The sequence below is a fragment of the Protomyctophum bolini genome (assembly GCF_963924005.1).
Source record: "Protomyctophum bolini genome assembly, chromosome: 2".
NCBI lineage: Eukaryota > Metazoa > Chordata > Actinopteri > Myctophiformes > Myctophidae > Protomyctophum > Protomyctophum bolini.
In genome coordinates, this window is record NC_137863.1 from 4041048 (window position 1) to 4185226 (window position 144179).

The 144179-nt window shown below is 38.9% G+C and overlaps 6 protein-coding genes across 8 annotated transcripts; all 6 read left to right on the forward strand.

The window, feature by feature from the left end:
- Window positions 1-12132: 12132 nt before the first annotated feature.
- On the forward strand, window positions 12133-53961 carry LOC308326318 (putative chitinase 10; the record flags this gene model as incomplete). The annotated part of the gene is made up of 28 exons (XM_080779122.1): window positions 12133-12157; window positions 12956-12985; window positions 13113-13314; window positions 13424-13480; window positions 13569-13734; window positions 13863-13987; window positions 14295-14418; window positions 14542-14727; window positions 15657-15776; window positions 15881-16022; window positions 17749-18008; window positions 28261-28268; window positions 30448-30613; window positions 30821-30945; window positions 31354-31477; window positions 31569-31754; window positions 32282-32401; window positions 32858-32999; window positions 36462-36491; window positions 36596-36797; window positions 48917-48973; window positions 49068-49218; window positions 50120-50244; window positions 50347-50467; window positions 50928-51113; window positions 52790-52909; window positions 53020-53158; window positions 53296-53961. 28 exons carry the CDS (start codon window positions 12133-12135, stop codon window positions 53604-53606), a joined length of 3750 nt encoding a protein of 1249 aa, XP_080635248.1. The 3' UTR covers window positions 53607-53961.
- Window positions 21069-28476, forward strand: LOC308329330 (tripartite motif-containing protein 16-like). 2 transcript variants are annotated; one of them, XM_080783581.1, is made up of 7 exons: window positions 21069-21397; window positions 23080-23460; window positions 23725-23820; window positions 24907-25140; window positions 26285-26435; window positions 26795-26854; window positions 27012-28476. In XM_080783581.1, the coding sequence occupies exons 1-7, from the start codon at window positions 21167-21169 to the stop codon at window positions 27527-27529; spliced, it is 1671 nt and encodes a 556-aa protein (XP_080639707.1). In that variant the 5' UTR covers window positions 21069-21166; the 3' UTR covers window positions 27530-28476. The 2 variants fall into 2 exon arrangements, with proteins under 2 accessions (XP_080639707.1, XP_080639708.1); XM_080783582.1 differs by lacking the exon at window positions 24907-25140.
- Window positions 39465-42749, forward strand: LOC308325679 (acidic mammalian chitinase-like; the record flags this gene model as incomplete). The annotated part of the gene is made up of 5 exons (XM_080778271.1): window positions 39465-39681; window positions 40253-40432; window positions 41881-42000; window positions 42094-42232; window positions 42415-42749. Exons 1-5 carry the CDS (start codon window positions 39583-39585, stop codon window positions 42747-42749), a joined length of 873 nt encoding a protein of 290 aa, XP_080634397.1. The 5' UTR covers window positions 39465-39582.
- Window positions 42745-45750, forward strand: LOC308329480 (acidic mammalian chitinase-like). 2 transcript variants are annotated; one of them, XM_080783802.1, is made up of 4 exons: window positions 42745-42758; window positions 44648-44968; window positions 45063-45125; window positions 45706-45750. In XM_080783802.1, exons 2-3 carry the CDS (start codon window positions 44751-44753, stop codon window positions 45088-45090), a joined length of 246 nt encoding a protein of 81 aa, XP_080639928.1. In that variant the 5' UTR covers window positions 42745-42758; window positions 44648-44750; the 3' UTR covers window positions 45091-45125; window positions 45706-45750. The 2 variants fall into 2 exon arrangements, with proteins under 2 accessions (XP_080639928.1, XP_080639927.1); XM_080783801.1 differs by lacking the exon at window positions 42745-42758 and having other exon boundaries at window positions 44543-44968.
- Window positions 53962-55069: 1108 nt separating the features above from the next.
- LOC308329345 (acidic mammalian chitinase-like) lies at window positions 55070-58572 on the forward strand. Its single transcript, XM_080783603.1, has 10 exons — window positions 55070-55463; window positions 55556-55757; window positions 55837-55893; window positions 55976-56126; window positions 56551-56675; window positions 56793-56913; window positions 57371-57550; window positions 57703-57822; window positions 57932-58070; window positions 58223-58572. The coding sequence occupies exons 1-10, from the start codon at window positions 55418-55420 to the stop codon at window positions 58525-58527; spliced, it is 1446 nt and encodes a 481-aa protein (XP_080639729.1). The 5' UTR covers window positions 55070-55417; the 3' UTR covers window positions 58528-58572.
- Window positions 58573-64040: 5468 nt separating this feature from the next.
- Window positions 64041-68933, forward strand: LOC308326328 (acidic mammalian chitinase-like; the record flags this gene model as incomplete). Its single annotated transcript, XM_080779132.1, has 11 exons — window positions 64041-64065; window positions 64987-65016; window positions 65114-65312; window positions 65405-65461; window positions 65558-65708; window positions 66245-66375; window positions 66808-66928; window positions 67342-67524; window positions 67806-67931; window positions 68026-68164; window positions 68565-68933. 11 exons carry the CDS (start codon window positions 64041-64043, stop codon window positions 68864-68866), a joined length of 1464 nt encoding a protein of 487 aa, XP_080635258.1. The 3' UTR covers window positions 68867-68933.
- Window positions 68934-144179: the final 75246 nt, after the last annotated feature.

The following is a 144179-nucleotide window of genomic DNA, read 5'->3' on the forward strand; positions in this document are numbered from 1 at the left end:
CAAACATAAACATAACAGCAACTTAATGACCCTGTTGTTCAGACAGATATACCATGTCTCTTCTGTCCACTGGCTGTCCCTCAGTTGATGACAACTCCATACATATTTTGCTGCCAAAACTGTGCATTTGGACTGTTCTCCCAGAACATATTGGAGTGATGCGTTATTAATGGTGGATTCAAATTCTTTATATTTTTCTTTAAATTAAGGGAAGAATGATTCTCTGATGTCTTTATACTTGTCGCATTGTAACAGAAGGTGTAGTTCCGTCTCCACCTCCCCTTGAGAGCAGAGTGAACACAGTCCGTCTTCTCTAGGCAGCCAGTTCTGTCTGTGTCTGCCTGTTTCTATTGAGTCTGTACATACTCATAGTCAACATCTTCCTCAGTTTTGGATCAGTAACAGTGGTCAGGTAGTTTGCCACTGTGTATTCTCGGTTGAGGTTTGCCAAATAGAATTCTAATTTACTTTGGGTTTTTTTCCCAATATGTGATATAATGTTCTTGTTGCATTTTGATAATGTGGTTAGTGGACGTTGTTTTAGTCAGGGGAGGGGTGGTGGGAGTAAGACTCAGGACCAGCTGACTGAGGGGACTGCTCATGTTCTCCTCTTGGCATTGTAAGGCCTGGTGATGGTAGGAGGTGGGGTCACTATTTTGAAGTTGCTTATGGAATTTGAATGCTCTTTTCTGGATGTTAATTAGGAGAGGGAATTGGCCAAGTTCCGCTCTGCATGCATTATTTGGAGTTTTTAATATATATTTACAATATTCTGTGTGAATAGTCTCAATTGGATGATTGTCCCAATTAGAAAATTCTTGATTTGCCAGGGGACCCCACTTCACTACCATACAGGGCAATTGGCTCAATAATTGATTTGAAAATCTTCAGCCAGATTCGAATTGGAATGTTAATTTTGATAGATTTTCTAATAATATAGAAAGCCCTTCTTGCTTTTTCCCTCAGGTCATTCACAGCCATGTTAAAATTCCCTGTGGAACTAATTTTTAACCCCAGGTATGTGTGTGTGTGTGTGTGTGTGTGTGTGTGTGTGTGTGTGTGTGTGTGTGTGTGTGTGTTCTTCTATGTTGGTGCAGCCAACAAGCATTTAATTTGTTTGTTCCCGAGGGTAAGGCCAGGTGCTGATGATTCCTCCAGTGATTTTGCCAATTCATTTATATAAATGTTGAACAGGGTTGGACTTGGATTGTTCTCTCTCTCTCTCTGTCTCTCTCTCTCTCTCTGTCTCTCTCACAGTATAGTAGCCCAACTCATTTACACCTTTTTGAAGGTGTAAAGGTGACGGTTTTCTGATAAACCTCATGTTTCTGTCAGTCGTTCTCAAACTATGTCATGTCAAGGACCCCAAAAATTATATGTATTTGGCCAAATCTGAAAATATGTTGTTCCAGGGACCCCTTCCCCCCAGAAGCAAAGATTTCGGTTAAAAATGTTCGCTCTGAAAGAATCTATATTGAAAGATGTAGTAGTAGTAGTAGTAGTAGTAGAGGTAATAGTGCATTGCATCGCAGCCTTCCATTCAGCCTTGTCAATTATTCTTCCTGTGGACGTTAACCCATTCTGAACGGGAACCCATTTTGGTGTTGGCATCATGTTATGCTTTAGCTATTGAAAAATAGCAGATCTACAAGCTCATAGCGCGCCACCGAGTGGCGCGCTATGAGCTTGTAGGTCTGCTATTTTTTTTAAATCGAAGAACGACTGACATTTTTAGAATCTGATCTCAGGTCAGAATGGGTTAATCAGACCAGTGTGTGTCCAGCGGAAACCTAGTATGAATCTGATCTCAGGTCAGAATGGGTTAAGGGTCTCCATGATGTCCTGTGATGTCACGAGGCATGATGGGTTTTGTGACGGACGGACGGACGGACGCGAGACTCAGGATTTCACAGTAAATGCGACAGTAAATCTACAAGCTCACATTATTGTGAGCTTGTAGCTCTGCTATTTTCAAATGATTTTTATACATTTGATAACTTGAAATGGGACATATTTCTGCATAATGAGTTTTTTTACTTTTGGTACTTTAAGTACATTTTGATGCCGATACTTTTGTACTTTCACTCGAGTACATTTTGAATGCTTGAATACTTTTACTTGTATTGGAGTATATACCTTCTATATGGCAGCATTGATACTTTTTAGTATCAAGTAAAATAGTGGTAGTATTTCAGTGCAGTGGTTCTGCACTGTCTGTAAGGGCTGTATTTTGATCAGTCAATCCAATGAATGAATGAATGAATGAATTGATGGTACTAGACCGGTGCCCAGCTGTTGAGCACCGGTCTGTAACGATGGAAGTTGGAGTATTCCCGTTCCACCCACGTGTGTGTGTGTGTGTGTGTGTGTGTGTGTGTGTGTGTGTGTGTGTGTGTGTGTGTGTGTGTGTGTGTGTGTGTGTGTGTGTGTGTGTGTGTGTGTGTGTGTGTGTGTGTGTGTGTGTGTGTGTGTGTGTGTGTGTGTGTGTGTGTGTGTGTGTGTGTGTGTGTGTGTGTGTGTGTGTGTGTGTGTGTGTGTGTGTGTGTGTGTGTGTGTGTGTGTGTGTGTGTGTGTGTGTGCTGCCATGGTGACAAGCCTGGCAGTATCTAATAGCAACGGGTGTCTGAGAGAGAGAAATCAAGCAACAATAAGAGAAAAATCACACATGTGTGAAGTGAGGGGCGCTAATATATTAAAGTCTAACTCAAAGACAAACATTAAACGCCATTAACAATAAAGAGACAATATGATGTAACTTTTCCCTTCATTGTCAATGGATATTTGTCCTCAAATTTTGAGGACAAATATTTTTTTCAGGATGCAATCAGCCAATCACAGCACAGGACGCAAGTTAATTATTATTAAATATATGTACAGCTACATATACTATACTGTGTTGTAACAAGATATATATATGCATATAAGTGTGTTTATGTTTGTCTGCTGTTGCTATAGTGGGTTGTGAATTGGTACCCAGTGTACAGTGAGTAATGTGGCTCTCTTGGTCAGCTCACTTTCTTTACTTACTTCCTTACTCAAAGCTTATGTTGTCTTTCTCAACCTGCTCCACAGTATGTATACACGAGCCATGGGTGATGATGACCCCAGACCAGACCCAACCATCTGCTCCTTCTCAGCCCTGAGTCCATTCTCCGGGGACATTATGCTGTGAATGCTGGACCTATACTGTATAGAGAGAGCCTGCCCTGAATCCCTGACCACTGAACTATACCCACCAGAACTTACACACATCCATGGCTGAGTGGTGAGAAGATGGCAGCCAGGAGAACGAGGCCGGCCGGTCGGTCAGGAGGACGAGGCCGGTCGATGCTATTGATACTGGGAGGAAAGCAGTGTCCCGTCCGGCCAGATGTCTGGAGGATGGAGGAGATGACCGGAGACGCTGCCGGAGGCTCCGTCTCTCTATCCATGCAGGGTTCCACAGTTTGATCACTTGCACAACTGATGCAGTCAAGAATAGAAGACAGCTTAAGGTAGGAACCCTTTTTTTGTGCTTCTTTGCTGCTGCTGCTGCTGCTGTTTGTGTTGTATGCTGTGTAGTGTGATTGTATCTACTGTTGAAGGTATGTGAGTTGTAACCAGGGGGGCAGTCAGACAGATATTTTGTGAAGCCACTAAGGAAATGAAAGTTCATATAATGGCCTGTTGTGGCGCTGTCATTGGACCCAGAAAAACCCATAACCCCATAGAAGTCCATGTATTTGGACCCAACTTCACCTAGCCTGTATTACCTGTGTTATTAAAACACAGGTAATGTGTTGTGTTGTTGTTGTGTTGTTGTTGTGTTGTGTTGTGCTGTGCTGTGATGGCTGAGGTTCGTTGTGAGTTATTGTGACAGGGTGGCCTCATGGTTACTTCATGACTGGCATGGTGGCAAATAATTTATGACAAAGAGTGTCTCTACAGTATGTAGGCCCTCTTAGTTTCTTTCTTTCTTTCTTTCTGCGTCCTTGTTTGGTCCAGGGGAAAAAATACTTAAATATTTGATGCGTTCAAAATGTGACGCACGCCAGTTCCAGACGTCCGGGCCGGCCCCCTGCGGATCTGCGTCATAAATCATACAGTATCATATCAAAAATATCATAAATCATACAGTATCAACTATCAAAGCGCCACGGCAGCAGATTGGGACCGCTGTCTGAAAGTCACTCAATGGAAGCACTTTGCTAGCAGTGGCGGCGAGAGAGACGCCACGGGGGTTCTGTCGTGGCCTCGCTATGGAGAGCCTATTGTGGAGGAGAAGATCATTGGTTCTCGCAGCGGTCAGATGAAAACCCCTATGTTTATGATTTTAGTAAAGGCTAATGTTCTCCAGCTTGAACGTCAAGGCAGGTTTATGAACCGATAGGCTGAACATACAGTATGTAGCACTGATTTATGTACCTGGATAGTTTTACGGCCTAATCAATACCGCTGTGTGTAGATGTTACTAATCAATACCGCTGTGTAGATGTTACTAATCAATACCGCTGTGTGTAGATGTTACTAATCAATACCGCTGTGTGTAGATGTTACTAATCAATACCGCTGTGTGTAGATGTTACTAATCAATACCGCTGTGTAGATGTTACTAATCAATACCGCTGTGTAGATGTTACTAATTAATACCGCTGTGTAGATGTTACTAATCAATACCGCTGTGTAGATGTTACTAATTAATACCGCTGTGTAGATGTTACTAATCAATACCGCTGTGTGTAGATGTTACTAATCAATACCGCTGTGTAGATGTTACTAATCAATACCGCTGTGTAGATGTTACTAATCAATACAGCTGTGTAGATGTTACTAATCAATACCGCTGTGTATAGATGTTACTAATCAATACTGCTGTGTAGATGTTACTAATCAATACCTCTGTGTAGATGTTACTAATCAATACAGCTGTGTAGATGTTACTAATCAATACCGCTGTGTAGATGTTACTAATCAATACCGCTGTGTGTAGATGTTACTAATCAATACCGCTGTGTAGATGTTACTAATCAATACCGCTGTGTAGATGTTACTAATCAATACCGCTGTGTAGATGTTACTAATCAATACCGCTGTGTAGATGTTACTAATCAATACAGCTGTGTAGATGTTACTAATCAATACCGCTGTGTAGATGTTACTAATCAATACCGCTGTGTAGATGTTACTAATCAATACCGCTGTGTAGATGTTACTAATCAATACCGCTGTGTAGATGTTACTAATCAATACCGCTGTGTGTAGATGTTACTAATCAATACCGCTGTGTAGATGTTACTAATCAATACCGCTGTGTAGATGTTACTAATCAATACCGCTGTGTGTAGATGTTACTAATCAATACCGCTGTGTAGATGTTACTAATCAATACCGCTGTGTGTAGATGTTACTAATCAATACCGCTGTGTAGATGTTACTTGCGCATGACATGGGAGCTTATTATTGCGTCTAAGTATCTATGGGTAGCCAGTAGTGGAATGCAAAAATCACAACTAGAAATGCACTCTGTCGAGGTGCCAACTAGCACCAGTACAGTAGTTGTGTGCAAAATTCTCACATGTGAGAATTTCACTGGCTGTGGACACGTACGCACGCACGAACGCAGGCACGCACGCACGGACGCGGGCACGCACGCACGGACGCGGGCACGCACGCACGGACGCGGGCACGCACGCACGGACGCGGGCACGCACGCACGCACGAACGCGGGCACGCGGGCATGCATCTGTGATCTTCTGTAGCCAGATGTAATTTCCTGGGGTTTATTAGGACTATAGTAAATAATAAAAAAACTAATCACCATCAAATTTGGTGAAAAAATACACATTTAGCTCCATGCTCGAATGCCCCTGTCAAAAAGAGCTAAAATCCCTAAAACGACAGAAAGCAGCAAATGAAAAAATAATTAACACATCTTTTCCTTTCTCTAATGACAACCTAAAACATGAACCATGGTTGAAAAAAACTAAAGTTGTCCTTTAATCAAAGTAAAAACCCTGGCATTGCATTATAGCGACAAGTGTGTGGGCAGTTTCCTCTCGGACACTACTGGTGTTATGACCTATTTATTAGCTGACTGTGTGTGTGTGTGTGCGTGGCGTGTGTGTGTGCGTGTGCGTGCGTGCATGCGTGTGTGACTGCGTGTGCGTGCGCTGAGCAGGTTGCAACAAGTCTAGCCTGTGTATACTTGCATGGTCTCTCTCATGTTGCCATGCCGAGAGAGAGAGAGAGAGAGAGAGAGAGAGAGAGAGAGAGAGAGCGTTTCTGTGCTGTCTCTGTACAGTATTTATCGAGTTTCTCGAATGCAGCGAAAAACTTTCATTAGCGCCACTGAGGTACGGTATATGGACGTATACTGTATGGTGCACCGAGTTCAAGCAGTGCTTTTTCAAAGCCAGGAACACAGTACAGTATAGGCGGGCGACATTAAAGCAGCACAGGAACACAGTACAGTATAGGCGGGCGACATTAAAGCAGCACAGGAACACAGTACAGTATAGGCGGGCGACATTAAAGCAGCACAGGCACACAGTACAGTATAGGCGGGCGACATTAAAGCAGCACAGGAACACAGTACAGTATAGGCGGGCGACATTAAAGCAGCACAGGAACACAGTACAGTATAGGCGGGCGACATTAAAGCAGCACAGGAACACAGTACAGTATAGGCGGGCGACATTAAAGCAGCACAGGAACACAGTACAGTATAGGCGGGCGACATTAAAGCAGCACAGGCACACAGTACAGTATAGGCGGGCGACATTAAAGCAGCACAGGAACACAGTACAGTATAGGCAGGTGACATTAAAGCAGCACAGGAACACAGTACAGTATAGGCGGGCGACATTAAAGCAGCACAGGAACACAGTACAGTATAGGCGGGCGACATTAAAGCAGCACAGGAACACAGTACAGTATAGGCGGGCGACATTAAAGCAGCACAGGAACACAGTACAGTATAGGCGGGCGACATTAAAGCAGCACAGGCACACAGTACAGTATAGGCAGGTGACATTAAAGCAGCACAGGAACACAGTACAGTATAGGCGGGCGACATTAAAGCAGCACAGGAACACAGTACAGTATAGGCGGGCGACATTAAAGCAGCACAGGAACACAGTACAGTATAGGCGGGCGACATTAAAGCAGCACAGGAACACAGTACAGTATAGGCGGGCGACATTAAAGCAGCACAGGCACACAGTACAGTATAGGCGGGCGACATTAAAGCAGCACAGGAACACAGTACAGTATAGGCGGGCGACATTAAAGCAGCACAGGAACACAGTACAGTATAGGCGGGCGACATTAAAGCAGCACAGGAACACAGTACAGTATAGGCGGGCGACATTAAAGCAGCACAGGAACACAGTACAGTATAGGCGGGCGACATTAAAGCAGCACAGGAACACAGTACAGTATAGGCGGGCGACATTAAAGCAGCACAGGAACACAGTACAGTATAGGCGGGCGACATTAAAGCAGCACAGGAACACAGTACAGTATAGGCGGGCGACATTAAAGCAGCACAGGAACACAGTACAGTATAGGCGGGCGACATTAAAGCAGCACAGGCACACAGTACAGTATAGGCGGGCGACATTAAAGCAGCACAGGAACACAGTACAGTATAGGCGGGCGACATTAAAGCAGCACAGGAACACAGTACAGTATAGGCGGGCGACATTAAAGCAGCACAGGAACACAGTACAGTATAGGCGGGCGACATTAAAGCAGCACAGGAACACAGTACAGTATAGGCGGGCGACATTAAAGCAGCACAGGAACACAGTACAGTATAGGCGGGCGACATTAAAGCAGCACAGGAACACAGTACAGTATAGGCGGGCGACATTAAAGCAGCACAGGAACACAGTACAGTATAGGCGGGCGACATTAAAGCAGCACAGGAACACAGTACAGTATAGGCGGGCGACATTAAAGCAGCACAGGAACACAGTACAGTATAGGCGGGCGACATTAAAGCAGCACAGGAACACAGTACAGTATAGGCGGGCGACATTAAAGCAGCACAGGAACACAGTACAGTATAGGCGGGCGACATTAAAGCAGCACAGGAACACAGTACAGTATAGGCGGGCGACATTAAAGCAGCACAGGAACACAGTACAGTATAGGCGGGCGACATTAAAGCAGCACAGGAACACAGTACAGTATAGGCGGGCGACATTAAAGCAGCACAGGAACACATTACAGTATAGGCGGGCGACATTAAAGCAGCACAGGCACACAGTACAGTATAGGCGGGCGACATTAAAGCAGCACAGGAACACAGTACAGTATAGGCGGGCGACATTAAAGCAGCACAGGAACACAGTACAGTATAGGCGGGCGACATTAAAGCAGCACAGGAACACAGTACAGTATAGGCGGGCGACATTAAAGCAGCACAGGCAGGCGCTGCAGGCTTTTTGAAGCAGAGCTATATAGTGTTCTTCCTCAGGGTGCATTTCTCAACCTGTGGGTTGGGAAATTATTTCAACATTGTTGTTTCTCTCTGAGCAGTAAACAAACAAACAAACATACCGTATAGGTGTATATATATATATATACAAGGTATTTCGTCTAATTTCTAAAGTGACAATTTAAGGACTTTTTTTAAATGGCCAATCTTATAGATCAGGGGTTTTCAACTGATTGTGAACCAGGGACCACCACCCTGACTGGGGACCACTGTTGTGTTGGGTGGGGAACTGGGGATATGGGCTAGGACTAGTGCTTTTGTAAGTTAACACTTGCTATGCATCCCATGTGTAATAATAATGACTCAACCAGACAATCCGGTGCACTTCCCCCTTCTTGAGATTCTGTTGAATTTCTTGAACTTAAATTACTACATGGATGGACTCATCACAGGTCACTAGTAGATTGAAAACAAATCCTACATTACTAAATTAATTAATTTAAACATTGAATTGTGGCGTTATGAGAATGGGAACTGAAATACAGTACGTGTTACAAGCATTATATAGATCAAGGGTGATAAACCACTGGTCTTCGCCGTTTTTATTTTATTGATTTTTCTTTACAACATAGTATTTTCAATTATTCACATTTTGTTTTCATACACACACCTTACCCCAGTGGTTCCCAAAGTGGGGCCCGGGGACCCCCAGGGGTAACTGAGGGACTTCCAGGGGGTCTCTATCGTTTGGAACCAAATGGACCCTTATGGATCTGTAACCCATAACGGGTCCATTTGGTTTAATTTGTACACTCTCAGAGTTAAAATAACATTGATTTTACAATATAAATTGGGGGTCCCAGGAGACAGAAATGCCATTAAATGGGGGGTCCGTAGACTAATATGCATGTCTAACTGGGGGTCCTTGAAATTAAACGGGTTGAGAATCACTGCTAGAGCCGTAAACATCTTCTCTTATGGGGGTCCGCGGGGTAATAAATGTCAATTTGGGGGTCCTTGACGTGAAACACTTTGGGAACCACTGCCTTACCTCACCCTACAGCGGACTGCTCCAATTAACCACTATACGTCCACCTCCCTTAATGAAGGGTCTTTGCTGTTTTACACAGAATGGCCCTGGACATTCTATGACTCGTTGACGCTCTCTGGTGGACAGATGTGGTACTACAAATCTAACCCTATGATGTTTCACAATAATTGTACACATCTTCTTCTATTATAAAACTGCACACACATGCGCGCACGTTGCAACGCACTCTAATAACAAGGCGTTTCATATAGATTCAGCTTAGTCTGTTTATTGGCTTGTTTAAAAAAGAAAAAGTGTAGATCTACGTAGATAAAAGATAGATAAAAGATTACAATTAAATCAAACCTCTCCGTTGTCTCTGCACAGTATATAACTTTAGCTCTAGTTTGTGATGGCAGCGAAAAGAAATCCCAGGGATTTCTATTAAAGGAGAATTCCATACTAAAAGGCTTTCTTACCTTTCTTTGTAGTTGTTACGTCCCCATCAAAGAGGTCCAGGTGTTATTTTGTGCAAAAGCTCCTTATTGGCTATTTCCCCTACCATAAGCCCTCAATGAATTGCATTGAATTGAATGGGATGTATGGGGTGTTGTGCTAATTCGCTTATTTCCATCGAAATAAGTACCGGTAGTGCCGCTTGGGTTATTATTTACATTATGAAGAGAGGATATAAACATTTTTTTAATTTTGAGCGATGGAAATAAGCGAATTAGCACAACACCCCATACATCCCATTCAATCCAATGCAATTCATTTAGGGATTATGGTAGGGGAAATAGCCAAAAATTAGCTTTTGCACAAAATAACACCTGGACCTCTTTGGTGGGGACGTAACAACTACAAATAAAGGTAAGAAAGCCTTTTAGTATGGAATTCTCCTTTAACCTTGAGGCCAAGTGGACTGTCTCTAGCATTGGGAACATTTCTACCCGGTTTATGAATATAAAATGCAGCATCAGCGATAATATTAATAGAATTTAGTTAGTGGATATCGTTCGGTCCCCCCCCCCCCCCAGTGCCCGCAGACATCTGAACCTTATGTTGACATAGAGGGGGATGGAGGTAATTATGGACTACGTTACATTTTTTTAATGAACTGTATACATTTTAATAGAGTTTCTAGAGAAATGTAATAAAAAGTTTATGAGCCTTATTCGAATGTTCCTCCGCTTTACTTCACGATCACCAAACTCTTCTGAGACGTCCAAGGACATGGAAGGACAGAGAGACACTGTTCAGCGCATGTCCCGCGTGACGCAGGGGTTGGGTGTTTCTCTGCGTGACGCAGGGGTTGGGTGTTTCTCTGCGTGACGCAGGGGTTGGGTGTTTCTGTGCTGTCCAACTGTGTCGGGTCATTGTGACATTAAAGGGTGACATTTTAGGATGATAAGCCATGTAGCCGAGCACTTAACTATTACTGAATAAACAATTAAACACCAGTATCGTCAACCATGCAAACCATGAACTGGCATGGCGTGCCGTGCATCACAGTATGTTGTTGTCCGGCACTGTATTATTTGGTCTTGATTACTTCATCCTCTCAAACAAAAACAGCATGGCTGCTTACATCAGCAGGTAGGTAGCCTACCAACCAATTATTGTCAAAGAGAGGAGATCCGCACACCGTTTTAAAATGTCCCAACATAATGTATTGACAGAGCGGACAAATAAATGCAACGTTTCGGCCTCAAAGGGCCTTTGTCAGGTATACTGACACACTGTGTGTGTGTGTGTGTGTGTGTGTGTGTGTGTGTGTGTGTGTGTGTGTGTGTGTGTGTGTGTGTGTGTGTGTGTATTATGCAGTCGATGAGGATATTAGTCACCTTTACAGTCAAAGCCAGATTACAGGTCCTTCCAACCAGACTCCATCTCTCTCTCTGTGGTACCCTGACACGTTTCCTCCTCATTGTCTGCACCGTGACCACACTCCACTTACAGAAACACTGTCACATAGTCTTAATGGCTGCTATGTATATAAGGGAATGTACATTTCTAGGCACGACAGCATTTTTGACCTATTAGCTAAAGGACATAAGTTCAAATGTTTCATCAGCTGCCAAAATGTATAAGGACTCACGTGGTTCAACTGCCATGTTCATGCACAATAATGAAAATGATGCTTTTTCAGATGTCACAGCTAATACACCAGATATTGTTGTTGTTGTTGATGAGGACAGTAGAGAAGTGACCATTTTGGAAGTGGCATGTAGGCCTACATTTGACCACAGTCTGGAAGAGGCATTCCTTACCAAGGTGCTTAAGTACCAGCGTCTTAAGGATGCTATTAGTAGTAGTAGTAGTATTTTGTAAGGTGTTGCAACTAATGCAAGAATAATAATAATGAATAATCAAGCATTAAAGTAAAAATAACTGTAGCCTATTGGTTCATAATCAAATTTCTGTATCCTGTCAATATTAGTCCTGCTAACTAATAACAGCAATCATATCAGTATTGAATGACACTTGAAAGTTATCAGCTCAATTTACAACGCCAGTGGAAAATAGAAAAGGGAAACTGCTGACCAAGAACATGAATGAGGTGGAGCTGCTGATTAGCAGAAAATAATGAAGCCGGATCAAACAATGCTTTACTGATATGGAGAGGAAATGGAACCTATTTAAGGGCTTACTGGCGGTCGGTTAGCCACACAGAGGCACCATGGGCAAGCTTCTCATCTGCGTTGGTAAGCTGACAAAATATATCTCTGTTTTTTGTAGAAAAAGATTATTTAGCTACATTTATCAAGTATTGTATAAACGCAAATGTGTTTGATAATAATGAGTAACTCTTGTCTGTCATTTAGTCTTAATTAAAGGAGTATAGTTCACACAAAACATGACTTAAGTTTGTTACTTATTAGTTATTACACACCCTGTGAAGCCTTGGATTCCTGGAGATTCAAGGCAGTAATTTGGTCTCCTGCTGCATGGATGGAGACATTAGCATCTTTACACCAGCCATCAAAGTATTGGCTTAGGAATGTGACAAAAACAAACGTTTTTGTTGGGTAAACTATACTCCTCAAGTCTGATGGCACATTCACAATATATGTTTTTCCTGCAGCATTATATACAAAGTCAATGCAAACGAACAAATTACCACCGAGCCCCACAATATTTTTTTCCCAGGCAGGATAGCTGATGGTAATCCACGGTAGGCCTATAGTATATAGCCTACAGTACATATTGTTTTGTCAACCACGTAGTTGCTCCATCTTGGTTAATTTCACACCTACAACTGCTAAAGTTAAATTAAACCTGTTATTAGTTTTCGATAACGTTTCCATTATGTGTATACCAGTACATGTATGCAAAGATTGACAGCATGCAGCAATATAGGATGGGACAGAAATAGCACAGGCAAACATGCGATGTCCCAGTGACCAAAATCATGCGAATGACAAGTATCGTCGCCTCCTGTGTGAACGCACCTCGAGTGGCTTTTCCTAACTGACTCCCTGCTTGTTTCTCTGTGTCTGCAGGTCTGGCTCTCCTGCTGCACGCGCAGCTAGGTACGTACGTGTGTCCACTTGGTGTGATAAAGGCTATACTCTCAAATGGCAGAATACAAAAAAAGATATATATCGACAACAAAAACAACCTATAACTTAGCATCTTATAATATCATGTCTTTTGCAGGATCCTCCTACATCCTCTCCTGTTATTTCACCAACTGGGGACAGTACCGTCCCGGCGCTGGGAAGTACTTCCCCACGGCGATCGACCCGTGTCTCTGTGACCACCTCATCTACGCCTTCGCCACCATGGACAACAACATGATCAAGTCCTTCGAGTGGGACGACCAGAAGCTCTATGGACAGTTCCAGGCTCTCAAGAACCAGTGAGTGAGCAGAAACACATGCACACACACGCAACACCTACTGCATCCTACAGTGTGATACGAAGGCACGAGAACTCAAAGAATATATTTTCTTTCTTTTTTCTCCCAGGAACAGCAATCTGAAGACCCTGCTGGCCATTGGTGGATGGAACTTTGGCACTGCCAAGTGAGTATTAAAAGATCAGCTAGTGGCAGGAACCTCAGGAATGGATAAAAGCACTAGTATGACTCTCTCTCTCTCTCTCTCTCTCCAGGTTCACAGCCATGGTGGCCAGTCCTGCTAACCGCCAGACCTTCGCCCAGAGCGTGATCCAGTTCCTTCGTCAGTACGAGTTCGACGGTCTGGACATCGACTGGGAGTACCCAGGGTCCCGTGGCTCCCCACCCGAGGACAAGGCTCGCTACACCGTCCTGTGTCAGGTCAGCCTTCTATCACGTTGCATAATTCACGTCATGCGTCTCCTCAGCGCCCTCTGCAGGGAAACGCCAGCACTCCAAGATAAGTGTTACAAACCCCTATAAGGATATCGACTCCTGTCTCTCTGCAGGAGCTGTTGGCTGCCTTCGAGGCCGAAGCCAAGAAGACCAACCGTCCTCGTCTGATGCTCACCGCTGCCGTCTCTGCTGGAAAGGGAACCATCGACACTGGATACGAGATCTCCGCCATCGGAGGGTCAGTATAGATTAGATAACACACAAAACACACATTTAACCCATTCTGAACGGGAACCCACTTTGGTGTCGGCATCATGTTATGCTTTAGCTATTTTTGAAAAATCGAAGAACGACTGTGACATTTTTAGAATCTGATCTCAGGTCAGAATGGGGTTAATCAGACCAGTGTGTGTGTCCAGTGGAAACCTCGTATGAATCTGATCTCAGGTCAGAATGGGTTAAGCACCAAGCACATATACAGGGCTTAATGTACCAACATACACACTGCGTGGGCGACACTGACCATACCGCCGTCCTTTCACCAGCATCCTGGACTACCTCCATGTGATGACCTACGACTTCCACGGCTCCTGGGAGAAGATCGTTGGAGAGAACAGCCCTCTGTACAGAGGCCCGTCTGACAAGGGTAGTCTGATCTACTTCAACATGGTGAGTGTGTGTGGGGGACTCGGTTCCCTCTCTCTGGACTATGATCTGTATACATTGTGGTTTAACTGTATGAATGTATCGTCTTTACTGTAAACCGCTGACACCATAATTGTTTCCTTGTAGGACTACGCTATGAACTACTGGAAGAGCCAGGGCGCCCCGGCGGAGAAGCTGCTGGTTGGATTCCCCACCTACGGACACACCTTCCGTCTGGCCTCCTCTTCCAACACCGCTGTTGGTGCTGCTAACAGTGGAGCTGGACCCGCCGGGCCCTTCACCCGCCAGGCTGGCTTCTGGGCCTACTATGAGGTATATTCTTATTTTATTTTTTCTCCCACACTGTTGACGAAGCTCGGCGGTACAAGAATGTCATGTCCCCCACCGGCTGAATTGCACATGTGAGGATAAAGCAAAACATGGTGAAGCAGCATTTCACCACCAGTAAGACGCGCAAACGCGCGAAGCGAACGCAGCTCCTACATATTTAGCCATAACCATATAAGGAGTCCCCAAAAACAAATCACTCAGCTCCATATATGGGCACAAAGGGGGGGGGGGGACACGGACACACACACAGACAGACAGACAGACAGACAGACATGATCTGCTAGGTCTCATAGTAAGTGCTCACTGCGTTCGCAATTATGCACCACAAACCTGGAATAACATTCCAGGTTACATTAGGAAATCCCCAACCATAGCCGTTTTTAAGTCCAATTTAAAAAAAAACTTATTTATTTAAATCCAATTTAAAAACGTAATTATTTAAAATAAATGCCTATATCCCAGTGATGTCTAATAACAGCTATAGGTCTTGCCTGGACTTTAAGTTAGCTGTGCTTTTACTGTTTCTATTAACCCATTCTGAACGGGAACCCATTTTGGTGTTATAGCATCATGTTATGCTTTAGCTATTGAAAAATAGCAGATCTACGAGCTTGTAGGTCTGCTATTTTTTGAACGACTGACATTTTTAGAATCTGATCTCAGGTCAGAATGGGTTAATCAGACCAGTGTGTGTCCAGTGTAAACCTCGTATGAATCTGATCTCGGGTCAGAATGGGTTAAAGGTGGGAGTATCTGTTGTAATTTATATATGCTCCTATATCTTATTTTAATTGCATCTATTATAATCTGTATTCATTTTAAAGCACTTTGAATTGCCTTGTGTATATGAAAGGTGCTGTATAAATAAAATTGCCTTGATAACCTGTAAATCTCTGTCTTCATTCATTCAGATCTGCACCTTCCTGAAGCAAGGCGCCACTCAGGCCTGGGACGCCCCCCAGATGGTGCCTTACGCCTACAACACCCAGACCTGGGTCGGATACGACAACATCAAGAGCTTCAACATCAAGGTTGCGCTATTAGCATTCGACGTATTGTTCTAGATTCGTAGCCCACTGTCTCTCCTATTTTCCCGGGAGTACTAACAACTCGGGGTCCGTCTATCTATACACAGATCGACTGGCTGAAGAAGAGCGGCTTCGGTGGAGCCATGGTGTGGAGTCTGGACCTGGACGACTTCAGCGGCACCTTCTGTGGGCAGGGAAAATACCCTCTGATCAACACCATCAAGACCGGCCTGGGAACCGGAGCTGCCGGTAACATGCTCTGTCACACACACACACACACACACACACACACACACACACACACACACACACACACACACGCATGCGCACACACACACACACACACACAGTACAGAACCAGACATGGAGCACCAAAGTCTGACATCACTGCCGCTAGAGGAAGCTAATCTTAGATGGTGTTTGTCGTCGTTATAAGAATTGTGTTCCGAAAGTAAACAAACCACCCTGGTGATTTTACTCATATTATGGATCGTAATTATGAAGCATCAACTGTCGGTGAAAAACGTTTTTGTTTTGTTTTTCCAGCTTAGTACAGGACAGTTGTATACGTAGGTAAACACTATTCTTGTATACAGTAGTTCCACTTAGTACAGGACAGTTGTATACGTAGGTAAACGCTATTCTTGTATACAGTAGTTCCAGCTTAGTACAGGACAGTTGTATACGTAGGTAAACGCTATTCTTGTATACAGTAGTTCCAGCTTAGTACAGGACAGTTGTATACGTAGGTAAACGCTATTCTTGTATACAGTAGTTCCAGCTTAGTACAGGACAGTTGTATACTTAGGTAAACACTATTCTTGTATACAGTAGTTCCAGCTTAGTACAGGACAGTTGTATACGTAGGTAAACACTATTCTTGTATACAGTAGTTCCAGCTTAGTACAGGACAGTTGTATACGTAGGTAAACGCTATTCTTGTATACAGTAGTTCCAGCTTAGTACAGGACAGTTGTATACGTAGGTAAACACTATTCTTGTATACAGTAGTTCCACTTAGTACAGGACAGTTGTATACGTAGGTAAACACTATTCTTGTATACAGTAGTTCCACTTAGTACAGGACAGTTGTATACGTAGGTAAACACTATTCTTGTATACAGTAGTTCCACTTAGTACAGGACAGTTGTATACGTAGGTAAACACTATTCTTGTATAGAGAAGATCTGCTTTGACGGCACTTATTCTTTTTCTCTTTCGTGCATTATTTATCCAAAGAGTGAGTTGTATCTTTCTCCTCCAAACATGGACGTTATCAAATGTAACTCAATAGAATAAATAAAGTTCCTAATATTTGTTTGTTATAATAATAATAATAACGCTGTGACCCATGGGTAGTGTACAGTGACATCAGGACTTCGGTATTCTCTTATCACATTTCCTCCCATCGGAGACAGTTCCATCTCTCTTGACACCAGTGTTGTTTTCGTCGACTAAACCTAAGACGAAAAATGTTCGTCGACCACCTTTTCCACTGAAGAAAACTAAATGGAAACTAAATTAAAACTATGCTATGGTTTGGTGACTAAAACTAAGACTAAATATACTGACAATTTCGTCAACAAATAAAAACTAGACTAAAATGTTAGGAAGGGACTAGTGGACAACAGATCCAGTATAAGTCATTTTACACTTGGCTTACACTGGCTGCGACGCGTTGTGAGCTTGTAGATCGGCTATTTTCAGCAAGTGTAAAAGAAGTCATTACGACGGCAACAAGGCCCGCAAAAATACATTTTAGTCGACTAAAAATCACCTGTAGATTTAGTCGACTGAAATCTTATGACATTTAGTCGACTAAAACTAAGACTAGCACTAATACATTCCAGGTGACTGAAATGTGACTAAGACCAAGTGAAAACTATTCAGGACGGAGACCGAAAACTAAAAATAGAAAATGTAGTTGAAAACCGCTTGACAACGTCCACGTTGTCTCCTCTGTCTCCCCCTGCAGGCTGCAGCCCTCGCGCACAGCCCCTGGCCCCCGTCACCCCCACCCAGCACCCGCGTCCCGTGCCCGGCGGCGGCGGCGGTAGCGGTGGCGGCGGCGGAAGCAGCAGCGGAGGCTCTGGGTTCTGCTCCACCAGGAACAACGGGTTCTACCCCAACCCTACCGACAAGAACCACTACTACCAGTGCGCCAACGGGCGGACCTACCCGCAGGCCTGCGCCGCTGGCCTCGTGTTCGACACCAGCTGCGACTGCTGCAACTGGGCTTGAACGTCGAGTAACTGGGCTGCAACTGGGCTTGAACATCGAGTAACTGGGCTGCAACTGGGCTTGAACATCAAGTAACTGGGCTGCAACTGGGCTTGAACATCGAGCACAATAGTATGGCTCCCACTGTGTGTCTCTTTAGTAGTTCTTTAGGTGTATTGGAGCTGCGTGTAAATATATAGGCTGTTAAATCCAATACGCTTCTTTGGCTTCATGATCACTGATGGAAATAAAGTACGTTATTGTATATGGCTGTCTTCTTGTATATGTGTGTGTGCCTTTTCTCTCTCTCCTCCCGTCCTTTAGTGTTGTTGATCAATGCCAAAAGTAACGAAGCGTTGTTTATTATTATTTGTGTTTATTGCGGTAGAACACGGAGTATCATCATCATCTTACATATTCTCAACTACATCATAGAGAATGGCGGAAGATGTTACAGAGTACATAATGTACACAAAGGTTAAAGATATTTAAAGAGAATACTATTAAACTCAACAAAATTGATGTACAGTATTTGTAAAATAATCATGTCGGCATCATTACCCAAGACAGATAACGACATTGTCTCCAAAACAAATTATATAACTTCCCAAAAGTAAAACAATCACACCCGTGTGAAGTGAGTGGTGCCAACTCAGTGTGGGTGTCCCCGGGGGGGGGGGGGGTTCCAGACCCACAGGAACGCACCCAGGGTGCCGGCCCGATTCCGGCGAGCCGCCCCGTGTCCGAAACGGTTGAGAAATGACAGAGTTACCGTGTGGGGGTCCCTCTAAGTTCTACTGTACTGTCACTGTACTGTACTGGCACACCCGAAATCACCATATATACAGTTAATATGTGCGTGTGTCTTTGTTGGGCACAGGTGGTGAAAAACAACTGTGCTGTTTTTGTGCCCAGACGCACCCACCCACCCACCCACACACATAGCTCCGTGAGGGAGTGGTTGCACCACTCCAAAAATAAAGAAACAATTACATCACGTAACATATTGCTGCAAGCAGTGTCGGAATGAGCTGAAATTGAAGTTGGCAGATGTACTGTAAGGGGCAGAGGTCATGGATCACAGTGGATACAGATATACTGTAAGGGTCAGAGGTCATGGATCACAGTGGCAAATATGTTCCTGGTGAGGAAAGGCATGATGTGGTGTTATTATTCTTGTTGGCCGATAGCAGTAAGATTTGTTTCTTGGTCATTTGGCATGACCCTCCTGCCAAGTTTAATACAATGCGACTTCCCTCACTGCATGGTTATGCTATAGGTTTAATACAATGCGACCTCACTGCATGGTTATGCTATAGTTTAATACAATGTGACCTCACTGCATGGTTATGCTATAGTTTAATACAATGTGACCTCACTGCATGGTTATGCTATAGTTTAATACAATGTGACCTCACTGCATGGTTATGCTATAGTTTAATACAATGTGACCTCACTGCATGGTTATGCTATAGTTTAACACAATGTGACCTCACTGCATGGTTATGCTATAGTTTAATACAATGTGACCTCACTGCATGGTTATGCTATAGTTTAATACAATGTGACCTCACTGCATGGTTATGCTATAGTTTAATACAATGTGACCTCACTGCATGGTTATGCTATAGTTTAATACAATGTGACCTCACTGCATGGTTATGCTATAGTTTAATACAATGCGACCTCACTGCATGGTTATGCTATAGTTTAATACAATGTGACCTCACTGCATGGTTATGCTATAGTTTAATACAATGTGACCTCACTGCATGGTTATGCTATAGTTTAATACAATGTGACCTCACTGCATGGTTATGCTATAGTTTAATACAATGTGACCTCACTGCATGGTTATGCTATAGTTTAATACAATGTGACCTCACTGCATGGTTATGCTATAGTTTAATACAATGTGACCTCACTGCATGGTTATGCTATAGTTTAATACAATGTGACCTCACTGCATGGTTATGCTATAGTTTAATACAATGTGACCTCACTGCATGGTTATGCTATAGTTTAATACAATGCGACCTCACTGCATGGTTATGCTATAGTTTAATACAATGCGACCTCACTGCATGGTTATGCTATAGTTTAATACAATGTGACCTCACTGCATGGTTATGCTATAGTTTAATACAATGTGACCTCACTGCATGGTTATGCTATAGTTTAATACAATGCGACCTCACTGCATGGTTATGCTATAGTTTAATACAATGTGACCTCACTGCATGGTTATGCTATAGTTTAATACAATGCGACCTCACTGCATGGTTATGCTATAGTTTAATACAATGTGACCTCACTGCATGGTTATGCTATAGTTTAATACAATGTGACCTCACTGCATGGTTATGCTATAGTTTAATACAATGTGACCTCACTGCATGGTTATGCTATAGTTTAATACAATGCGACCTCACTGCATGGTTATGCTATAGTTTAATACAATGTGACCTCACTGCATGCTTATGTTATAGTTTAATACAATGTGACCTCACTGCATGCTTATGCTATAGTTTAATACAATGTGACCTCACTGCATGGTTATGTTACAGTTTAATACAATGTGACTGCACTGCATGGTTATGCTATAGTTTAATACAATGTGACTGCACTGCATGAGTATTCCTTGGCTTGCTTGTGTGTGTGTGTGTGTGTGTGTGTGTGTGTGTGTGTGTGTTGCACGTTGCGTGTGTGAGAGAGTGCATACTCTCATTCCCTCTCACTCTCCCTCCCCCTCTCTCTCTCGCTCGCCCTCCCCCCCCCCTCTCTCTCTCTCTCTCTCTCTCTCTCTCTCTCTCTCTCTCTCTCTCTCTCTCTCTCTCTCTCTCTCTCTCCCCCTCCCTCTCCCTCTCTCTCTCTCTCTCTCTCTCTCTCTCTCTCTCTCTGACAACAGTCACAACACTAAACCTGACATGAGTCACTATAGTGGCGATAAATAAAACTTCTGTGAACTCAGATTACACATTCATTCACTGTCTCTTTAAAACCTCCGTCTCTTGCAAATATCCAGGAAGCCGCACCCTCTCTCAGCCTCTCCCAGCTCAGCTCTCTTCAGAAGAAATGAAACTCAGAGCTGTGTTTTCTCTCTCTCCCCGTCAGAGTAAACCAAAGTGTTGTGTTGTGCTTTCTCTCAGTGTGTGAATGTGGTCGTCAGTGAAATGGCAGAACAACAACAGGGATGTGAGCAGGACCAGGACCTGCAGTTCTGCTGTACTATCTGTCTGCACATTCTGAAGGAACCAGTGAGTCTAAACTGTGGACACAGTTACTGCAGCGGCTGTATCGAGGGTTACTGGGACCACCATGACACTGGAGTCTACTGCTGTCCCCAGTGCCGAGAGAGCTTCAGTCCTAGACCAGTTTTGAGAAGGAACAACTTGCTGGCTGAGGTAAGATGACCTTACAAAGTTACAACCACACAATCAGTGTTGTTTTCGTCGACTGAAACTAAGACTAAAAATGTTCGTTGACTACTTTCACTGACAAAAACAAATGGAAACTAAATGAAAACTAAGCTACGATGACTAAAACTAAGACTAAATATACTGACAATTTCGTCGACAAATAAAAACTAGACTAAAATGTTAGGAAGGGACTAGTGGACAAGAGATCCAGTATAAGTCATTTTACACTTGGTTGCATACATGCAGTATGTTACAATCTACAAGCTCACAACGCGTCGCAACCTGTTGTGAGCTTGTAGATCGGCTATTTTCAGCAAGTGTAAAAACACTCATTACGACGGCATCAAGACCCGCCAAAATACATTTTAGTCGACTAAATCAACTGTAGATTTAGTCGACTAAAATCCAAGTTTCAGTCCAAAGACTATGACTAAACTAAAATAGAAATTTGCTGCCAAAAACAACACTGCCACACATGAAACTCCATTTTCAGCCACAGCAGTTCTACTATGCACATGCTGTGTAGGCTATTATTTGTTCACATAGTATGTTTATGTTGATAATGATAGCCTATAGTCTACATTGTTTGTCCATAAATACTAAGCATGACTTTTTTAGGTTCTCAAAGTGGGGCCTTTGGACCCCCAGGGGTCCATGAGGCAGTTAAAGGGCCATAAAAATGTGTTGATAATAGAGCATGATCACAGTCTGTTTAACCCATTCTGACCTGAGATCAGATTCTAAAAATGTCTTCTACATCCTGACAGTTTTCCATTCTGACCCGAGATCAGATCTAAAAAAATTCTTCTATGTCAGTCGCTCTTCGATTTTTCAAAAATAGCAGATCTACAAGCTCATAGCGCGCCACTCGGTGGCGCGCTACGAGCTTGTAGATCTGCTATTTTTCAATAGCTAAGGCATAACATAATGCTAACACCAAAAGGGGATCCCACCCAGAATGGGTTAACCACTGTAAATGGTACATCAGCTATTTGAACATTGCAGATCTACAAGCTCACAATGCATATCTGAACACGATGTGCAATATCTTTGTTTTTTTAACGACATAAATCTGTTATGGGGGTCCCTGGCAAAAGTATTTTGAGATGGGAGGGGAGTCTGTGGACAAATGCATAATTATTCATTTGACAACCACTGGTTTAAACAGGTGCTAGTTAAGGTTTGATGGTATTATAGCACTTTGTTCTGTTGACTAGGGTAATTTACTCTGATCTTTGACTTTGTTATAGTCACTGCACTGGTTAATCATTAAACCCTAGTGCCCCTATTCTTGGCTTGTAAATGGTGCATTCACACACACACATTCTCACACCGATGCTGGAGGAAACCATGCAAGGCACCAACCTGCACATCGGGAGCAATTTGGGGTTCAGAGTCTTGCTCAAGGACACTTCGTCACTCTAGCCCTGAGCCACTAGCTGCCACCCGGGGTTGTCATTCATTTAGGGCAAACCTAGTAGTGGTTAAGAGTGTCTGCTAAATGCGTACATTGTAAGCTACATTTCTAACAAGGCAACTCTAAGTTCCAAAGTTCAGAACCTGTGTTAAAATAACGTTTCGATGCATTTATCACCATGAAGCTCACAATGACTGTGTTGAATGTCTCCTGGGTGAGTGACCTCCCCTCCTCTTCTCTTTACTTCCAGCTGGTGATGAAGCTGAGCAGTGCAGGAGCTCAGCAGTCTCCTGCTGCCTCCTCCGCTGCTCCGCTGTACGCCGCTCCAACAGACGTGGCCTGTGATGTCTGCACCGGAGCCAGACGTCGCAAAGCTCTCATGTCTTGTCTGACGTGTCTGGCCTCTTACTGTGAGATTCACCTCCAGCCTCACTACGATGTTTCTACTTGGAAGAAGCACAAGCTGGTCCCGGCCACCGACAAACTGCAGGAGAAGATGTGCTCCAGTCATGACAAGCTGATGGAGGTGTTCTGTCGCACAGACCAACAGTCCATCTGCTATCTGTGCACCATGGATGATCACAAGGGCCATGACACGGTGTCAGCTGCTGCAGAGAAGGCAGAGAAACGGGTACAGTAGCACCACCACCATCACTTGAAATACATTATTTTTTAGAGATGTTAAACAAATAGCAGATTTAAAACAAGCTCGCAGCAGGGCACAAACACAAAGCGATGCACTGTGAGCTTACATTTCAAGGACTGACAGGCTTCATCTTACGTCCATATCAGACCCGGAGAACGCTTTGTCCATATGTTTTACAGTCTATGGTCCCGACATGAAAAAGTCCACCATGTTTACAAACCAAACTGTATCTCTTCCTGCTTCTTGCAGAAACAGCTGGCGACGAGTCAGGAGGAAGTCCAGCAGAAGATCCAGGAGAAGAAGAACCAGCTGAAAGACCAGAGACGGGTCTTGGAGGCCCTGAACGTGAGTGGTTCTCAAAACTCTTTAACCCATTCTGACCTGAGATCAGATTCTAAAAAGGTCTTCTACATCCTGACAGTTTTCCATTCTGACCTGAGATCAGATTCTAAAAAGGTCTTCTACAGATTCCTGACAGTTTTCATTCTGACCTGAGATCAGATTCTAAAAAGGTCTTCTACAGATTCCTGACAGTTTTCATTCTGACCTGAGATCAGATTCTAAAAAGGTCTCCTATGTCAGTCGCTCTTCGATTTTTCAAAAATAGCAGACCTACAAGCTCGTAGCGCGCCACTCGGTGGCGCGCTATGAGCTTGTAGATCTGCTATTTTTCAATAGCTAAAGCACAACGTAATGCTAACACCAAAAGGGGTTAATGTCAAGGACCCTAAAATGAGATGTATCTGACCGGACCCCCATTTCTAAATATTTAGTTCCAGGGACCTCCAGAAGCAAAGATTTGAGTTCAAAACGTTTGCTTTACAAATATATATTCAAAGATGTACACCTATTTTCAAGATTTCTTTGAAAATAGCAGATCTACAAGCTACAATATTGCGGCACCATGTGACATGATATGAGCTTGAAAACAGCCAACGTATAAAGGTGTGTGTGTGTGTGTGTGTGTGTGTGTGTGTGTGTGTGTGTGTGTGTGTGTGTGTGTGTGCGTGTGCGTGTGCGCGGTCTTAAGGATGCTATTATACAGATTGGCTACAAATGTAAACTACTTGTGTTCATATTTGGAAGCCTCGGTAATGTCCATAAATCAGTCGTGAGGGGCCTGCCCCAATAAGCCGAGAGCTATAAGGCATCGGCAAAATTCAATTCAGTGTCTGCAATAATTGGCAGTCGCCATATATGGAGAAGGCGATGCTTTCTGTACCCGTGATCTGTATCTGAAGCACTTGTTGTAGAGTTTTCTCAAGTTTGCGCATCCACTATTGTTTGTGTTCAAGACATTTCTTGTAAAATGTGAATACAAATAAAGACGTTAAATGTGTGTATGTGTGCGTGTGCGTGCGTGCGTGTGTGTGTGTGTGTGTGTGTGTGTGTGTGTGTGTGTGTGTGTGTGTGTGTGTTCGCGCTAAGCAGAGCTCTGCAGATGCAGCAGTGCTGGCCAGTGACAGGATCTTCAGTGAGATGATGGTCTCCATTGAGAGAAGACGTGGCGAGCTCAAACAACTGATCAGAGGTCAGCAGCAGAATGCCGTGGCTCAGACTGAGGCTCTCCTGAGACAGCTGGAACAGACCCTGGAGCAGCTGGAGAGGAGACATGCTGAGCTGGAGGAGCTGTCCAACACTGAGGACAACATCACATTCATTCAGGTTCCACACGTGGCTTTGGTTCTGAAAGAACAAATCGGCTTCATATTTCATATTCCATTCCATGAAGTGATTAAAATACGTTATAATTTAATGTATTACATTATGGTAGATTACTTGACATGGCATAACATGACATTATTCATGCTGGTAGTTAATAATACTAGTAGTATTATACAAATTATTACATAATCGCCTAATCACAATAATTTTAGATAATCATTTTAGTGCATAATTGATTCCATTAAAAAAAAATGTTAGCAATCTAAACTAGCAGATTAATGATCAGCATAAAGAAAGAAAATACAGGTGTGCTTCCTCTGGAGACTGCCCTTTGTTTAAGGCAGTGGGAGCTCAGCTTTAAAATAACTTATAACTCATAAACCAACTAAATGGAATAAGCAGCACTCCAAAATAGAATGTGTTTCATCACGTTTTAGTCTGCTCTGAAGAAGGCTCTGCCGAAACAAATAACCCATTCTGACCTGAGATCAGATTCATACGAGGTTTCCACTGGACACACACTGGTCTGATTAACCCATTCTGACCTGAGATCAGATTCTAAAAATGTCAGTCGTTCTTCGATTTTTCAAAAATAGCAGACCTACAAGCTCGTAGCGCGCCACTCGGTGGCGCGCTATGAGCTTGTAGATCTTCTATTTTTCAATAGCTAAAGCACGACATGATGCTAACACCAAAATGAGTTCCCGTTCAGAATGGGATAAACAACAAGAACATCAGCTCAACTCTACAATATTGTGATCAATGCACTGATCTATTGATCATCTTATTTATTTATGTGATCCTGGGCTCTACACACCCTCTGTCAACCTGGGGAGAGCAACGGACTTGAACTCATGCTTCCTTCATGCCCGAGTGTCCAAGTTTCCCTGGTTGGACGTATAGCGCGTGGAAGGAACACGTTATTCCAACCAGTTCCTTTCCTCTCCATCAGGCGCCCCGGCTGGCCAGGGGGAGGCAGTTTTGTGAGGGTACCTACCTACCCTAGGGGGCACGGGGAGAACATGCAAACTCCACACAGAAAGGCCCTTTCGCCAACCCCGCCTTCGGGTATGGGCACTGATGATCATCATTGATCGTCCCTGTCTAAAGTGGTTTACTGGTCTCTCTGCTTGTCTCTCTCCAGAGTTTCCAGTCTCTCTCCAGTTCCACTGTATCTCCAGTCTCACCCAGTGTGGTCGTCTGTCCTCTGAGGTCCTTCACAGATGTGACTGATGTCGTGTCTGGTCTGAGAGACCGACTGGACAACATCCTGACGACAACTTGGCCAAAGATGGGTGAGATTTAAAAGTGTTTCTTGTTTTTCATAGTAAACATGGATGGATGAAGCCAGAAGGCAAGTGGAGATGTTTGAACTAGAACAGACTGATGGTACACATCAGTCTGTCAGATTGGACAGTAAAATAAGAATTAAGCAACAATAATATTACTCAAAGGAGAGATGAGATTATTAGTATTTGATGATCTTGAGGAGTTCTCTCTCCTGATTGGTTGACATTTGTAACCCACCTGAACATGTATTTTCTGTTTACTAAAGCAATGATTAGTATCGAGCTATAATAGCTTTAACTTTTTGGAACTTCAGTTGAATCCATCCTTCAGTATGACGACGTTTACTGTTTTCTTGTGTCTCCAGAGTGTGCAGTTGATGTTTTACATCCAGCGGAGCCTCAGACCAGGAAGGACTTCTTACAATGTGAGTCCAAGTTGAATGTTGTTTATGAACGTTGACGTTTCAACCCGACATGTTATTTGAAGCTCAGTCTAATGAGTTCTGAGATCTGAGAGACTATAACTGTAAACACAATGAGGTTGATGAGGTTTGGATTTTCTTTTGTCGTGTGTTCTCACAGATTCCTGTCCTCTGTCTCTGGACGTGAACACAATACACAAACGTCTCTCCCTGTCAGAGGAGAAGAGGAAGGTGACTTATACACAACAACAACAACCTTACCCTCATAATGCAGAGAGATTTGTAGAGTGTCCTCAGGTGTTGTGTACAGAGGGTCTGTCTGAACGTCGTTACTGGGAGGTAGAGAGGAGTGGTTATGGGGCTGGTATAGCAGTCTGTTATAAAGACACCGACAGACAGACCGCCTTTGGATACAATGATACATCCTGGTGTTTACGGTGCTCTGGTAACGACTACAGGTTCAGCCACAACAGTGTTGTCACTACAGTGTCAGGGCCTGTCTCCTCCAGAGTGGGGGTGTATCTGGATCACAAGGCAGGCACCCTGTCCTTCTACAGTGTTTCTGACACAATGACCCTCCTCCACACAGTTAAAACCACGTTCACACAACCTCTCTATCCAGGGATAAGGCTTTACTTTAACTATGGAGATGCAGCAGAGCTGTGTAAGACATGGTAGACATGTTAAGAATACTGATAGCGATATTCAGTTGAACACTTTGTATTCTTAATTCTGCTTGTAGTTGTTCCCTTCTTGATGAATGCATGTGTTAGAATGATGTGTCACCATCATGATCAGTCAACCAATTGATTGATTTAAATGCTCATTGCATTCCTTTGCAGATCAATGGTTATTCAGTATGTCTGTTGTCTTGTTCATGTTACTGCAGAGCCCTCTGTCAGTGGTTATTCAGTATGTCTGTTGTCTTGTTCATGTTACTGCAGAGCCCTCTGTCAGTGGTTATTCAGTATGTCTGTTGTCTTGTTCATGTTACTGCAGAGCCCTCTGTCAGTTATTCAGTATGTCTGTTGTCTTGTTCATGTTACTGCAGAGCCCTCTGTCAGTTATTCAGTATGTCTGTTGTCTTGTTCATGTTACTGCAGATCAATGGTTATTCAGTATGTCTGTTGTCTTGTTCATGTTACTGCAGAGCCCTCTGTCAGTGGTTATTCAGTATGTCTGTTGTCTTGTTCATGTTACTGCAGATCCCTCTGTCAGTTATTATTCAGTATGTCTGTTGTCTTGTTCATGTTACTGCAGATCAATGGTTATTCAGTATGTCTGTTGTCTTGTTCATGTTACTGCAGAGCCCTCTGTCAGTTGTTATTCAGTATGTCTGTTGTCTTGTTCATGTTACTGCAGATCAATGGTTATTCAGTATGTCTGTTGTCTTGTTCATGTTACTGCAGAGCCCTCTGTCAGTGGTTATTCAGTATGTCTGTTGTCTTGTTCATGTTACTGCAGAGCCCTCTGTCAGGCTGTGGAGCCTTTTTTTGTTGCCTCATTGTGAGCTTGTAGATCGGCTATATTCAATATAGGCTATACTTTCAATCCAATAAAACATTGAATACAGGTCTTTTATTCAATATAGGCTATACTTTCAATCCAATAAAACATTGAATACAGGTCTTTTATTTGTAACCTTTTTATTTCTATCTTGTGATATCGCTACTTTTATTCTGAAACATAATAGTACTTACTTCCACCACTGTACCCAGAGCCAGGCAGGATTGTGGTTAAAAAAAATCACACCCGTGTGAAGTGAGGGGCGCTCTTATCACTATACATCATCTCATTCTGGCCAAAATAGCCCATATGCTCGCCTACATAATTTTGGGCGGGAACCCATTTTGGTGTTAGCATCATGTCGTGCGTTAGCTATTGAAAAACAGCAGATCTACAAGCTCGTAGCGCGCCACCGAGTGGCGCGCTACGAGCTTGTAGGTCTGCTGTTTTAGAAAAATCGAAGAGCGACTGACAGGATGTAGAAGACAAGAACATGGCCCGTTATTTGTCCTGCATTTGAGCCATTCGTGACATTCAGCCTCTCGGAGCCAAAACTAAAGAATATTTTGTTGTCATTGCATTAGACTTTGTCTGCTTTTGGCAAACGTTGATCAAAATATCAATTCTTCTACATTCTCTAATTGTGTCGACTTCTTGTAACTGAAGTAATGCAGATGTTTAACAAAGATTTAACTCTTGAGAGTGTAAAATGAAACCAAATGGACCCTTAACGGGGCCCATTTTTTTGGTTTCATTTTACGCTCTCAAGAGTTAACCCATTCTGGACGGGAACCCCTTTTGGTGTTTTAACTAAGCATTGTATTATAAATGGTGCATTTATATAGCGCCTTTATCCAAGGCGCTTTACATAGACTGTGCATTACATTCACCCATTCATACACCGATGGCAGCGGAAGCCATGCAAGGCACCAAACAGCACATCGGGAGCAATGTGGGGTTCAGTGTCTTGCCCAAGTTCACTTCGACATGTGGACAGGAGGAGGAGCCGGGATTCGAACCGCCAACCCATGGATCATTAGACGACCTGCTCTACCTCCTGAGCCACAGTCGCCCGTTATACTTATGCTATTGAAAAATAGCAGATCTACAAGCTCATAGTGCGCCACCGAGTGGCGCGCTATGAGCTTCTATTCTCCTGAATAGAAGGTTTGCGCATGCATAAAGTGAGTGGCAAATAGAGGGTACAGGCTTTAGTTTAGACATATACTATTGGTCCGATTAGATCAGGTCATTAGGATTACTAAACTAAACGGAACTAAAACATAATTGCTCAGACTCTTCTTCAACAAAGATGGCGAAAGCAAACAGTCTTTGTTTGGTACTTATATAATACAAATAGAAAACACTTCAGTCCTTCAACCAGAAACCTAATATATAAAGGAAAGGTACTATGTTTAGTTGTTTACCCAGGGTAACTGGACTAAGTGAAGTGACAAAACAGTGCAATACAGTTCAAGGTCAGCTGTTCAGCAGCCTGACTGCCTGGGGGTACAAACTGTTACTGAGACGGGTGGTGGTACGAGATTTGATGCTCTGGTAGCGTTTTTTGGAAGGGAGTGGTTTGAACACCCTTTGTTTTGAGTCTAGTTAGACAGAAGGCCTTTTTCAGAGGACCTGAGAGAACGTATGTTTGGCTTAGCATGCAGTAGTTCAGAGACGTAGAGTGGAGCCAGTCCGTGTAATGCCTCGTATGTTATTAAGAGAATTGTTTAATTGATCCTGGATTTGACGGGCAACCAATGGGGTGCAGCAAGCACGGGAGCGATGTGAGATCTGTAGCAGTCCCGCTAACCGTAACAGGCCCTATCGCCAACCCCCGCCTCGGGTATGGGCACTGATGACGCGGAGGAGGGAACATGCCGCCAGTGCCCACAGCGTCCCCAGCGGGAATCGAACCCAGGACCTTCTAGCTGTGAGGCGACAGCACTACCAACTGTGCCACCATGCCCCGTGCAGGCTGTGTTTTGCCGATTAATCTCCCATCACTAGTTATTATAAACACTAGTATGATTCCTCATTCCTCCTCCTCTCTCTCTCTCCCTCTCTCTCTCTCTCTCCCCCCCCTGCAGGTTCACAGCCATGGTCGCCAGTGCGGGAAACCGTCAGATCTTCATCAAGAGCGTGATCAAGTTCCTTCGTCAGTACGAGTTTGACGGTCTGGACATCGACTGGGAGTACCCAGGGTCCCGTGGCTCCCCACCCGCGGACAAGGCTCGCTACACCGTCCTGTGTCAGGTTCGGCCTTCTATCACGCGTTACACAGCCTAATTTAAACAAGTGTGTCTCTCCCCAGCCTCAAACCTCTGTGTGTGTTCTGTACAGTATGTCTTTGAACCATTTGCCTTATTAACATTATGTTATGCTTTAGCAGGTCTGCTATCACCCTCATCTTTCTCCCCACCTCCTCTCTCTCTCTCTCTCTCTCTCTCTCTCTCTCTGCAGGAGCTGATGGCTGCCTTCGAGGCTGAAGGGAAGCAGACCAACCGTCCTCGTCTGATGCTCACCGCGGCCGTCTCTGCTGGAAAGGCAACCATCGTCGCTGGATACGAGATTGCCAAGATCGGACCGTCAGTACTCAGTATAGATAAAACACACACAAGCACATACAGTATATGCACAACATTAATGTAGCCTACAGTATATGCACAACATTAACCCATTCTGACCTGAGATCAGATTCATACGAGGTTTCCACTGGACACACTACTGGTCTGATTAACCCATTCTGACCTGAGATCAGATTCTAAAAATGTCAGTCGTTCTTCGATTTTTCAAAAATAGCAGACCTACAAGCTCGTAGCGCGCCACTCGGTGGCGCGCTATGAGCTTGTAGATCTGCTATTTTTCAATAGCTAAAGCATGACATGATGCTAACACCAAAATGGGTTCCCGGTCAGAATGGGTTAATGTAGGCTACAGCAGGTGAAACTCCACTGACACTGACTCCTATATAAAATGTCCTTTTCACCATGAAGCATCCTGGACTACTTCCATGTGATGACCTACGACTTCCACGGCTCCTGGGAGCACATTCTTGGAGAGAACAGCCCTCTGTACAGGGGCCCGTCTGACAAGGGGCCCTTGATCTACTTCAACATGGTGAGTAATAGTATAAGGAGATTCCTCTTTACATTGTGTACCACTCCACACTCCACACATGTGTAATTGTCTCCTCGTCCATATATATTAGGACTACGCCATGAACTACTGGAAGAGCCAGGGCGCCCCGGCGGAGAAGCTGCTGGTTGGATTCCCCACCTACGGACACACCTTCGCCCTGTCTTCCAGAACCCTGACCGCTGTCGGAGATAAGAACAACGGACCTGGGCCCGCTGGCCAGTACACCCGCCAGGCCGGATTCTGGGCCTACTATGAGGTGTGTGTGTGTGTGTGTGTGCGTGTGTGGGTGGGTGGGTGGGTGTGCGTGCGTGCGTGTGCACACCATACAGTATATGAGTCACAGCCAGTGCATCAGACCACCTTTCTTCTTTTAAATGGGCTCTAAAATAGAGACACAGAGCGAGTGCATTTTCCAGCAACGGCATCAGCCGTGGAACACCCGCGGCAGGCGGCAGTGTTTCTCGCCGGCATCAGTCCGACACTCTACCCCAAACCCTAAACCTAACCCTATAACCGCAAGCACGACGCAACGCTTGCCGGACCAACGCACTGCCGTGCAAAAGCAGTCGAGTGTCTTAGTGGCACTTAACGCCTACTGAGTGGCAAAAGTCTACTTTCTGGCCTTGACAGCCCATACATCCAAAACAGAAAAGTCTTATCTGATTGCATTAAACAAACTCACTGTGCCACGACACTTTTCCACTTGATTCGCCACTCACTTTATGCAAGCACATACCTTCTACAGGCATGTGACGATAACGTGAACTTCCATGCGTCATTCAGATCTGCACCTTCCTGAAGCAAGGCGCCACTCAGGCCTGGGACGCCCCCCAGATGGTGCCTTACGCCTACAACACCCAGACCTGGGTCGGATACGACAACATCAAGAGCTTCAACATCAAGGTGCAACAGTCCCGTTTGACGTGATTGTTCAACTTCGTATAGTCTTTAGCCTAAGTGTACTATTTCCTAAGGTACTTAGTATATACATACATTATAGCACTTACCCCACCCCCTTAGATAGCAATTCTGTAGACTTAGATAGCATTTGATACAGACTTATAGCATGTTATGTAGACAGCATAAGTGCATTGTATGTAGTCATAGCACGTCATAGTACATATGTATAGCATATTAGTAGTATAGATGAATAGTTTATATGTATAGTTTCATTATAGATATTCCACTGTTACTTTCTTAGCTTACGCATGTTTCATGATAAATGTTTTTATGTGATGTATTCCCATGCTTTTTTTGTTCTTGCTTAATGTAAGTCGCTCTGGATTAAGAGCGTCTGCTAAATGCCTACATTGTAAATTGTACATACTTATATACAATTCGGTGTGTCTATATACACAGATCGACTGGCTGAAGAAGAGCGGCTTCGGTGGAGCCATGGTGTGGAGTCTGGACCTGGACGACTTCAGCGGCACCTTCTGTGGGCAGGGAACATACCCTCTGATCAACGCCATCAAGACCGGCCTGGGAACCGGAGGCTCTGGTAACATGCTCTCTCTCTCTCTCTCTCTCTCTCTCAGACACACACACGCTCACACACAAACACACACACACACACACATACACACACACACACACACACAGGCAAGCTTTAATATTGTCACCAAACATTGCATCAGAGTTCCATATCTCTTCATGAGACAAACCCCCACTTTGTCCATCCCATCCCTATATATATAATGCAGGCTGCACAGCTCGCACACAGCCTCTGGCCCCGGTCACCCCCACCCAGCACCCGTCCTGGCACCCAACTCCCCGGCCCCACACCCAGCCCCAGCCCCATCCCCACACCCAGCCCCAGCCCAAGCCGAGTGGCGGTGGCGGTGGCGGTGGAGGAAGCAGCTCCGGAGGATCTGGATTCTGCGCCAGCAAGGCCGGCGGACTCTACCCAGACCCCACCGACAAGAACGCCTACTACAACTGCGCCCAGGGACGAACCTACAAAGAGAACTGCGCTGCCGGCCTCGTGTTCGACACCAGCTGCACCTGCTGCAACTGGGCTTGAACTAGCCGAGCTCACGGTTGTGGTTCCACTACTAGTGTTCTGAGGTGACTTGTTGTGGAGCTGGTTGTTGTAAATATATAGTCTGTTAATATACAAGACCAATACAAGTCCACTCCACACTGATGTGGAAATGAAATAAAATGGTGTGATTAAAGCAACTTCATGGGAGTGTGTCATTTCAATATACCTGCGTTCAAAATCATGGTCTTAGATATTCTCACAGATACACATCGTAGGGAATGGACAGTCACAGCAACGCGGGAGACAGAATCCAGTGTACCGATACCAATATCTTTTTATTTTGTTTTTGTTGTCATTGAGTCCCCCTTTTGTTCCAAGGAAACAAATACTTCATTATAAAAAATCACACCCGTGTGAACTGAGTGGTGCAACACCCCCCACCTCCCTCTCTCTCTCTCTCATTAGCAGGCAACAGTGCAGCACTATCCCTCTCTCTGTTTCTGGCACAACAGCCCCCCCTACTGGTACTCATAGTCATATACTGGTGCTCACTAACGTCACAGACACACATACGTGAACACGGACCTTGCTGTTCCTTGGAGTGGTTGCACCACTCAAAAAAATATGTACAGTATATATAATAATACCCGAATCATCAGCACACCAACAAAGACAGCCCAACATTACTGCATCACAACAACAGATAAACATTGACTACTGTCATTGGTGGATTGATTGATTGATGTTTAAGACAACACAGAAGCCTCACCCCTGCCAAATGTAAACTATAGGCTACTTGGCAAGCGGTCAATAACTCAAACGACAACAATAAGAAGAAACAAATGTCATGTACAATTTCCTGTACAGGGAAATAAATACTGTACACGGCGTCAATTACTAAACACACGCCCACTGCTGAGGCCAAAGTACTTAACACTTATACCGCCATTGCCGAAGTCCTTTGTCAATATTGAAGCCTAGTTTTGATACTGACGCTTAACGCCATTGCCGAAGATCAATGGCAATTGCGCTTTAATAGTGCATTCGATCGAGCGAACCATAATGCTACTCACGTTAGCCGGTTAGCTAGCTGTGTTGTTATAGCACAGCACTGGATCGTCCATCTTTGATCGCCGTCGCCATAATAATCCATTCTATCCGTTTCTTTCAATCGCCTGTATCTCCTATTCCTTTCTTTGACGGCACAGAGCCGACGATGTGAAGCTCCTCCAGAGCTCCGGTCTGGATTCACATTGTAAACGAGGCCCGTCCAGCTCCGTGTAGACTCCTAGGTTATGTCTACTGCTAGTGGACCGGAAATGCGGCTTTTCAAAATAAGAGCTCAAATTAAAAACATGCTGGCAATACATTTTGGTTCGACTAAATCAACTGTAGATTTTGTCGACTAAAATCTTATAATATTTAGTCGACTAACACTAAAACATTCCAGGTGACTAAAATGTGACTAAAACTAAATGAATTTTCATTCCAAAGACTAAAATAGAAATGTGCTGCCAAAAACAACACTGAAACACTGTCAACTTATTTGCAAATAGACCCCCATTTGAAAATATACACCAGGGACCCCCCATAAAATAATATCTTTACGGCTCTAGCAGTGATTCTCAACCAGTTTAATTTCAAGGACCACCAGTTTGACATGCATTAGTCTACATTCCCATTTAATGGCATTTATATCTCTGGGACCCCCATTTATATTGTAAAATCAAGAGAGTGTACAAATGGAACCAAATGGACCGATTTGGTTCCATTTGTACACTCTCAGAGTTACAGACCCATAAGGGTCCATTTGGTTCCAAACTATCATTTAGCTGGGGACCCCCTGGAACTCCCTCAGGTACCCCTGGGGGTCCCCGGGGCCCACTTTGTCCGGGTGTTTGTGTGTGCGTGTGTGCATTAATTTAACAAGGCTGCAGACGATCAGAAATCAGCAGAGTGACGTTAGTGGTACTGTACTGTACTGTACTGTACTGTACTGTACTGTACTGTATTGAAGTGGACTGCAAGCCCAGACTTTTTTTTCCTTCCTGGAAATAAAAAATGTCAGGGTTTCACCGACAGACACCGACTGAATTGGCTATGTCTTATACCTGGGACAACTACCCCTCTGTCACATTAGCTGTTGCTTTTAATAAAGATTTGAATGTTTTCAAAAACATCTCGTTTGAAGGTAGTGTTATGTTTAGGTGGTGGAATGTGTAAAAAGATTCAAGAAACATAACAAAAACAAACGAGTATGACAACCTTTATTTGACTTATAATTGTCAGCAAATCATATCAATATTGAATGGCCCTTGAACGTTATCAGTACTACAATTAGTAAAGCCAGTGCAGAATAGAAAGCCAACTCCTGACCAAGCAAATTGAAGTGACTGCTGGTTTATCAGAATAACGAAGCCAGATCAAACATGGTGTTACTGATATGGAGAGGAATGGAGCGTATATATAAGAGGCTTCTGGCCTTCAGTTATAGCTGTACTGAGGCAACATGGGCAAGCTTCTCATCTGCGTTGGTAAGCTGAGACATTGTTGTTGAGAAGAAATTTAGATACATTTTGAATTCATTGTCAAAGTTGTCATTATGACTATGATGCATAAAGGCTGCTTGATAATAAAGCACCCTTTTTGTCATAACCTATACCCTTAAACCGGCAATCTTCTCTTATTTTAATGAACACTGTATATTTTAAACAGATGGTATACAAACTAACTTAATCTGCAGTCACGGTGGTTGCGCTGCACAGTTAGACCACTGTGTCAGTTCATACTGGTTGACTATAAATTGCCTGAATGAAGTATGTTTAAGCTTATCTCCCCTGCAGGCCAAGCGGGGGTTTCCGTTTCGCGGAGGAGACGATAGCCGACATTAAACGTATATGGTGTTTTTTTTCGTTACTGAAACCGACCCATCCCCAATCTCTCCTAACTCTCTCTCTGCTTGTATCTCTCTGTCTGCAGGACTGGCTCTCCTGCTGCACGCGCAGCTAGGTAAGACTTTGTCCACTTGGTGTGATGTATAGTATACTCTCAAATGGCAGAATAGAACAGCAAGCCCTATAACTGTATCTCTCTCTCTCACACACCTTTTATAGGGTCCTCCTACATCCTCTCCTGTTACTTCACCAACTGGGGACAGCACCGTCACGGTGCTGGGAAGTTCATGCCCTCCGACATCGACCCGTGTCTCTGTGACCACCTCATCTATGCCTTCGCTTCAATGGACAACAACGTGATCACGACCCTCGAGAAGAACGACGAGCAGTTCTACGCAGAGTTCCAGGCTCTCAAGAACCAGTGAGCACGCACGCACGCAGACACAAGCACACACACACACACACACACACACACACACACACACACACACACACACACACACACACTTGCGTGAAGGCATGAGAACTCGGGAGTGCATTTTATTTATGAATCTATTTTTGTTTTTCAGGAACAGTAACCTGAAGACCCTGCTAGCCATTGGTGGATGGGCCATGGGCACCACAAAGTGAGTATTAAAGGGAAAGATTTTGTTTAACTTAAGCTCTATGAAATACTTGCCATTAATATAGTGGTTGCAACTGTATTCATTGATTTCCCCGAGTCCCGTGGTGGGAGTTCTGCTCTGGTTTTGGTCAATATTAAGTAGTTCCGGTCCATTTTGTGGGGGCCACTGGGGGCCAAGCAGTAAAAGTAAATGAATTCACAAAACTAACATAATGTGTATTGTTGACCTATTTCTAAAATATTAGCTCAACTTTCGTTCAACTTGGACCCCTCTATCACATGGAACGAAAGTTTTAGAAATAGGTCAACAATACAAATGACGTTAAGTTTTGTGGATTAATTTACTTTGAATGCGTGGCCCCCATAGAGTTATGTATGAATAGCGAAGACACCCGAGTTCTCCTCCCATCCACTTGCATTAAGTTGCTCAAAAGCGCATGAGGCGATTTCACTCCTCCTTCCTAGTAGGAACAGAGTGCATTCTGGGATGTATTTGCCTCAAACACATGAACGCGCTGCCGTTGACTATCATTGTGCCGTTTGTGCGCGTTCACGTATGAAACATTCGTTCCGTGTCATGGCCTCAATCACATGAACGTGCGCAATGATAGTCAACGGAGCAGCGCTGGCTCGAGCTGCAATGACAAATTCGGCCACTATGTCCATTTCGGGGGTCGAGGATCGGGGATAAGCTGGTCTCCATGCTGGAAAATCCCTCCCACCCCTTCCATGGTGTACTGCGGGAAAGGACGAGCACCTTCAGCAGTAGGCTCACACTTCCCTTGATGCGCACGGAACGCTACAGACAGTCCTTTATGCCAACTGCCATCAGACTACACAATACACAGTAGCATTAAGAACTGCCCCCCCCACCCATATGGTCCTGGTCTTGTGTGTTTATGTCCTCTGTGTCTGTTTTTTGTGTTTTTCTGTCTGTCAAATAGTTTTGTAGGTTTTAGTTTTTAACTCTATGCACTTTGCTGTTGTAACACTGCAATTTCCCCCCGGGGATTAATAAAGTATATCTCATCTCATCTCATCTCATTTCGCCTCAGGGTTTCCTCTGGGTGCCTTCTCTATTGTATATATATACTCTAAGGTGGCCCCCTGGCTGTGCCCCCCAACAAAATGACCGGAACTACTTCATATTTCACCAAAACCCGAGCAGAACTCCCACCCCTTTAAGCAAGAGGTCTCCTATCCTCCATCTAGCCTCAGGAACGAGTGAAAGCGTGTCGTCTGACTCTTTCCCGTTGTCTCTCGACTCGTCTCCGACTCCAGGTTCACAAACATGGTGTCCAGCCCTGCTACGGTGCTACCCGTCAGACCTTCATCTCTCTCTCTCTGTCTCTCTCTCCAGGTTCACAAACATGGTGTCCAGTCCTGCTACCCGTCAGATCTTCATATCTCTCTCTCTCTCTCTCTCTCTCTCCAGGTTCACAAACATGGTGTCCAGTCCTGCTACCCGTCAGATCTTCATCGACAGCGTGATGAAGTTCCTGCGTCAGTACCAGTTCGATGGCCTGGACATCGACTGGGAGTACCCAGCTGGACCTACCAAGGAGCTCTTCACTGTCCTGTGTCAGGTCAGCCTTCTGTCCTGTTAAAGCCTACACTAACGTGTCCCTGCAGCCTTAAGCCTCGGTACCCAGGATTTTATTTCTGTTCATTCGTCTCAAAAAGAAAAGCCCGGGGGAAACCCAGTGGAACATCTTGCATAGGAAGTGGGAGCCATATTACATAATAGTTTTTGGGGTCCTTGACATGAAATATTGAGCACCACTGATACAGAAACATGAGGTATTTCAGAAAACTGTATTTCTATGAATTAGCGTTGAATTAGCGTTGAATTATTTCTATGAATTAGAAGACATTTTTTAAATTTCGATGTCAGGCCTACTGACCGCCTCATCTTTCTCCATCACCACCTCCTCCTCCATCACCTCCTCGTCTCTCTCTCTGCAGGAGATGATGGCTGCCTTCGAGGCCGAAGGGAAGAAGACCAACCGTCCTCGTCTGATGCTCACCGCTGCCGTCGCTGGAGGAAAGCAGAACATCGACACTGCGTACCAGATTCCCCAGCTCGGAGCGTCAGTAGTATCACACACAAACACACATCAAGCACTGAGACAATTTACAATTTAGGCATTCAGCAGACGCTCTTAATCCAGAGCGACTTACATTGAGCAATAACAATATCATGGCAATACATCACATATTATATAAACGGTAGTTATCATGAATCATGTATAAACTAAGGATGTAACAGTGGAGTATCTATGTCAACTATATACATACTATACTATATTATATATTATACATGTGTACTATAAAGTGCTATGACTACATAAAATGCAATTCTAGTGCTGTCTACGTAACAAGCTATAAATCTATTTTAAAATACTATAAAGTCTACCTAAAGTGCTGAGTAAGGGGCTAGGCTAGGGCATGGAGCACATACTGTACAGCACATACAGGGATTAACATACAAACATATACATGCATAGCATATAGAATAAACCCCAAGAAACCAGGATTCTGATGTCCTTTTTCTCCCAGTATCCTGGACTACTTCCATGTGATGACCTACGACTACCAGAGTTCCACCTCCAACACAGAGAACAGCCCGCTGTTCAGTGACCCGGCTGACCACGGCTGGATGCGTGAATACTACAATGTGGTGAGTGAGTACGATCCGTGTTGTTTTAGTCGACTACAATGTGGTGAGTGAGTACGATCCGTGTTGTTTTAGTCGACTACAATGTGGTGAGTGAGTGCGATCCGTGTTGTTTTCGTCGACTGAAACTAAGACGAAACATGTTCGGCGACTACCTTTTTCCACTGACGGAAACGAAATGGAAACTAAATTAAAATTAGGCTATGATGACTAAAACTAAGACTAAATATACCGACAATTTCGTCAACAATGTTAGGAAGGGACTAGTGGACAGGAGATCCAGTATGAGTCATTTTACCCTTGTATTGGCTGCATGCTGAAAATAGCTGATCTACAAGCTCACAACGTGTCGCCCATCATGGCCCGCCAAAACACATTTTAGTCGACTAAATCAACTGTAGATTTGGTTGACTAAAATCCTATGACATTTAGTCTGTGACTAAAACTAAATGAAAACTATTCAAGAGACTATGACTAAAAACTAAAATGGAAAAGTACAATGTGACGAATAAATGTTTGCGCTGCAAAGAATGGTTGCTGTCGATGCCAGTATGTGTTTCCTCCTTCCATGTAGGACTACGCTATGAACTACTGGAAGAGCCTGGGCGCGCCGGCGGAGAAGCTGCTGGTTGGCTTCGCCACCTACGGCCACGACTATTGGTCCGGCGGCCCCAGCGCCATCGGTGCTTTCAACGGTGGCACGGGACCACCCGGACCCTTCACTGCTCAGAGAGGGTTCTGGTCCTACTATGAGGTATACGGGTCGCCGCAGCTAGTGTGGAAGATGTGTGTCCACCAAGCATTAACCCATTTTGACCTGAGATCAGATTCTAAAAAATGTCTTTTACATCCTGACAGTTTTCTGAAAAAGCTATGTTTCTATGTCAGTCGTTCTTCGATTTTTCAAAAATAGCAGACCTACAAGCTCGTAGCGCGCCACTCGGTGGCGCGCTACGAGCTTGTAGATCTGCTATTTTTCAATAGCTAAAGCATAACATTGGATGTGCATTGCGCAGTCAGAAGACAAACTCACTCAGTGTCTTGTCTCTGACCTTTTGTTCAGAAAAGGCCTCACTCACACCTAAAGACACACGCAAGACACACTTGTGTCCTGTCTGTTCTGTGTGTCCAATGGGAGTCACAACTTGTTGCATGGGCGTGCATTGAGGCGGCCATTTTTATTTATTTATTTTGCTTCTCGAAGAGGGCGGTGGCATCTTTCTTCTCTCTCTCTCCCCCCTGCCTGAGGAAAGGAAGATGTATGTGGCGCGGCGACACGGGCATGGATCACGCTGGCATGCGGGTCCTTGTCTGAGACAAATGTCTTCCTCTGGAGACAAAATAACGCTACCTTGACCTTGACCTTGACACACAGGACACAAGTGTGTCTTAGGTGTGAGTGAGGCCAAAAGCAGCACGACGACAATCGATCTTGTGTAATAAGCCAAAACATATTTGTGACTCCTTGTTGAGATAAGCTTTAAAAGGCTGTTATTAAGCTTTGATTCTTTCAGTCGATCCTTTCTGATCAAAGCAAAAGATTGAAATTATTAGTTGCGAACGCAGTGAGCACTTACTATGAGACCTAGCAGATCATGTCTGTGTGTGTGTCTGTCTGTCTGTCCGTGTGTCTGTCCCGCTATCCAAATATGGAGTGTGTTGCATCAGCAATCACTCAGCTCCATATATGGGCACAAAAGGGGCCAGGTCCACTCAGCTCCATATATGGGCACAAAAGGGGCCAGTGATTTGTTTGTTGTGGACCTGGCCCCTTTTGTGCCCATATATGGAGCTATACGTCCAAAACCCAAATATGTACGAGCTGCGTTCGCTTCCCGCGTTTGCGCGTCTTACTCGTAGGCCTACCTAATGTTTCAGTATAGCTTTTGCTCCAGGCAACTATACGCTCGGCTCGTCCGTGTTTGTCGCGGCATGCATCGTTTGAATAACGATGAGAATGAAAAGTATTTGTGGCTCTGTGGTGTTCTCCTTTGTGTCAGGAGACAGTATGCCCTAACGGCCATGACCAATACAAATTATAATGCAAAATGAAAGGGGTTAAATTCAAACCCTGACGCACACATGCACGCATGCACGCACGCACACACACACGCATACATACATACATACTACAGGCTGCATTGTACATGCATCTGACAATAAAGCACCTTGAATCTAAAATCTCTACCTTCCTTCCTTCAGATCTGCGACTTCATTAAGAAGGGAGCCTCGCAGGGCTGGGACGCCCCCCAGGATGTCCCTTATGCCTACAACGGCCATCTATGGGTCGGATACGACAACCCCAGGAGCTACCAGATCAAGGTGCAGCGTTAACATTCAGATCTGTGGCCCCTGTCTACTCTACTGTATGTCCTGTGTATACTGTACTTACTGTACCACTCTATCCGCCTACAGGCCGACTGGCTGAAGAAGAGCGGTTTCGGTGGAGGTTTTGTCTGGAGTCTGGACATGGACGACTTCAGCGGCACCTTCTGTGGGCAGGGAAGATACCCTCTGATCAGCACCCTCAAGAAGGGCCTGGGAGCCGGAGCTGGTAAGATGCACTCTCACTCACACACACGCACACACACACACACGCACACGCACACGCACACACGCACACACACGCACACACACACACACACACACACACACACACACAAAACCACACGCATGATTGCACACGTGAGTTACTGTCTCCTGACATCCTCTTCGTCCTCTATCTCTATAATGCAGGCTGCAAATCCCGCCCACAACCTCTGCCCCCAGTCACCCCCACCCAGCACCCAGCTCCCCAGCCCCAACCCCAGCCCAAACCACAGCCCCAACCACAGCCCAAACCTCAGCCCAAACCTCAGCCCAAGCCCCAGCCCAAGCCCCAGCCTGGTGGAGGTGGTGGTAGCAGCAGCAGTGGAGGATCTGGATTCTGTGCTGGCAAGACCGGCGGTCTCTACCCAGACCCCACCGACAAAAACGCCTACTACAACTGTGCCCAGGGACGAACCTACAAAGAGAACTGCGCTGCCGGCCTCGTGTTCGACACCAGCTGCAGCTGCTGCAACTGGCCTTGAATGAACGAGGTTCCACTTTGTCTTAGTTGCTCTTTAGGAGCATTAGAGCTGGGTGTAAATAGTATCTTAACCCTAGCCTAGCCCTAGACCATGCTGTCTAGTGATCACTGATGGGAATAAAGTCAAAGCAACTGTCTAACTGCCTAAGTTATTCTTCCTATCTGCCTTCCTCTCGTCCAGTTATGTCTCCTCTCGAGTGTTAATCAATTGGGAGAAACTTGTTATAACGGTAATATAAATGGTGTTTATACCGCAGTAGGACTTGAAGAAGAAAGCAGAAGCAAGCACTCGGTTGTGTAATTCCACGTAATAAATTAACGGCTGCACAGTTCTAGAAGATATATAGGCCTACAGACTGTAGAAATGAATACCAGCTATTCCATTAAAGCGTGGTTATTTTGTCAAAACTGACTTGCCTCGCACCTATAGGCCACATATAGCTACCGCACAAAGTTTCCATAAAAAGCAAAAAGCAAAACGATCAAATATTACATTAGAGAAGTCATCGTGGTAATGTAGTCACAGTATTGCTTGATATAGCTCTATTGTTATCGTTTTTTGTGTTGATTTGAAAGGTCTGGATGGAAATTACCCCCTGGATAAAATAATCAAATGTTTTCTTAACCAAAATCGACTATTGTTATTTAGGTGAGATTATAACAGATCATATACAGTATATCTGTGGTGGTATCATCCAGGCTGAGTATCTATTATCTAAACAGTGAAGTGAAACATAATTATTGTATTTTAAAGAAAACTCTGGTACACAGGCAAAACATATAAATGACATGTTTAAATATGTCATTTAATAGTGTAATTATTGTAAGAAAAAGCCCTTGTTTGGGACTCCTATGTAGAGAAAAACACATGACAGGCAACTGGACCTTGCTCTAAGTCTAAGGCAAACCTGCCACTGGACTGGTGTTTTTAATGCCTCCAAGTATAGCCTACAGATCTAGGGTAAGATTTACAGAACCTCGTAAATTCCCACAAATGTTTGTGATATGGCAAAAAATTCTTGTACATTTGGGCGTTTTTGATCGTAGGGTAAATTAAAGTGATCTGTCAACAGTGAATGAAATGTTTCACAGGCAAACAACAAACAAACTTATGCCAATCTTAATTTGAATAGTTGTCAGAACATCATATCAATATTGAATCACACTTAGACGTTATCAACGGAACGTGCAAAGCCAGTGGAATTTATCAAACTCCTGACCAAGCAAATGAATGAGGTGATAGCTGATTTATCAGAGTAATGGAGCCAGCTCAAACACGGTTTACTGATAATGAGAGGAATATACAAGGCATATCTCGGGCACTTAGTTGTACTGAGGCAACATGGGCGAGCTGCGTTGGTATGGTGGTGATTTGTGTTTGATTTCCCCTTGTTTTTGAAGAAGCATTTAACTGTAAAATGAGATGATCTTGATCTGGAAAAGGAATCTATTGTGTTCAAAGAAACATTCATATGACGCATAACGATTAATTTATACTTGATCGACATTTTGAGTATAGCCTACACAGTACGTGCTGTCATATGAATTACAATTAAGCTTAACATTTTATTCAAATTATTTTAATCATTATAGCGCACGTATAACTAGTATTCTGCATCGGTTGAAGGTGGTCTAGCCACTCTTCCATTGAGAAATGTAGACCATGGTGTCGGAAAGAACACCTTCTGCTACTGCCGCAAGTAATTTTGCAAAAAAAATGTGCAAAAAAATTGCAAAGGGTGAATTGCAAAGTTGTCACTTTGCCAAGGCTAACTGTGTTCTTGTACTGTTTTTAACCTGTACGGCGACCTTGAGTGAACTGAAAGGCGCCTTATAAATAAATTGTATTATTATTATTACTAAACCCCCACCTCTCTCTGCCTGTCTCTCTGTCTGCAGGACTGGCTCTCCTGCTACACGTGCAGCTATAGATAAGTCTTGGTCCACTTGGTGTTATAATACTCTCAAACAGCAGGAAGACAAATATCAACCACCTAACTGCATGTCTCACACCTTGCCAGGATCCTCCTACATCCTCTCATGTTATTTCACCAACTGGGGGACAGTATACCGTCCCGGTGCTGGGAAGTACATGGTCAGCGACATTGACCCGTGTCTCTGCCTCGTCTATGCCTTCGCTGGAATGAAGAACAACGTGATCACGACCCTCCAGAAGGACGACGAGCAGTTCTACGCAGAGTTCCAGGCTCTCAAGAAACGGTGAGAGAGCACGCACGCACGCACGCACGCACGCACTATATAGGCATGAGAACTCAGTGTGTCTTTTCTTTACTTTATTTTTTTTATTTTTCAGGAACAGTATAATCCGAAGACCCTGCTAGCCATTGGTGGCTGGGCCATGCATGGGCACTGCAAAGTGAGTATATACTTTAACCATTTAGTTGTACAGGCTTGGCAATACCCGTTGTATACTGTATAGGAAAGCAGCTGCATGGGACCCAGACAGGGGAAGGGGAAACCCTTTGCTTGTACAGTTTGTGGTAAAAGCTTTGCTCAAACTTAATTTCTTCCCTTTCTTTCTTTCTTTCTTTCTTTCTTTCTTTCTTTGAAAAAGGACACGATGGGAACCATGCATGTTACTGTGATTAACTTATTATTCATGTCATGTGTGAGTGGATAGGACCCGAATGGAAACAAGGCCGCAAGGTCTTTCTTCTGTGAAATCCTTTTTTGGACAAAGATGCCTGACTGTACATTGTGCTGTTTGCATTTATGTTGCCTAATAAAGTATTCAATGCATGCACAAAAGCACATTTCAGCCAATGTTTTACTTGTAAAACTGTGATGTGGCAACGAGACTGATTCTATGGAAAAAGAGGATCAATAACTCGATTCTCTCTCTCTGTCTCTCTCGGTCTCTCTCTCTCTCTCTCTCTCTCTCTCTCTCTCTCTCTCTCTCTCTCTCTCTCTCTCTCTCTCTCTCTCTCTCTCTCCAGGTTCACATCCATGGTGTCCAGTCCTGCTAACCGTCAGATCTTCATCGACAGCGTGATCACGTTCCTGCGTCAGTACGAGTTTGATGGTCTGGACATCGACTGGACTGGGAGTTCCCTGTTGGACCTACCATTACCAAGGAGACCTTCACTGTTGCGTGTCAGGTCAGCCTTCCATCACGGGGCTCTCTCAAGCATATACAGTACAGTAACTTACATAGTTCATCTTCTGTACTATAGTTTGCACTTTAACCCATTTTGGGGCGGGAACCCCTTTTGGTGTTTTAACTAAGCATTATGTTATACTTTAGCAGATCTACAAGCTCATAGCGCGCCAAGAGCTTGTAGGTCTGCTATTTTTGAAGAATCGTGAAAAGTGACATGAGAAGTGTTTGAGAACGACTGACATAGAACCATAGCTTTTTCAAGAAAACAGTCTTTAACCCATTCTGAACGGGAACCCATTTTGGTGTTTTGGCATCATGTTATGCTTTTAGCTATTGAAAAATAGCAGATCTACAAGCTCATAGCGCGCCACCGAGTGGCGCGCTACGAGCTTGTAGGTCTGCTATTTTTGAAAAAATCGAAGAACGACTGACATTTTTTAGAATCTGATCTCAGGTCAGAATGGGTTTATCAGACCAGTGTGTGTCCAGTGGAAACCTCGTATGAATCTGATCTCAGGTCAGAATGGGTTAAGACATTTTGCAGAATCGTTCCCAGGTCAAAATGGGTTAAAACGTGGTCGGAAGCAGCAGTGCAGACTTATTTTATTCTGCTGCAGCATGACAATGTTTTTGTCCTCTTTTGAACCCAGAGGGAGGCTATTGTTGTCGAAACGTTGGTGTCTTTTAAACCATTTTTGCATCGTGGCTAATAAGAGTTGTCCTTCTCAACAGTATAACCCTCTGTGGTCAGCACCTTTCCTGTGTTTTCCTAATTAGTTCATCTTGTTATAATATGCAATATTTAATTATTCTCTCAGTAGTCGTTAGACAGTATATCACTTTGCTGACTTATGCTTCTGCATAATGCCTTATGCTTACTGTATGCATTATCTTGAGAATAATAATATAGATAATATATTGCTAGATACAATACAATGTCCTACTTCTGTAGGAGTAAAACAAATGACATCCTTTGGGATAATACCGTCAGCCTCCACTAGGGCATTAAGCAACTATAGTCGACTAGTTTAGTTGCTTAACCCATTCTGAACGGGAACCCGTTTTGGTGTTGGCATCATGTTATGCTTTAGCTATTGAAAAATAGCAGATCTACAAGCTCGTAGCGTGCCACCGAGTGGCGCACTACGAGCTTGTAGGTCTGCTATTTTTTAAAAATCGAAGAACGACTGACATTTTTAGAATCTGATCTCAGGTCAGCATGGGTTGATCAGACCAGTGTGTGTCCAGTGGAAAACCTCGTATGAATCTGATCTCAGGTCAGAATGGGTTAATACCCTAGTGGAAATGCCCTACGATGGAAAATTCAAGATCAACTCCTGAGTAAGCAAATGCAAATGAATGCGGTGACTGACTGCTGCGGTTTATCAGAATAACGAAGCCAGATCAAACATGGTGTTACTGATATGGAGAGGAATGGAGTGTATATATAAGAGGCTTCTGGCCTTCAGTTATAGCTGTACTGAGGCAACATGGGCAAGCTTCTCATCTGCGTTGGTAAGCTGAGACATAGAACATTCTCCCTTAATTGCCTTTGCAGAGGAAATTATCTCGTTACATCAGCATGCATAACGACTTATTCATACTTAAATAATACATATATTTTGTGTGTGTAATATATAAATCCTTCTTAAAGGTACAATCTGGATTATTTTTTTTAAGCATAAAACTTTAAAACAGTCTGTATGGTACAGCCTTTTTACCATGATTTCAATAATAACTAGCACGTCTGCAGTGGTTGGAGGTGGTCTAGCTATAGCCTAACCTGACTCCGCCAGATTGCGGCAGTATTGAGTTCACCAGTTCCCCTCCTCCTACCTTGATCTGGTCTCTCTCCAGTTCACCTCCTCCTACCTTGATCTGGTCTCTCTCCAGTTCACCTCCTCCTACCTTGATCTGGTCTCTCTCCAGTTCCCTCCTCCTACCTTGATCTGGTCTCTCTCCAGTTCCCTCCTCCTACCTTGATCTGGTCTCTCTCCAGTTCACCTCCTCCTACCTTGATCTGGTCTCTCTCCAGTTCACCTCCTCCTACCTTGATCTGGTCTCTCTCAAGCAGAAACGATGAACCGGAAGCAGCGGGACATAAATCTGATATCTCCGTAATACATTTGAGTTGTAGTCTTGTTAGCTTGTGTTTACATTTGCGCTGTGGTGGCACAGCTACAATACCAGTCACCAGTCTCGCGTTGATCCCGCCTCTAGCGGCCGCATACGGCCACACATCGCTCCGATCAATTTTAGTTCGGAGTACATCATCGTCTCTGGCCCGAGAGAGACCAGATGGGAGCAGGAGGACGAACTCACTGCTGCCAACCGGTGGCGGAGTCAGGTTAGCTATAGCGTACCATTGACCAATTTAGACAATGGTGTCAGGATAGCGCAGCGACTGGGTGGTGGTGAGTAGTATTGTCGGAAGCTCATGAACACAACATCTCCCCTGGCCGGCCAAGCTATAGGGAATCCATTTTACCAGAGCGGTATTAATGTAGGGTTCAAATCCCGGAATAGAACATGAAACTTCCAGATCGCAGCTGTCAGTCTAACAGCTTTTCCTTAATTACCATACCAACAAACCCCCATCTCTCTGTCTGCTTGTCTCTCTGTCTGCAGGACTGGCTCTCCTGCTGCACGCGCAGCTAGGTAAGACTTTGTCCACCTTGGTGTGATTATACTCTCAATCGACAGAATAGAACGACAAGAACAACAACAAAAAAACCCTAACTGTGTCTCTTACATCTTGCAGGGTCCTCCTACATCCTCTCATGTTACTTCACCAACTGGGGACAGCATCGTACCGGTGCTGGGAAGTACATGCCCTCCGACATCGACCCGTGTCTCTGTGACCACCTCATCTATGCCTTCGCCGGAATGAAAGACAACATGATCACGACCACCGAGACGGACGACGAGCAGTTCTTTGCAGAGTTCCAGGCTCTCAAGAAACAGTGAGGACATGCTTTCGCACACATGCATATTGCACGCACAGAGAGAGGGAGATAACTCATAGTGTTTTATTTTCTATTTTGCAGGAACAGCAACCTGAAGACCCTGATGGCCATTGGCGGATGGGGCATGGGCGGCTGGCCGTGAGTAATTAATTAACAAGAGGATCAATTCCAGGAGATTCAGAAATTCATGTGTAAAAACATGATTCCTCGCTCTTTCTCTCTCTCTCTCCAGGTTCACACAAATGTCGTCCAGTCCCGCTAACCGTCAGACGTTCATCGGCAGCGCCATCAAGTTCCTGCGCCAGCACGGGTTCGATGGTCTGGACATCGACTGGGAGTTCCCCAACGGACCCACCAAGGAGACCTTCACCGTCCTGTGTCAGGTCAGGCTAAAGTAACACATACTGTACTTCATGTTGTTATGTCCCTGTCCAGCCTCAATTCTCTTGTGTACATCTTATGGTGTACATACGATATTTAACGATTCTCTCAGGGACATACATCACTTACTGGGACTGTGTCTCGGTTTAATACAAGCAGCTCTAAACAGAGTATTCATCATATTCACGTTATCCATCTTGCAGGAAATCGCTTTCTTAGTTACACTTACGTTTAACCCATTCTGGACGGGAACCCATTTTGATGTTAGCATCATGTTATGCTTTAGCTATTGAAAAATAGCAGATCTACAAGCTCATAGCGCGCCACCGAGTGGCACGCTACGAGCGGCACGCTACGAGCTTGTAGGTCTGCTATTTTTTGAAAAATCGAAGAACGACTGACATTTTTAGAATCTGATCTCAGGTCAGAATGGGTTAATCGGACCAGTGTGTGTCCAGTGGAAACCTTGTATGAATCTGATCTCAGGTCAGAATGTGTTAAAACGGAGTATTTGCTGACACAGATAGTAGAGTATAGAAAGTAGCAGTCCGTGGGGGGAGTCAGCTTCCTGGATTGACTATAGTCAAGGAGCTGTGCGTTCCAATACAATCATACAGTATATAACATAATAATATATATAATAACATCACTACTATATATACATGTATTGTCTACTCATTCCTTGAAGGTCTGAGGAAGGGCTGCGGCCCGAAACGTTACCGATCAGTAAAGATCATTTGGGAGCATCAAATGGTGTGCGGATTGTTTTCATTTCTCCAATCAATCAATCAATCAAAGACATAATTAGGCATTCTAAAATGTGCTATTACAAAGCCATCCTTACGAATAATACTGACCTCCTCATCTTTCTCCATCACTACTTCCTCCCTTGTCCCTCTGCAGGAGATGGTGGCTGCCTTCGAGGCCGAAGGGAAGCAGACCAACCGTCCTCGTCTGATGCTCACCGCTGCCGTCTCTGGCGGAAAGGACACCATCGACAGATCATACCAGATTCCCCAGCTCGGAGCGTCAGTATAGATAAACACACAGACGTGATTAACATACAAACACAGCCATATGGGGAACACCTCTTTTAGAAATAAACCTCCCGACGTCCTTTTGCACTGCAGTGTCCTGGACTACATCCACGTGATGACCTACGACTTTGAGTCGTTCAACACTCTGACAGAGAACAGCCCTCTGTTCAAGGATCCAGTTGACGAGATTTGGATGCGTAAATATTACAACGTGGTGAGTGAGGAGGTTCCATCTGTACATTTGTACACGTGCGATATTGTGTGTGTGTGTGTGTGTGTGTGTGTGTGTAGCAGTAGTGGCTCAGAGACTCTGCCTGATGACCAAAAGCCTAATATCTCCCCAGAATCAAGGTGAATTCCCCTGTAGGATAGCGGCTAAGATGTTGGCTTGCCACCGGGGAGACCTACTGTACAGGTTCGAATCCCGGGCGTTGCATATATACTGTATGCATGAAAGTCTGTTTACGGTAAAGAGTGGCTGGGGGTGCCATTGCCAGTATGATGAGTATAGATTTACAATGATTCTATCCACCCTCTTATCGCTCTGACTTTGACTTGTTACCATCAGGCAGGATGCTTAGAGCAAAATGAGCTAAAAATAAGGGTTACAAGACTTATGTGACTGCATTTTATGTATAATTTTAATGCGTTTGTGTATTTCATTGTCCATGTAGGACTACGCTATGAACTACTGGAAGAGCCAGGGCGCCCCCGCGGAGAAGCTGCTGGTTGGTTTCGCCACCTACGGCCACACCTACAAACTGGCCTCTCCTTCCAAGACTGCCATTGGTTCTCCCAACAGCGGATATGGACCTCCTGGTCAATTTACCAAGCAGACTGGGTTCTGGTCCTACTATGAGGTAGGGTTGGATATGGGTAGGATATGGACCTCCTGGTCCATTTACCAAGCAGACTGGGTTCTGGTCCTACTATGAGGTAGGTTTGGATATGGGTAGGATATGGACCTCCTGGTCAATTTACCAAGCAGACTGGGTTCTGGTCCTACTATGAGGTAGGGTTGGATATGGGTAGGATATGGACCTCCTGGTCCATTTACCAAGCAGACTGGGTTCTGGTCCTACTATGAGGTAGGTTTGGATATGGGTAGGATATGGACCTCCTGGTCAATTTACCAAGCAGACTGGGTTCTGGTCCTACTATGAGGTAGGGTTGGATATGGGTAGGATATGGACCTCCTGGTCCATTTACCAAGCAGACTGGGTTCTGGTCCTACTATGAGGTAGGGTTGGATATGGGTAGGATATGGACCTCCTGGTCCATTTACCAAGCAGACTGGGTTCTGGTCCTACTATGAGGTAGGGTTGGATATGGGTAGGATATGGACCTCCTGGTCCATTTACCAAGCAGACTGGGTTCTGGTCCTACTATGAGGTAGGGTTGGATATGGGTAGGATATGGACCTCCTGGTCAATTTACCAAGCAGACTGGGTTCTGGTCCTACTATGAGGTAGGGTTGCCATGGTGTGGAGATTCTTTTTTTTAAGGCCTTTATTTTATATATTGTATGGAGGGACAGACAGTAGGCTGACAGGAAATGGCGAGAGAGATGGGGGGGGGGGGGTGACATGCAGTAAAGGCCGTCGGGATCGGGAGTCGAACCCGCGGCACACTGCCAGACTGGATTACCAGCCGAGGTGCCTGGACCACTGAGCCACGGCCCAGGCTGTGGAGGTTTTAATGTACTCATGTGACAACACAGGTGTTACCCGTAACGTAATATCAGATGTGCACGCATATGTCGCATAGTATCTAGGCTTTTTTGAGGGGCGCTATAGCATTAACATAACATTGAGGACAAAAGTGTGTAAACACACGAATATTGAAGACCGAAGTGTGTAAACACAAACATTGAAGACCGAAGTGTGTTAAAACACGAACATTGAAGACAAAGGTGAGGATGCAAATTGTGATTGGCCGGAATGAGATGATGTATGACGATAAGACTGCCCTTTACTATTTTTGATTGATTGATCGATCGATGAAATACGTTATTAGCAGGTTTGTTAACAGTACAGATACAGTCAAAAGGTTATGCTAAAAGGATAACACAAAATGCCTCTCTTGTAACCAATGCATCAGTAATTCACGAGTTTCAAATGTAGTCTTATACACCTGCCACGTGACGTTGGGGACCAACACAGGTGTTTCACTTTGTCTGATTGGCGTAGATTAGAACATTAATTTGTTACTATTCTATAAAGAGCAGATCTTTCACGTTTACCCTACTTTTATTCATACGTATTCATTCATTCATTAATTCATTACTTAGGGGAGGGGATTATATTGAATTTATGAATACTTAAAGAAGTGGAGATATTTGTTATTTTGTGGTTCGGCTTGGCACTTTTTGGCACATTGTGTTGCGCCCCTCGGCGTGTTGCCCTACTCGCAGTGCGTATTGCGCTTGTATGTAGCGACGGCACTGCGCCTGATATGCTACAGGCTGTATATTGTACAGTACATGCGTGTGAAGATAAAGAACCTTCGGACGTGAACCTACTGTACTTTATTCCAGATCTGTGACTTCATTAATAAAGGAGCCACTCAGGCCTGGGATGCCATCCAGGATGTGCCTTATTCCTACAACGCCCAGCTCTGGGTCGGATACGACAACGTCAAGAGCTACCAGATCAAGGTGCAACATCAGTATTTATTTAACATAATTGTTGTTCAGATTTGTATATACCTGTTTCCTGTCATGCTAATATTGTTTTTTTACCCTCTTTCTTGGCCCGCCGTCTTCAGGTTGACTGGCTGAAGAAGAATGGTTTCGGTGGAGGTTTTGTCTGGAGTCTGGACATGGACGACTTCAGCGGCCAGTTCTGTCACGCTGGAAGATACCCGTTGATCAGCACCCTCAAGACTGGCCTGGGAGTCGGAGCTGGTAACATTATGCTCTCTAATACACACACACACACACACACACACACACACAAAACAGCACAATCTTTATTATTCCTACAGAGATACATTTACTGACATATATATATATACTCTTTGTCCTCTATATCTTTCATGCAGACTGCAAAGCTCGCGCACAACCTCCGACCCCAATCACCAAGGCACCAGCTCCCCAGCCTCAACCCCAGCCCAAACCTCAGCCCAAACCCCAGCCCAAGCCCCAGCCCAAACCACAGCCCAAACCACAGCCACAGCCCAAGCCACAGCCTAGTGGAGGATCTGCATTCTGCGCCGGCAAGGCCGGCGGACTCTACCCAAACCCCACCAACAAGAACGCCTACTACCAGTGCGCCCAGGGACGAACCTACCAGCAGCACTGCGCTGCCGGCCTCGTGTTCGACACCAGCTGCAACTGCTGCAACTGGGCTTGAATGAACGAGGTCACGGTTCCCCAGTTGTGGTCTTAAACTCCTTTAGGTGTATTTGAGCTGGGTATAATCCAACCACGACCATGCTGTGACTGTCTTGTGGTGCATGCATGCAGGTCACTGATGGAAATAAAATTGAAATGGTTAAAAATGGTATTCAAAGAGGCTGGGAGTCTCAAAGTTATTTTTCTGATCTGACTTTTCCTCTCATTCAGTCGTTTGTATGTTTTCACTTGAGTGCATGTGAGTCATCATTTACGAAAAGATCCAAACGCGTTGTTCGTTGCAGTAGAACTGAGGAACACAGAGAGGAAATCATCATCTTCATCTTGCATATTATGCTCATTTCATAAAGCTGTGGCAGCCATTGATGTGCTTTGACATAACAAACTACAATTAGATAGATAGATAGATTTTATTTCAGTCCATAAAAGGAAAAAAGGAGTACATACAGACGTACATACATTAATATCCACTAGTAACTAGTGGTACCGAAAAGGTGAAGGCAGAAGCAGAGGCTTATTGCGCCTACCCTTATTTGAACATAACTCAAATTACACTAAGCAGAGTATAATGTCAGACATAGATTACATAAAATAAAATAAAAATGTATAAGGTTCTGGCCATTGATTCTGAGAAATCTAATAAATCTAAACCGGGCTTAGATTTGGCCTATATTATGAAAAAGAAGAAGACAAAACAAAAACAATAAAACAGACAAAAACAAACTAATGTCAAAACAAAAACAAATACCTAACATAAAATCACAAGGGTAAATCACAAGGGAACTAGGGAGAACTAATTCAAGCACAAAACAGACATCACAAGTGTCAGTGTAAAAGATCAAAACCCAATAAGCCACACGTGCACGTACATTGCATTGATAAGTCAGACATACATTTTGGTTAAAAACTAAACCACAGATTTTTTTTATTTAGAAGATGTTTTCCATGGTGGAATGTGTCAAAACAAACAAACATAATGACAACCTTTATTTCACTTCTAATTGTCAACACATCCATGATTAATTAAAACTCTTTCAGCGCCACCTGGTGGTCACCAGTTTTGGCTTTGGTTGCCAATTAGCCCAGTATAAAAAAGAAAGAAATGTGCATGTCATCACCTGTACACCAGATTAGAGGAATTTTCAAAATATGGATTAAAAAAAAAAAAGAATATAAAAAGAAAACTCGTCTTATCGTCCATGGCAATCAGTGCATAATAAAGGATTCAACTCGTCTTAACGTTTCTGGCACTTAAACTGTTTTAATGTGGTTGGCCACAGCTAGGGCAGCCTCGGAGACCACAGGCGTTTTGTTTACATGGCAATCAGACTATTGTTAATGTCAGTTTATTGTATGTTTCTAGAGTAACTTCTGACGTTATGTGGGTCTACGGAGTTTTACATTGTTATGTCACCATGCTGGTGCTCAAGACAAATTTCAGTGCAAACTGCATCATATCATTATATCAATCTACGGGTCTATGGGTTATCAGGACAAAATTAGCAAAGGCAGTGGAAAATAACAAGAGTCCTGACCAAGCAAATTCTGATTCATCAGAATAACGAAGCCAGATCAAACATGGTGTTACTGATATGGAGAGGAATGGAGCGTATATATAAGAGGCTTCTGGCCTTCAGTTATAGCTGTACTGAGGCAACATGGGCAAGCTTCTCATCTGCGTTGGTAAGCCGAGACATTTGTTGCGTAGTACAAATTCTCACTTTGTTTTTGAAGAGGAAATTAATTTCATATTTTCTTTAATGAAACAACCAACCCCCTCCCTCCTTCCCTCCCTCTCTCTCTCTCCATATGGCTCTTTCTACAGGACTGGCTCTCCTGCTGCACGTGCAGCTAGGTAAGACTTTGTCTCCTTGGTTTGATATACTCTCAAACACTAGAATAAAACAACAGCGACAAGACCTAACTGCGTCTCTCATTGTCTTGCAGGATCCTCCCACATCCTGTCCTGTTATTTCACCAACTGGGCCCAGCACCGTCCCGGTAGAGGGAGCATGACGCCCAAGGACATCGACCCGTGTCTCTGTGACCACCTCATCTATGCCTTCGCCGGAATGAAAGACAACATGATCACGACCACCGAGAAGGACGACGAGCAGTTCTTTGCAGAGTTCCAGGCTCTCAAGAACCAGTGAGTAGCCTACATATGCTTACGCACCCATGCACAGAGAGGAGTGTGAACTCATAGTGTTTTCTTTTCTGTCCTCCAGGAACAGTAACCTGAAGACCCTGCTGGCCATTGGTGGATGGGGCATGGGCACCTGGCCGTGAGTATTAAACAAGAGGATCAAATCCAGGAAATTAAGCAATGGGTCAAAGCTCTCTTATGACCCCCCTCTCTCTCTCCAGGTTCACACAAATGGTGTCCAGTCCTGCTAACCGCCAGACGTTCATCGGCAGCGCGATCAAGTTCCTACGTCAGTACCAGTTTGATGGTCTGGACATCGACTGGGAGTACCCCAACGGACCCACCAAGGCGCTCTTCACTGTCCTGTGTCAGGTCAGTTCTTGTTGTTAAGTCCCTGCTCAGCCTTGTCTGTGTACATCTTATGGTCTACACACAATATTTAATTATTCTCCCAGAGATACTCACAGTACAGTACAGTACAGTACAGTACAGTACAGTACAGTACAGTACCGTACAGTACAGTGTCACTTACTGGGACTGTGCTGACAGTCAGGTTGAGATTGAACTTTTGTCATCGAAATTGCTTTCCTGCTGCACTGAGCTGGGAAATAAAAAGTACAAAAACAACAATAATGAAAGACATGCATGTCACATGAGAATAGATTGCTACATTGATATGGTTGCCTAAATATTGGAACAATATGCATCGATTGGTTGGTATACAAGATCAATATAGCCATCCTTATGAATAATCGGCCTCATAGCTTTCACTACTTCCTCCCTTGTCTCTCTGCAGGAGATGGTGGCTGCCTTCGAGGCCGAAGGGAAGCAGACCAACCGTCCTCGTCTGATGCTCACCGCTGCCGTCTCTGGCGGAAAGGACACCATCGACAAAGCATACCAGATTCCCCAGCTCGGAGCGTCAGTATAGATAAACACACAAGACATTAATTAAGAACATATAATGGGATTAACCATACAAACACACCCATACAAATAAACCAGTAAAACCCTGACTCCTGACGTCCTTTTGCACAGTGTCCTGGACTACTTCCATGTGATGACCTACGACTACGAGGCTTCCAACACCCTCACAGAGAACAGCCCTCTGTTCAGTGACCCGGTTGACATGGTTTGGATGCGTAAATACTACAACGTGGTGAGTGAGGAGGTTCCATGCATCTGTACTTTTGCACATGTGTGTTGTTGTGTACGTGTAGCATTAGTGGGCCTCTGCCTGATGACCAAAAGCCTAACATCTCGAGCAAGTTGGAAATTCCCCGTTATTAGCTATTAGTGGTTGAGAAGTTGGCTTTCCACACGGGAGACCAGGGTTCGAATTCCGGGCCGTTACAAATGGTGCCATGACTCGAACCGGGTGTCCCAGTGGGAGGCTGTCAAAAGGGGGGTGAGTGTGTCTGTAGTGGCTCAGCGCTAGCCTGGATCCAGACCATATAGACCAAAAGCCAACCAAACCAAGGGGGAATTACCCTTTCGGCTAGTAGTGGTTAAGATGTTGGCTTTCCACACAGGAGACCAATTTGCTTGAATCCTGGGGCGTTGCATAATATGCATGAATGTCTGTTCATGGTAAAGAGTTCCTTGTCCATATATAGGATTATGCTATGAACTACTGGAAGAGCCAGGGCGCCCCGGCTGAGAAGCTGCTGGTTGGTTTCGCCACCTACGGCCACACCTTCGGGGTGGGTTCTGACACTGCTATTGGTGCTGCCAACAACGGACCGGGACCTGCTGGTCCCTTTACCAAGCAGACTGGATTCTGGTCCTACTATGAGGTATGAGGGTGGACATGGTGTGGAGATTTTCCTAACATTTAATGAACTAGTATATGTGCTGCCTGATATTATGCTACAGGCTGTACAGTATACATGCATGTGACGATAAAAAGAACCTTGAACACTAAACGTGAACCTGTACTTTATTCCAGATCTGTGACTTCATTAATAAAGGAGCGACCCAGGCCTGGGATTCCATCCAGGATGTGCCTTATTCCTACAACGGCCAATACTGGGTCGGATACGACAACCCCAAGAGCTACCAGATCAAGGTGCAAAATCAGTATTTAACGTTATTTGTTCAGATGTGTATATTTTTGTGTACACTGTCTTATTACTGTTTCCTGACATGCTTATTTTGTTTTTTTCCCCTCTCTACAGGTTGACTGGCTGAAGAAGAATGGTTTTGGTGGAGGTTTTGTCTGGAGTCTGGACATGGACGACTTCAGCGGCACCTTCTGTCATGCGGGAAGATACCCTCTGATCAGCACCCTGAAGACTGGCCTGGGAGCCGGAGCTGGTAACATGCTCTCTAATACACACACACACACACACACACACACACACACATACAAAACCCACACGCATTCTTCATCGTTTCTACACAGACTCAGAACATCAGAGTTACATTTATTGACGAATACAATACTTTGTCCTTAATCTTTCATGCAGACTGCAAATCCCGCCCACAACCTCTGCCGCCAGTCACCCCCACCAAGCACCCAGCTCCCCAGCCCCAACCCCAGCCCAAACCACAGCCCAAACCTCAGCCCAAACCACAGCCCAAACCTCAACCTCAGCCCAAGCCCCAGCCTAGCGGAGGATCTGGATTCTGCGCCAGCAAGGCCGGCGGTCTCTACCCAGACCCCACCGACAAGAACGCCTACTACAACTGCGCCCAGGGACGAACCTACAAAGAGAACTGCGCTGCCGGCCTCGTGTTCGACACCAGCTGCAGCTGCTGCAACTGGGCTTGAACGAACGAGGTTTCACTTCATCTTTATAGGTGTTCTTTAGGTGTATTATTGGAGCTTATTGCTGTGTAAACAGTCAGTTAATCAAAGACCACGCTGTCTTGTTGTGATGATGGAAATAAAATAAATGATGGGATTTAAAAAAACAACCAGGACTTTCTAAGTTATTGCGAAATCAGTGAGCACTTACTATGAGACCTAGCAGATCATGTCTGTGTGTCTGTCTGTCTGTCTGTCTGTCTGTCCCGCTTTTGTGCCCATATATGGAGCTGAGTGATTACGTCACCATGACTCAGCCATAACCATGTAAGGAGTCCCCAAAGCAGCTATACGTCCAAAACCCAAATATGTACGAGCTGCGTTCGCGTCCCGCGTTTGCGCGTCTTACTAGTTTATTTTCATCTGCCTTTTTCCTAATGAGTGTTATTCAATTTAGAAAAAGATCATCAGAGCGCAGAATATTGTTTTAAAACATGAGTAGCATGTGACGCACAGTCCAGCCAAGCCTATGGGTATACTGTACATACTGTATGCCGTAGGCGTGGGACGATAAGGGTTCCGCTCGATACAATATCTGTGGCGATAGTAGGCCCTCGATAATGGTAATATCACGATATTTTGATATATTGCGATTGCAAGAGATTTCAGCAATGATATACTGTATCACCATATCTGTATAACTGAAAATGACAAAATCACCATAAAAGTCATAAATGTGGAATCATGTATTTATTCCAAACTCTTACAAGATTTCTTGTGTCACAAACAAAAGTGCATGAATCCTGCCTCCTCAAAACAGTAAAACACTGACTGCAACTTTACAACTTGTCTGTCCACAACAATGGGTAGCCTACTACTACTAGTACTAACTAATCAATAATCAATATCACGATATTGGGAGGATGATACAATAACATCAGGGCATGGTACTAGACATATAGCTGAAGGTATCGAGTATGAAGTTTAAATAGCTATGGTCAAATTGACCCCTATCATAAAAGATAACATTAATAGGTAAATATAATACAATAGGTGTATACTGTAATGTATGATGGGGTACATACTGTATTTACTTAGTCAACTAAAACAGTAAAACCGCAATGGAATCAAAGCCATGTCCATTGAATGCTGTAAAACATGTCATGAAAGTTATGCAAATATCAATGCAATACACACATACGTATACTTTTTCATACAAATTGCAAAAACATAAATTAGTTTTATTTCCTCCATATGCCCATTAAGCAGCCCTGAGAAATATAACAAGTTCCTCTTTTTTACTATCTTTAACTGTATATATGGTTTTCTGTTCTCACAAACTTTTTTTTTGGGGAGCCGAACAAATAATTAGAAGAAAATATCAAAAATTATTCTTTCTAATTATTTGTTCAGACCAAAACATTAGTTTATTGTCATGATTTGTCAACTCTGTTGTATAATTCAAACGGAATGACACATTCATTACATAATCACTGCAGCCAATTTAAAAGAATAATAATAATTTGTATTATTAATTAATAATAATGAATAATAAATGACCTGCCATAAAATAGCCCTTAAAAACCCCCAGGGTGTAAAGGGGGTAAATCCGCAACATCGGAGTTGGAACCGGAGACCAATTGATCCGCTGAGCTCTGTTCAGAGGCGGGGGCAATGGGGCTCGAGAGGTTTTAATACCAGACTGTAGTTTTTCTTTTCATTGGACACTGGATGGATGTTCTAACTGTGGTTTTCCAGAGTGACGCAGATCTTCCCTGGTAACATCTTCAGAGACTGATCATCATTAAAGATGAATGGAAACAGTGTGAGGTTGAAGGTGTGTGTGAAGGTGTGTAGGTGTGTGTTAGAATCAGGATCATAGAAGGACAGCTGTCCTCTGTCCCAGTCCAGATGGACTCTGATCCTCCGGGCTCTCTCATTCACTGAGATAACGGTACTGCTCTGATAGTCATCAGACTCTGAGGAGGACCATGGGTACTGGTAGATTGCTTTGTATTCATCCGAATAGAAGTTTATAAACCAGTATCCTGCCATTATGTCTCCAGACTCATCACACACACCTACTTCCCAGTCGTCACTGTCTCCAACCTCAACATCCCAGCTGTGAGACCCTGAGTTGAAGCCCTCGGAACCCTGGACACCGCACGTTCCAGACCTCTTGTAGAGTCCAGGTAGCTGGTGGTCTTCTTCTCCACGTCTCACGCTGGTCAGATCACCGGACAGCGTGAGGTATGGACCAGCAGTGTTGGGGTCCAGGACGACAGGAGTGTAGGAGACGATGTCTTTCATCTTGTCCCAGACTCTGAAGGTCAGGTTCTTCAGGTGTTTGGCCTGGTCTATCAGCGTGGACGGCGGTGCGTCCTGCAGGGTGAGCTGGACTCCCTCCATGGTGGTCTTGTAGTTGTGCAGGAACGAGACATGGTCGTCGGCTCTCAGCTGGTCCTCGGCAGCTTGGATTGCGTCGGAGAGCGTTTCCATGTCTCTGCTAAGAGCCTCAATACTCTCCTTCATCTGTTGGCTCTTCTGAGCCTCTTCCTCCCGCAGAGCGGCCATCCTGGCCTCCTCTTCCTCCTGTAGGAACCGACGGAGATTCTCAAACTGTTCCTTGATCTGCGTCTCTGTGTTCCTGGCCTGAACCTTGATGTGACTTTCTGCCATGTCGTAATCTGTTTTAACGTAACCATACCAAATCAGTTCCCTCTTTAACACCTCCAGGGATTCCTGGACCTTCTGTTCCATAGGTCCTTGTAACATCTTCAGGTACATACCATCCTCAGCATTACGATCACCATTATAAATGCATGGAAAGAGTGTGATGCTGAAGGTGTGTGTGAAGGTGTGCAGGCGCGTCTTAGAATCGGGATCGGAGAAGGTCAGCTGTCCTCTGTCCCAGTCCAGCTGGACTCTGATCCTCCGGGCTTTCTCATTCACCGAGAGAACGGTCCGATCTTCGAAACTCTCAGGTTCTGATATGCCCTCGTCGTCAGAGACCGGTGTCTCCTCATCCTCGTCAGATCTAAGCTGTGTCGAGTACACCGCTCTGTGTTCATCCTCCTGGAACTCTAGGAACCAGGATTCACGCCCTGAGACACACACACCCACTGACCAGCGTTGATTGTGTCCGACGTGAACGTCCCAGCTGTGATACCCCGACTTGAAGCCCTTGGAACCCAGGACGTCAGCGGAACGGATGACATGCCAACCGTGGGAATCGCGGGACAGGTGAAACTCGCGGCCGGTCGGCTCCTCCTCCTGGACATCAGTCAAACTTGAAGCCATTTTGTCTGCCCCGGTCGGTCACACACCTGGTCTGGAATGTTCTCTGAGGCTGTCGTTACACCAGGGAGGAATACTAGAAGACAAAAGAGTAGATGTATAGATCTGGGTCTTTGGGGGGTTCTGGAGGGCTGTATAGATGTAGATCTGGGTCTTTGGGGGGTTCTGGAGGGCTGTAGATGTAGATCTGGGTCTTTGGGGGGTTCTGGAGGGCTGTAGATGTAGATCTGGGTCTTTGGGGGGTTCTGGAGGGCTGTGGATGTAGATCTGGGTCTTTGGGGGGTTCTGGAGGGCTGTGGATGTAGACCTGGGTCTCTTTGGGTGGTTCTGGAGGGCTGTAGATGCAGATCTGGGTCTTTGGGGGGTTCTGGAGGGCTGTGGATGTAGATCTGGGTCTTTGGGGGGTTCTGGAGGGCTGTGGATGTAGATCTGGGTCTTTGGGGGGTTCTGGAGGGCTGTGGATGTAGATCTGGGTCTTTGGGGGGTTCTGGAGGGCTGTAGATCTGGGTCTTTGGGGGGTTCTGGAGGGCTGTAGATGTAGATCTGGGTCTTTGGGGGGTTCTGGAGGGCTGTAGATGTAGATCTGGGTCTTTGGGGGGTTCTGGAGGGCTGTAGATGTAGATCTGGGTCTTTGGGGGGTTCTGGAGGGCTGTATAGATGTAGAAAAGTAGAAGTTTCTCCACAGTCTTTGATGCCGGGGAGTTCCCTCTGGCGTGGGGGAAAAGGTAACGGAATGAGACAGGGATTCTTTGAGTTTATATAATGAGGCTCCTTTTTGGGGTCCCGCCTTTAGCTGCACCCTTTATGTGAATGTGGTTCCTGAGTTAATCAGTGACCATCGTTGTGGTTTCATTGTTGATTATAGGTTACTTGTGATTAATGACTGTGTGTGTGTGTGTGTGTGTGTGTGTGTGTGTGTGTGTGTGTGTGCGCGTGCGCGTGTGCGCGTAAGAGAAGCTGTTTGATTCTCAACCCCCCAGTTTGACATGCATTAGTCTATGGACCCCCTTTTAAAGGCATTTCTATCTCTGAGACCCCCAATTGATATTGTAAAAACAATGTTAATTTAACTCTGAGTGTACAAATGGTCCATTTTGGTTCCATGTGTACACTCAGAATTACAGACCCATAAGGGTCCATTTGTACACTCTCAGAGTTACAGACCCATAAGGGTCCATTTGTACACTCTCAGAGTTACAGACCCATAAGGGTCCATTTGTACACTCTCAGAGTTACAGACCCATAAGGGTCCATTTGTACACTCTCAGAGTTACAGACCCATAAGGGTCCATTTGTACACTCTCAGAGTTACAGACCCATAAGGCTCCATTTGTACACTCTCAGAGTTACAGACCCATAAGGGTCCATTTGGTCCCTAACTATCATTTAGCTGCATAGGGACCCCCTGGAACACCCTGTAACTGTACTGAACTGTACTTTACTGTGATTCTTTTTCTGCAAACTGTGAGTACAATATCCAATCAATCAATCAATCAATCAATCAACAAAACAGATAGTGTTTTGTGTCTGTGCTGATTTCGTCGACTACCCTTTTTTCACTGACAGAAAATAAATGAAAACTCGTGTTTATAGTGTTCATAGGGTGAACTTGTTAGTGTTTAGTGTTCATAGGGTGAACTTGTTAGTGTTTAGTGTTCATAGGGTGAACTTGTTAAGGCATGCAAAAGTGTGGTTTACCTACAGTAGGACGTGTTTACCTTGCTTTACTGTAAATCGCTCTGGATTAAGAGCGTCTGCTTAAATGCCTATAAATTGTAAGTGGTGGAATGTGTAAAATCCTAACCTTTATTTGACTTACATTTGACTTTATTTGTACATGGAAATTAGAAAGTGCAACTCTGCTGCTGGTGACTGCTGATTCATCAGAATAACGAAGCCAGATCAAACATGGTGTTACTGATATGGAGAGGAATGGAGCGTATATATAACCCATTCTGAACGGGGACTCATTTTGGTGTTGGCATCATGTTATGCTTTAGCCATTGAAAAATAGCAGATCTACAAGCTCGTAGCGCGCCACCGAGTGGCGCGCTACGAGCTTGTAGGTCTGCTATTTTTGAAAAATCAAAGAGCGACTGACATTTTTAGAATCTGATCTCAGGTCAGAATGGGTTAATCAGACCAGTGTGTTGTCCAGTGGAAACCTCGTATGAATCTGATCTCAGGTCAGAATGGGATAAGAGGCTTCTGGCCTTCAGTTATAGTTGTACTGAGGCAACATGGGCAAGCTTCTCATCTGCGTTGGTAAGCTTGTTGTTTTAGAAACGAATTCTCTCATTGTTTTTTGCAGATTAACTCAACGCTAACTTTAAACGGAATCTATTCGTGTGATTAAATAAATTGTTTAACATTCTGATTCATATGAAGCTTAAAGTCTTAATTGATATATTAATACAGTTCTTTGTAAATGTCATGATAAGTATAGCGTTAAAGCTGTGGACATTATTCCAATGAGTGAAATGTAATTTTAAACCATTCTAGAGTATGTTAACTAGTATTTGCAGTGGTTGGAGGTGAAGGTCTGTCTAGCTACTCTTCCATTAAGATACAGGGCTCTATTTTCGTCACTGCCTTACGCCTTATTCCCAAACTTCTTTTCCTTTTCTTTTTTTTGTACTATTTGAAAAACATTTTTGAATAGTTGAAGCCAATCTATAAGCTCACAATCTGTCGATGCAGATCGGCTAGTTGAAAAATGTAAAATGTTTTTCAAAATAGTTAAAAGAGGCAAATAAGTTAAGGGGTAAGGATAAGGGGTATAGGCACTATTAGGCAGTGACGACAATAGAGTCATTATAGAACATGTCAGGAAGTAGGCTACATGGTTACTGGTAGGCATGTAGTAGTACGTAGCATGTAGTAGTACTGCCTGAAGCTTATAATCTCCCCATGGCCATTGGCCAAGCAGCAACAGACTGCAGCTTTACGTCCGAGTGCTTTTCCTCACTGAACTATCCGAACCCCACCTCTCTCCCTCACTGACACTGAACCATCCGAACCCCACCTCTCTCCCTCACTGACACTGAACCATCCGAACCCCACCTCTCTCCCTCACTGACACTGAACCATCCGAACCCCGCCTCTCTCCCTCACTGACACTGAACCATCCGAACCCCACCTCTCTCCCTCACTGACTCTCCGCTTTGTATCTCTCATTTTCCGCAGGGCTGGCTCTCCTGCTGCACGTGCAGCTAGGTAAGACTTTGTCCACATTATGGTGTGATACTATACTCAAAATGGCAGAATTAAATAAAGTATAACATCTCTTGTGTCTCTTAAATCCTCTCTATAGGATCCTCCGTCCTGTCCTGTTATTTCACCAACTGGGGACAGAACCGTCCCGGTAGAGGGAGCATGACGCCCAAGGACATCGACGCGTGTCTCTGTGACCACCTCATCTATGCCTTCGCCGGAATGAAAGATCACATGATCACGACCACCGCGAAGAACGACGTGCAATTCTTTGCAGAGTTCCAGGCTCTCAAGAACCAGTGAGTGGACGCATGCACGAATGCACGCACGCACGAAAAAATATGTGTGAGAAGAACGCAGAGTGTTCATTTTTTTTGTTTGCTTTTTTCAGGAATACAAACCTGAAGACCTTCTATGCCATTGGTGGATGGGGTATGGGCACCACACCGTGAGTATTAAACGGGAGGTTGAAGTGACAGGAGCCTCAGGAATGGGAAAAAAGCCTTTTTGTGACTCTCTCTCTCCCCACCCCTAACCCCCCCAGGTTCGTGAACATGGTGGGCAGCGCTGCTACCCGTCAGATCTTCATCAACAGCGTGATCACGTTCCTGCGTCAGTACGAGTTTGACGGTCTGGACATCGACTGGGAGTACCCAGCTGGAAATACCGTGGAGCTCTTCACTGTCCTGTGCCAGGTCAGGCTTAAGTGTATATGATAGTAGTACACATGATGATCACAACTGTATATATTTAAGTGTATATGATAGTAGTACACATGATGATCACAACTGTATATTTAAGTGTATATGATAGTAGTACACATGATGATCACAACTGTATATTTAAGTGTATATGATAGTAGTACACATGATGATCACAACTGTATATTGGCCTATACACTTCATCGTTTTTGAAAATACTTCCAATAATTCCACGAAGTCCAGAGCAGCCCTGTTGGAAGAGCACAAGTCAGAACAAGTTCGTTAAGGAGAGATGTTCTCTGATGCCACTGTCCTGAAATAGAAAAACCTCCTGGCTTTTTTCCGTGGGAAGGCCGCATGCACCCACCCAGCCTTCCTTCCCGTCTGGGAGCAATAAGGAACATGAGAGCAACAATAACACATAGAAGTAATTAAGAAGTAAGAGGTATTAATGAAGCCATCCTTGAGGATAATACAGACACCATCACCGTTCTCCGTCTCTCTCTCTCTCTCTCTCTCTCTCTCTGCAGGAGATGGTGGCTGCCTTCGAGGCTGAAGGTACACAGACCAACCGTCCTCGTCTGATGCTCTCCGCTGCCCTCGCTGGTGGGAGGATGAACATCGACTCTGCGTACAAGGGCCAGGTTCCCAAGCTCGGAGCGTCAGTATATAGATATAACACTACAGACACACATTATACAACAGGAAGCAATCCGATTGGTTGAATCTGCCTTCTAGCCGTGCTTCAAACCAGCATCATGGAACGTGATTGTTCTCCCAGAGCGCAGCAGACTGGGTGGCTAGGCTAGCTATTTTCTTGGGACATTTGTGATCGCAGTGGCTACACATCTTAGTTTTAAGGGTAACTGTTGTATAATAATATTACACTTCTGCACAGAACTCGCCTTCGGCTCATTCTTGCAGCAACGCAGGCGTGCCATGCATTAATGACAGTAACGCACACCCTCTCGTGTAATATTGCTTAATTAATCACTAGTACCAGTACCAAGCATCAATATACACACACATAGCGGAAACACATCAATAAACCGGCAGAACCTTGACCGCGGCGGGTGTTCTTTCATTTCACCAGCGTCCTGGACTACATGCATGTGATGACGTACGACTACCAGAGTGGAGACACCCTCACAGAGAACAGCCCTCTGTTCAAGGACCCCGTCGACAAAGGATGGTACCGTGAATACTACAACGTGGTGAGTGAGGAGCTTCCTATATCGTGGTACTGTATGTATATCATGGATGAATATCTATCTGCACTCTATAGCAGTGGTTCCCAAAGTGGGGTCCGGCCGGGGACCCCCAGGCGTCCTTGAGGGAGTTCCCAGGGGGTCCCCAGCTTAAATGATAGTTTGGAACCAAAATATAAATGCCATTAAATGGAGGTCCGTAGACTAATGCATGTGAAACCAGGGGGTCTTTGAAATTAAACGGGCTGAGAATCACTGCTAGAGCCGTAGAAATCTTCTCTTATGGGGGGTCCCTGGCATATGTTTTCAAATGGGGGGTCCGCGGGCTAATTAGTGTCAATTTGGGGGTCCTTGACGTGAACAAGTTTGTGAACCACTGCTCTATATAATTTAAAGAATGGCCTGATGTCCATATATAGGCCTGGACTATGAACTACTACAAGAGCCTGGGCGCCCCCGCTGAGAAGCTGCTTGTTGGTTTCGCCACCTACGGTCACAACTTTGGCATTTCCGGCGGCCAAACGGCCATTGGTTCTTACGACGCTGGCCCTGGACCCCGTGGACCGTACACCCTAAACACTGGATTCTGGTCCTACTATGAGGTATTTATTTGAAATACTATTTTTCACTATGTTTCCCAGTTATGACATTATTGATAATGTTCTGCAAATCAATGCAAAAGGGGTAAAGCGGCTAAGTGGTCTCAGCTGCGTGCGTAATTCATTTCCCTATTTGTATTCAGACTCATTTAATTTACTTCCACACTGTTGAGGAAGAGTACAAGAACTTCACGGTTTTGTCATGATGCTACAGGCTGTATTGTGCATGCATGGTCAATACAATAAAGCACCGTTAATCTTAAATCTAAATCTCTTCGTGTCAGATCTGCGACTTCATTAATACTGGGGCCACTCAGGCCTGGGATGCCGTCCAGGATGTTCCTTATGCCTACAACCTCAAGAGCAGTATCTGGGTTGGATACGACGACCCTAAGAGCTACGCCATCAAGGTACATGACATTTGTAGCCAGACTCATCTATACCGTCTACTGTTTCAGCACTTGTTTTTAACCACTCGGTCCGTCTACACTCTACACTCTACAGGCTGACTGGCTGAAGAAGAATGGTTTCGGCGGAGGTTTTGTCTGGAGTCTGGACATGGACGACTTCACCGGCACCTTCTGTCACGCTGGAAAGTTCCCTCTGATCAGCGCGCTCAAGACTGGCCTGGGAGCCGGAGCTGGTAAACATGCACTCTCTCACCCTCACGCACACATCGTACAAATGAACCAAATGCATGCTTTAACCCATTCTGAACGGGAACCCATTTTGGTGTTTAGCATCACGTTATGCTTTAGCTATTGAAAAATAGCAGATCTAGAAGCTCATATCGCGCCACCGAGTGGCGCGATATGAGCTTGTAGGTCTGCTATTTTTGAAAAATCGAAGAGCGACTGACATTTTTAGAATCTGATCTCAGGTCAGAATGGGTTAATCAGACCAGTGTGTGTCCAGTGGAAACTTCGTATGAATCTGATCTCAGGTCAGAATGGGTTAACGTTTCTACAAATAAAAGACTCCATCGGAGATGCATCTCCTGACATACGTATATCTCCATTTTGTCCCCTATAACTTTAATGCAGGTTGCACATCTCGCCAGCAACCTCTGCCACCATTCCCCAAGCCTCAGCCTCAGCCTCAGCCACAGCCTCAGCCCAAACCTCAGCCCAAACCTCAGCCCCAGCCCCAGCCCAAACCTCAGCCCCAGCCCCAGCCCCATCCTAATGGGGGATCTGGATTCTGCGCCGGCAAGGCCGGAGGACTCTACCCAAACCCCACCAACAAGAACGCCTACTACCAGTGCTCCCAGGGACGTACCTACCAGCAGCACTGCGCTGCTGGCCTCGTGTTCGACACCAGCTGCAACTGCTGCAACTGGGCTTGAACGAGGTCACGGTTCAACGTTGTCTTAATTAAGGGTTGTTCAGTAGGTGTATTGGAGGTGGGCAACCCAAGACCATGCAGTCTTATAAATAAACTAAATTATGGGATTCAAAACAACCAGGACTGTTTCTTATCTGCCTTTTTCTGCATCCAGTCGTTATGTCTCAACTTGATTGTTAGTACATTCTGAAAACGTTCAAACAGCACAAATGTGTTTTTATTGCAATAAAAACAGATCACCATCTTTCTTATACATATTCTCACGTACACATCAGACATCACATCGGTCAATGAAGGTGGCAGACATGAGTGTACAAAATGCATGAGATATGAGAGAGAAATACATAGTGTAGCCTACACAAGAATAGTATAAAAAACAACTTGTATTAAACCCCTAGAAAGACCACACATAACAAAAACAAACAACAAACTAAATGTATTTCTAAAGTAATTATCTATCTATCTATCTATCTATCTATCTGTCTTCTATCGATAGGTTTGCAATATTAACAACACTCAATAAAATATATATCACTACTGATGATGTTTGACGACTATTTCTATGTATGTAGCCTATGTGTAAATCGCTCTGGAAGCTATGCTATAATAGTTCAGCCATTGTGCTTTTAATGATAACAGTTTTATTTTTTTCCCCCTTTAAAGTTCTTTCCTCCCTTAGGGTAGGCCTACTTAAAATAATAATAATACTTATAATAATTATATTAATGATAAATTAATAGAAAGCCCAACAATCTGTATGCCTACATATTTACTGCTTCTATATTTTTATTATTATTATTATTATTATTATTATTATTATATGAATGATAAATTAATAGAAATCCCAAAACATCTGTAGGTCTACATATTTACTGCTTCTATATTATTATTATTATTATTATATTAATGATAAATTAATAGAAAGCCCAACAATCTGTATGCCTACATATTTACTGCTTCTATATTATTATTATTATTATTATTATTATTTATTGGCTCGCTCCGCTCTATGCTCGCTCCACATGGGACTTCCGGGACTGGGGAGGGGAAGTGACGTTACACCCATGCGTTGAAGAAGAAGAAGAAGTAGGAAAAGTTGTTTTCAGGTGTATGTTTACTGTTTAAGGTGAGTTTTTATTATGTATTGCTTTTTTAATAATCGAATCATGCCCGTTCACACGGGTAGATTAAACGATGCGGTCTACCATTCGTTGTCAATGGAAGCCAGCGAAATCACGTTGATAGACGGAACAATGCATGTAGGCATGTAGCTAGCCAAAACGCGTTATTGCATCATTTTATCTGCCCGTGTGAACGTGCCATTGTTGATGTTATTGTAGCGATCCCAGGAACCGGAGGCAGAGACGTAGAGACATGCATACCATGTATGCATTATGTGCAAGCAAGCACCCAAACACTACGTCCATACAAAAACACAATACAATACAGGAACAGATCGACATGGTACAGGGGACAGAACAACGGCAAGTGAAGTGAGAAATGACACCGGTGATAAATACTAAATAGTGCTGATAGTTAGTTACTCATGATTACAGATTTGAGTTGTTTTTAGCCACCTTTTCAGGTTGAATTTGAAGGTCAGATAGTTGGAGGTCTCTCTTAATTCTGTAGGGAGACTGTTCCAGTGATGGGAGGCTCTAACAGAGAAGACTGTTTTACCAAACACACTACGTCTGATTGGCACTTTACAGTCCCCTCTGGTAGTTGGCTAGTTGCCCTTGTTGTACGTTCTGTCACCACTGTCCGTTCGATCTATGAACTGTTTCAGTGGTGGAGGTGCAAGTCCATTTAAGATCTTAAAAACGAGGCAGGCATCTGCAAAGTGTTTAAAGCCGTCAGAATTAAATAAGTTGTACTTTTGTACTATATGGCAATGGTGGTAACGGTTGGGCTTTTGATCCAGTGTTTTTAATGTCTGTTTGTAAAGTGATTCTATGGGTTTTAAAGTTGTCTGATTTGTCTGTGACCAGGTTGTGAAACAGTAGGTTGTGTGTGAAAAGATCATAGCATGCATGAAGAGTTTGGCTGCATCTGTTGTTAGATATGGTCTTGTGTGTCTGAAATTGGACAAATTGAATTTGATTTTATTGGCTACATTTTTAACATGCTTTTTAAATGTCAAGTTTGAGTCTAGTGTAATTCCAAGATATTTAAATTCTGATACTACCTGAATACTACTACCTTCAATAAGAATGTCAGTGTCAGGGTCGTCAAAAAGTGAATGAAGATGGCGGAGACTTTGTGTTTGTGACCCTAAAAATATAATTTAAATAACTATTTTGGCATCTGCCACTTGAATTAAGGTGACTTTATTGATTGACATCAAGGGCCTCTCGTCTCGATCACCTCATTTTTTTTTGCTCAAACCCAATTACCACAATGCAATACTTTGTTTTCAAGAGTGTTATTGCTCACAATCGTCAGTAGAAATACAATTTACAAAGTTATGCAAAAGAGGTTAGAGCAGTGGTTCCCAAACCTTTTCATGTAAAGAACCCCCAAATCGACACTAATTAGCCCGTGGACCCCCATTTGAAATAACATGCCAGGGACCCCCATAAGAGAAGTTTTTACGGCTCTAGTAGTGATTCTCAACCTGTTTAATTTCAAGGACCCCCAGTTTGACATGCATTAGTCTACGGAACCAAATGGACCCTGACGGGTCCATTTCGTTCCATTTGTGTAGACTCTGAGTTACAGACCCATAATGGTCCATTTGGGTCCAAACTATAATTTAGCTGGGGACCCCCTGGAACTCCCTCAGGTACCCCTGGGGTCCCTGGACCCTACTTTTGGAACCACTAGGTTAGATAGAGGTATATATTACCTCATGTTGAACTTGCTTACGGTAAATTGCTCTGGAAACCATTTACAATTCCTAAATTGAAAATTGAGTCATTCGTTCATTGTAATTCATTGTAATTCAAATCTTATCAAGATTGTCAGAGCCAAAATACATATTTTTTGTATAAATATACATTACCGGTACATAGTTATTTAGGAATACAGTATAATATAGTGTAGTTATGTATGTTAATTTCCTCTCTCTCTCTGTCCCCCCCCCCCCCCACAGTGAAGCTGAAGCACATTGAAAGAGTAGGTTATATTATAACGTAGTCTACTATACAGATTGGAGAAATGTACATTATAATCCTTACAATGTTTAATTAGTGCTGCTTTCCCTTTAAATAATAATTGTAGAAATGCCATCTAACTGCAGGACCTGCCCCCACTGCAAGGCAAACATGCAAAACGGTAGGTAATATATACAGTACCGTAGTCCTTTAGCATATACTGCATTTGAAATAGAATTTGACAGTACGTTTTCTTTAATAAATCACATCCCATTATAGCTAAAAGGGGATATTGAGTCTGTTAACCCATTCTGACCTGAGATCAGATTAAAAAAATGTCTTCTACATCCTGACAGTTTTCTGAAAAAGCTATGTTTCTATGTCAGTCGAGCTTTAGCTCGTCAATTTTGATTGATTGATTGAAATCTTTATTAACAGTTTGCAGAATTACAGTACATTTCAAGCACAAACTCAATACAAAGACTGTTAACTGTGAGTGGACGACCCAATTAAGCCTTACACTTGTTTACAACAGGGTCCACATTGTTCAATTCATCAAAACATTTAGAGACAAACAATAGACACTTCTATGTAGTTAAAGAACAGAACAGGAATTCATCATATAGGAAGCGAAAAGGGAAAAAAAGTATATATACAGTGAGGGGAACAGGGGGATAAAAGAAAAGAAAACGAAAGACAGAGTGTAGGGCGCCTGCACACAACACCATGCGTTGATGCCATGTGTGCATATGTGCAGGCACCCAACACCACGTCCATACAAAAACATAGTACAATCCATAGTACAAAGACAGAGTGTAGGGCGCCTGCACACAACACCATGCGTTGATGCCATGTGTGCATATGTGCAGGCACCCAACACCACGTCCATACAAAAACATAGTACAATCCAGATACAAATTCAGCTTTTACAGAGGCCAGTTTCGAATTGCAGCCATCCGTAGGTGCCCTTTGAGAGCAGTTTTGAAGGAGCCAAGGGATTCACATGTCTTAATGACTGTTGGTAGGGCGTTCCACATTTTGGTCGCATAGGAGCGAAAATAATTTAGTCCCTTGTTTGTGCCGAATCTGGGTTGTACATGGTTTGTTGCACTCCCTCTGGTGTTGTGGGTGTGGACTTCGTTTACATTAAGGAAGTATTTAGACAGGTACATGGGTATCTTGGTGGTGTATCTAATCTTGTGGACCAGACCCATTGCAAGATGCTGTACTCTGTCGTCGACCCTAAGCCATCCCAGCCTGTCAAAGTGGGCAGGGGTGAGGTGGGTTCTGGGGGTGAGGCCAAGTAGGAGCCTGACCAGTTTGTTTTGGGAGGTCTGGAGCCTTGTTTTAAGGGCCTTTGAGGTGCTGTGGTACCAGGAGGTGGATGCATAGTCAAAGAAACCTTGTACAAGGGCTCCTGTTAAGGTCTTCAAGGTGTTTTTGTCGACCAGTGAGGAGATCCTGTAGAGGAATCTTGTTCTTTGATTGACTTTTTTGATTACGTTGGTGGCCATCTTATCACCGGAAAGATTGGCCTCCAGGATGGAACCTAGGTAGGTAATTTGATCCTTCCGTGTGATAATATCATCACCAACTCTAACCAAGAAGCCATCTGCCTTTTTGAGATTACTATTTGATCCGAAGAGAATGGATTCAGTTTTTCCCAGGTGTAAGGATAGTTTGTTATCAGCGAGCCAGGTGCAGATTCTACCGAGTTCAGAGCTGAGGGTCTTTTCAACCTGCAGTTTGTTCCTGTCCGAGACCAGCAGTGCTGAGTCGTCTGCGAACAGGAACAAGTTGCAGTCACAAGCTGAAGTCATGTCGTTTACATATATTAGTACAGTAAAGGCCCTAGTATGCTTCCTTGTGGGACGCCACAGCTCACTGGGAGGGGGGGGGACAGTGTTCCGTTCACTTCCACCATCTGTTCTCTCCCCTCCAGGTAGGATTGCATCCAGCTCACTGATGTGCTATCAAAACCAATAGCTTTAAGCTTGTTAACCAGTATGGAGTGGTTCACGGTGTCAAAAGCCTTTTGGAGGTCCAGCATGACCATGCCGCAGTATTTTCCAGCATCCACCTCGTGTTTGATGTGGTCGCTCAAATAGAGAAGGCATGTGTCAGTGGAGTGGGATGTTCTGAAACCAGATTGGAACTCGTACAACAATTTATTAGTGGCAAGATACTTTTCAACCTGTTCATAGACTATTTTTTCCATCACTTTCGAGATGGAGCTTAGAATAGAAATAGGGCGGTAGTTGCCGGGTTCTAATTTGCTCCCTTTTTTGTACAGGGGGGTTACTTTGGCCAGTTTAAAATCTCTGGGGACCTGTCCTTGTTTGATGGAGAGGTTAACTATGTGGGTGATGACTGGAGCTATGGAAATGGCTGAGTCTCTGAGAAATTTGGAGGGAATATTGTCATGGCCAGTGGCCTTGTGGGGTTGGAGGGCACTCAGTTTCTTAAGTACCTCCTCAGTTGTTACCATTGTCATTTTAAAATCATCTTTACAAACACCTAGGTTTTTGTAGAAGCCTTTGATGTGCTCTACACCAAAACGCCCAGAGTGGGAGGGCAGTTTGTTAACCAGCATTGTTGCAATGTTTGTAAAGAAGATGTTCAAGTGATTGGCTACATCAACCTTGTCAGTGATGAGGGTGTTATTTGATTTGATGTTTATGTTAGTAAACCTGGTTTTAAGTTTCTGACCACAGCCTAGTTGGTTGTTTAGTAGCTTCCAGAGCTCCCGAGGATTGTTTTTGATTTCCTCGGCTTTATCATTGATAAAGTTACTTTTGGCTGATTTGGTCATGGCAATAACACCGTTTCTTAGCTTGTTACATTGGGTTTTAAGGATGCACAGTTTGGTTTGGAGATCACTGTCGAAGCGCTTAGCTAGCTTGGACTTGCATTTAAGAAGTTCAGAGCATTTGTTGTCTCTGGCTTTCATTGCAGTCAGTATGTCCGAATTCATCCATGGCTCCGAGCGGGTTTTGACCCTGATGGTTCTCAGAGGAGCCATGTTGTTTAGTACTGTTGTAAATTTGGTTTTAAAGCCAAGCCATGCTTCTTCGACTAGTGAGCTCCTGAGCACATCGGACCAATCCAGTCTCTCCAGTTCTAGGTTAAAGGCCTCACTAGAGTAGGTTTTGAGGTCCCTAGATATGACTGTTTTGTGACAGTCAAATTTTAGTTTCTGTATTTTGCGGGTACAGAAAATCATAAAATGATCACTGAGCCCACATACAATAACCCCTTTCTTGGAGATTCTGGATTTGTCCGAGGTCAGAATGAGATCAATGACAGTTTGAGTAGAATCACACACTCTTGTGGGTTGGGTAATTAGCTGGCTGAAACCATGCAGATCACAGAGCCGACTAAACGATTTAAACACAGGCACTTCCTTACGATGCATGTCCGTATTCCAGTCGCCAATCAGGATTTTCTCTACAGATTCCTCCCCAGCTAAGCACCCCTCAAGAATATCATAGAACCCGTGCTGATCAGGCGGTCTATAGACGGTGCCAACTAGTACTGATTTAGCATTTTTGAAAATTAATTCAACCCACACAGTTTCAATTTCATCATGCTGTAATTCAGTACGAGTAACATATTCAGTGTCTTTGTGAATATACATGCACACGCCACCACCATGCCTGTTTCTGTCGTTCCTAATGACAGTATAGTTTTCTATTTCTATCTCTGGGTCCTTAGTGGACTCGTCAAGCTTAGTTTCAGAAAAACACAGGATGTTTGCCTTACCGTTTTGAAATAGATGTCTGATCTCTGCCAGTTTGCGACTGAGGCTATTCACATTCAAATGAAACAGATGAAGGCCGTTGGTTTCGACGATTGTGTTAATTTCGTCGGTGTTGAAATAGTCTGAGGTGTGAATGTGGATGGGCGGTGGAATTTCCGTGGCTGAGGTGTGAGTGGGGAGGGGCGGTGGAATGTCAATGCCATTGTCCTCAGTAGTCCTGGATTGACTGTGCATGTCAGGACATGTCCTGCACATGTCAATGCCATTGTCCTCAGTAGTCCTGGATTGACTGTGCATGTCAGGACATGTCCTGCACATGTCAATGCCATTGTCCTCAGTAGTCCTGGATTGACTGTGCATGTCAGGACATGTCCTGCACATGTCAATGCCATTGTCCTCAGTAGTCCTGGATTGACTGGGGGTGTGGGGGAGGGGGGGGTGTTCCTCGGTTTCGATCACAGCCGGGTTGGTTTCAGCAAACATAACGCCCGCGGTGAAATAAGGGGGTCCGCTGGCGTTGGTTGTATGCTGTGGGGGAGAGGCTGGAGAGCGTTCCCAGGCTGATCTTGGAGTTGCGTCCGTGGTCAAGTCCATGGAGGCGGCGCTCTGGAAGCCGTGGCGCGTTGCGATGGAAACGGCTGTGGCTTGCGGAAGTACCTCTTGCTGTAGGAGCAGTCTCGCTTGTGAGACCGCTTGTGATCGTGTAACCGGTCCAGGATTGAAATGAATGTCTCCCGATAGCAACAGGCATAAAATAATCACAGTTCTGCGATCCATTTTGCCAGTCGGGGGCTTGTACTTGCGATTCGGGTTCGCTGTTAACAGGCCATGAATCGCCGCCGACCCAAAAGAAATGTGTTTGCATTCCAACCCATTTAGGAGGAAATAGTCGCTGTGAAACTCAAACTCCTCTGCTTCGTTTCCGTATCGTTCCATCTCTTCTTGGTGTAAACTCCATGTTGAATTAAAGCATGCGTCCGTAATCCATAGGATGAAGAATAGGTAAAAGGCGGAACAAGTTGAAAACATAGCTACCGGTTCTTGGTTGGAGAGAGCTCCTGGGAATGCGACTGCTCAGGTCGAATGCTAGGCTGACTGCTAAAGCATAACATAATGGTAAAGTAAAACTACCTCAAATTTGTACTTACTGTAAGTACATCACTTGAGTAAATGTATACTTAGTTACTTTACACCAGTGGTTCTCAAAGTGTGGTCCGGGGACCCCCAGGGGTCCTTGAGAGGTTTCCAGGAGGTCCCACTGCAAGATGTTCCATATTTTATACGTTGGTTAGTCATAAATAGTCACCGTGTGTGTGTGTGTGTCAGTCAGGAGAACATCAGTCTATCAGATGTCAGGGTGGTGTTGGCTGGAGGGAAGCAGGCTGAGAGGAACAGAGCTGGAAACAAGATTCTGCAGCAGTCTGTGTTTACAGTAACTCAAGTCCACGGGTGAGTCCATGTACTTTTTTTTTGCATTGTAATCCCCATAGGGGATGTCAACGTCATCCCAGCCGATTCACTCATATGGTAAAACTTTCACTAGAAACAGACTGTATCATTATATGAGTGACTGACTGTCGCCGAGACAGCTTGTTTATTTTGGGAACGCTTATAATATGAAACGATTTCAAGATGAGCCCATGTTATTCTCCATAGAGACATTACTTCTGTGAACCAGGGGATGAGCGAGTGACGCCAGGACTTCGGCGCTCTATAGAGCCTCCCCCTTTCAGAAAAACGAGTGGCCCAGGAAATGAAACCCCAATGCATTCTCCCATCGGCACTTCTAATATAATTTATTTAAAGACGGTTACGCCGCGGACAAAGCCAACTCCGACATGAAAATGTTTGAGAGCCACTGGTTTAAACCAGGGGGGCAGTCAGACGGATATTTTGTGAAGCCACTAAGGAAATGAAAGTTCATATAATGGCCTGTTGTGGCGCTGTCATTGGGCTCAAAAAAACCCATAGCCCCATAGAAGTCCATGTATTTGGGCCCAACTTCACCTAGACTGTATTACCTTAATAAACATGGTCATGAATACTTTTTGCTTCCAGTCACTAGTTTAAAGTCTCATTTCTAATGTCATAATATTCTTTTTGGAAAATGATGGTCCCATTTATAAAAAAAATTACCATAAAGTCGTGCATGTTCTGAGGGGCGTGGCTACCGTTACAGTCTATGAACGGGATCCCCCACCCACTCGAGTCAAAATAAAAACCAACGAAGAAGAAGGGGGAAGTCCCGCCTCGTTGTCTGGGCCAGCCAATGGGCCAGCTGGCCTGAACTGGGCCAAAACGGATCTAGAAAGATGGCGACTTCCATTGCAAGGACTGACAGGCTTCATTTTACGTTCACGTTAGACCCGCGGAACGCTTTGTCCATATTTTTTACAGTCTATGGTTTAAACATTAGTTCTCTGTGTGTGTGTGTGTGTGTGTGTGTGTGTGTGTGTGTGTGTGTAGGAGGCGTGTCTCCGCGGCATCAAGGAGGTGATCTCTGCGTGGATTGGTCAGAGTGTGTACCATGTGGTCTGGCTCAACTGTAAGGCTGCGTACGGATATGAATACCTGTTCACCAGTCTGGGAGACGCCTTCAACACACAGGTAGCACGCACGCACGAATGCAAAATTCATCAATATAAATCAAAAGTACCTCTAGTCTAGAACAAAAGCCACATCAAATATGACGTAAAACCTTAAAGGACCACTTCACCACTTTTCAACCTATCTTCATATAATAGTAGGCCTGTCAAAAAAAATCGATTCGAGTTAGAATCGCGATTCTAATGCTGTCTGATTCAGAATCGATTCTCATTTTCAAAAAATCGATTTTTCAAAAAAAAAGAAAAAGCCTGCCAATTGTATTTATTTTACACCTGTTTTAATACTAATGTATTGTTCTGGTATTGAGTGAGAAGAGATTTTGTAACTTTTGTACTGGTTCAAATTTGTGCAAGCTAAATACATGAGACATGTTCTTACTCTTGGATTTAACCTTTGTGTGTTTAAATCATTCAGTTGATAAAACCTTTACAATTATACAAGCTTTTTACTAAATGTACTCTGCTTTCATGCCAGAAGACTGGAGTAGATCATGCTAAAATTCAATTTAATTGTTTTTAATAAAATAAAATAAACTGCTTTAGAATCGAAAAAAATCTTTTTTGAATCGAGAATCGGAAAAATCGAAAAGATCGTTTTTGAATCGAATCGTCACCCCAAGAATCGGAATCAAATCGAATCGTGGGACACCTAAAGATTCGCAGCCCTATATAATAGGTCCTCAATAATAATCATGATAAAATGGCAAGATTTTCTTCTACTCAGTCTGTGTCTCATAGGAGGGCTGTGGGCAGTTTAGAAACCGTCTTCCAGTGACATCATCATTAGGCAGATTTCTTTTAAACAAGATCTTTTTACAAAAATGTTTAGATTTTCATTATCGTGAGAACGATGGCTTCCATTTTCGCATTGCAACTTTTCAGGACTAGAAAGCCTGCAGTTTCTAGAAAAGTAGAAAAGAATCGTGCCATTTTATCATGATTATTGGTGAGGACCTATTATATGAAGATTAGTGGTGCGCCGATCCGATACTCATATCGGAGATCGGCGCCGATCCGACCTAAAATTCTAGATCGGTTATCGGTGGCAATGGGCCGATCCATTATCCGATCCAGATGCCGCTCCGTTCTCCCGTTGGAACTTGAGACATGCTCCCAGCGCCCAGCGCACAGTCAAACAGCCCCCTCCCTCAGCCCCCTCCCTCCTGAGCCTTGAAGGAGCTGCGCTCACAGTCACAGCTGACAGTCACAGCTCACTGCGCTCAGTACACTAGTCTGTCTCGTTCTGTCACTTCTGTCCCCCCGCTGTGTTCTTAACTTCTTTAACAGGTCGCTCGTATTTCTTTATGTAAAATAATTTGCCTCCCAAAATAATTTGCCTCCCAAAATAATTTGCCTCCCAAAATAATTTGGCTCCCAAAATAATTTGCCTCCCAAAATAATTTGGCTCCCAAAATAATTTGCCTCCCAAAATAATTTGCCAAAATAATTTGCCTCCCAAAATAATTTGCCAAAATAATTTGCCTCCCAAAATAATTTGCCAAAATAATTTGCCTCCCAAAATAATTTGCCTCCCAAAATAATTTGGCTCCCAAAATAATTTGCCTCCCAAAATAATTTGCCAAAATAATTTGCCTCCCAAAATAATTTGCCTCCCAAAATAATTTGCCTCCCAAAATAATTTGGCTCCCAAAATAATTTGCCTCCCAAAATAATTTGCCAAAATAATTTGGCTCCCAAAATAATTTGCCTCCCAAAATAATTTGGCTCCCAAAATAATTTGCCTCCCAAAATAATTTGCCAAAATAATTTGCCTCCCAAAATAATTTGCCAAAATAATTTGCCTCCCAAAATAATTTGCCAAAATAATTTGCCTCCCAAAATAATTTGCCTCCCAAAATAATTTGGCTCCCAAAATAATTTGCCTCCCAAAATAATTTGCCAAAATAATTTGCCAAAATAATTTGCCAAAATAATTTGCCAAAATAATTTGCCTCCCAAAATAATTTGCCAAAATAATTTGCCTCCCAAAATAATTTGCCAAAATAATTTGCCTCCCAAAATAATTTGCCTCCCAAAATAATTTGCCTCCCAAAATAATTTGCCTCCCAAAATAATTTGCCAAAATAATTTGCCTCCCAAAATAATTTGCCAAAATAATTTGCCTCCCAAAATAATTTGCCAAAATAATTTGCCTCCCAAAATAATTTGCCAAAATAATTTGCCTCCCAAAATAATTTGCCAAAATAAGTTGCCAAAATAATTTGGCTCCCAAAATAATTTGCCTCCCAAAATAATTTGGCTCCCAAAATAATTTGCCTCCCAAAATAATTTGGCTCCCAAAATAATTTGCCTCCCAAAATAATTTGCCAAAATAATTTGCCTCCCAAAATAATTAGCCAAAATAATTTGCCTCCCAAAATAATTTGCCAAAATAATTTGCCTCCCAAAATAATTTGCCTCCCAAAATAATTTGCCTCCCAAAATAATTTGCCAAAATAATTTGCCTCCCAAAATAATTTGCCTCCCAAAATAATTTGCCTCCCAAAATAATTTGCCAAAATAATTTGCCTCCCAAAATAATTTGCCAAAATAATTTGCCTCCCAAAATAATTTGCCTCCCAAAGTGTAAAATAATGTTTTAGGAGCTGTTTCTCAACAACCAAAGTGTCAAATAATGGTTAGAAGCTGTTTTTCAACAACCAAAAGTGTCAAATAATGTTTTAGGAGCTGTTTCTCAACAACCAAAGTGTCAAATAATGGTTAGAAGCTGTTTTTCAACAACCAAAAGTGTCAAATAATGTTTTAGGAGCTGTTTCTCAATAACCAAAAGTGTAAAATAATGTTTTAGGAGCTGTTTCTCAACAACCAAAGTGTCAAATAATGGTTAGAAGCTGTTTCTCAACAACCAAAAGTGTCAAATAATGTTTTAGGAGCTGTTTCTCAACAACCAAAAGTGTAAAATAATGTTTTAGGAGCTGTTTCTCAACAACCAAAGTGTCAAATAATGGTTAGAAGCTGTTTTTCAACAACCAAAAGTGTCAAATAATGTTTTAGGAGCTGTTTCTCAACAACCAAAAGTGTAAAATAATGTTTTAGGAGCTGTTTCTCAACAACCAAAGTGTCAAATAATGGTTAGAAGCTGTTTTTCAACAACCAAAAGTGTCAAATAATGTTTTAGGAGCTGTTTCTCAACAACCAAAAGTGTAAAATAATGTTTTAGGAGCTGTTTCTCAACAACCAAAGTGTCAAATAATGGTTAGAAGCTGTTTTTCAACAACCAAAAGTGTCAAATAATGTTTTAGGAGCTGTTTCTCAACAACCAAAAGTGTAAAATAATGTTTTAGGAGCTGTTTCTCAACAACCAAAGTGTCAAATAATGGTTAGAAGCTGTTTTTCAACAACCAAAAGTGTCAAATAATGTTTTAGGAGCTGTTTCTCAACAACCAAAAGTGTAAAATAATGTTTTATGAGCTGTTTCTCAACAACCAAAGTGTCAAATAATGGTTAGAAGCTGTTTTTCAACAACCAAAAGTGTCAAATAATGTTTTAGGAGCTGTTTCTCAATAACCAAAAGTGTAAAATAATGTTTTAGGAGCTGTTTCTCAACAACCAAAGTGTCAAATAATGGTTAGAAGCTGTTTTTCAACAACCAAAAGTGTCAAATAATGTTTTAGGAGCTGTTTCTCAACAACCAAAAGTGTAAAATAATGTTTTATGAGCTGTTTCTCAACAACCAAAGTGTCAAATAATGGTTAGAAGCTGTTTTTCAACAACCAAAAGTGTCAAATAATGTTTTAGGAGCTGTTTCTCAACAACCAAAAGTGTAAAATAATGTTTTAGGAGCTGTTTCTCAACAACCAAAGTGTCAAATAATGGTTAGAAGCTGTTTTTTAACAACCAAAAGTGTCAAATAATGTTTTAGGAGCTGTTTCTCAACAACCAAAAGTGTAAAATAATGTTTTAGGAGCTGTTTCTCAACAACCAAAGTGTAAAATAATGGTTAGAAGCTGTTTTTCAACAACCAAAAGTGTCAAATAATGTTTTAGGAGCTGTTTCTCAACAACCAAAAGTGTTAAATAATGTTTTAGGAGCTGTTTCTCAACAACCAAAGTGTCAAATAATGGTTAGAAGCTGTTTTTCAACAACCAAAAGTGTCAAATAATGTTTTAGGAGCTGTTTCTCAACAACCAAAAGTGTAAAATAATGTTTTATGAGCTGTTTCTCAACAACCAAAGTGTCAAATAATGGTTAGAAGCTGTTTTTCAATAACCAAAAGTGTAAAATAATGTTTTAGGAGCTGTTTCTCAACAACCAAAGTGTCAAATAATGGTTAGAAGCTGTTTTTCAACAACCAAAAGTGTCAAATAATGTTTTAGGAGCTGTTTCTCAACAACCAAAAGTGTAAAATAATGTTTTAGGAGCTGTTTCTCAACAACCAAAGTGTCAAATAATGGTTAGAAGCTGTTTTTCAACAACCAAAAGTGTCAAATAATGTTTTAGGAGCTGTTTCTCAACAACCAAAAGTGTAAAATAATGTTTTAGGAGCTGTTTCTCAACAACCAAAGTGTCAAATAATGGTTAGAAGCTGTTTTTCAACAACCAAAAGTGTCAAATAATGTTTTAGGAGCTGTTTCTCAACAACCAAAAGTGTAAAATAATGTTTTAGGAGCTGTTTCTCAACAACCAAAGTGTCAAATAATGGTTAGAAGCTGTTTTTCAACAACCAAAAGTGTCAAATAATGTTTTAGGAGCCGTTTCTCAACAACCAAAAGTGTAAAATAATGTTTTAGGAGCTGTTTCTCAACAACCAAAGTGTCAAATAATGGTTAGAAGCTGTTTTTCAACAACCAAACGTGTCAAATAATGTTTTAGGAGCTGTTTCTCAACAACCAAAAGTGTAAAATAATGTTTTATGAGCTGTTTCTCAACAACCAAAGTGTCAAATAATGGTTAGAAGCTGTTTTTCAACAACCAAAAATTATTTTGGGAGGCAAATTATTTTGGCAAATTATTTTGGGAGGCAAATTATTTTGGGAGGCAAATTATTTTGGCAAATAATCCCAAAATATTTTGCCTCCCAAAATAATTTGCCAAAATAATTTGCCTCCCAAAATAATTTGCCAAAATAATTTGCCTCCCAAAATAATTTGCCAAAATAATTTGCCTCCCAAAATAATTTGCCTCCCAAAATAATTTGCCTCCCAAAATAATCTGCCAAAATAATTTGCCTCCCAAAATATTTTGCCAAAATAATTTGCCTCCCAAAATAATTTGCCAAAATAAATTGCCTCCCAAAATAATTTGCCAAAATAATTTGCCTCCCAAAATAATTTGCCTCCCAAATTAATTTGCCTCCCAAAATAATTTGCCTCCCAAAATAATTTGCCTCCCAAAATAATTTGCCAAAATAATTTGCCTCCCAAAATAATTTGCCTCCCAAAATAATTTGCCTCCCAAAATAATTTGCCAAAATAATTTGCCTCCCAAAATAATTTGCCAAAATAATTTGCCTCCCAAAATAATTTGCCTCCCAAAGTGTAAAATAATGTTTTAGGAGCTGTTTCTCAACAACCAAAGTGTCAAATAATGGTTAGAAGCTGTTTTTCAACAACCAAAAGTGTCAAATAATGTTTTAGGAGCTGTTTCTCAACAACCAAAGTGTCAAATAATGGTTAGAAGCTGTTTTTCAACAACCAAAAGTGTCAAATAATGTTTTAGGAGCTGTTTCTCAATAACCAAAAGTGTAAAATAATGTTTTAGGAGCTGTTTCTCAACAACCAAAGTGTCAAATAATGGTTAGAAGCTGTTTCTCAACAACCAAAAGTGTCAAATAATGTTTTAGGAGCTGTTTCTCAACAACCAAAAGTGTAAAATAATGTTTTAGGAGCTGTTTCTCAACAACCAAAGTGTCAAATAATGGTTAGAAGCTGTTTTTCAACAACCAAAAGTGTCAAATAATGTTTTAGGAGCTGTTTCTCAACAACCAAAAGTGTAAAATAATGTTTTAGGAGCTGTTTCTCAACAACCAAAGTGTCAAATAATGGTTAGAAGCTGTTTTTCAACAACCAAAAGTGTCAAATAATGTTTTAGGAGCTGTTTCTCAACAACCAAAAGTGTAAAATAATGTTTTAGGAGCTGTTTCTCAACAACCAAAGTGTCAAATAATGGTTAGAAGCTGTTTTTCAACAACCAAAAGTGTCAAATAATGTTTTAGGAGCTGTTTCTCAACAACCAAAAGTGTAAAATAATGTTTTAGGAGCTGTTTCTCAACAACCAAAGTGTCAAATAATGGTTAGAAGCTGTTTTTCAACAACCAAAAGTGTCAAATAATGTTTTAGGAGCTGTTTCTCAACAACCAAAAGTGTAAAATAATGTTTTATGAGCTGTTTCTCAACAACCAAAGTGTCAAATAATGGTTAGAAGCTGTTTTTCAACAACCAAAAGTGTCAAATAATGTTTTAGGAGCTGTTTCTCAATAACCAAAAGTGTAAAATAATGTTTTAGGAGCTGTTTCTCAACAACCAAAGTGTCAAATAATGGTTAGAAGCTGTTTTTCAACAACCAAAAGTGTCAAATAATGTTTTAGGAGCTGTTTCTCAACAACCAAAAGTGTAAAATAATGTTTTATGAGCTGTTTCTCAACAACCAAAGTGTCAAATAATGGTTAGAAGCTGTTTTTCAACAACCAAAAGTGTCAAATAATGTTTTAGGAGCTGTTTCTCAACAACCAAAAGTGTAAAATAATGTTTTAGGAGCTGTTTCTCAACAACCAAAGTGTCAAATAATGGTTAGAAGCTGTTTTTTAACAACCAAAAGTGTCAAATAATGTTTTAGGAGCTGTTTCTCAACAACCAAAAGTGTAAAATAATGTTTTAGGAGCTGTTTCTCAACAACCAAAGTGTAAAATAATGGTTAGAAGCTGTTTTTCAACAACCAAAAGTGTCAAATAATGTTTTAGGAGCTGTTTCTCAACAACCAAAAGTGTTAAATAATGTTTTAGGAGCTGTTTCTCAACAACCAAAGTGTCAAATAATGGTTAGAAGCTGTTTTTCAACAACCAAAAGTGTCAAATAATGTTTTAGGAGCTGTTTCTCAACAACCAAAAGTGTAAAATAATGTTTTATGAGCTGTTTCTCAACAACCAAAGTGTCAAATAATGGTTAGAAGCTGTTTTTCAATAACCAAAAGTGTAAAATAATGTTTTAGGAGCTGTTTCTCAACAACCAAAGTGTCAAATAATGGTTAGAAGCTGTTTTTCAACAACCAAAAGTGTCAAATAATGTTTTAGGAGCTGTTTCTCAACAACCAAAAGTGTAAAATAATGTTTTAGGAGCTGTTTCTCAACAACCAAAGTGTCAAATAATGGTTAGAAGCTGTTTTTCAACAACCAAAAGTGTCAAATAATGTTTTAGGAGCTGTTTCTCAACAACCAAAAGTGTAAAATAATGTTTTAGGAGCTGTTTCTCAACAACCAAAGTGTCAAATAATGGTTAGAAGCTGTTTTTCAACAACCAAAAGTGTCAAATAATGTTTTAGGAGCTGTTTCTCAACAACCAAAAGTGTAAAATAATGTTTTAGGAGCTGTTTCTCAACAACCAAAGTGTCAAATAATGGTTAGAAGCTGTTTTTCAACAACCAAAAGTGTCAAATAATGTTTTAGGAGCCGTTTCTCAACAACCAAAAGTGTAAAATAATGTTTTAGGAGCTGTTTCTCAACAACCAAAGTGTCAAATAATGGTTAGAAGCTGTTTTTCAACAACCAAACGTGTCAAATAATGTTTTAGGAGCTGTTTCTCAACAACCAAAAGTGTAAAATAATGTTTTATGAGCTGTTTCTCAACAACCAAAGTGTCAAATAATGGTTAGAAGCTGTTTTTCAACAACCAAAAATTATTTTGGGAGGCAAATTATTTTGGCAAATTATTTTGGGAGGCAAATTATTTTGGGAGGCAAATTATTTTGGCAAATAATCCCAAAATATTTTGCCTCCCAAAATAATTTGCCAAAATAATTTGCCTCCCAAAATAATTTGCCAAAATAATTTGCCTCCCAAAATAATTTGCCAAAATAATTTGCCTCCCAAAATAATTTGCCTCCCAAAATAATTTGCCTCCCAAAATAATCTGCCAAAATAATTTGCCTCCCAAAATATTTTGCCAAAATAATTTGCCTCCCAAAATAATTTGCCAAAATAAATTGCCTCCCAAAATAATTTGCCAAAATAATTTGCCTCCCAAAATAATTTGCCTCCCAAATTAATTTGCCTCCCAAAATAATTTGCCTCCCAAAATAATTTGCCTCCCAAAAGAATTTGCCTCCCAAAATAATTTGCCAAAATAATTTGCCTCCCAAAATAATTTGCCTCCCAAAATAATTTGCCTCCCAAAATAATTTGCCAAAATAATTTGCCAAAAATAATTTGCCTCCCAAAATAATTTGCCTCCCAAAATAATTTGCCAAAATATTTTGCCTCCCAAAATAATTTGCCAAAATAATTTGCCTCCCAAAATAATTTGCCAAAATAATTTGCCTCCCAAAATAATTTGCCTCCCAAAATAATTTGCCTCCCAAAATAATTTGCCAAAATAATTTGCCTCTCAAATAATGTTTTAGGAGCCGTTTCTCAACAACCAAAAGTGTAAAATAATGTTTTAGGAGCTGTTTCTCAACAACCAAAGTGTCAAATAATGGTTAGAAGCTGTTTTTCAACAACCAAACGTGTCAAATAATGTTTTAGGAGCTGTTTCTCAACAACCAAAAGTGTAAAATAATGTTTTATGAGCTGTTTCTCAACAACCAAAGTGTCAAATAATGGTTAGAAGCTGTTTTTCAACAACCAAAAATTATTTTGGGAGGCAAATTATTTTGGCAAATTATTTTGGGAGGCAAATTATTTTGGGAGGCAAATTATTTTGGCAAATAATCCCAAAATATTTTGCCTCCCAAAATAATTTGCCAAAATATTTTGCCTCCCAAAATAATTTGCCAAAATAATTTGCCTCCCAAAATAATTTGCCAAAATAATTTGCCTCCCAAAATAATTTGCCTCCCAAAATAATTTGCCTCCCAAAATAATTTGCCAAAACAATTTGCGTCCCAAAATAATTTGCCAAAATAATTTGCCTCCCAAAATAATTTGCCTGCCAAAATAATTTGCCTCCCAAAATATTTTGCCAAAATAATTTGCCTCCCAAAATAATTTGCCAAAATAAATTGCCTCCCAAAATAATTTGCCAAAATAATTTGCCTCCCAAAATAATTTGCCAGCCAAATTAATTTGCCTCCCAAAATAATTTGCCTCCCAAAATAATTTGCCTCCCAAAATAATTTGCCTCCCAAAATAATTTGCCAAAATAATTTGCCTCCCAAAATAATTTGCCTCCCAAAATAATTTGCCTCCCAAAATAATTTGCCAAAATAATTTGCCAAAAATAATTTGCCTCCCAAAATAATTTGCCTCCCAAAATAATTTGCCAAAATATTTTGCCTCCCAAAATAATTTGCCAAAATAATTTGCCTCCCAAAATAATTTGCCAAAATAATTTGCCTCCCAAAATAATTTGCCAAAATAATTTGCCTCCCAAAATAATTTGCCTCCCAAAATAATTTGCCTCCCAAAATAATTTGCCAAAATAATTTGCCTCCCAAAATAATTTGCCAAAACAATTTGCGTCCCAAAATAATTTGCCAAAATAATTTGCCTCCCAAAATAATTTGCCTGCCAAAATAATTTGCCTCCCAAAATATTTTGCCAAAATAATTTGCCTCCCAAAATAATTTGCCAAAATAAATTGCCTCCCAAAATAATTTGCCAAAATAATTTGCCTCCCAAAATAATTTGCCTGCCAAATTAATTTGCCTCCCAAAATAATTTGCCTCCCAAAATAATTTGCCTCCCAAAAGAATTTGCCTCCCAAAATAATTTGCCAAAATAATTTGCCTCCCAAAATAATTTGCCTCCCAAAATAATTTGCCTCCCAAAATAATTTGCCAAAATAATTTGCCAAAAATAATTTGCCTCCCAAAATAATTTGCCTCCCAAAATAATTTGCCAAAATAATTTGCCTCCCAAAATAATTTGCCTCCCAAAATCATTTGCCAAAATAATTTGCCTCCCAAAATAATTTGCCTCCCAAAATAATTTGCCTCCCAAAATAATTTGCCTCCCAAAATAATTTGACTCCCAAAATAATTTGCCTCCCAAAATAATTTGCCTCCCAAAATAATTTGCCAAAATAATTTGCCTCCCAAAATAATTTGCCAAAATAATTTGCCTCCCAAAATAATTTGCCTCCCAAAATAATTTGCCCAAAATAATTAGCCAAATTTATTTGCCTCCCAAAATAATTTGCCAAAATAATTTGACTCCCAAAATAATTTGCCTCCCAAAATAATTTGCCTCCCAAAATAATTTGCCAAAATAATTTGCCTCCCAAAATAATTTGCCTCCCAAAATAATTTGCCTCCCTAAATAATTTGCCTCCCTAAATAATTTGCCAAAATAATTTGCCTCCCAAAATAATTTGCCTCCCAAAATAATTTGCCAAAATAATTTGCCTCCCAAAATAATTTGCCAAAATAATTCGCCTCCCAAAATAATTTGCCAAAATAATTTGCCTCCCAAAATAATTTGCCTCCCAAAATAATTTGCCAAAATAATTTGCCTCCCAAAATAATTTGCCAAAATAATTTGCCTCCCAAAATAATTTGCCTCCCAAAATAATTTGACTCCCAAAATAATTTGACTCCCAAAATAATTTGCCAAAATAATTTGCCTCCCAAAATAATTTGCCAAAATAATTCGCCTCCCAAAATAATTTGCCTCCCAAAATAATTTGCCAAAATAATTTGCCTCCCAAAATAATTTGCCTCCCAAAATAATTTGCCTCCCAAAATAATTTGCCTCCCAAAATAATTTGCCAAAATAATTTGCCAAAATAATTTGCCAAAATAATTTGCCTCCCAAAATAATTTGCCTCCCAAAATAATTTGCCAAAATAATTTGCCTCCCAAAATAATTTGCCTCCCAAAATCATTTGCCAAAATAATTTGCCTCCCAAAATAATTTGCCTCCCAAAATAATTTGCCTCCCAAAATAATTTGCCTCCCAAAATAATTTGCCTCCCAAAATAATTTGCCTCCCAAAATAATTTGCCTCCCAAAATAATTTGCCAAAATAATTTGCCTCCCAAAATAATTTGCCTCCCAAAATAATTTGCCAAAATAATTTGCCTCCCAAAATAATTTGCCTCCCAAAATAATTTGCCAAAATAATTTGCCAAAATAATTTGCCTCCCAAAATAATTTGCCAAAATAATTTGCCTCCCAAAATAATTTGCCTGCCAAATTAATTAGCCTCCCAAAATAATTTGCCTCCCAAAATAATTTGCCTCCCAAAATAATTTGCCTCCCAAAATAATTTGCCAAATTAATTTGCCTCCCAAAATAATTTGCCAAAATAATTTGACTCCCAAAATAATTTGCCTCCCAAAATAATTTGCCTCCCAAAATAATTTGCCAAAATAATTTGCCTCCCAAAATAATTTGCCTCCCAAAATAATTTGCCAAAATAATTTGCCTCCCAAAATAATTTGCCAAAATAATTTGCCAAAATAATTTGCCTCCCAAAATAATTTGCCTCCCAAAATAATTTGCCAAAATAATTTGCCAAAATAATTTGCCAAAATAATTTGCCTCCCAAAATAATTTGCCTGCCAAATTAATTAGCCTCCCAAAATAATTTGCCTCCCAAAATAATTTGCCTCCCAAAATAATTTGCCCAAAATAATTTGCCAAATTAATTTGCCTCCCAAAATAATTTGCCAAAATAATTTGACTCCCAAAATAATTTGCCTCCCAAAATAATTTGCCTCCCAAAATAATTTGCCAAAATAATTTGCCTCCCAAAATAATTTGCCTCCCAAAATAATTTGCCTCCCTAAATAATTTGCCAAAATAATTTGCCTCCCAAAATAATTTGCCTCCCAAAATAATTTGCCTCCCAAAATAATTTGCCAAAATAATTTGCCAAAATAATTTGCCTCCCAAAATAATTTGCTTTCCAAAATAATTTGACTCCCAAAATAATTTTATCATGATTATTGGTGAGGACCTATTATATGAAGATTAGTGGTGCGCCGATCCGATACTCATATCGGAGATCGGCGCCGATCCGACCTAAAATTCTAGATCGGGTATCGGTGGCAATGGGCCGATCCATTATTCGATCCAGATGCCGCTCCGTTCTCCCGTTGGAACTTGAGACATGCTCCCAGCGCCCAGCGCACAGTCAAACAGCCCCCTCCCTCAGCCCCCTCCCTCCTGAGCCTTGAAGGAGCTGCGCTCACAGTCACAGCTGACAGTCACAGCTCACTGCGCTCAGTACACTAGTCTGTCTCGTTCTGTCACTTCTGTCCCCCCGCTGTGTTCTTAACTTCTTTAACAGGTCGCTCGTATTTCTTTATGTAAAATAATTTGCCTCCCAAAATAATTTGCCTCCCAAAATAATTTGCCTCCCAAAATAATTTGCCTCCCAAAATAATTTGCCCAAAATAATTTGCCAAATTAATTTGCCTCCCAAAATAATTTGCCAAAATAATTTGACTCCCAAAATAATTTGCCTCCCAAAATAATTTGCCTCCCAAAATAATTTGCCAAAATAATTTGCCTCCCAAAATAATTTGCCTCCCAAAATAATTTGCCTCCCTAAATAATTTGCCAAAATAATTTGCCTCCCAAAATAATTTGCCTCCCAAAATAATTTGCCTCCCAAAATAATTTGCCTCCCAAAATAATTTGCCAAAATAATTTGCCAAAATAATTTGCCTCCCAAAATAATTTGCTTTCCAAAATAATTTGACTCCCAAAATAATTTTATCATGATTATTGGTGAGGACCTATTATATGAAGATTAGTGGTGCGCCGATCCGATACTCATATCGGAGATCGGCGCCGATCCGACCTAAAATTCTAGATCGGGTATCGGTGGCAATGGGCCGATCCATTATCCGATCCAGATGCCGCTCCGTTCTCCCGTTGGAACTTGAGACATGCTCCCAGCGCCCAGCGCACAGTCAAACAGCCCCCTCCCTCAGCCCCCTCCCTCCTGAGCCTTGAAGGAGCTGCGCTCACAGTCACAGCTGACAGTCACAGCTCACTGCGCTCAGTACACTAGTCTGTCTCGTTCTGTCACTTCTGTCCCCCCGCTGTGTTCTTAACTTCTTTAACAGGTCGCTCGTATTTCTTTATGTAAAATAATTTGCCTCCCAAAATAATTTGCCTCCCAAAATAATTTGCCTCCCAAAATAATTTGCCTCCCAAAATAATTTGGCTCCCAAAATAATTTGCCTCCCAAAATAATTTGCCAAAATAATTTGCCTCCCAAAATAATTTGCCAAAATAATTTGCCTCCCAAAATAATTTGCCAAAATAATTTGCCTCCCAAAATAATTTGCCTCCCAAAATAATTTGGCTCCCAAAATAATTTGCCTCCCAAAATAATTTGCCAAAATAATTTGCCTCCCAAAATAATTTGCCAAAATAATTTGCCAAAAATAATTTGCCTCCCAAAATAATTTGCCAAAATAATTTGCCAAAAATAATTTGCCTCCCAAAATAATTTGCCTCCCAAAATAATTTGCCAAAATAATTTGCCTCCCAAAATAATTTGCCTCCCAAAATCATTTGCCAAAATAATTTGCCTCCCAAAATAATTTGCCTCCCAAAATAATTTGCCTCCCAAAATAATTTGCCTCCCAAAATAATTTGACTCCCAAAATAATTTGCCTCCCAAAATAATTTGCCTCCCAAAATAATTTGCCAAAATAATTTGCCTCCCAAAATAATTTGCCAAAATAATTTGCCTCCCAAAATAATTTGCCTCCCAAAATAATTTGCCCAAAATAATTAGCCAAATTTATTTGCCTCCCAAAATAATTTGCCAAAATAATTTGACTCCCAAAATAATTTGCCTCCCAAAATAATTTGCCTCCCAAAATAATTTGCCAAAATAATTTGCCTCCCAAAATAATTTGCCTCCCAAAATAATTTGCCTCCCTAAATAATTTGCCTCCCTAAATAATTTGCCAAAATAATTTGCCTCCCAAAATAATTTGCCTCCCAAAATAATTTGCCAAAATAATTTGCCTCCCAAAATAATTTGCCAAAATAATTCGCCTCCCAAAATAATTTGCCAAAATAATTTGCCTCCCAAAATAATTTGCCTCCCAAAATAATTTGCCAAAATAATTTGCCTCCCAAAATAATTTGCCAAAATAATTTGCCTCCCAAAATAATTTGCCTCCCAAAATAATTTGACTCCCAAAATAATTTGACTCCCAAAATAATTTGCCAAAATAATTTGCCTCCCAAAATAATTTGCCAAAATAATTCGCCTCCCAAAATAATTTGCCTCCCAAAATAATTTGCCTCCCAAAATAATTTGCCTCCCAAAATAATTTGCCTCCCAAAATAATTTGCCTCCCAAAATAATTTGCCAAAATAATTTGCCAAAATAATTTGCCAAAATAATTTGCCTCCCAAAATAATTTGCCTCCCAAAATAATTTGCCAAAATAATTTGCCTCCCAAAATAATTTGCCTCCCAAAATCATTTGCCAAAATAATTTGCCTCCCAAAATAATTTGCCTCCCAAAATAATTTGCCTCCCAAAATAATTTGCCTCCCAAAATAATTTGCCTCCCAAAATAATTTGCCTCCCAAAATAATTTGCCAAAATAATTTGCCTCCCAAAATAATTTGCCTCCCAAAATAATTTGCCAAAATAATTTGCCTCCCAAAATAATTTGCCTCCCAAAATAATTTGCCAAAATAATTTGCCAAAATAATTTGCCTCCCAAAATAATTTGCCAAAATAATTTGCCTCCCAAAATAATTTGCCTGCCAAATTAATTAGCCTCCCAAAATAATTTGCCTCCAAAATAATTTGCCTCCCAAAATAATTTGCCAAATTAATTTGCCTCCCAAAATAATTTGCCAAAATAATTTGACTCCCAAAATAATTTGCCTCCCAAAATAATTTGCCTCCCAAAATAATTTGCCAAAATAATTTGCCTCCCAAAATAATTTGCCTCCCAAAATAATTTGCCAAAATAATTTGCCTCCCAAAATAATTTGCCAAAATAATTTGCCAAAATAATTTGCCTCCCAAAATAATTTGCCTCCCAAAATAATTTGCCAAAATAATTTGCCAAAATAATTTGCCTCCCAAAATAATTTGCCTGCCAAATTAATTAGCCTCCCAAAATAATTTGCCTCCCAAAATAATTTGCCTCCCAAAATAATTTGCCCAAAATAATTTGCCAAATTAATTTGCCTCCCAAAATAATTTGCCAAAATAATTTGACTCCCAAAATAATTTGCCTCCCAAAATAATTTGCCTCCCAAAATAATTTGCCAAAATAATTTGCCTCCCAAAATAATTTGCCTCCCAAAATAATTTGCCTCCCTAAATAATTTGCCAAAATAATTTGCCTCCCAAAATAATTTGCCTCCCAAAATAATTTGCCTCCCAAAATAATTTGCCAAAATAATTTGCCAAAATAATTTGCCTCCCAAAATAATTTGCTTTCCAAAATAATTTGACTCCCAAAATAATTTTATCATGATTATTGGTGAGGACCTATTATATGAAGATTAGTGGTGCGCCGATCCGATACTCATATCGGAGATCGGCGCCGATCCGACCTAAAATTCTAGATCGGGTATCGGTGGCAATGGGCCGATCCATTATTCGATCCAGATGCCGCTCCGTTCTCCCGTTGGAACTTGAGACATGCTCCCAGCGCCCAGCGCACAGTCAAACAGCCCCCTCCCTCAGCCCCCTCCCTCCTGAGCCTTGAAGGAGCTGCGCTCACAGTCACAGCTGACAGTCACAGCTCACTGCGCTCAGTACACTAGTCTGTCTCGTTCTGTCACTTCTGTCCCCCCGCTGTGTTCTTAACTTCTTTAACAGGTCGCTCGTATTTCTTTATGTAAAATAATTTGCCTCCCAAAATAATTTGCCTCCCAAAATAATTTGCCTCCCAAAATAATTTGCCTCCCAAAATAATTTGCCCAAAATAATTTGCCAAATTAATTTGCCTCCCAAAATAATTTGCCAAAATAATTTGACTCCCAAAATAATTTGCCTCCCAAAATAATTTGCCTCCCAAAATAATTTGCCAAAATAATTTGCCTCCCAAAATAATTTGCCTCCCAAAATAATTTGCCTCCCTAAATAATTTGCCAAAATAATTTGCCTCCCAAAATAATTTGCCTCCCAAAATAATTTGCCTCCCAAAATAATTTGCCTCCCAAAATAATTTGCCAAAATAATTTGCCAAAATAATTTGCCTCCCAAAATAATTTGCTTTCCAAAATAATTTGACTCCCAAAATAAATTTATCATGATTATTGGTGAGGACCTATTATATGAAGATTAGTGGTGCGCCGATCCGATACTCATATCGGAGATCGGCGCCGATCCGACCTAAAATTCTAGATCGGGTATCGGTGGCAATGGGCCGATCCATTATCCGATCCAGATGCCGCTCCGTTCTCCCGTTGGAACTTGAGACATGCTCCCAGCGCCCAGCGCACAGTCAAACAGCCCCCTCCCTCAGCCCCCTCCCTCCTGAGCCTTGAAGGAGCTGCGCTCACAGTCACAGCTGACAGTCACAGCTCACTGCGCTCAGTACACTAGTCTGTCTCGTTCTGTCACTTCTGTCCCCCCGCTGTGTTCTTAACTTCTTTAACAGGTCGCTCGTATTTCTTTATGTAAAATAATTTGCCTCCCAAAATAATTTGCCTCCCAAAATAATTTGCCTCCCAAAATAATTTGCCTCCCAAAATAATTTGGCTCCCAAAATAATTTGCCTCCCAAAATAATTTGCCAAAATAATTTGCCTCCCAAAATAATTTGCCAAAATAATTTGCCTCCCAAAATAATTTGCCAAAATAATTTGCCTCCCAAAATAATTTGCCTCCCAAAATAATTTGGCTCCCAAAATAATTTGCCTCCCAAAATAATTTGCCAAAATAATTTGCCTCCCAAAATAATTTGCCTCCCAAAATAATTTGCCTCCCAAAATAATTTGGCTCCCAAAATAATTTGGCTCCCAAAATAATTTGCCTCCCAAAATAATTTGGCTCCCAAAATAATTTGCCTCCCAAAATAATTTGCCAAAATAATTTGCCTCCCAAAATAATTTGCCAAAATAATTTGCCTCCCAAAATAATTTGCCAAAATAATTTGCCTCCCAAAATAATTTGCCTCCCAAAATAATTTGGCTCCCAAAATAATTTGCCTCCCAAAATAATTTGCCAAAATAATTTGCCAAAATAATTTGCCTCCCAAAATAATTTGCCAAAATAATTTGCCTCCCAAAATAATTTGCCAAAATAATTTGCCTCCCAAAATAATTTGCCTCCCAAAATAATTTGCCAAAATAATTTGCCTCCCAAAATAATTTGCCAAAATAATTTGCCTCCCAAAATAATTTGCCAAAATAATTTGCCAAAATAATTTGCCTCCCAAAATAATTTGCCAAAATAATTTGCCTCCCAAAATAATTTGCCTCCCAAAATAATTTGCCTCCCAAAATAATTTGCCTCCCAAAATAATTATTTTGGGAGGCAAATTATTTTGGGAGGCAAATTATTTTGGCAAATTATTTTGCCTCCCAAAATAATTTGCCTCCCAAAATAATTTGCCAAAATAATTTGCCAAAATAATTTGCCTCCCAAAATAATTTGCCTCCCAAAATAATTTGCCAAATTATTTTGCCTCCCAAAATAATTTGCCTCCCAAAATAATTTGCCAAAATAATTTGCCTCCCAAAATAATTTGCCAAAATAATTTGCCTCCCAAAATAATTTGCCTCCCAAAATAATTTGCCAAAATAATTTGCCTCCCAACATAATTTACCAAAATAATTTGCCTCCCAAAATAATTTGCCAAAATAATTTGCCTCCCAAAATAATTTGCCAAAATAATTTGCCTCCCAAAATAATTTGCCAAAATAATTTGCCTCCCAAAATAATTTGCCAAAATAAGTTGCCAAAATAATTTGGCTCCCAAAATAATTTGCCTCCCAAAATAATTTGGCTCCCAAAATAATTTGCCTCCCAAAATAATTTGGCTCCCAAAATAATTTGCCTCCCAAAATAATTTGCCAAAATAATTTGCCTCCCAAAATAATTAGCCAAAATAATTTGCCTCCCAAAATAATTTGCCAAAATAATTTGCCTCCCAAAATAATTTGCCTCCCAAAATAATTTGCCTCCCAAAATAATTTGCCTCCCAAAATAATTTGCCAAAATAATTTGCCTCCCAAAATAATTTGCCTCCCAAAATAATTTGCCAAAATAATTTGCCTCCCAAAATAATTTGCCAAAATAATTTGCCTCCCAAAATAATTTGCCTCCCAAAGTGTAAAATAATGTTTTAGGAGCTGTTTCTCAACAACCAAAGTGTCAAATAATGGTTAGAAGCTGTTTTTCAACAACCAAAAGTGTCAAATAATGTTTTAGGAGCTGTTTCTCAACAACCAAAGTGTCAAATAATGGTTAGAAGCTGTTTTTCAACAACCAAAAGTGTCAAATAATGTTTTAGGAGCTGTTTCTCAATAACCAAAAGTGTAAAATAATGTTTTAGGAGCTGTTTCTCAACAACCAAAGTGTCAAATAATGTTTTAGGAGCTGTTTCTCAACAACCAAAAGTGTAAAATAATGTTTTAGGAGCTGTTTCTCAACAACCAAAGTGTCAAATAATGGTTAGAAGCTGTTTTTCAACAACCAAAAGTGTCAAATAATGTTTTAGGAGCTGTTTCTCAACAACCAAAAGTGTAAAATAATGTTTTAGGAGCTGTTTCTCAACAACCAAAGTGTCAAATAATGGTTAGAAGCTGTTTTTCAACAACCAAAAGTGTCAAATAATGTTTTAGGAGCTGTTTCTCAACAACCAAAAGTGTAAAATAATGTTTTAGGAGCTGTTTCTCAACAACCAAAGTGTCAAATAATGGTTAGAAGCTGTTTTTCAACAACCAAAAGTGTCAAATAATGTTTTAGAAGCTGTTTCTCAACAACCAAAAGTGTAAAATAATGTTTTATGAGCTGTTTCTCAACAACCAAAGTGTCAAATAATGGTTAGAAGCTGTTTTTCAACAACCAAAAGTGTCAAATAATGTTTTAGGAGCTGTTTCTCAATAACCAAAAGTGTAAAATAATGTTTTAGGAGCTGTTTCTCAACAACCAAAGTGTCAAATAATGGTTAGAAGCTGTTTTTCAACAACCAAAAGTGTCAAATAATGTTTTAGGAGCTGTTTCTCAACAACCAAAAGTGTAAAATAATGTTTTATGAGCTGTTTCTCAACAACCAAAGTGTCAAATAATGGTTAGAAGCTGTTTTTCAACAACCAAAAGTGTCAAATAATGTTTTAGGAGCTGTTTCTCAACAACCAAAAGTGTAAAATAATGTTTTAGGAGCTGTTTCTCAACAACCAAAGTGTCAAATAATGGTTAGAAGCTGTTTTTTAACAACCAAAAGTGTCAAATAATGTTTTAGGAGCTGTTTCTCAACAACCAAAAGTGTAAAATAATGTTTTAGGAGCTGTTTCTCAACAACCAAAGTGTCAAATAATGGTTAGAAGCTGTTTTTCAACAACCAAAAGTGTCAAATAATGTTTTAGGAGCTGTTTCTCAACAACCAAAAGTGTAAAATAATGTTTTAGGAGCTGTTTCTCAACAACCAAAGTGTCAAATAATGGTTAGAAGCTGTTTTTCAACAACCAAAAGTGTCAAATAATGTTTTAGGAGCTGTTTCTCAACAACCAAAAGTGTAAAATAATGTTTTAGGAGCTGTTTCTCAACAACCAAAGTGTCAAATAATGGTTAGAAGCTGTTTTTCAACAACCAAAAGTGTCAAATAATGTTTTAGGAGCTGTTTCTCAACAACCAAAAGTGTAAAATAATGTTTTAGGAGCTGTTTCTCAACAACCAAAGTGTCAAATAATGGTTAGAAGCTGTTTTTCAACAACCAAAAGTGTCAAATAATGTTTTAGGAGCTGTTTCTCAACAACCAAAAGTGTAAAATAATGTTTTATGAGCTGTTTCTCAACAACCAAAGTGTCAAATAATGGTTAGAAGCTGTTTTTCAACAACCAAAAGTGTCAAATAATGTTTTAGGAGCTGTTTCTCAATAACCAAAAGTGTAAAATAATGTTTTAGGAGCTGTTTCTCAACAACCAAAGTGTCAAATAATGGTTAGAAGCTGTTTTTCAACAACCAAAAGTGTCAAATAATGTTTTAGGAGCTGTTTCTCAACAACCAAAAGTGTAAAATAATGTTTTATGAGCTGTTTCTCAACAACCAAAGTGTCAAATAATGGTTAGAAGCTGTTTTTCAACAACCAAAAGTGTCAAATAATGTTTTAGGAGCTGTTTCTCAACAACCAAAAGTGTAAAATAATGTTTTAGGAGCTGTTTCTCAACAACCAAAGTGTCAAATAATGGTTAGAAGCTGTTTTTTAACAACCAAAAGTGTCAAATAATGTTTTAGGAGCTGTTTCTCAACAACCAAAAGTGTAAAATAATGTTTTAGGAGCTGTTTCTCAACAACCAAAGTGTCAAATAATGGTTAGAAGCTGTTTTTCAACAACCAAAAGTGTCAAATAATGTTTTAGGAGCTGTTTCTCAACAACCAAAAGTGTAAAATAATGTTTTAGGAGCTGTTTCTCAACAACCAAAGTGTCAAATAATGGTTAGAAGCTGTTTTTCAACAACCAAAAGTGTCAAATAATGTTTTAGGAGCTGTTTCTCAACAACCAAAAGTGTTAAATAATGTTTTAGGAGCTGTTTCTCAACAACCAAAGTGTCAAATAATGGTTAGAAGCTGTTTTTCAACAACCAAAAGTGTCAAATAATGTTTTAGGAGCTGTTTCTCAACAACCAAAAGTGTAAAATAATGTTTTATGAGCTGTTTCTCAACAACCAAAGTGTCAAATAATGGTTAGAAGCTGTTTTTCAATAACCAAAAGTGTAAAATAATGTTTTAGGAGCTGTTTCTCAACAACCAAAGTGTCAAATAATGGTTAGAAGCTGTTTTTCAACAACCAAAAGTGTCAAATAATGTTTTAGGAGCTGTTTCTCAACAACCAAAAGTGTAAAATAATGTTTTAGGAGCTGTTTCTCAACAACCAAAGTGTCAAATAATGGTTAGAAGCTGTTTTTCAACAACCAAAAGTGTCAAATAATGTTTTAGGAGCTGTTTCTCAACAACCAAAAGTGTAAAATAATGTTTTAGGAGCTGTTTCTCAACAACCAAAGTGTCAAATAATGGTTAGAAGCTGTTTTTCAACAACCAAAAGTGTCAAATAATGTTTTAGGAGCTGTTTCTCAACAACCAAAAGTGTAAAATAATGTTTTAGGAGCTGTTTCTCAACAACCAAAGTGTCAAATAATGGTTAGAAGCTGTTTTTCAACAACCAAAAGTGTCAAATAATGTTTTAGGAGCCGTTTCTCAACAACCAAAAGTGTAAAATAATGTTTTAGGAGCTGTTTCTCAACAACCAAAGTGTCAAATAATGGTTAGAAGCTGTTTTTCAACAACCAAACGTGTCAAATAATGTTTTAGGAGCTGTTTCTCAACAACCAAAAGTGTAAAATAATGTTTTATGAGCTGTTTCTCAACAACCAAAGTGTCAAATAATGGTTAGAAGCTGTTTTTCAACAACCAAAAATTATTTTGGGAGGCAAATTTTTTTGGCAAATTATTTTGGGAGGCAAATTATTTTGGGAGGCAAATTATTTTGGCAAATAATCCCAAAATATTTTGCCTCCCAAAATAATTTGCCAAAATAATTTGCCTCCCAAAATAATTTGCCAAAATAATTTGCCTCCCAAAATAATTTGCCTCCCAAAATAATTTGCCTCCCAAAATAATTTGCCTCCCAAAATAATTTGCCAAAATAATTTGCCTCCCAAAATAATTTGCCAAAACAATTTGCGTCCCAAAATAATTTGCCAAAATAATTTGCCTCCCAAAATAATTTGCCTGCCAAAATAATTTGCCTCCCAAAATAATTTGCCAAAATAAATTGCCTCCCAAAATAATTTGCCAAAATAAATTGCCTCCCAAAATAATTTGCCAAAATAAATTGCCTCCCAAAATAATTTGCCAAAATAATTTGCCTCCCAAAATAATTTCCCTGCCAAATTAATTTGCCTCCCAAAATAATTTGCCTCCCAAAAGAATTTGCCTCCCAAAATAATTTGCCAAAATAATTTGCCTCCCAAAATAATTTGCCTCCCAAAATAATTTGCCTCCCAAAATAATTTGCCAAAATAATTTGCCAAAAATAATTTGCCTCCCAAAATAATTTGCCTCCCAAAATAATTTGCCAAAATATTTTGCCTCCCAAAATAATTTGCCAAAATAATTTGCCTCCCAAAATAATTTGCCAAAATAATTTGCCTCCCAAAATAATTTGCCAAAATAATTTGCCTCCCAAAATAATTTGCCTCCCAAAATAATTTGCCAAAATAATTTGCCTCTCAAATAATGTTTTAGGAGCCGTTTCTCAACAACCAAAAGTGTAAAATAATGTTTTAGGAGCTGTTTCTCAACAACCAAAGTGTCAAATAATGGTTAGAAGCTGTTTTTCAACAACCAAACGTGTCAAATAATGTTTTAGGAGCTGTTTCTCAACAACCAAAAGTGTAAAATAATGTTTTATGAGCTGTTTCTCAACAACCAAAGTGTCAAATAATGGTTAGAAGCTGTTTTTCAACAACCAAAAATTATTTTGGGAGGCAAATTATTTTGGGAGGCAAATTATTTTGGGAGGCAAATTATTTTGGCAAATAATCCCAAAATATTTTGCCTCCCAAAATAATTTGCCAAAATATTTTGCCTCCCAAAATAATTTGCCAAAATAATTTGCCTCCCAAAATAATTTGCCTCCCAAAATAATTTGCCTCCCAAAATAATTTGCCAAAATAATTTGCCTCCCAAAATAATTTGCCAAAACAATTTGCGTCCCAAAATAATTTGCCAAAATAATTTGCCTCCCAAAATAATTTGCCTGCCAAAATAATTTGCCTCCCAAAATATTTTGCCAAAATAATTTGCCTCCCAAAATAATTTGCCAAAATAAATTGCCTCCCAAAATAATTTGCCAAAATAATTTGCCTCCCAAAATAATTTGCCAGCCAAATTAATTTGCCTCCCAAAATAATTTGCCTCCCAAAATAATTTGCCTCCCAAAAGAATTTGCCTCCCAAAATAATTTGCCAAAATAATTTGCCTCCCAAAATAATTTGCCTCCCAAAATAATTTGCCTCCCAAAATAATTTGCCAAAATAATTTGCCAAAAATAATTTGCCTCCCAAAATAATTTGCCTCCCAAAATAATTTGCCAAAATATTTTGCCTCCCAAAATAATTTGCCAAAATAATTTGCCTCCCAAAATAATTTGCCAAAATAATTTGCCTCCCAAAATAATTTGCCAAAATAATTTGCCTCCCAAAATAATTTGCCTCCCAAAATAATTTGCCAAAATAATTTGCCTCCCAAAATAATTTGCCAAAACAATTTGCGTCCCAAAATAATTTGCCAAAATAATTTGCCTCCCAAAATAATTTGCCTCCCAAAATCATTTGCCAAAATAATTTGCCTCCCAAAATAATTTGCCAAAATAATTTGCCTCCCAAAATAATTTGCCTCCCAAAATAATTTGCCTCCCAAAATAATTTGACTCCCAAAATAATTTGCCAAAATAATTTGCCTCCCAAAATAATTTGCCTCCCAAAATAATTTGCCAAAATAATTTGCCTCCCAAAATAATTTGCCTCCCAAAATAATTTGCCTCCCAAAATAATTTGCCAAAATAATTTGCCAAAATAATTTGCCTCCCAAAATAATTTGCCAAAATAATTTGCCTCCCAAAATAATTTGCCTGCCAAATTAATTAGCCTCCCAAAATAATTTGCCTCCCAAAATAATTTGCCTCCCAAAATAATTTGCCAAATTAATTTGCCTCCCAAAATAATTTGCCAAAATAATTTGACTCCCAAAATAATTTGCCTCCCAAAATAATTTGCCTCCCAAAATAATTTGCCAAAATAATTTGCCTCCCAAAATAATTTGCCTCCCAAAATAATTTGCCAAAATAATTTGCCTCCCAAAATAATTTGCCAAAATAATTTGCCAAAATAATTTGCCAAAATAATTTGCCTCCCAAAATAATTTGCCTCCCAAAATAATTTGCCAAAATAATTTGCCAAAATAATTTGCCTCCCAAAATAATTTGCCTGCCAAATTAATTAGCCTCCCAAAATAATTTGCCTCCCAAAATAATTTGCCTCCCAAAATAATTTGCCTCCCAAAATAATTTGCCAAATTAATTTGCCTCCCAAAATAATTTGCCAAAATAATTTGACTCCCAAAATAATTTGCCTCCCAAAATAATTTGCCTCCCAAAATAATTTGCCAAAATAATTTGCCTCCCAAAATAATTTGCCTCCCAAAATAATTTGCCTCCCTAAATAATTTGCCAAAATAATTTGCCTCCCAAAATAATTTGCCTCCCAAAATAATTTGCCAAAATAATTTGCCAAAATAATTTGCCTCCCAAAATAATTTGCTTTCCAAAATAATTTGACTCCCAAAATAATTTTATCATGATTATTGGTGAGGACCTATTATATGAAGATTAGTGGTGCGCCGATCCGATACTCATATCGGAGATCGGCGCCGATCCGACCTAAAATTCTAGATCGGGTATCGGTGGCAATGGGCCGATCCATTATCCGATCCAGATGCCGCTCCGTTCTCCCGTTGGAACTTGAGACATGCTCCCAGCGCCCAGCGCACAGTCAAACAGCCCCCTCCCTCAGCCCCCTCCCTCCTGAGCCTTGAAGGAGCTGCGCTCACAGTCACAGCTGACAGTCACAGCTCACTGCGCTCAGTACACTAGTCTGTCTCGTTCTGTCACTTCTGTCCCCCCGCTGTGTTCTTAACTTCTTTAACAGGTCGCTCGTATTTCTTTATGTAAAATAATTTGCCTCCCAAAATAATTTGCCTCCCAAAATAATTTGCCTCCCAAAATAATTTGCCTCCCAAAATAATTTGCCTCCCAAAAGAATTTGCCTCCCAAAATAATTTGCCAAAATAATTTGCCTCCCAAAATAATTTGCCTCCCAAAATAATTTGCCTCCCAAAATAATTTGCCAAAATAATTTGCCAAAAATAATTTGCCTCCCAAAATAATTTGCCTCCCAAAATAATTTGCCAAAATATTTTGCCTCCCAAAATAATTTGCCAAAATAATTTGCCTCCCAAAATAATTTGCCAAAATAATTTGCCTCCCAAAATAATTTGCCAAAATAATTTGCCTCCCAAAATAATTTGCCTCCCAAAATAATTTGCCAAAATAATTTGCCTCCCAAAATAATTTGCCAAAACAATTTGCGTCCCAAAATAATTTGCCAAAATAATTTGCCTCCCAAAATAATTTGCCTCCCAAAATCATTTGCCAAAATAATTTGCCTCCCAAAATAATTTGCCAAAATAATTTGCCTCCCAAAATAATTTGCCTCCCAAAATAATTTGCCTCCCAAAATAATTTGACTCCCAAAATAATTTGCCAAAATAATTTGCCTCCCAAAATAATTTGCCTCCCAAAATAATTTGCCAAAATAATTTGCCTCCCAAAATAATTTGCCTCCCAAAATAATTTGCCAAAATAATTTGCCAAAATAATTTGCCTCCCAAAATAATTTGCCAAAATAATTTGCCTCCCAAAATAATTTGCCTGCCAAATTAATTAGCCTCCCAAAATAATTTGCCTCCCAAAATAATTTGCCTCCCAAAATAATTTGCCAAATTAATTTGCCTCCCAAAATAATTTGCCAAAATAATTTGACTCCCAAAATAATTTGCCTCCCAAAATAATTTGCCTCCCAAAATAATTTGCCAAAATAATTTGCCTCCCAAAATAATTTGCCTCCCAAAATAATTTGCCAAAATAATTTGCCTCCCAAAATAATTTGCCAAAATAATTTGCCAAAATAATTTGCCAAAATAATTTGCCTCCCAAAATAATTTGCCTCCCAAAATAATTTGCCAAAATAATTTGCCAAAATAATTTGCCTCCCAAAATAATTTGCCTGCCAAATTAATTAGCCTCCCAAAATAATTTGCCTCCCAAAATAATTTGCCTCCCAAAATAATTTGCCTCCCAAAATAATTTGCCAAATTAATTTGCCTCCCAAAATAATTTGCCAAAATAATTTGACTCCCAAAATAATTTGCCTCCCAAAATAATTTGCCTCCCAAAATAATTTGCCAAAATAATTTGCCTCCCAAAATAATTTGCCTCCCAAAATAATTTGCCTCCCTAAATAATTTGCCAAAATAATTTGCCTCCCAAAATAATTTGCCTCCCAAAATAATTTGCCTCCCAAAATAATTTGCCAAAATAATTTGCCAAAATAATTTGCCTCCCAAAATAATTTGCTTTCCAAAATAATTTGACTCCCAAAATAATTTTATCATGATTATTGGTGAGGACCTATTATATGAAGATTAGTGGTGCGCCGATCCGATACTCATATCGGAGATCGGCGCCGATCCGACCTAAAATTCTAGATCGGGTATCGGTGGCAATGGGCCGATCCATTATCCGATCCAGATGCCGCTCCGTTCTCCCGTTGGAACTTGAGACATGCTCCCAGCGCCCAGCGCACAGTCAAACAGCCCCCTCCCTCAGCCCCCTCCCTCCTGAGCCTTGAAGGAGCTGCGCTCACAGTCACAGCTGACAGTCACAGCTCACTGCGCTCAGTACACTAGTCTGTCTCGTTCTGTCACTTCTGTCCCCCCGCTGTGTTCTTAACTTCTTTAACAGGTCGCTCGTATTTCTTTATGTAAAATAATTTGCCTCCCAAAATAATTTGCCTCCCAAAATAATTTGCCTCCCAAAATAATTTGCCTCCCAAAATAATTTGGCTCCCAAAATAATTTGCCTCCCAAAATAATTTGCCAAAATAATTTGCCTCCCAAAATAATTTGCCAAAATAATTTGCCTCCCAAAATAATTTGCCAAAATAATTTGCCTCCCAAAATAATTTGCCTCCCAAAATAATTTGGCTCCCAAAATAATTTGCCTCCCAAAATAATTTGCCAAAATAATTTGCCTCCCAAAATAATTTGCCTCCCAAAATAATTTGGCTCCCAAAATAATTTGGCTCCCAAAATAATTTGCCTCCCAAAATAATTTGGCTCCCAAAATAATTTGCCTCCCAAAATAATTTGCCAAAATAATTTGCCTCCCAAAATAATTTGCCAAAATAATTTGCCTCCCAAAATAATTTGCCAAAATAATTTGCCTCCCAAAATAATTTGCCTCCCAAAATAATTTGGCTCCCAAAATAATTTGCCTCCCAAAATAATTTGCCAAAATAATTTGCCAAAATAATTTGCCTCCCAAAATAATTTGCCAAAATAATTTGCCTCCCAAAATAATTTGCCAAAATAATTTGCCTCCCAAAATAATTTGCCTCCCAAAATAATTTGCCTCCCAAAATAATTTGCCAAAATAATTTGCCTCCCAAAATAATTTGCCAAAATAATTTGCCTCCCAAAATAATTTGCCAAAATAATTTGCCTCCCAAAATAATTTGCCAAAATAATTTGCCAAAATAATTTGCCTCCCAAAATAATTTGCCTCCCAAAATAATTTCCCTCCCAAAATAATTATTTTGGGAGGCAAATTATTTTGGGAGGCAAATTATTTTGGCAAATTATTTTGCCTCCCAAAATAATTTGCCTCCCAAAATAATTTGCCTCCCAAAATAATTTGCCAAAATAATTTGCCTCCCAAAATAATTTGCCTCCCAAAATAATTTGCCAAATTATTTTGCCTCCCAAAATAATTTGCCTCCCAAAATAATTTGCCAAAATAATTTGCCTCCCAAAATAATTTGCCAAAATAATTTGCCTCCCAAAATAATTTGCCTCCCAAAATAATTTGCCAAAATAATTTGCCTCCCAACATAATTTACCAAAATAATTTGCCTCCCAAAATAATTTGCCAAAATAATTTGCCTCCCAAAATAATTTGCCAAAATAATTTGCCTCCCAAAATAATTTGCCAAAATAATTTGCCTCCCAAAATAATTTGCCAAAATAAGTTGCCAAAATAATTTGGCTCCCAAAATAATTTGCCTCCCAAAATAATTTGGCTCCCAAAATAATTTGCCTCCCAAAATAATTTGGCTCCCAAAATAATTTGCCTCCCAAAATAATTTGCCAAAATAATTTGCCTCCCAAAATAATTAGCCAAAATAATTTGCCTCCCAAAATAATTTGCCAAAATAATTTGCCTCCCAAAATAATTTGCCTCCCAAAATAATTTGCCTCCCAAAATAATTTGCCAAAATAATTTGCCTCCCAAAATAATTTGCCTCCCAAAATAATTTGCCAAAATAATTTGCCTCCCAAAATAATTTGCCAAAATAATTTGCCTCCCAAAATAATTTGCCTCCCAAAGTGTAAAATAATGTTTTAGGAGCTGTTTCTCAACAACCAAAGTGTCAAATAATGGTTAGAAGCTGTTTTTCAACAACCAAAAGTGTCAAATAATGTTTTAGGAGCTGTTTCTCAACAACCAAAGTGTCAAATAATGGTTAGAAGCTGTTTTTCAACAACCAAAAGTGTCAAATAATGTTTTAGGAGCTGTTTCTCAATAACCAAAAGTGTAAAATAATGTTTTAGGAGCTGTTTCTCAACAACCAAAGTGTCAAATAATGGTTAGAAGCTGTTTCTCAACAACCAAAAGTGTCAAATAATGTTTTAGGAGCTGTTTCTCAACAACCAAAAGTGTAAAATAATGTTTTAGGAGCTGTTTCTCAACAACCAAAGTGTCAAATAATGGTTAGAAGCTGTTTTTCAACAACCAAAAGTGTCAAATAATGTTTTAGGAGCTGTTTCTCAACAACCAAAAGTGTAAAATAATGTTTTAGGAGCTGTTTCTCAACAACCAAAGTGTCAAATAATGGTTAGAAGCTGTTTTTCAACAACCAAAAGTGTCAAATAATGTTTTAGGAGCTGTTTCTCAACAACCAAAAGTGTAAAATAATGTTTTAGGAGCTGTTTCTCAACAACCAAAGTGTCAAATAATGGTTAGAAGCTGTTTTTCAACAACCAAAAGTGTCAAATAATGTTTTAGGAGCTGTTTCTCAACAACCAAAAGTGTAAAATAATGTTTTAGGAGCTGTTTCTCAACAACCAAAGTGTCAAATAATGGTTAGAAGCTGTTTTTCAACAACCAAAAGTGTCAAATAATGTTTTAGGAGCTGTTTCTCAACAACCAAAAGTGTAAAATAATGTTTTATGAGCTGTTTCTCAACAACCAAAGTGTCAAATAATGGTTAGAAGCTGTTTTTCAACAACCAAAAGTGTCAAATAATGTTTTAGGAGCTGTTTCTCAATAACCAAAAGTGTAAAATAATGTTTTAGGAGCTGTTTCTCAACAACCAAAGTGTCAAATAATGGTTAGAAGCTGTTTTTCAACAACCAAAAGTGTCAAATAATGTTTTAGGAGCTGTTTCTCAACAACCAAAAGTGTAAAATAATGTTTTATGAGCTGTTTCTCAACAACCAAAGTGTCAAATAATGGTTAGAAGCTGTTTTTCAACAACCAAAAGTGTCAAATAATGTTTTAGGAGCTGTTTCTCAACAACCAAAAGTGTAAAATAATGTTTTAGGAGCTGTTTCTCAACAACCAAAGTGTCAAATAATGGTTAGAAGCTGTTTTTTAACAACCAAAAGTGTCAAATAATGTTTTAGGAGCTGTTTCTCAACAACCAAAAGTGTAAAATAATGTTTTAGGAGCTGTTTCTCAACAACCAAAGTGTAAAATAATGGTTAGAAGCTGTTTTTCAACAACCAAAAGTGTCAAATAATGTTTTAGGAGCTGTTTCTCAACAACCAAAAGTGTAAAATAATGTTTTAGGAGCTGTTTCTCAACAACCAAAGTGTCAAATAATGGTTAGAAGCTGTTTTTCAACAACCAAAAGTGTCAAATAATGTTTTAGGAGCTGTTTCTCAACAACCAAAAGTGTTAAATAATGTTTTAGGAGCTGTTTCTCAACAACCAAAGTGTCAAATAATGGTTAGAAGCTGTTTTTCAACAACCAAAAGTGTCAAATAATGTTTTAGGAGCTGTTTCTCAACAACCAAAAGTGTAAAATAATGTTTTATGAGCTGTTTCTCAACAACCAAAGTGTCAAATAATGGTTAGAAGCTGTTTTTCAATAACCAAAAGTGTAAAATAATGTTTTAGGAGCTGTTTCTCAACAACCAAAGTGTCAAATAATGGTTAGAAGCTGTTTTTCAACAACCAAAAGTGTCAAATAATGTTTTAGGAGCTGTTTCTCAACAACCAAAAGTGTAAAATAATGTTTTAGGAGCTGTTTCTCAACAACCAAAGTGTCAAATAATGGTTAGAAGCTGTTTTTCAACAACCAAAAGTGTCAAATAATGTTTTAGGAGCTGTTTCTCAACAACCAAAAGTGTAAAATAATGTTTTAGGAGCTGTTTCTCAACAACCAAAGTGTCAAATAATGGTTAGAAGCTGTTTTTCAACAACCAAAAGTGTCAAATAATGTTTTAGGAGCTGTTTCTCAACAACCAAAAGTGTAAAATAATGTTTTAGGAGCTGTTTCTCAACAACCAAAGTGTCAAATAATGGTTAGAAGCTGTTTTTCAACAACCAAAAGTGTCAAATAATGTTTTAGGAGCCGTTTCTCAACAACCAAAAGTGTAAAATAATGTTTTAGGAGCTGTTTCTCAACAACCAAACGTGTCAAATAATGTTTTAGGAGCTGTTTCTCAACAACCAAAAGTGTAAAATAATGTTTTATGAGCTGTTTCTCAACAACCAAAGTGTCAAATAATGGTTAGAAGCTGTTTTTCAACAACCAAAAATTATTTTGGGAGGCAAATTATTTTGGCAAATTATTTTGGGAGGCAAATTATTTTGGGAGGCAAATTATTTTGGCAAATAATCCCAAAATATTTTGCCTCCCAAAATAATTTGCCAAAATAATTTGCCTCCCAAAATAATTTGCCAAAATAATTTGCCTCCCAAAATAATTTGCCAAAATAATTTGCCTCCCAAAATAATTTGCCTCCCAAAATAATTTGCCAAAATAATTTGCCTCCCAAAATAATTTGCCAAAACAATTTGCGTCCCAAAATAATTTGCCAAAATAATTTGCCTCCCAAAATAATTTGCCTGCCAAAATAATTTGCCTCCCAAAATATTTTGCCAAAATAATTTGCCTCCCAAAATAATTTGCCAAAATAAATTGCCTCCCAAAATAATTTGCCAAAATAATTTGCCTCCCAAAATAATTTCCCTGCCAAATTAATTTGCCTCCCAAAATAATTTGCCTCCCAAAATAATTTGCCTCCCAAAAGAATTTGCCTCCCAAAATAATTTGCCAAAATAATTTGCCTCCCAAAATAATTTGCCTCCCAAAATAATTTGCCTCCCAAAATAATTTGCCAAAATAATTTGCCAAAAATAATTTGCCTCCCAAAATAATTTGCCTCCCAAAATAATTTGCCAAAATATTTTGCCTCCCAAAATAATTTGCCAAAATAATTTGCCTCCCAAAATAATTTGCCTCCCAAAATAATTTGCCAAAATAATTTGCCTCCCAAAATAATTTGCCTCCCAAAATAATTTGCCTCCCAAAATAATTTGCCAAAATAATTTGCCTCTCAAATAATGTTTTAGGAGCCGTTTCTCAACAACCAAAAGTGTAAAATAATGTTTTAGGAGCTGTTTCTCAACAACCAAAGTGTCAAATAATGGTTAGAAGCTGTTTTTCAACAACCAAACGTGTCAAATAATGTTTTAGGAGCTGTTTCTCAACAACCAAAAGTGTAAAATAATGTTTTATGAGCTGTTTCTCAACAACCAAAGTGTCAAATAATGGTTAGAAGCTGTTTTTCAACAACCAAAATTTATTTTGGGAGGCAAATTATTTTGGCAAATTATTTTGGGAGGCAAATTATTTTGGGAGGCAAATTATTTTGGCAAATAATCCCAAAATATTTTGCCTCCCAAAATAATTTGCCAAAATATTTTGCCTCCCAAAATAATTTGCCAAAATAATTTGCCTCCCAAAATAATTTGCCAAAATAATTTGCCTCCCAAAATAATTTGCCTCCCAAAATAATTTGCCAAAATAATTTGCCTCCCAAAATAATTTGCCAAAACAATTTGCGTCCCAAAATAATTTGCCAAAATAATTTGCCTCCCAAAATAATTTGCCTGCCAAAATAATTTGCCTCCCAAAATATTTTGCCAAAATAATTTGCCTCCCAAAATAATTTGCCAAAATAAATTGCCTCCCAAAATAATTTGCCAAAATAATTTGCCTCCCAAAATAATTTGCCAGCCAAATTAATTTGCCTCCCAAAATAATTTGCCTCCCAAAAGAATTTGCCTCCCAAAATAATTTGCCAAAATAATTTGCCTCCCAAAATAATTTGCCTCCCAAAATAATTTGCCAAAATAATTTGCCAAAAATAATTTGCCTCCCAAAATAATTTGCCTCCCAAAATAATTTGCCAAAATATTTTGCCTCCCAAAATAATTTGCCAAAATAATTTGCCTCCCAAAATAATTTGCCAAAATAATTTGCCTCCCAAAATAATTTGCCAAAATAATTTGCCTCCCAAAATAATTTGCCTCCCAAAATAATTTGCCTCCCAAAATAATTTGCCAAAATAATTTGCCTCCCAAAATAATTTGCCAAAACAATTTGCGTCCCAAAATAATTTGCCAAAATAATTTGCCTCCCAAAATAATTTGCCTGCCAAAATAATTTGCCTCCCAAAATATTTTGCCAAAATAATTTGCCTCCCAAAATAATTTGCCAAAATAAATTGCCTCCCAAAATAATTTGCCAAAATAATTTGCCTCCCAAAATAATTTGCCTGCCAAATTAATTTGCCTCCCAAAATAATTTGCCTCCCAAAAGAATTTGCCTCCCAAAATAATTTGCCAAAATAATTTGCCTCCCAAAATAATTTGCCTCCCAAAATAATTTGCCAAAATAATTTGCCAAAAATAATTTGCCTCCCAAAATAATTTGCCTCCCAAAATAATTTGCCAAAATAATTTGCCTCCCAAAATAATTTGCCTCCCAAAATCATTTGCCAAAATAATTTGCCTCCCAAAATAATTTGCCAAAATAATTTGCCTCCCAAAATAATTTGACTCCCAAAATAATTTGACTCCCAAAATAATTTGACTCCCAAAATAATTTGCCTCCCAAAATAATTTGCCTCCCAAAATAATTTGCCAAAATAATTTGCCTCCCAAAATAATTTGCCAAAATAATTTGCCTCCCAAAATAATTTGCCTCCCAAAATAATTTGCCTCCCAAAATAATTTGCCCAAAATAATTTGCCAAATTAATTTGCCTCCCAAAATAATTTGCCAAAATAATTTGACTCCCAAAATAATTTGCCTCCCAAAATAATTTGCCTCCCAAAATAATTTGCCTCCCAAAATAATTTGCCTCCCAAAATAATTTGCCTCCCAAAATAATTTGCCTCCCAAAATAATTTGCCTCCCAAAATAATTTGCCTCCCAAAATAATTTGCCTCCCTAAATAATTTGCCAAAATAATTTGCCTCCCAAAATAATTTGCCTCCCAAAATAATTTGCCTCCCAAAATAATTTGCCTCCCAAAATAATTTGCCAAAATAATTTGCCTCCCAAAATAATTTGCCAAAATAATTCGCCTCCCAAAATAATTTGCCAAAATAATTTGCCTCCCAAAATAATTTGCCTCCCAAAATAATTTGCCTCCCAAAATAATTTGCCAAAATAATTTGCCTCCCAAAATAATTTGCCAAAATAATTTGCCTCCCAAAATAATTTGCCTCCCAAAATAATTTGACTCCCAAAATAATTTGCCAAAATAATTTGCCTCCCAAAATAATTTGCCAAAATAATTCGCCTCCCAAAATAATTTGCCTCCCAAAATAATTTGCCTCCCAAAATAATTTGCCAAAATAATTTGCCTCCCAAAATAATTTGCCTCCCAAAATAATTTGCCTCCCAAAATAATTTGCCTCCCAAAATAATTTGCCAAAATAATTTGCCAAAATAATTTGCCTCCCAAAATAATTTGCCTCCCAAAATAATTTGCCAAAATATTTTGCCTCCCAAAATAATTTGCCAAAATAATTTGCCACCCAAAATAATTTGCCAAAATAATTTGCCTCCCAAAATAATTTGCCTCCCAAAATAATTTGCCTCCCAAAATAATTTGCCAAAATAATTTGCCTCCCAAAATAATTTGCCAAAACAATTTGCGTCCCAAAATAATTTGCCAAAATAATTTGCCTCCCAAAATAATTTGCCTGCCAAAATAATTTGCCTCCCAAAATATTTTGCCAAAATAATTTGCCTCCCAAAATAATTTGCCAAAATAAATTGCCTCCCAAAATAATTTGCCAAAATAATTTGCCTCCCAAAATAATTTGCCTGCCAAATTAATTTGCCTCCCAAAATAATTTGCCTCCCAAAATAATTTGCCTCCCAAAAGAATTTGCCTCCCAAAATAATTTGCCAAAATAATTTGCCTCCCAAAATAATTTGCCTCCCAAAATAATTTGCCTCCCAAAATAATTTGCCAAAATAATTTGCCAAAAATAATTTGCCTCCCAAAATAATTTGCCTCCCAAAATAATTTGCCAAAATAATTTGCCTCCCAAAATAATTTGCCTCCCAAAATCATTTGCCAAAATAATTTGCCTCCCAAAATAATTTGCCAAAATAATTTGCCTCCCAAAATAATTTGACTCCCAAAATAATTTGACTCCCAAAATAATTTGCCTCCCAAAATAATTTGCCTCCCAAAATAATTTGCCAAAATAATTTGCCTCCCAAAATAATTTGCCAAAATAATTTGCCTCCCAAAATAATTTGCCTCCCAAAATAATTTGCCTCCCAAAATAATTTGCCTCCCAAAATAATTTGCCCAAAATAATTGGCCAAATTAATTTGCCTCCCAAAATAATTTGCCAAAATAATTTGACTCCCAAAATAATTTGCCTCCCAAAATAATTTGCCTCCCAAAATAATTTGCCAAAATAATTTGCCTCCCAAAATAATTTGCCAAAATAATTTGCCTCCCAAAATAATTTGCCTCCCTAAATAATTTGCCAAAATAATTTGCCTCCCAAAATAATTTGCCTCCCAAAATAATTTGCCTCCCAAAATAATTTGCCAAAATAATTTGCCTCCCAAAATAATTTGCCAAAATAATTCGCCTCCCAAAATAATTCGCCTCCCAAAATAATTTGCCAAAATAATTTGCCTCCCAAAATAATTTGCCTCCCAAAATAATTTGCCAAAATAATTTGCCTCCCAAAATAATTTGCCAAAATAATTTGCCTCCCAAAATAATTTGACTCCCAAAATAATTTGACTCCCAAAATAATTTGCCAAAATAATTTGCCTCCTATAATAATTTGCCAAAATAATTTGCCTCCCAAAATAATTTGCCTCCCAAAATAATTTGCCTCCCAAAATAATTTGCCAAAATAATTTGCCTCCCAAAATAATTTGCCTCCCAAAATAATTTGCCTCCCAAAATAATTTGCCTCCCAAAATAATTTGCCAAAATAATTTGCCTCCCAAAATAATTTGCCTCCCAAAATAATTTGCCAAAATAATTTGCCTCCCAAAATAATTTGCCAAAATAATTCGCCTCCCAAAATAATTTGCCAAAATAATTTGCCTCCCAAAATAATTTGCCTCCCAAAATAATTTGCCTCCCAAAATAATTTGCCAAAATAATTTGCCTCCCAAAATAATTTGCCAAAATAATTTGCCTCCCAAAATAATTTGCCTCCCAAAATAATTTGACTCCCAAAATAATTTGCCAAAATAATTTGCCTCCCAAAATAATTTGCCAAAATAATTCGCCTCCCAAAATAATTTGCCTCCCAAAATAATTTGCCTCCCAAAATAATTTGCCAAAATAATTTGCCTCCCAAAATAATTTGCCTCCCAAAATAATTTGCCTCCCAAAATAATTTGCCAAAATAATTTGCCAAAATAATTTGCCTCCCAAAATAATTTGCCTCCCAAAATAATTTGCCAAAATATTTTGCCTCCCAAAATAATTTGCCAAAATAATTTGCCTCCCAAAATAATTTGCCAAAATAATTTGCCTCCCAAAATAATTTGCCAAAATAATTTGCCTCCCAAAATAATTTGCCTCCCAAAATAATTTGCCTCCCAAAATAATTTGCCAAAATAATTTGCCTCCCAAAATAATTTGCCAAAACAATTTGCGTCCCAAAATAATTTGCCAAAATAATTTGCCTCCCAAAATAATTTGCCTGCCAAAATAATTTGCCTCCCAAAATATTTTGCCAAAATAATTTGCCTCCCAAAATAATTTGCCAAAATAAATTGCCTCCCAAAATAATTTGCCAAAATAATTTGCCTCCCAAAATAATTTGCCTGCCAAATTAATTTGCCTCCCAAAATAATTTGCCTCCCAAAATAATTTGCCTCCCAAAAGAATTTGCCTCCCAAAATAATTTGCCAAAATAATTTGCCTCCCAAAATAATTTGCCTCCCAAAATAATTTGCCTCCCAAAATAATTTGCCAAAATAATTTGCCAAAAATAATTTGCCTCCCAAAATAATTTGCCTCCCAAAATAATTTGCCAAAATAATTTGCCTCCCAAAATAATTTGCCTCCCAAAATCATTTGCCAAAATAATTTGCCTCCCAAAATAATTTGCCAAAATAATTTGCCTCCCAAAATAATTTGACTCCCAAAATAATTTGACTCCCAAAATAATTTGCCTCCCAAAATAATTTGCCTCCCAAAATAATTTGCCAAAATAATTTGCCTCCCAAAATAATTTGCCAAAATAATTTGCCTCCCAAAATAATTTGCCTCCCAAAATAATTTGCCTCCCAAAATAATTTGCCTCCCAAAATAATTTGCCCAAAATAATTTGCCAAATTAATTTGCCTCCCAAAATAATTTGCCAAAATAATTTGACTCCCAAAATAATTTGCCTCCCAAAATAATTTGCCTCCCAAAATAATTTGCCAAAATAATTTGCCTCCCAAAATAATTTGCCTCCCAAAATAATTTGCCTCCCTAAATAATTTGCCAAAATAATTTGCCTCCCAAAATAATTTGCCTCCCAAAATAATTTGCCTCCCAAAATAATTTGCCAAAATAATTTGCCTCCCAAAATAATTTGCCAAAATAATTCGCCTCCCAAAATAATTTGCCAAAATAATTTGCCTCCCAAAATAATTTGCCTCCCAAAATAATTTGCCAAAATAATTTGCCTCCCAAAATAATTTGCCAAAATAATTTGCCTCCCAAAATAATTTGCCTCCCAAAATAATTTGACTCCCAAAATAATTTGACTCCCAAAATAATTTGCCAAAATAATTTGCCTCCTATAATAATTTGCCAAAATAATTTGCCTCCCAAAATAATTTGCCTCCCAAAATAATTTGCCTCCCAAAATAATTTGCCAAAATAATTTGCCTCCCAAAATAATTTGCCTCCAGAAATAATTTGCCTCCCAAAATAATTTGCCTCCCAAAATAATTTGCCAAAATAATTTGCCAAAATAATTTGCCTCCCAAAATAATTTGCCTCCCAAAATAATTTGCCAAAATAATTTGCCTCCCAAAATAATTTGCCTCCCAAAATCATTTGCCAAAATAATTTGCCTCCCAAAATAATTTGCCAAAATAATTTGCCTCCCAAAATAATTTGCTTTCCAAAATAATTTGACTCCCAAAATAATTTGACTCCCAAAATAATTTGCCTCCCAAAATAATTTGCCTCCCAAAATAATTTGCCTCCCAAAATAATTTGCCAAAATAATTTGCCTCCCAAAATAATTTGCCAAAATAATTTGCCTCCCAAAATAATTTGCCTCCCAAAATAATTTGCCAAAATAATTTGCCAAAATAATTTGCCTCCCAAAATAATTTGCCAAAATAATTTGCCTCCCAAAATAATTTGCCTGCCAAATTAATTAGCCTCCCAAAATAATTTGCCAAATTAATTTGCCTCCCAAAATAATTTGCCAAAATAATTTGACTCCCAAAATAATTTGCCAAAATAATTTGCCTCCCAAAATAATTTGCCTCCCAAAATAATTTGCCAAAATAATTTGCCTCCCAAAATAATTTGCCTCCCAAAATAATTTGCCTCCCAAAATAATTTGCCAAAATAATTTGCCAAAATAATTTGCCAAAATAATTTGCCTCCCAAAATAATTTGCCTCCCAAAATAATTTGCCTCCCAAAATAATTTGCCTCCCAAAATAATTTGCCAAAATAATTTGCCAAAATAATTTGCCTCCCAAAATAATTTGCCTGCCAAATTAATTAGCCTCCCAAAATAATTTGCCTCCCAAAATAATTTGCCTCCCAAAATAATTTGCCCAAAATAATTTGCCAAATTAATTTGCCTCCCAAAATAATTTGCCAAAATAATTTGACTCCCAAAATAATTTGCCTCCCAAAATAATTTGCCTCCCAAAATAATTTGCCTCCCAAAATAATTTGCCTCCCTAAATAATTTGCCAAAATAATTTGCCTCCCAAAATAATTTGCCTCCCAAAATAATTTGCCAAAATAATTTGCCAAAATAATTTGCCAAAATAATTTGCCTCCCAAAATAATTTGCTTTCCAAAATAATTTGACTCCCAAAATAATTTGACTCCCAAAATAATTTGACTCCCAAAATAATTTGCCTCCCAAAATAATTTGCCTCCCAAAATAATTTGCCAAAATAATTTGCCTCCCAAAATAATTTACCTCCCAAAATAATTTGCCTCCCAAAATAATTTGCCTCCCAAAATAATTTGCCAAAATAATTTGCCTCCCAAAATAATTTGCCCAAAATAATTTGCCAAATTAATTTGCCTCCCAAAATAATTTGCCAAAATAATTTGACTCCCAAAATAATTTGCCTCCCAAAATAATTTGCCTCCCAAAATAATTTGCCTCCCAAAATAATTTGCCAAAATAATTTGCCTCCCAAAATAATTTGCCTCCCAAAATAATTTGCCTCCCAAAATAATTTGCCAAAATAATTTGCCTCCCAAAATAATTTGCTTTCCAAAATAATTTGACTCCCAAAATAATTTGACTCCCAAAATAATTTGACTCCCAAAATAATTTGCCTCCCAAAATAATTTGCCTCCCAAAATAATTTGCCAAAATAATTTGCCTCCCAAAATAATTTGCCTCCCAAAATAATTTGCCTCCCAAAATAATTTGCCTCCCAAAATAATTTGCCAAAATAATTTGCCTCCCAAAATAATTTGCTTTCCAAAATAATTTGACTCCCAAAATAATTTGACTCCCAAAATAATTTGACTCCCAAAATAATTTGCCTCCCAAAATAATTTGCCTCCCAAAATAATTTGCCAAAATAATTTGCCTCCCAAAATAATTTGCCTCCCTAAATAATTTGCCAAAATAATTTGCCTCCCAAAATAATTTGCCTCCCAAAATAATTTGCCTCCAAAAATAATTTGCCAAAATAATTTGCCTCCCAAAATAATTTGCTTTCCAAAATAATTTGACTCCCAAAATAATTTGACTCCCAAAATAATTTGACTCCCAAAATAATTTGACTCCCAAAATAATTTGCCTCCCAAAATAATTTGCCTCCCAAAATAATTTGCCTCCCAAAATAATTTGCCAAAATAATTTGCCTCCCAAAATAATTTGCCTCCCAAAATAATTTGCCTCCCAAAATAAATTGCCAAAATAATTTGCCTCCCAAAATAATTTGCCAAAATAATTCGCCTCCCAAAATAATTTGCCCAAAATAATTTGCCAAATTAATTTGCCTCCCAAAATAATTTGCCAAAATAATTTGACTCCCAAAATAATTTGCCTCCCAAAATAATTTGCCTCCCAAAATAATTTGCCTCCCAAAATAATTTGCCTCCCAAAATAATTTGCCAAAATAATTTGCCAAAATAATTTGCCTCCCAAAATAATTTGCTTTCCAAAATAATTTGACTCCCAAAATAATTTGACTCCCAAAATAATTTGCCTCCCAAAATAATTTGCCAAAATAATTTGCCTCCCAAAATAATTTGCCTCCCAAAATAATTTGCCTCCCAAAATAATTTGCCTCCCAAAATAATTTGCTTTCCAAAATAATTTGACTCCCAAAATAATTTGACTCCCAAAATAATTTGACTCCCAAAATAATTTGCCTCCCAAAATAATTTGCCTCCCAAAATAATTTGCCTCCCTAAATAATTTGCCAAAATAATTTGCCTCCCAAAATAATTTGCCTCCCAAAATAATTTGCCTCCCAAAATAATTTGCTTTCCAAAATAATTTGACTCCCAAAATAATTTGACTCCCAAAATAATTTGACTCCCAAAATAATTTGACTCCCAAAATAATTTGCCTCCCAAAATAATTTGCCTCCCAAAATAATTTGCCAAAATAATTTGCCTCCCAAAATAATTTGCCTCCCAAAATAATTTGCCTCCCAAAATAATTTGCCAAAATAATTTGCCTCCCAAAATAATTTGCCAAAATAATTCGCCTCCCAAAATAATTTGCCAAAATAATTTGCCTCCCAAAATAATTTGCCTCCCAAAATAATTTGCCAAAATAATTTGCCTCCCAAAATAATTTGCCTCCCAAAATAATTTGACTCCCAAAATAATTTGACTCCCAAAATAATTTGCCTCCCAAAATAATTTGCCTCCCAAAATAATTTGCCAAAATAATTTGCCTCCCAAAATAATTTGCCTCCCAAAATAATTTGCCTCCCAAAATAATTTGCCTCCCAATCCCAAAATAATTTGCCAAAATAATTTGCCTCCCAAAATAATTTGCCAAAACAATTTGCGTCCCAAAATAATTTGCCAAAATAATTTGCCTCCCAAAATAATTTGCCTGCCAAAATAATTTGCCTCCCAAAATATTTTGCCAAAATAATTTGCCTCCCAAAATAATTTGCCAAAATAAATTGCCTCCCAAAATAATTTGCCAAAATAATTTGCCTCCCAAAATAATTTGCCTGCCAAATTAATTTGCCTCCCAAAATAATTTGCCTCCCAAAATAATTTGCCTCCCAAAAGAATTTGCCTCCCAAAATAATTTGCCAAAATAATTTGCCTCCCAAAATAATTTGCCTCCCAAAATAATTTGCCAAAATAATTTGCCAAAAATAATTTGCCTCCCAAAATAATTTGCCTCCCAAAATAATTTGCCAAAATAATTTGCCTCCCAAAATAATTTGCCTCCCAAAATAATTTGCCAAAATAATTTGCCTCCCAAAATAATTTGCCTCCCAAAATAATTTGCCCAAAATAATTTGCCAAATTAATTTGCCTCCCAAAATAATTTGCCAAAATAATTTGACTCCCAAAATAATTTGCCTCCCAAAATAATTTGCCTCCCAAAATAATTTGCCAAAATAATTTGCCTCCCAAAATAATTTGCCTCCCAAAATAATTTGCCAAAATAATTTGCCTCCCAAAATAATTTGCCTCCCAAAATAATTTGACTCCCAAAATAATTTGACTCCCAAAATAATTTGCCAAAATAATTTGCCTCCCAAAATAATTTGCCAAAATAATTCGCCTCCCAAAATAATTTGCCTCCCAAAATAATTTGCCTCCCAAAATAATTTGCCAAAATAATTTGCCTCCCAAAATAATTTGCCTCCCAAAATAATTTGCCTCCCAAAATAATTTGCCAAAATAATTTGCCAAAATAATTTGCCAAAATAATTTGCCTCCCAAAATAATTTGCCTCCCAAAATAATTTGCCAAAATAATTTGCCTCCCAAAATAATTTGCCTCCCAAAATCATTTGCCAAAATAATTTGCCTCCCAAAATAATTTGCCAAAATAATTTGCCTCCCAAAATAATTTGCTTTCCAAAATAATTTGACTCCCAAAATAATTTGACTCCCAAAATAATTTGCCTCCCAAAATAATTTGCCTCCCAAAATAATTTGCCTCCCAAAATAATTTGCCAAAATAATTTGCCTCCCAAAATAATTTGCCAAAATAATTTGCCTCCCAAAATAATTTGCCTCCCAAAATAATTTGCCTCCCAAAATAATTTGCCAAAATAATTTGCCTCCCAAAATAATTTGCCAAAATAATTTGCCTCCCAAAATAATTTGCCTGCCAAATTAATTAGCCTCCCAAAATAATTTGCCTCCCAAAATAATTTGCCTCCCAAAATAATTTGCCAAAATAATTTGCCTCCCAAAATAATTTGCCAAAATAATTTGCCTCCCAAAATAATTTGCCTCCCAAAATCATTTGCCAAAATAATTTGCCTCCCAAAATAATTTGCTTTCCAAAATAATTTGACTCCCAAAATAATTTGACTCCCAAAATAATTTGCCTCCCAAAATAATTTGCCTCCCAAAATAATTTGCCAAAATAATTTGCCTCCCAAAATAATTTGCCTCCCAAAATAATTTGCCTCCCAAAATAATTTGCCTCCCTAAATAATTTGCCAAAATAATTTGCCTCCCAAAATAATTTGCTTTCCAAAATAATTTGACTCCCAAAATAATTTGACTCCCAAAATAATTTGCCTCCCAAAATAATTTGCCTCCCAAAATAATTTGCCTCCCAAAATAATTTGCCTCCCTAAATAATTTGCCAAAATAATTTGCCTCCCAAAATAATTTGCCTCCCAAAATAATTTGCCTCCCAAAAGAATTTGCCTCCCAAAATAATTTGCCAAAATAATTTGCCTCCCAAAATAATTTGCCTCCCAAAATAATTTGCCAAAATAATTTGCCTCCCAAAATAATTTGCCTCCCAAAATAATTTGCCTCCCAAAATAATTTGCCAAAATAATTTGCCAAAATAATTTGCCAAAATAATTTGCCAAAATAATTTGCCTCCCAAAATAATTTGCCTCCCAAAATAATTTGACTCCCAAAATAATTTGACTCCCAAAATAATTTGCCAAAATAATTTGCCTCCTATAATAATTTGCCAAAATAATTTGCCTCCCAAAATAATTTGCCTCCCAAAATAATTTGCCTCCCAAAATAATTTGCCAAAATAATTTGCCTCCCAAAATAATTTGCCTCCCAAAATAATTTGCCAAAATAATTTGCCAAAATAATTTGCCTCCCAAAATAATTTGCCTCCCAAAATAATTTGCCAAAATAATTTGCCTCCCAAAATAATTTGCCTCCCAAAATCATTTGCCAAAATAATTTGCCTCCCAAAATAATTTGCCAAAATAATTTGCCTCCCAAAATAATTTGCTTTCCAAAATAATTTGACTCCCAAAATAATTTGACTCCCAAAATAATTTGCCTCCCAAAATAATTTGCCTCCCAAAATAATTTGCCTCCCAAAATAATTTGCCAAAATAATTTGCCTCCCAAAATAATTTGCCAAAATAATTTGCCTCCCAAAATAATTTGCCTCCCAAAATAATTTGCCAAAATAATTTGCCAAAATAATTTGCCTCCCAAAATAATTTGCCAAAATAATTTGCCTCCCAAAATAATTTGCCTGCCAAATTAATTAGCCTCCCAAAATAATTTGCCAAATTAATTTGCCTCCCAAAATAATTTGCCAAAATAATTTGACTCCCAAAATAATTTGCCAAAATAATTTGCCTCCCAAAATAATTTGCCTCCCAAAATAATTTGCCAAAATAATTTGCCTCCCAAAATAATTTGCCTCCCAAAATAATTTGCCTCCCAAAATAATTTGCCAAAATAATTTGCCAAAATAATTTGCCAAAATAATTTGCCTCCCAAAATAATTTGCCTCCCAAAATAATTTGCCAAAATAATTTGCCAAAATAATTTGCCTCCCAAAATAATTTGCCTGCCAAATTAATTAGCCTCCCAAAATAATTTGCCTCCCAAAATAATTTGCCTCCCAAAATAATTTGCCCAAAATAATTTGCCAAATTAATTTGCCTCCCAAAATAATTTGCCAAAATAATTTGACTCCCAAAATAATTTGCCTCCCAAAATAATTTGCCTCCCAAAATAATTTGCCTCCCAAAATAATTTGCCTCCCTAAATAATTTGCCAAAATAATTTGCCTCCCAAAATAATTTGCCTCCCAAAATAATTTGCCAAAATAATTTGCCAAAATAATTTGCCAAAATAATTTGCCTCCCAAAATAATTTGCTTTCCAAAATAATTTGACTCCCAAAATAATTTGACTCCCAAAATAATTTGACTCCCAAAATAATTTGCCTCCCAAAATAATTTGCCTCCCAAAATAATTTGCCAAAATAATTTGCCTCCCAAAATAATTTACCTCCCAAAATAATTTGCCTCCCAAAATAATTTGCCTCCCAAAATAATTTGCCAAAATAATTTGCCTCCCAAAATAATTTGCCCAAAATAATTTGCCAAATTAATTTGCCTCCCAAAATAATTTGCCAAAATAATTTGACTCCCAAAATAATTTGCCTCCCAAAATAATTTGCCTCCCAAAATAATTTGCCTCCCAAAATAATTTGCCAAAATAATTTGCCTCCCAAAATAATTTGCCTCCCAAAATAATTTGCCTCCCAAAATAATTTGCCAAAATAATTTGCCTCCCAAAATAATTTGCTTTCCAAAATAATTTGACTCCCAAAATAATTTGACTCCCAAAATAATTTGACTCCCAAAATAATTTGCCTCCCAAAATAATTTGCCTCCCAAAATAATTTGCCAAAATAATTTGCCTCCCAAAATAATTTGCCTCCCAAAATAATTTGCCTCCCAAAATAATTTGCCTCCCAAAATAATTTGCCAAAATAATTTGCCTCCCAAAATAATTTGCTTTCCAAAATAATTTGACTCCCAAAATAATTTGACTCCCAAAATAATTTGACTCCCAAAATAATTTGCCTCCCAAAATAATTTGCCTCCCAAAATAATTTGCCAAAATAATTTGCCAAAATAATTTGCCTCCCAAAATAATTTGCCTCCCTAAATAATTTGCCAAAATAATTTGCCTCCCAAAATAATTTGCCTCCCAAAATAATTTGCCTCCAAAAATAATTTGCCAAAATAATTTGCCTCCCAAAATAATTTGCTTTCCAAAATAATTTGACTCCCAAAATAATTTGACTCCCAAAATAATTTGACTCCCAAAATAATTTGACTCCCAAAATAATTTGCCTCCCAAAATAATTTGCCTCCCAAAATAATTTGCCAAAATAATTTGCCTCCCAAAATAATTTGCCTCCCAAAATAATTTGCCTCCCAAAATAAATTGCCAAAATAATTTGCCTCCCAAAATAATTTGCCAAAATAATTCGCCTCCCAAAATAATTTGCCCAAAATAATTTGCCAAATTAATTTGCCTCCCAAAATAATTTGCCAAAATAATTTGACTCCCAAAATAATTTGCCTCCCAAAATAATTTGCCTCCCAAAATAATTTGCCTCCCAAAATAATTTGCCTCCCAAAATAATTTGCCAAAATAATTTGCCAAAATAATTTGCCTCCCAAAATAATTTGCTTTCCAAAATAATTTGACTCCCAAAATAATTTGACTCCCAAAATAATTTGCCTCCCAAAATAATTTGCCTCCCAAAATAATTTGCCTCCCAAAATAATTTGCCTCCCTAAATAATTTGCCAAAATAATTTGCCTCCCAAAATAATTTGCCTCCCAAAATAATTTGCCTCCCAAAAGAATTTGCCTCCCAAAATAATTTGCCAAAATAATTTGCCTCCCAAAATAATTTGCCTCCCAAAATAATTTGCCAAAATAATTTGCCTCCCAAAATAATTTGCCTCCCAAAATAATTTGCCTCCCAAAATAATTTGCCAAAATAATTTGCCAAAATAATTTGCCAAAATAATTTGCCTCCCAAAATAATTTGCCTCCCAAAATAATTTGACTCCCAAAATAATTTGACTCCCAAAATAATTTGCCAAAATAATTTGCCTCCTATAATAATTTGCCAAAATAATTTGCCTCCCAAAATAATTTGCCTCCCAAAATAATTTGCCTCCCAAAATAATTTGCCTCCCAAAATAATTTGCCAAAATAATTTGCCTCCCAAAATAATTTGCCTCCCAAAATAATTTGCCAAAATAATTTGCCAAAATAATTTGCCTCCCAAAATAATTTGCCTCCCAAAATAATTTGCCAAAATAATTTGCCTCCCAAAATAATTTGCCTCCCAAAATCATTTGCCAAAATAATTTGCCTCCCAAAATAATTTGCCAAAATAATTTGCCTCCCAAAATAATTTGCTTTCCAAAATAATTTGACTCCCAAAATAATTTGACTCCCAAAATAATTTGCCTCCCAAAATAATTTGCCTCCCAAAATAATTTGCCTCCCAAAATAATTTGCCAAAATAATTTGCCTCCCAAAATAATTTGCCAAAATAATTTGCCTCCCAAAATAATTTGCCTCCCAAAATAATTTGCCAAAATAATTTGCCAAAATAATTTGCCTCCCAAAATAATTTGCCAAAATAATTTGCCTCCCAAAATAATTTGCCTGCCAAATTAATTAGCCTCCCAAAATAATTTGCCAAATTAATTTGCCTCCCAAAATAATTTGCCAAAATAATTTGACTCCCAAAATAATTTGCCAAAATAATTTGCCTCCCAAAATAATTTGCCTCCCAAAATAATTTGCCAAAATAATTTGCCTCCCAAAATAATTTGCCTCCCAAAATAATTTGCCTCCCAAAATAATTTGCCAAAATAATTTGCCAAAATAATTTGCCAAAATAATTTGCCTCCCAAAATAATTTGCCTCCCAAAATAATTTGCCAAAATAATTTGCCAAAATAATTTGCCTCCCAAAATAATTTGCCTGCCAAATTAATTAGCCTCCCAAAATAATTTGCCTCCCAAAATAATTTGCCTCCCAAAATAATTTGCCCAAAATAATTTGCCAAATTAATTTGCCTCCCAAAATAATTTGCCAAAATAATTTGACTCCCAAAATAATTTGCCTCCCAAAATAATTTGCCTCCCAAAATAATTTGCCTCCCAAAATAATTTGCCTCCCTAAATAATTTGCCAAAATAATTTGCCTCCCAAAATAATTTGCCTCCCAAAATAATTTGCCAAAATAATTTGCCAAAATAATTTGCCAAAATAATTTGCCTCCCAAAATAATTTGCTTTCCAAAATAATTTGACTCCCAAAATAATTTGACTCCCAAAATAATTTGACTCCCAAAATAATTTGCCTCCCAAAATAATTTGCCTCCCAAAATAATTTGCCAAAATAATTTGCCTCCCAAAATAATTTACCTCCCAAAATAATTTGCCTCCCAAAATAATTTGCCTCCCAAAATAATTTGCCAAAATAATTTGCCTCCCAAAATAATTTGCCCAAAATAATTTGCCAAATTAATTTGCCTCCCAAAATAATTTGCCAAAATAATTTGACTCCCAAAATAATTTGCCTCCCAAAATAATTTGCCTCCCAAAATAATTTGCCTCCCAAAATAATTTGCCAAAATAATTTGCCTCCCAAAATAATTTGCCTCCCAAAATAATTTGCCTCCCAAAATAATTTGCCAAAATAATTTGCCTCCCAAAATAATTTGCTTTCCAAAATAATTTGACTCCCAAAATAATTTGACTCCCAAAATAATTTGACTCCCAAAATAATTTGCCTCCCAAAATAATTTGCCTCCCAAAATAATTTGCCAAAATAATTTGCCTCCCAAAATAATTTGCCTCCCAAAATAATTTGCCTCCCAAAATAATTTGCCTCCCAAAATAATTTGCCAAAATAATTTGCCTCCCAAAATAATTTGCTTTCCAAAATAATTTGACTCCCAAAATAATTTGACTCCCAAAATAATTTGACTCCCAAAATAATTTGCCTCCCAAAATAATTTGCCTCCCAAAATAATTTGCCAAAATAATTTGCCAAAATAATTTGCCTCCCAAAATAATTTGCCTCCCTAAATAATTTGCCAAAATAATTTGCCTCCCAAAATAATTTGCCTCCCAAAATAATTTGCCTCCAAAAATAATTTGCCAAAATAATTTGCCTCCCAAAATAATTTGCTTTCCAAAATAATTTGACTCCCAAAATAATTTGACTCCCAAAATAATTTGACTCCCAAAATAATTTGACTCCCAAAATAATTTGCCTCCCAAAATAATTTGCCTCCCAAAATAATTTGCCTCCCAAAATAATTTGCCAAAATAATTTGCCTCCCAAAATAATTTGCCTCCCAAAATAATTTGCCTCCCAAAATAAATTGCCAAAATAATTTGCCTCCCAAAATAATTTGCCAAAATAATTCGCCTCCCAAAATAATTTGCCCAAAATAATTTGCCAAATTAATTTGCCTCCCAAAATAATTTGCCAAAATAATTTGACTCCCAAAATAATTTGCCTCCCAAAATAATTTGCCTCCCAAAATAATTTGCCTCCCAAAATAATTTGCCTCCCAAAATAATTTGCCAAAATAATTTGCCAAAATAATTTGCCTCCCAAAATAATTTGCTTTCCAAAATAATTTGACTCCCAAAATAATTTGACTCCCAAAATAATTTGCCTCCCAAAATAATTTGCCAAAATAATTTGCCTCCCAAAATAATTTGCCTCCCAAAATAATTTGCCTCCCAAAATAATTTGCCAAAATAATTTGCCTCCCAAAATAATTTGCTTTCCAAAATAATTTGACTCCCAAAATAATTTGACTCCCAAAATAATTTGACTCCCAAAATAATTTGCCTCCCAAAATAATTTGCCTCCCAAAATAATTTGCCTCCCTAAATAATTTGCCAAAATAATTTGCCTCCCAAAATAATTTGCCTCCCAAAATAATTTGCCTCCCAAAATAATTTGCTTTCCAAAATAATTTGACTCCCAAAATAATTTGACTCCCAAAATAATTTGACTCCCAAAATAATTTGACTCCCAAAATAATTTGCCTCCCAAAATAATTTGCCTCCCAAAATAATTTGCCAAAATAATTTGCCTCCCAAAATAATTTGCCTCCCAAAATAATTTGCCTCCCAAAATAATTTGCCAAAATAATTTGCCTCCCAAAATAATTTGCCAAAATAATTCGCCTCCCAAAATAATTTGCCAAAATAATTTGCCTCCCAAAATAATTTGCCTCCCAAAATAATTTGCCAAAATAATTTGCCTCCCAAAATAATTTGCCTCCCAAAATAATTTGACTCCCAAAATAATTTGACTCCCAAAATAATTTGCCTCCCAAAATAATTTGCCAAAATAATTTGCCTCCCAAAATAATTTGCCTCCCAAAATAATTTGCCTCCCAAAATAATTTGCCTCCCAATCCCAAAATAATTTGCCAAAATAATTTGCCTCCCAAAATAATTTGCCAAAACAATTTGCGTCCCAAAATAATTTGCCAAAATAATTTGCCTCCCAAAATAATTTGCCTGCCAAAATAATTTGCCTCCCAAAATATTTTGCCAAAATAATTTGCCTCCCAAAATAATTTGCCAAAATAAATTGCCTCCCAAAATAATTTGCCAAAATAATTTGCCTCCCAAAATAATTTGCCTGCCAAATTAATTTGCCTCCCAAAATAATTTGCCTCCCAAAATAATTTGCCTCCCAAAAGAATTTGCCTCCCAAAATAATTTGCCAAAATAATTTGCCTCCCAAAATAATTTGCCTCCCAAAATAATTTGCCAAAATAATTTGCCAAAAATAATTTGCCTCCCAAAATAATTTGCCTCCCAAAATAATTTGCCAAAATAATTTGCCTCCCAAAATAATTTGCCTCCCAAAATAATTTGCCAAAATAATTTGCCTCCCAAAATAATTTGCCTCCCAAAATAATTTGCCCAAAATAATTTGCCAAATTAATTTGCCTCCCAAAATAATTTGCCAAAATAATTTGACTCCCAAAATAATTTGCCTCCCAAAATAATTTGCCTCCCAAAATAATTTGCCAAAATAATTTGCCTCCCAAAATAATTTGCCTCCCAAAATAATTTGCCAAAATAATTTGCCTCCCAAAATAATTTGCCTCCCAAAATAATTTGACTCCCAAAATAATTTGACTCCCAAAATAATTTGCCAAAATAATTTGCCTCCCAAAATAATTTGCCAAAATAATTCGCCTCCCAAAATAATTTGCCTCCCAAAATAATTTGCCTCCCAAAATAATTTGCCAAAATAATTTGCCTCCCAAAATAATTTGCCTCCCAAAATAATTTGCCTCCCAAAATAATTTGCCAAAATAATTTGCCAAAATAATTTGCCTCCCAAAATAATTTGCCTCCCAAAATAATTTGCCAAAATAATTTGCCTCCCAAAATAATTTGCCTCCCAAAATCATTTGCCAAAATAATTTGCCTCCCAAAATAATTTGCCAAAATAATTTGCCTCCCAAAATAATTTGCTTTCCAAAATAATTTGACTCCCAAAATAATTTGACTCCCAAAATAATTTGCCTCCCAAAATAATTTGCCTCCCAAAATAATTTGCCAAAATAATTTGCCTCCCAAAATAATTTGCCTCCCAAAATAATTTGCCTCCCAAAATAATTTGCCTCCCTAAATAATTTGCCAAAATAATTTGCCTCCCAAAATAATTTGCTTTCCAAAATAATTTGACTCCCAAAATAATTTGACTCCCAAAATAATTTGCCTCCCAAAATAATTTGCCTCCCAAAATAATTTGCCTCCCAAAATAATTTGCCTCCCTAAATAATTTGCCAAAATAATTTGCCTCCCAAAATAATTTGCCTCCCAAAATAATTTGCCTCCCAAAAGAATTTGCCTCCCAAAATAATTTGCCAAAATAATTTGCCTCCCAAAATAATTTGCCTCCCAAAATAATTTGCCAAAATAATTTGCCTCCCAAAATAATTTGCCTCCCAAAATAATTTGCCTCCCAAAATAATTTGCCAAAATAATTTGCCAAAATAATTTGCCAAAATAATTTGCCTCCCAAAATAATTTGCCTCCCAAAATAATTTGACTCCCAAAATAATTTGCCAAAATAATTTGCCTCCTATAATAATTTGCCAAAATAATTTGCCTCCCAAAATAATTTGCCTCCCAAAATAATTTGCCTCCCAAAATAATTTGCCAAAATAATTTGCCTCCCAAAATAATTTGCCTCCCAAAATAATTTGCCTCCCAAAATAATTTGCCTCCCAAAATAATTTGCCAAAATAATTTGCCAAAATAATTTGCCTCCCAAAATAATTTGCCTCCCAAAATAATTTGCCAAAATAATTTGCCTCCCAAAATAATTTGCCTCCCAAAATCATTTGCCAAAATAATTTGCCTCCCAAAATAATTTGCCAAAATAATTTGCCTCCCAAAATAATTTGCTTTCCAAAATAATTTGACTCCCAAAATAATTTGACTCCCAAAATAATTTGCCTCCCAAAATAATTTGCCTCCCAAAATAATTTGCCTCCCAAAATAATTTGCCAAAATAATTTGCCTCCCAAAATAATTTGCCAAAATAATTTGCCTCCCAAAATAATTTGCCTCCCAAAATAATTTGCCAAAATAATTTGCCAAAATAATTTGCCTCCCAAAATAATTTGCCAAAATAATTTGCCTCCCAAAATAATTTGCCTGCCAAATTAATTAGCCTCCCAAAATAATTTGCCAAATTAATTTGCCTCCCAAAATAATTTGCCAAAATAATTTGACTCCCAAAATAATTTGCCAAAATAATTTGCCTCCCAAAATAATTTGCCTCCCAAAATAATTTGCCAAAATAATTTGCCTCCCAAAATAATTTGCCTCCCAAAATAATTTGCCTCCCAAAATAATTTGCCAAAATAATTTGCCAAAATAATTTGCCAAAATAATTTGCCTCCCAAAATAATTTGCCTCCCAAAATAATTTGCCAAAATAATTTGCCAAAATAATTTGCCTCCCAAAATAATTTGCCTGCCAAATTAATTAGCCTCCCAAAATAATTTGCCTCCCAAAATAATTTGCCTCCCAAAATAATTTGCCCAAAATAATTTGCCAAATTAATTTGCCTCCCAAAATAATTTGCCAAAATAATTTGACTCCCAAAATAATTTGCCTCCCAAAATAATTTGCCTCCCAAAATAATTTGCCTCCCAAAATAATTTGCCTCCCTAAATAATTTGCCAAAATAATTTGCCTCCCAAAATAATTTGCCTCCCAAAATAATTTGCCAAAATAATTTGCCAAAATAATTTGCCAAAATAATTTGCCTCCCAAAATAATTTGCTTTCCAAAATAATTTGACTCCCAAAATAATTTGACTCCCAAAATAATTTGACTCCCAAAATAATTTGCCTCCCAAAATAATTTGCCTCCCAAAATAATTTGCCAAAATAATTTGCCTCCCAAAATAATTTACCTCCCAAAATAATTTGCCTCCCAAAATAATTTGCCTCCCAAAATAATTTGCCAAAATAATTTGCCTCCCAAAATAATTTGCCCAAAATAATTTGCCAAATTAATTTGCCTCCCAAAATAATTTGCCAAAATAATTTGACTCCCAAAATAATTTGCCTCCCAAAATAATTTGCCTCCCAAAATAATTTGCCTCCCAAAATAATTTGCCAAAATAATTTGCCTCCCAAAATAATTTGCCTCCCAAAATAATTTGCCTCCCAAAATAATTTGCCAAAATAATTTGCCTCCCAAAATAATTTGCTTTCCAAAATAATTTGACTCCCAAAATAATTTGACTCCCAAAATAATTTGACTCCCAAAATAATTTGCCTCCCAAAATAATTTGCCTCCCAAAATAATTTGCCAAAATAATTTGCCTCCCAAAATAATTTGCCTCCCAAAATAATTTGCCTCCCAAAATAATTTGCCTCCCAAAATAATTTGCCAAAATAATTTGCCTCCCAAAATAATTTGCTTTCCAAAATAATTTGACTCCCAAAATAATTTGACTCCCAAAATAATTTGACTCCCAAAATAATTTGCCTCCCAAAATAATTTGCCTCCCAAAATAATTTGCCAAAATAATTTGCCAAAATAATTTGCCTCCCAAAATAATTTGCCTCCCTAAATAATTTGCCAAAATAATTTGCCTCCCAAAATAATTTGCCTCCCAAAATAATTTGCCTCCAAAAATAATTTGCCAAAATAATTTGCCTCCCAAAATAATTTGCTTTCCAAAATAATTTGACTCCCAAAATAATTTGACTCCCAAAATAATTTGACTCCCAAAATAATTTGACTCCCAAAATAATTTGCCTCCCAAAATAATTTGCCTCCCAAAATAATTTGCCTCCCAAAATAATTTGCCAAAATAATTTGCCTCCCAAAATAATTTGCCTCCCAAAATAATTTGCCTCCCAAAATAAATTGCCAAAATAATTTGCCTCCCAAAATAATTTGCCAAAATAATTCGCCTCCCAAAATAATTTGCCCAAAATAATTTGCCAAATTAATTTGCCTCCCAAAATAATTTGCCAAAATAATTTGACTCCCAAAATAATTTGCCTCCCAAAATAATTTGCCTCCCAAAATAATTTGCCTCCCAAAATAATTTGCCTCCCAAAATAATTTGCCAAAATAATTTGCCAAAATAATTTGCCTCCCAAAATAATTTGCTTTCCAAAATAATTTGACTCCCAAAATAATTTGACTCCCAAAATAATTTGCCTCCCAAAATAATTTGCCAAAATAATTTGCCTCCCAAAATAATTTGCCTCCCAAAATAATTTGCCTCCCAAAATAATTTGCCAAAATAATTTGCCTCCCAAAATAATTTGCTTTCCAAAATAATTTGACTCCCAAAATAATTTGACTCCCAAAATAATTTGACTCCCAAAATAATTTGCCTCCCAAAATAATTTGCCTCCCAAAATAATTTGCCTCCCTAAATAATTTGCCAAAATAATTTGCCTCCCAAAATAATTTGCCTCCCAAAATAATTTGCCTCCCAAAATAATTTGCTTTCCAAAATAATTTGACTCCCAAAATAATTTGACTCCCAAAATAATTTGACTCCCAAAATAATTTGACTCCCAAAATAATTTGCCTCCCAAAATAATTTGCCTCCCAAAATAATTTGCCAAAATAATTTGCCTCCCAAAATAATTTGCCTCCCAAAATAATTTGCCTCCCAAAATAATTTGCCAAAATAATTTGCCTCCCAAAATAATTTGCCAAAATAATTCGCCTCCCAAAATAATTTGCCAAAATAATTTGCCTCCCAAAATAATTTGCCTCCCAAAATAATTTGCCAAAATAATTTGCCTCCCAAAATAATTTGCCTCCCAAAATAATTTGACTCCCAAAATAATTTGACTCCCAAAATAATTTGCCTCCCAAAATAATTTGCCAAAATAATTTGCCTCCCAAAATAATTTGCCTCCCAAAATAATTTGCCTCCCAAAATAATTTGCCTCCCAATCCCAAAATAATTTGCCAAAATAATTTGCCTCCCAAAATAATTTGCCAAAACAATTTGCGTCCCAAAATAATTTGCCAAAATAATTTGCCTCCCAAAATAATTTGCCTGCCAAAATAATTTGCCTCCCAAAATATTTTGCCAAAATAATTTGCCTCCCAAAATAATTTGCCAAAATAAATTGCCTCCCAAAATAATTTGCCAAAATAATTTGCCTCCCAAAATAATTTGCCTGCCAAATTAATTTGCCTCCCAAAATAATTTGCCTCCCAAAATAATTTGCCTCCCAAAAGAATTTGCCTCCCAAAATAATTTGCCAAAATAATTTGCCTCCCAAAATAATTTGCCTCCCAAAATAATTTGCCAAAATAATTTGCCAAAAATAATTTGCCTCCCAAAATAATTTGCCTCCCAAAATAATTTGCCAAAATAATTTGCCTCCCAAAATAATTTGCCTCCCAAAATAATTTGCCAAAATAATTTGCCTCCCAAAATAATTTGCCTCCCAAAATAATTTGCCCAAAATAATTTGCCAAATTAATTTGCCTCCCAAAATAATTTGCCAAAATAATTTGACTCCCAAAATAATTTGCCTCCCAAAATAATTTGCCTCCCAAAATAATTTGCCAAAATAATTTGCCTCCCAAAATAATTTGCCTCCCAAAATAATTTGCCAAAATAATTTGCCTCCCAAAATAATTTGCCTCCCAAAATAATTTGACTCCCAAAATAATTTGACTCCCAAAATAATTTGCCAAAATAATTTGCCTCCCAAAATAATTTGCCAAAATAATTCGCCTCCCAAAATAATTTGCCTCCCAAAATAATTTGCCTCCCAAAATAATTTGCCAAAATAATTTGCCTCCCAAAATAATTTGCCTCCCAAAATAATTTGCCTCCCAAAATAATTTGCCAAAATAATTTGCCAAAATAATTTGCCTCCCAAAATAATTTGCCTCCCAAAATAATTTGCCAAAATAATTTGCCTCCCAAAATAATTTGCCTCCCAAAATCATTTGCCAAAATAATTTGCCTCCCAAAATAATTTGCCAAAATAATTTGCCTCCCAAAATAATTTGCTTTCCAAAATAATTTGACTCCCAAAATAATTTGACTCCCAAAATAATTTGCCTCCCAAAATAATTTGCCTCCCAAAATAATTTGCCTCCCAAAATAATTTGCCAAAATAATTTGCCTCCCAAAATAATTTGCCAAAATAATTTGCCTCCCAAAATAATTTGCCTCCCAAAATAATTTGCCAAAATAATTTGCCTCCCAAAATAATTTGCCAAAATAATTTGCCTCCCAAAATAATTTGCCTGCCAAATTAATTAGCCTCCCAAAATAATTTGCCTCCCAAAATAATTTGCCTCCCAAAATAATTTGCCAAAATAATTTGCCTCCCAAAATAATTTGCCAAAATAATTTGCCTCCCAAAATAATTTGCCTCCCAAAATCATTTGCCAAAATAATTTGCCTCCCAAAATAATTTGCTTTCCAAAATAATTTGACTCCCAAAATAATTTGACTCCCAAAATAATTTGCCTCCCAAAATAATTTGCCTCCCAAAATAATTTGCCAAAATAATTTGCCTCCCAAAATAATTTGCCTCCCAAAATAATTTGCCTCCCAAAATAATTTGCCTCCCTAAATAATTTGCCAAAATAATTTGCCTCCCAAAATAATTTGCTTTCCAAAATAATTTGACTCCCAAAATAATTTGACTCCCAAAATAATTTGCCTCCCAAAATAATTTGCCTCCCAAAATAATTTGCCAAAATAATTTGCCTCCCAAAATAATTTGCCTCCCTAAATAATTTGCCAAAATAATTTGCCTCCCAAAATAATTTGCCTCCCAAAATAATTTGCCTCCCAAAAGAATTTGCCTCCCAAAATAATTTGCCAAAATAATTTGCCTCCCAAAATAATTTGCCTCCCAAAATAATTTGCCAAAATAATTTGCCAAAAATAATTTGCCTCCCAAAATAATTTGCCTCCCAAAATAATTTGCCAAAATAATTTGCCTCCCAAAATAATTTGCCTCCCAAAATAATTTGCCAAAATAATTTGCCTCCCAAAATAATTTGCCTCCCAAAATAATTTGCCCAAAATAATTTGCCAAATTAATTTGCCTCCCAAAATAATTTGCCAAAATAATTTGACTCCCAAAATAATTTGCCTCCCAAAATAATTTGCCTCCCAAAATAATTTGCCAAAATAATTTGCCTCCCAAAATAATTTGCCTCCCAAAATAATTTGCCTCCCAAAATAATTTGCCTCCCAAAATAATTTGCCTCCCAAAATAATTTGACTCCCAAAATAATTTGACTCCCAAAATAATTTGCCAAAATAATTTGCCTCCCAAAATAATTTGCCAAAATAATTCGCCTCCCAAAATAATTTGCCTCCCAAAATAATTTGCCTCCCAAAATAATTTGCCAAAATAATTTGCCTCCCAAAATAATTTGCCTCCCAAAATAATTTGCCTCCCAAAATAATTTGCCAAAATAATTTGCCAAAATAATTTGCCAAAATAATTTGCCTCCCAAAATAATTTGCCTCCCAAAATAATTTGCCAAAATAATTTGCCTCCCAAAATAATTTGCCTCCCAAAATCATTTGCCAAAATAATTTGCCTCCCAAAATAATTTGCCAAAATAATTTGCCTCCCAAAATAATTTGCTTTCCAAAATAATTTGACTCCCAAAATAATTTGACTCCCAAAATAATTTGCCTCCCAAAATAATTTGCCTCCCAAAATAATTTGCCTCCCAAAATAATTTGCCAAAATAATTTGCCTCCCAAAATAATTTGCCAAAATAATTTGCCTCCCAAAATAATTTGCCTCCCAAAATAATTTGCCTCCCAAAATAATTTGCCAAAATAATTTGCCTCCCAAAATAATTTGCCAAAATAATTTGCCTCCCAAAATAATTTGCCTGCCAAATTAATTAGCCTCCCAAAATAATTTGCCTCCCAAAATAATTTGCCTCCCAAAATAATTTGCCAAAATAATTTGCCTCCCAAAATAATTTGCCAAAATAATTTGCCTCCCAAAATAATTTGCCTCCCAAAATCATTTGCCAAAATAATTTGCCTCCCAAAATAATTTGCTTTCCAAAATAATTTGACTCCCAAAATAATTTGACTCCCAAAATAATTTGCCTCCCAAAATAATTTGCCTCCCAAAATAATTTGCCTCCCTAAATAATTTGCCAAAATAATTTGCCTCCCAAAATAATTTGCTTTCCAAAATAATTTGACTCCCAAAATAATTTGACTCCCAAAATAATTTGACTCCCAAAATAATTTGCCTCCCAAAATAATTTGCCTCCCAAAATAATTTGCCAAAATAATTTGCCTCCCAAAATAATTTGCCTCCCTAAATAATTTGCCAAAATAATTTGCCTCCCAAAATAATTTGCCTCCCAAAATAATTTGCCTCCCAAAATAATTTGCCAAAATAATTTGCCTCCCAAAATAATTTGCTTTCCAAAATAATTTGACTCCCAAAATAATTTGACTCCCAAAATAATTTGACTCCCAAAATAATTTGACTCCCAAAATAATTTGACTCCCAAAATAATTTGCCTCCCAAAATAATTTGCCTCCCAAAATAATTTGCCAAAATAATTTGCCTCCCAAAATAATTTGCCTCCCAAAATAATTTGCCTCCCAAAATAATTTGCCAAAATAATTTGCCTCCCAAAATAATTTGCCAAAATAATTCGCCTCCCAAAATAATTTGCCCAAAATAATTTGCCAAATTAATTTGCCTCCCAAAATAATTTGCCAAAATAATTTGACTCCCAAAATAATTTGCCTCCCAAAATAATTTGCCTCCCAAAATAATTTGCCTCCCAAAATAATTTGCCTCCCAAAATAATTTGCCAAAATAATTTGCCTCCCAAAATAATTTGCTTTCCAAAATAATTTGACTCCCAAAATAATTTGACTCCCAAAATAATTTGCCTCCCAAAATAATTTGCCAAAATAATTTGCCTCCCAAAATAATTTGCCTCCCAAAATAATTTGCCTCCCAAAATAATTTGCCTCCCAAAATAATTTGCCAAAATAATTTGCCTCCCAAAATAATTTGCTTTCCAAAATAATTTGACTCCCAAAATAATTTGACTCCCAAAATAATTTGCCTCCCAAAATAATTTGCCTCCCAAAATAATTTGCCAAAATAATTTGCCTCCCAAAATAATTTGCCTCCCTAAATAATTTGCCAAAATAATTTGCCTCCCAAAATAATTTGCCTCCCAAAATAATTTGCCAAAATAATTTGCCTCCCAAAATAATTTGCCTCCCAAAATCATTTGCCAAAATAATTTGCCTCCCAAAATAATTTGCCAAAATAATTTGCCTCCCAAAATAATTTGCTTTCCAAAATAATTTGACTCCCAAAATAATTTGACTCCCAAAATAATTTGCCTCCCAAAATAATTTGCCTCCCAAAATAATTTGCCTCCCAAAATAATTTGCCAAAATAATTTGCCTCCCAAAATAATTTGCCAAAATAATTTGCCTCCCAAAATAATTTGCCTCCCAAAATAATTTGCCAAAATAATTTGCCTCCCAAAATAATTTGCCAAAATAATTTGCCTCCCAAAATAATTTGCCTGCCAAATTAATTAGCCTCCCAAAATAATTTGCCTCCCAAAATAATTTGCCTCCCAAAATAATTTGCCAAAATAATTTGCCTCCCAAAATAATTTGCCAAAATAATTTGCCTCCCAAAATAATTTGCCTCCCAAAATCATTTGCCAAAATAATTTGCCTCCCAAAATAATTTGCTTTCCAAAATAATTTGACTCCCAAAATAATTTGACTCCCAAAATAATTTGCCTCCCAAAATAATTTGCCTCCCAAAATAATTTGCCAAAATAATTTGCCTCCCAAAATAATTTGCCTCCCAAAATAATTTGCCTCCCAAAATAATTTGCCTCCCTAAATAATTTGCCAAAATAATTTGCCTCCCAAAATAATTTGCTTTCCAAAATAATTTGACTCCCAAAATAATTTGACTCCCAAAATAATTTGCCTCCCAAAATAATTTGCCTCCCAAAATAATTTGCCAAAATAATTTGCCTCCCAAAATAATTTGCCTCCCTAAATAATTTGCCAAAATAATTTGCCTCCCAAAATAATTTGCCTCCCAAAATAATTTGCCTCCCAAAAGAATTTGCCTCCCAAAATAATTTGCCAAAATAATTTGCCTCCCAAAATAATTTGCCTCCCAAAATAATTTGCCAAAATAATTTGCCAAAAATAATTTGCCTCCCAAAATAATTTGCCTCCCAAAATAATTTGCCAAAATAATTTGCCTCCCAAAATAATTTGCCTCCCAAAATAATTTGCCAAAATAATTTGCCTCCCAAAATAATTTGCCTCCCAAAATCATTTGCCAAAATAATTTGCCTCCCAAAATAATTTGCCAAAATAATTTGCCTCCCAAAATAATTTGCTTTCCAAAATAATTTGACTCCCAAAATAATTTGACTCCCAAAATAATTTGCCTCCCAAAATAATTTGCCTCCCAAAATAATTTGCCTCCCAAAATAATTTGCCAAAATAATTTGCCTCCCAAAATAATTTGCCAAAATAATTTGCCTCCCAAAATAATTTGCCTCCCAAAATAATTTGCCAAAATAATTTGCCTCCCAAAATAATTTGCCAAAATAATTTGCCTCCCAAAATAATTTGCCTGCCAAATTAATTAGCCTCCCAAAATAATTTGCCTCCCAAAATAATTTGCCTCCCAAAATAATTTGCCAAAATAATTTGCCTCCCAAAATAATTTGCCAAAATAATTTGCCTCCCAAAATAATTTGCCTCCCAAAATCATTTGCCAAAATAATTTGCCTCCCAAAATAATTTGCTTTCCAAAATAATTTGACTCCCAAAATAATTTGACTCCCAAAATAATTTGCCTCCCAAAATAATTTGCCTCCCAAAATAATTTGCCAAAATAATTTGCCTCCCAAAATAATTTGCCTCCCAAAATAATTTGCCTCCCAAAATAATTTGCCTCCCTAAATAATTTGCCAAAATAATTTGCCTCCCAAAATAATTTGCTTTCCAAAATAATTTGACTCCCAAAATAATTTGACTCCCAAAATAATTTGCCTCCCAAAATAATTTGCCTCCCAAAATAATTTGCCAAAATAATTTGCCTCCCAAAATAATTTGCCTCCCTAAATAATTTGCCAAAATAATTTGCCTCCCAAAATAATTTGCCTCCCAAAATAATTTGCCTCCCAAAAGAATTTGCCTCCCAAAATAATTTGCCAAAATAATTTGCCTCCCAAAATAATTTGCCTCCCAAAATAATTTGCCAAAATAATTTGCCAAAAATAATTTGCCTCCCAAAATAATTTGCCTCCCAAAATAATTTGCCAAAATAATTTGCCTCCCAAAATAATTTGCCTCCCAAAATAATTTGCCAAAATAATTTGCCTCCCAAAATAATTTGCCTCCCAAAATAATTTGCCCAAAATAATTTGCCAAATTAATTTGCCTCCCAAAATAATTTGCCAAAATAATTTGACTCCCAAAATAATTTGCCTCCCAAAATAATTTGCCTCCCAAAATAATTTGCCAAAATAATTTGCCTCCCAAAATAATTTGCCTCCCAAAATAATTTGCCTCCCAAAATAATTTGCCTCCCAAAATAATTTGCCTCCCAAAATAATTTGACTCCCAAAATAATTTGACTCCCAAAATAATTTGCCAAAATAATTTGCCTCCCAAAATAATTTGCCAAAATAATTCGCCTCCCAAAATAATTTGCCTCCCAAAATAATTTGCCTCCCAAAATAATTTGCCAAAATAATTTGCCTCCCAAAATAATTTGCCTCCCAAAATAATTTGCCTCCCAAAATAATTTGCCAAAATAATTTGCCAAAATAATTTGCCAAAATAATTTGCCTCCCAAAATAATTTGCCTCCCAAAATAATTTGCCAAAATAATTTGCCTCCCAAAATAATTTGCCTCCCAAAATCATTTGCCAAAATAATTTGCCTCCCAAAATAATTTGCCAAAATAATTTGCCTCCCAAAATAATTTGCTTTCCAAAATAATTTGACTCCCAAAATAATTTGACTCCCAAAATAATTTGCCTCCCAAAATAATTTGCCTCCCAAAATAATTTGCCTCCCAAAATAATTTGCCAAAATAATTTGCCTCCCAAAATAATTTGCCAAAATAATTTGCCTCCCAAAATAATTTGCCTCCCAAAATAATTTGCCTCCCAAAATAATTTGCCAAAATAATTTGCCTCCCAAAATAATTTGCCAAAATAATTTGCCTCCCAAAATAATTTGCCTGCCAAATTAATTAGCCTCCCAAAATAATTTGCCTCCCAAAATAATTTGCCTCCCAAAATAATTTGCCAAAATAATTTGCCTCCCAAAATAATTTGCCAAAATAATTTGCCTCCCAAAATAATTTGCCTCCCAAAATCATTTGCCAAAATAATTTGCCTCCCAAAATAATTTGCTTTCCAAAATAATTTGACTCCCAAAATAATTTGACTCCCAAAATAATTTGCCTCCCAAAATAATTTGCCTCCCAAAATAATTTGCCTCCCTAAATAATTTGCCAAAATAATTTGCCTCCCAAAATAATTTGCTTTCCAAAATAATTTGACTCCCAAAATAATTTGACTCCCAAAATAATTTGACTCCCAAAATAATTTGCCTCCCAAAATAATTTGCCTCCCAAAATAATTTGCCAAAATAATTTGCCTCCCAAAATAATTTGCCTCCCTAAATAATTTGCCAAAATAATTTGCCTCCCAAAATAATTTGCCTCCCAAAATAATTTGCCTCCCAAAATAATTTGCCAAAATAATTTGCCTCCCAAAATAATTTGCTTTCCAAAATAATTTGACTCCCAAAATAATTTGACTCCCAAAATAATTTGACTCCCAAAATAATTTGACTCCCAAAATAATTTGACTCCCAAAATAATTTGCCTCCCAAAATAATTTGCCTCCCAAAATAATTTGCCAAAATAATTTGCCTCCCAAAATAATTTGCCTCCCAAAATAATTTGCCTCCCAAAATAATTTGCCAAAATAATTTGCCTCCCAAAATAATTTGCCAAAATAATTCGCCTCCCAAAATAATTTGCCCAAAATAATTTGCCAAATTAATTTGCCTCCCAAAATAATTTGCCAAAATAATTTGACTCCCAAAATAATTTGCCTCCCAAAATAATTTGCCTCCCAAAATAATTTGCCTCCCAAAATAATTTGCCTCCCAAAATAATTTGCCAAAATAATTTGCCTCCCAAAATAATTTGCTTTCCAAAATAATTTGACTCCCAAAATAATTTGACTCCCAAAATAATTTGCCTCCCAAAATAATTTGCCAAAATAATTTGCCTCCCAAAATAATTTGCCTCCCAAAATAATTTGCCTCCCAAAATAATTTGCCTCCCAAAATAATTTGCCAAAATAATTTGCCTCCCAAAATAATTTGCTTTCCAAAATAATTTGACTCCCAAAATAATTTGACTCCCAAAATAATTTGCCTCCCAAAATAATTTGCCTCCCAAAATAATTTGCCAAAATAATTTGCCTCCCAAAATAATTTGCCTCCCTAAATAATTTGCCAAAATAATTTGCCTCCCAAAATAATTTGCCTCCCAAAATAATTTGCCTCCCAAAATAATTTGCCTCCCAAAATAATTTGCTTTCCAAAATAATTTGACTCCCAAAATAATTTGACTCCCAAAATAATTTGACTCCCAAAATAATTTGCCTCCCAAAATAATTTGCCAAAATAATTTGCCTCCCAAAATAATTTGCCTCCCAAAATAATTTGCCTCCCAAAATAATTTGCCAAAATAATTTGCCTCCCAAAATAATTTGCCAAAATAATTCGCCTCCCAAAATAATTTGCCAAAATAATTTGCCTCCCAAAATAATTTGCCTCCCAAAATAATTTGCCAAAATAATTTGCCTCCCAAAATAATTTGCCTCCCAAAATAATTTGACTCCCAAAATAATTTGACTCCCAAAATAATTTGCCAAAATAATTTGCCTCCCAAAATAATTTGCCAAAATAATTCGCCTCCCAAAATAATTTGCCTCCCAAAATAATTTGCCTCCCAAAATAATTTGCCTCCCAAAATAATTTGCCTCCCAATCCCAAAATAATTTGCCAAAATAATTTGCCTCCCAAAATAATTTGCCAAAACAATTTGCCAAAATAATTTGCCTCCCAAAATAATTTGCCTCCCAAAATAATTTGCCAAAATAATTTGCCTCCCAAAATAATTTGCCTCCCAAAATCATTTGCCAAAATAATTTGCCTCCCAAAATAATTTGCCAAAATAATTTGCCTCCCAAAATAATTTGCTTTCCAAAATAATTTGACTCCCAAAATAATTTGACTCCCAAAATAATTTGCCTCCCAAAATAATTTGCCTCCCAAAATAATTTGCCTCCCAAAATAATTTGCCAAAATAATTTGCCTCCCAAAATAATTTGCCAAAATAATTTGCCTCCCAAAATAATTTGCCTCCCAAAATAATTTGCCTCCCAAAATAATTTGCCAAAATAATTTGCCTCCCAAAATAATTTGCCAAAATAATTTGCCTCCCAAAATAATTTGCCTGCCAAATTAATTAGCCTCCCAAAATAATTTGCCTCCCAAAATAATTTGCCTCCCAAAATAATTTGCCAAAATAATTTGCCTCCCAAAATAATTTGCCAAAATAATTTGCCTCCCAAAATAATTTGCCTCCCAAAATCATTTGCCAAAATAATTTGCCTCCCAAAATAATTTGCTTTCCAAAATAATTTGACTCCCAAAATAATTTGACTCCCAAAATAATTTGCCTCCCAAAATAATTTGCCTCCCAAAATAATTTGCCAAAATAATTTGCCTCCCAAAATAATTTGCCTCCCAAAATAATTTGCCTCCCAAAATAATTTGCCTCCCTAAATAATTTGCCAAAATAATTTGCCTCCCAAAATAATTTGCTTTCCAAAATAATTTGACTCCCAAAATAATTTGACTCCCAAAATAATTTGACTCCCAAAATAATTTGCCTCCCAAAATAATTTGCCTCCCAAAATAATTTGCCAAAATAATTTGCCTCCCAAAATAATTTGCCTCCCTAAATAATTTGCCAAAATAATTTGCCTCCCAAAATAATTTGCCTCCCAAAATAATTTGCCTCCCAAAATAATTTGCCAAAATAATTTGCCTCCCAAAATAATTTGCTTTCCAAAATAATTTGACTCCCAAAATAATTTGACTCCCAAAATAATTTGACTCCCAAAATAATTTGACTCCCAAAATAATTTGACTCCCAAAATAATTTGCCTCCCAAAATAATTTGCCTCCCAAAATAATTTGCCAAAATAATTTGCCTCCCAAAATAATTTGCCTCCCAAAATAATTTGCCAAAATAATTTGCCTCCCAAAATAATTTGCCAAAATAATTCGCCTCCCAAAATAATTTGCCCAAAATAATTTGCCAAATTAATTTGCCTCCCAAAATAATTTGCCAAAATAATTTGACTCCCAAAATAATTTGCCTCCCAAAATAATTTGCCTCCCAAAATAATTTGCCTCCCAAAATAATTTGCCTCCCAAAATAATTTGCCTCCCAAAATAATTTGCCAAAATAATTTGCCTCCCAAAATAATTTGCTTTCCAAAATAATTTGACTCCCAAAATAATTTGACTCCCAAAATAATTTGCCTCCCAAAATAATTTGCCAAAATAATTTGCCTCCCAAAATAATTTGCCTCCCAAAATAATTTGCCTCCCAAAATAATTTGCCAAAATAATTTGCCTCCCAAAATAATTTGCTTTCCAAAATAATTTGACTCCCAAAATAATTTGACTCCCAAAATAATTTGCCTCCCAAAATAATTTGCCTCCCAAAATAATTTGCCAAAATAATTTGCCTCCCAAAATAATTTGCCTCCCTAAATAATTTGCCAAAATAATTTGCCTCCCAAAATAATTTGCCTCCCAAAATAATTTGCCTCCCAAAATAATTTGCCTCCCAAAATAATTTGCTTTCCAAAATAATTTGACTCCCAAAATAATTTGACTCCCAAAATAATTTGACTCCCAAAATAATTTGCCTCCCAAAATAATTTGCCAAAATAATTTGCCTCCCAAAATAATTTGCCTCCCAAAATAATTTGCCTCCCAAAATAATTTGCCAAAATAATTTGCCTCCCAAAATAATTTGCCAAAATAATTCGCCTCCCAAAATAATTTGCCAAAATAATTTGCCTCCCAAAATAATTTGCCTCCCAAAATAATTTGCCTCCCAAAATAATTTGCCTCCCAAAATAATTTGACTCCCAAAATAATTTGACTCCCAAAATAATTTGCCAAAATAATTTGCCTCCCAAAATAATTTGCCAAAATAATTCGCCTCCCAAAATAATTTGCCTCCCAAAATAATTTGCCTCCCAAAATAATTTGCCTCCCAAAATAA

Coding starts and splice junctions, on each gene's coding strand:
- LOC308329330 (XM_080783581.1), top strand. CDS start 21,167: ATGGCAGAACAACAACAGGGATGTGAGCAGGACCAGGACCTGCAGTTC. Junction 26,436..26,794: donor GACAACTTGGCCAAAGATGG/GTGAGATTTAAA, acceptor TTGTGTCTCCAG/AGTGTGCAGTTGATGTTTTA. Junction 26,855..27,011: donor CAGGAAGGACTTCTTACAAT/GTGAGTCCAAGT, acceptor GTGTTCTCACAG/ATTCCTGTCCTCTGTCTCTG.
- LOC308329480 (XM_080783802.1), top strand. CDS start 44,751: ATGTCTCACACCTTGCCAGGATCCTCCTACATCCTCTCATGTTATTTC. Junction 44,969..45,062: donor TTCCAGGCTCTCAAGAAACG/GTGAGAGAGCAC, acceptor TTTATTTTTCAG/GAACAGTATAATCCGAAGAC.
- LOC308329345 (XM_080783603.1), top strand. CDS start 55,418: ATGGCTCTTTCTACAGGACTGGCTCTCCTGCTGCACGTGCAGCTAG. Junction 55,894..55,975: donor TGGGGCATGGGCACCTGGCC/GTGAGTATTAAA, acceptor CTCTCTCTCCAG/GTTCACACAAATGGTGTCCA. Junction 56,914..57,370: donor TGCGTAAATACTACAACGTG/GTGAGTGAGGAG, acceptor GTCCATATATAG/GATTATGCTATGAACTACTG.